At 45.7% G+C, this 143398-nt stretch overlaps 5 protein-coding genes across 13 annotated transcripts in view; 1 reads left to right on the forward strand and 4 right to left on the reverse strand.

The window, feature by feature from the left end:
* SMOC1 (SPARC related modular calcium binding 1) overlaps positions 1-2193 on the reverse strand; it is a 120516-nt gene extending 118323 nt beyond the window's left edge. For 2 of the 5 annotated variants that reach the window (XM_015864717.2, XM_015864715.2), the window contains exon 1: positions 1906-2128. In XM_015864717.2, the coding sequence (XP_015720203.1) occupies positions 1906-2010 (105 nt within the window). In that variant the 5' untranslated portion in view covers positions 2011-2128. Of the gene's footprint in view, positions 1-1905 lie in introns of all 5 variants that reach the window. The other 3 variants (XM_015864713.2, XM_015864718.2, XM_015864716.2) reach the window with 3 other exon arrangements.
* Positions 2194-35223: 33030 nt separating this feature from the next.
* On the reverse strand, positions 35224-39640 carry SRSF5 (serine and arginine rich splicing factor 5). Of its 3 annotated transcripts, none has more exons than XM_015864729.1 (8): positions 39485-39640; positions 39024-39169; positions 38857-38927; positions 38605-38700; positions 38225-38294; positions 36824-36897; positions 36299-36409; positions 35224-36166 (listed from the first exon to the last, which is right to left on the reverse strand). In XM_015864729.1, the coding sequence occupies exons 2-8, from the start codon at positions 39147-39149 to the stop codon at positions 35920-35922; spliced, it is 795 nt and encodes a 264-aa protein (XP_015720215.1). In that variant the 5' UTR covers positions 39150-39169; positions 39485-39640; the 3' UTR covers positions 35224-35919. The 3 variants fall into 3 exon arrangements, with proteins under 3 accessions (XP_015720215.1, XP_015720214.1, XP_015720213.1); XM_015864728.1 differs by having other exon boundaries at positions 35224-36169; positions 38225-38291; positions 39485-39616; XM_015864727.1 differs by having other exon boundaries at positions 35224-36169; positions 39485-39616.
* Positions 39641-41681: 2041 nt separating this feature from the next.
* SUSD6 (sushi domain containing 6) lies at positions 41682-108550 on the reverse strand. 2 transcript variants are annotated; one of them, XM_015864724.1, is made up of 8 exons: positions 108425-108550; positions 103264-103348; positions 81819-81996; positions 77927-77956; positions 51631-51828; positions 49105-49243; positions 47969-48390; positions 41682-46594 (listed from the first exon to the last, which is right to left on the reverse strand). In XM_015864724.1, the coding sequence occupies exons 3-8, from the start codon at positions 81937-81939 to the stop codon at positions 46569-46571; spliced, it is 936 nt and encodes a 311-aa protein (XP_015720210.1). In that variant the 5' UTR covers positions 81940-81996; positions 103264-103348; positions 108425-108550; the 3' UTR covers positions 41682-46568. The 2 variants fall into 2 exon arrangements, with proteins under 2 accessions (XP_015720210.1, XP_015720211.1); XM_015864725.2 differs by lacking the exon at positions 108425-108550 and adding an exon at positions 107585-107705.
* Positions 108551-112177: 3627 nt separating this feature from the next.
* Positions 112178-117281, forward strand: CCDC177 (coiled-coil domain containing 177). The gene is made up of 2 exons (XM_015864722.2): positions 112178-112295; positions 112779-117281. The coding sequence occupies exon 2, from the start codon at positions 112787-112789 to the stop codon at positions 114677-114679; it is 1893 nt and encodes a 630-aa protein (XP_015720208.1). The 5' UTR covers positions 112178-112295; positions 112779-112786; the 3' UTR covers positions 114680-117281.
* An 11267-nt stretch (positions 117282-128548) lies between these two features.
* PLEKHD1 (pleckstrin homology and coiled-coil domain containing D1) overlaps positions 128549-143398 on the reverse strand; it is a 17160-nt gene continuing 2310 nt past the window's right edge. Inside the window, exons 2-13 of one of the 2 annotated variants that reach the window (XM_015864730.2) lie at positions 140612-140705; positions 139856-139945; positions 139261-139337; positions 136869-136960; positions 134937-134989; positions 134741-134835; positions 133934-134027; positions 133468-133640; positions 132810-132942; positions 132265-132409; positions 131298-131447; positions 128549-130689 (exon numbers count right to left, since the gene is read on the reverse strand). In XM_015864730.2, the coding sequence (XP_015720216.1) occupies positions 130529-130689; positions 131298-131447; positions 132265-132409; positions 132810-132942; positions 133468-133640; positions 133934-134027; positions 134741-134835; positions 134937-134989; positions 136869-136960; positions 139261-139337; positions 139856-139945; positions 140612-140705 (1357 nt within the window). In that variant the 3' untranslated portion in view covers positions 128549-130528. Of the gene's footprint in view, positions 130690-131293; positions 131448-132264; positions 132410-132809; positions 132943-133467; positions 133641-133933; positions 134028-134740; positions 134836-134936; positions 134990-136868; positions 136961-139260; positions 139338-139855; positions 139946-140611; positions 140706-143398 lie in introns of both variants that reach the window. The other variant, XM_015864732.2, reaches the window with a different exon arrangement.

Consider the following 143398-nt stretch of genomic DNA (forward strand, 5'->3'; position numbering starts at 1 on the left):
CTTCCCTTGCTGTTTACCTTTAAGAGCATTTGAGTTCGCATGCACTGAAGTTCTAGTGCCTACCATACAAAAAAGAAACAGCAAGAACATGTAAATATCACTCCTAGCAGTTGAACACCTCCAGGATTAGATGCCAGGACTGCAACACTGACCCCAGCTGTCAGGGAGGGTTCCTGAGAGGAATATAGTCCTAACTGCAAGTCCCTTTGAGAAACAGTGGTGTAATTCTATGTAATCATCATAAACTAAAAATTAATAATAATAATTCAGAACTTTCTTATGTGCATGGGAATCTATAGTATAGCACCATCACACTGGGTAACAGTTTCACTGGCAGTGCCTAACCACAAAAAGAGATTAAGCCCAGGTTGCAACATGGTATCAACATGGCTACAAACGATTGTGCCAAACTGCATACTCGTAAACAGGACACTTGGCAGCATGAAAAGAGGTTTCACACACAGAGCATCCTGGAAGTCCACTACAGCGCTCTGAAGTTAGAACTTAAAGGCAGATCTTCCTGCAGAACCACAGACAGTGGTGCTCACTTCAGCCAATCTCTTTCCCCTGAGTCACAAAGGAGGGAAGAGCAAAGTCCGACCATCATTTCAAGCAACAAGTAAATTAGAAGTCCTTCGTATTTGGAGCTGTATTGAGAGCTGAAGTAGCAACTAAACTGCCCTGCAAAGCACCGTATGTAAAAGTAGCCTATATAGAAACCATTTGGTAGACAGGCTAACCACACAGTCATGCAATGCCAATCGGATACTTTGTTTTATTCTTTGTTTCAGATGCTTCTTATAGAAGCATTCAGATACCAGTGCTGATTTAGGGCCCTAGTCACTCTCTCCTATCACCCCAAAGCTCCTCAAACATGGTTCCACTCCAGTCTCAAGGTTTAGGTTTGCTATCAGTTAATAGAGATACATGCGTAAGCAGCCCACTGGTTCCCCACCCTTCAAAACAGGTCCCTGAGGAATTATGGCACACACTAAATCTAATCTGCCACTTCCTAACAGCTGCTGTTACACATCTGGCCATAAAAGAGACTATAGCTGAACACCAGGACGGCACAGCAAGCCAGCACACTTTCTGCAGTCCTGAGAAGCACATAAGTGCCCTCACGGTCAAACAGCAGCTCTAACAAACTAGAGCACTGTGATCAAATCCCTTATTGTTATATGCCGTCTGAGTAGGGATTCCAAAGCCTTCTGATCTTGCTTAACCATGGTAGAAGTTAATTAAGTACTGCATTTCATAACACTTCAGACTGATGGGTCAAGAATGCACATGGCCAGTGCATCCAACACGCCTGCAGAGAGATCGACTTTTTCCACTTACCCAGAACTATGTCCTTATTGCAGCCTTGGCTAAGGAACAGCTACTGGTGTGCAGCTCTAACAGAGAGCTCTCCCGCTATCCCGGCACGGTGCTGCGGCGGTAGCGCACTGGGAGGACCATATTTAGAAAAGATGCTGGGTTCTCCCCAGAGCAGTGTAATTGTACACTAAGTGAAATTAACAGCCCCAGCAAGAGGCAGACATCGTCAGATTAAAAACACACAGCTAGGCTCCTACAGGGAGCAGTGTGGGCCGAAGGCATCTAGCTTTATTGCTGGGATTCATTTAATCCCTTCTTGGGAACGTAATGAAAAAGTCCCGAAGCTCCGCTCGGGGAGCGCTAACCGCGGGATGGGCAGCATAAAGCTCAGCCCGCTCACGCCTCCCTCCCTCCCTCCCGCACCCGACGCTCAGCTCACACCGCCGGCCGCTCGCCCAGCGGTACCAACCGAACGCGGGGATCCCGGAGCTACGCGCCCGGCACGGGACCCGCCGCGAGGCTCCACCTGCGGCGCTGCCGGTGCGGGAGGGAGCGGGGCCGCCCGCCTCGGGGCGACTCACTTACCCGGGGCCCCGCGGCCCGGTGGCCGCCACCCTGGGGCAGATGCGCCAGCAGCAGCGCCAGCAGGAAAGGGCGAGCCCCCGCGCCGCGCCAGGCCCGGGGCGGCATCGTCCCTCGGGGCAGGAGGCGGAGGTGCGGAGGCGGCGCGGCGGAGCTCGGCAGCCACCGCAGGCTGCTCTCCCGGGCGGCCGCCCCTGGGCCCGGCGGCGGCGCGTCCGTGGGCGGCGGGCGGTACCCCGGGTCGGCTCTGCCCCTCCCGGCGCGGCAGGTTACCCGGCTCGGCCATGGGGATGCCCGTTATAAAGCCGCGGCGGGGCGGGGCCGGCCGGCACGGAGCGGGGCGAGCGCCCATCGCAGCGCAGCCGCCGCGGGCCGGAGCCAATGGCGGGGCGGCGGGGTCCTGCGCTCCGCCCTGCTGCCGGGTTCCAGGCGGGCGGCGCAGGTTGGCCCCGGGCGGCGTGGAGCTGGAGACGGGGGCGGCACCTGAGGCTCGGCCGTGCAGCCGGGGCAGCACCGCGCGGCAACTGACAGCGGACGAGCAGCGGGTCTCCCTTATGCTCACCGGCCGCTGCCCCCCTCTCGGCTCGGCCGGGGATCACAGAATAGTAGGGACCTCTGGAGGTCGCCCGGTCCAACCCCTGCCTGCAGGTCGCACAGGAAGGAGCCCAGGATGGTTTTGAATATTTTCAGAGAGGTACAACCTGTCCGAGCAGCCCGATCCCGTGCTCTGAACCCTCACAGTAAAGATGGTTTTTATACTCGTGTTCATACGAAATTCCCCGTGCTCCAGTTTGAGCCCATCACCCCCTTGTCTTGTCAGAAGGCACCACCAAAAAGAACCCGGTCCCATCCTCTTGACTACTGCCCGTTAGATATCTGTAAGCATTGAAAAGATCCCTTCCCTCTCAGCCTTGTCTTCTCCCGGCTGAACAGCCTCAGATCTCTCAGCATTTCCTTGTAAGGGAGATGCTCCAAGCCCCTCAACATCTTTATGACCCATTGCTGGATTACATAGAACTTCCCCATCTTTTTTGTACTGGGGAGCCCAGAAGTGGACACAGCACTCCAGCTGTGACCTCACCAGGACAGAGAAGAGAACTTTCATGCTGGAGTTCAGGGCATGACTCACTCACAGACACAGGCAACCTGTCCCTGAAGAGCCTCACTGCCTTCCCAAACATAGCAGCACCATGCCATGCTCACTGTCGCTCTGCATTGCTCAGGACCACCTATTGGCCCCACCCAGAAGGTGACATTACCCTTAGTCTTAGTTACAAACCTTGCACCTAGAAAATTAACCTGAGGTCAACTCTGGTGTCTCTCAAGACACTAAGCCCCTTCAGGCTGCCTATGGGACTCAGTGTGCCCCTGCACAACCAGGAACTCAATAAGAAGCATCGGTAGAAACATGCATTGTATCACATAACAGCACATAGGTGCAGCCCTAGGGCAGAACCAGGGAAAACAGAGCTGTATCTGTGGGCAAGACCTGGGCAAAAAATAAGAGTTGCCTGAAAAGGCTGGATCCTGCCCTCAGTGCAATTCTGATGGATCAGCTTATGAGAGAAGCAGTGCTGTGGCAGTGCAATAGAATCTGTCTGTACCTGGAGACCTGCAATAAAAACTGGCTGTATTTGGACACCCTGGGCAGTGCCAAGCCCACGTCCATCTGCCAGCTGAGGGACAGATGTCCCCCAGGAATCCCTACACTTCATTTTTAAATGACAAGTGTGGGTTTGGTTGCAGGCATTTCATACATTAATGTTCATGGGAGAACATTGCTGCTCACACAGCAGTGGTAACAGCTTTTGGTGGGACAAACACCTTGTGGTCTTTTGGAAATCCAAGACATATAGTCTCTTCATACAACATATATAGCTTTCCTTACTCAGTGGCCATACCAGAGCCTATACACTTACACTTGTAAAAATTCCCTAGAGTGTATCCGCTAGGTATGGGGAGGGGCTGCTACACCCACACCAAGAACCTTGTTACACAGTAGAAGTCATACCATTCTGGCATCTTATCAGAGCAAAGCAGAGTGTTTAGCCATAGCGGTTGCTTTAATCTTTCTTCTTCTTTTTTTTTTTTTTTTTTTTTTTTTTTTAATTTTAAATGTTTATGAATTACTCATTTTTTTTTTTTTTTTTTTTTTTTTTTTAATTTTAATATGTATTTTAAAACATCACTATGTAACATTTTGTCACTAGCCTAGGCAGGATAGGCTGTTTGTTACTCACACGGATCTCTGCCAGTATTCATTATTCTTGGCTTGCTGATCTCTCTGGAGCTGCAAACACAGCGCCCTGCACAAGCCTACTGGTGTACCTTAGTCCTAGCCCTTACCACTCTCTGCTCTCCTGGTCCAAAACTTTGCCAGCTCTGCGGTATCCTCTGATTTTCCATTTCAAAGTCTCTCTGATGTACACCTGAAATCCTGCCATTCCACATGACATGAACAGAGACTTTGAGGGGAAGAGATGGATGAGAGCTAGGAAATCTGAGTGTCCTCGTGGACAAGTTATACCAGGGCACACCTGGCACCTGTGGAAAGAGGCAGAATCTAGCATAGTTTTGTTGAGGTGGGGATCCAACCACAGCATCAAGTACTGCATCACCTCTAGAGTTGAGTCTTGGTTAAATTCCAGTCCAAATAATATCTCACTTGCCTGCAACCCCCTCTCCAACTTTATGGGGAGTTTTATTTGCATCTAATCTACTTGGGATGCCTTCACGTATTCTTTGCCACTTGCACTTTAAATGTGGCTGCATTTCTTTGGTGTATTTTCCCCAGATGAACCCATGGATACCAGGACTTCTCTGCTAAATAAATGCTTGCTATCTTAATGAAAAGAAGTGATAGTTCTCCTGTTCCCTAATAGACTACCAGCTACACTGGACACCTATGCTTCAGTGCCTGCATGGCCTTGACAGCAGCTGAGTCAAACACCAAATAGGAGTTGCAGAGAGTGACTGAAATCTCCAGTAGCTGAATGCTTTGATGATTTTGTGGCCAAAGCTGTATATAACCATAAAGCATGTATCACCCTTGAACAATACTCCCATGACCTGTTTCTCTATAAGAACATATATTTTCTCTGCCAATAGAAACTGCATTAGTGCAAAAACTAGGTCTAAAGGGTCTCCACAGCCTAGTTACACAACCATTAAACATCACTCAGATGTACTGAACCCAAGAGCCATCCAGGAAGATGTTCAGTCACATGTTAGAGGCAGCAGAGAGGGTAACTCACTTTGTTCAGTGGCGAATCACATTAACTCCTGGAAATAAAGCTCTTCAGCTAACCTGCCTGTCTTGGCCACCACTGTCATGGCAGAGATGCCATGCTGATGAGCCCATAGGAGGCTATTGTCCAAACACAAGAGGCACGGGGTGCCTTAACTTCTCCTTACCATCACCCTGAGGCTGCAGTGCCAAGCACTGTGCTGGCACAGTGCCATCTCAGTCATGGGTGTCTCACCAGCAAAGAACTTGCCTAGGGTGATTAACTGAAAACTACAAAGAGAGAGGGGCACAGAAAGAGAAGTTGTTCTTCATGTCCAGGCAACCAAGTACCAGACCCAACATTCAAATGCTGCCGAGCCAGATGTGAGCCCAGCCGTAATGAATTCAGCTACATGATGCTGCTGGAGGTAGCACTGAGACTGGTAACGTTGGGGCTTGTTGCATGCATCAGATACAGCCTACAGCTTGCACTGTTGAAGATTTACCCCCAACACGTGCCCATGTGTGTTGGTGATTAATATCTTGTTGCCATAGTGCACACATATCACATGCACCGCCACGAACCCATGGCACAAGATGTATATATTGGTGGTCTTGACAACTGTTCAGGGAGAAACAGTTGATTGCCATGATTATTTGCCTTTGCTTCTACACGTCCTCGGATGAGGTTCAGAAGACTGCTGTCCTGTTTTGAACAGTATTGGCACCACAACAGAACTGTCACGGGATCTGCTTGCCACAGCTTCCATCAAAGAATATAACCACTCCTGCAGATGCTTAGCAGAAATGATTACTCACATTTTCAATAAAGAATAATTTACTGCCTCCAAATATGAACTAATTGCACTGAGGGAATCAAATTAATGCAACTGGTTCTTCCCTAAGTCTATGGGCGTTACAATCACTCCTCCAGAAGGTCTCATTTTAGCTCCTTTTTGTCAAAAAAAGAAGAGGAATATAAGGGATTTGCTGCGAGTTTGATTTGTTGTTAGTTGCAACAATGCAAAACTTAGAACTATATTTTTGTACATTATTTTTATCGAATAGTCTGAGTTATAATACTCAGTCTCAGCTTCTGAAAGCTAATTACCTGCATGCCTGATTGTAACAGAAATCCTGTCAGTAAACTTCTGTTGGGCTTTTCATCCTTAAAACTCTTGGCAGAATATTAACTAATACTTGAACAAAGAGTTTCTCTAAAAATATGACAAGATAGCAAGTATTTTTCCATGAAAGTCATCTAAAGTCCACTACTTTATTCACTATAATTTGTGTAGCAATTCTGTGTGGATCTTACCTCTGGAAAGTATATCAAATTGCACAAGTCCTGGCTGGGATTCTTTGATTTGCCAGAAAATAGCTAATAGCTCTCCCGGTCATTCCCTACCACTGCCAAAGCCTCCCCTTATACCAGTACCCATCTGTCAGCTCATACTCCCCAGCCAAACCTTCATGGCCTTCTCTTATTCCATCACAGGGACAGAACACTGATCATACACCAGTCTTACTGTGCGATAAAGAAATAAATATAAAGGAATGCAACAAAGTACAAGATGAAGTGAGGCCCATTTGAACTACAGTAGTATTTTTCACAGTCCTGAAGCACATATCTATTTCAAGGTTGGAACTCCCACAGTGACCTGACTGGTACTGGTATGCAACCTACCAACTACTTGAAAACAAGGATATTCTTTTTAGCTATTTTACTCCTACTTGCATTTTGCAGATTCTAGGATATAGTGTTGAGAACCCATATGAGGCCAGTGCAGCAATGATAAAACATTGATATTTACGTGGCACTGGAAAATTAAATGAATCATCCAGTAATCTATCCCCAGATATCTAATGTTCACTGTGCACTTTTCTGAATTTTGTGAAGTAAATATCATATCACTTCAGGCTCTAAAAAGAATGCCAATCGACCATATCTTTAACCTTTATAATCTTTAGAAGTACTTACGAACTTGCCAACTTTTTTTTTTTATTATTATTATTTATTTTTTTTTTTATTTTGAGTCAGCTATGAGATTGAAGTTGGGTTGGACTCCATATGGACTCCAGAAGAGAGGAGCTCTGTTCCAACCTCATTTATCAATCTTATCAAGGCAAGGATTCTTTCTGCTCATCCTGTCTACCTGGGTGGGATAGACAGAAAGTGGGTGGGGAAAAAAATATCTCTGAACTGAAATTTTGAGGACTGGGGACTCTGGGCTGCAACTGCCAAGGAGAGCGGGTGATGAATCTCTTCTGTGTGAGATCCAGCTGCCTGCATGGAGTGGGCTCACCATTCAAAGTGTAAAAGAAACAGGAAGGGATCACGTCAGGGCACAAGGAAGGCAAGGTCTCTTGCATGACCTTCACTCTGTGTGATCCTACAGTGGCACAAACAGCAGGAAAAAGGAGGAAGAAACAGCTAAGGATCAGGCCCTATGACTTCAGTGAGTCATGACATTAGGATGAATTATTTATTTATTTATTTATTTATTTTGTCGCTTGGGCACAATTGTTTGACTTATTAGAGAGATGCTTAGACAAAAACATTCAGGTATTCTGTGTCACAGCTTTGTACCTCCTCATCTAACCTCCTCCATTAACAGTTCTTATTCTCAGTAAATTCAAAATCAGAACTGTCTTAAATGGTACGAAAGCATCTCAGAAACGTACTCCTGCAGAGAAGCCTTGGCTTCACATTAGGGATTCTTTTCCTTCTGAACTGGGGAGCCAAATGGGTGACAAAACAGCAGGATATTAGCCTAAGAAGCCTTGATCCTACAGCTTTTCCATCAGGGCCAAGAGTAACGTTCGTTATCAGACAGGCAAAGTTTGTTTTTTCTTTCCAACCAGTTTCTTAGCACTGATTTAGGCTTCACACTGACACCAGCAAAACTGCACTTAAATCACAGCCCTGAGAACCAGCAACACGTATCCAAAGCTGAGCAGAGTTCAAACCTCAGCCCTGAGCTGATACAGAGTCTTTTCTGTTTTAAATTGCCCACCCACTCACTATTCCCAGCTGCTGAGCCACATAACGTTCAAAGACCACACACAAGGTGCAAGAGCAACAGGGGCCTGTTGAAAATTAAAGCACAGCAGCTTAGTTGAGAGGATAGGCTCCAGCACTGCTGCCTAGAAAACGGGGACATGGAATGAGAACAGAAGGGCAGAGAGAGACCATGGGAGATCCATACAGAAAGTGATGGGAATCTGTACTAGAGCATGTTTTACTGAAATTTTCTACTCTCATCTCACAAACAAGGGAGGGACAGAGCTTCCCACATGAGTACAGGCAAGAAGCAGCTCAGAAATAGAAGTGATGCTTTCCAGAGTCTAGAGATGATGTTGAGGTCCCAGGGTTTGTTCTCAGCCTGACTGCTGGCCTATGGAAAGGATCTGAGGCTCTTCATGAAACCTCTCAATGCTTTATTTCCCCCTCCTGAGTGAGTGTCAAGATCTGTAAGAGCCTCATGTGTATGTTGTGCAATGAGTTGCCTGGTATTAGCAGGACAGCTATCTCCCACAGTCCCTGACAGACAGTAAAACTGCCAAAGAGCTCTTCTTACTTTGCTCTTCAGTGCTACTGCTGGATGGACCTTGCTGTGAAAAGCACTTGTGTGGATGCCATCTAGTAGTGCCACCCATTCCTTCTCATCACATTGTGAGAGCACATTACTTTTGAAAATTAGCTTTGTGATCCCACTTTGATGATGTGAAGATAGAAAAGGGCCAGCATCACTGCATGTCCTGTTGTAGCACCTCCACATCAGGAGAAGAGCTGACCCTTGGACTTGAACTCACAGAGACTGAGAGAAACTGGGGAAAGTCAACCCTACCTTCTGCATATCTCCTCAGATGGCCATCTTCACCATGATTTTGCACAGAAAGAGACCGTTCACCTCCAAGTGAACATTCTTAAGTTTTGTCCCTTTGCTTCTATACATAACGAACGTGTGTTTGTGTGTTTATACATCAAGATTTTGTGCTTAGTTGCTAACCAAAGCAAAATACTTCAAGGCTGAGTCAAGCTGTACTATAAATGTGGGCTATTCTGCCCATCACTAAATGAAACTGCTTCACCGCTGAGACAAGGCAATGTTGTAACGGCGCGCAGCCGCTCGGAACAAGAAACAACGAAGGTGGTTTCTAACAGAAAGTACTCAGGCTGTTTGAAGAGGCAGGCTGCCAGGGCTCTACGGGTATCATCCTACTCCCAGTCCTCAGCTGGGACAGCGGTTCAGGGGAGATGAAAGGAGGAAAGATGAAACATAGCACGCCATGAACTTTCTTACTGCAATTCTGATTGCTGCTAGCAAAAGCAAGTGAGCCAAGGAGGCACTGGAAGGAAAGACTCACTTGAGTAGCCCACACCAAACACTGGGATGCTGTGGGTTGAACCCAAAGCTACACAGAGCAGTGTGCCTGCCACAATCTCAACTACAGCTCAGATAGAGAAGCGCTCACGGCATTTTCAAGCTCTTGCATTCCCACATTTGGGCTTCAGAACACATTCCACAACAAACAGAGGAAAAGATGCTGATACTGAAGTTGTGGTAACTAATGCTTTTGCTCTTTTAATTTTGCTATGTTCTAATATATATTATATATATATTTAAACGTACAAAAAATACAGGCATACATGCGTACCACTTCTTTCTCTTGACCCCTGTCAGAAACTCAGTGCAGGAAAAAAAAGCCTTCCAGCAATCGCCTGCAACCAGCTTTTTGAAATACCCTACTGTGATACATATCAACCTTTTGCTTTTGATTGATAGACTTTGCTGAGGAAACACGGCAGAACAGATGTGTGTGCATGGGTGCCATCAAATGAATTTTAACGCTCTTTCTCCCCCCTCTCCCACCCACATTCTTATAAAGTTATTCTGGAAGACATGCGAATCCTAAATTATGGGGGAGGGGAGACTGGGGATTAAGGGACATCTGAAGAAAGTAGTATAAAATTGCACTGAAAGCAAAAAATCCACCCACCATAACCTACCCTTGTCCACCCCTGTGTCAACAAATATGCAACCAATTAATGTAATTGCAGAGTTATTTATGGCACACAGGAAAGTGTAGTCAGGGACCCTGAGAAACAAGGTTGTGGGGATAGGAACGCCTGGGCTTTTTCCCCCCCTCCTTTGCAGATGTTTAAGTTGACTTGTGGTGTCCATGTGTCTCATAACCAAGAGCCTGTCTACTTTGCAGGTGTTGCTTGCTCTGTGGGGGTGGGTAAAGTGGATGAAAGGAGACCTGGAAAAGAGTTGGGGTCTTCTGATTTCAAACTGTGACCCAAATATATGGGTTGTTTTCAGATATTCTCCCCCTTCACAGCCTACAAAAGCCACATACTTAATCCCTTCAGATGACCCTTTTGACAGCACCAACAACATTTGAACACAACAGGGAAAAAAAAATTCTTAACTCCATGATTTGATTGTTCAGGGTGACAGTTTTGTTACTGTTCAGTGCCCTGCACAAGAGAGGTTTTAATTAGAGCTATTGAGTGGTTTGAATTGGCACAATTAGGGTCAGCATTAATGATTGCTGCATGTGTTCTTTTGAACAGTAAGGACTTTTTTTTTTTGCCCACAGATGGGAGGGGGTAGCAGTTAATGAACTAGGAGAGTGCAAATTATCTCTGCAAAGCTGGGGCAAGTGTAATGCACACTGGGGATGGAGCAGAGCAGGAGGAAAGAGCTCAGATTGTGGGGCTGATGCAAAAGTCTCCCAGCACAACCAGTCCCTGTTGCTTGCTATTCAACTCCCGGGGTACAGAGGCTGCAGGGATCACTGACAGAGATGTGCTCCTTGCATTGCTAGGGGGGGCTTCAGAGAGTTGAAACCCATGCAGCACTTTCTTAGTGTGTAATATAAGTACAGTTATAAAAGAATGTGGGAGAAATGCTGCAGCCTGTTGAAACACAAGGCCCTGCTCACGCAAAACATTACTCCCTTGAGTAGGCTTTACCCACCATCCATTCACTTCAGTGGGATTTCTGGATCAGTCAAAAAGAACACAGCCACATAAGACATATGTTTACGTACAAGCACTCCTCCCATGCATGTGAAGAAACATCTCCCAGATTCTCAGACCTTCCCTAGCTGCACTGAAGGTGGGTGCAAGAGTCACGCACATATGACAACTCTGCCAAAGGCTGACCCCACCTCTGCTGGGGAAACAGAAGCCTCCACAGCACCTGCAACTAGACCTAATGAGAAGACTTCCTGGGGCAGATCTGTGGCCAGACAAGGGCTATCATCTGCCTGTTGAGGCATCCTGCACCACTTGGCTCATGAAGGCATGCAAAAAAGTTCCTGGGCTATAGATGAACACGCTGCCACACCACCCCAGCAAAGTCAGAGGCCTCCTTCTCCCTTATCAGCAGACTGGAGAAAGGGCAGGTAGGCATCAGTGACACCAGCCTCACGGGGTGAGGATTGGCCAGCTGCACAAAACCTCACTGCCTTCCACCATGAGAAGTGATATAGCTGTTCTCTGCTTACAAGGGCAATGCATCTCAGTTAACTAAGGGAGGGTGACCATCTAATGACTGGATGAGCCCAGATGTTCCTTCCATCTGGCCTCCAGAACAGAAGCCCCTATCAGTAGTGCCCTGTAGACTTGGGTCTGGCATTACCACTGCAGTCAGATGCTGGCACTGGTCTCTTTTTGTCTGACTCCTGAACACCTGTGCAAGTCAACAGTTCCTCTATAGAACATAATCTCTGCTTGCCTGCAGCAGTGATCTGTCCTGAACAAAGATGGAGATGCATTGTTCGGCACCATGAATCAGAAAAGAAGTTGCTTCTTTCTTTAATAAGCTGAGGTAGCTGGCAGAGCAGAACAGGAGCAGCACATATGTAAATACTGTCATAGAACTGACTCATCCATTTTTTACGAAACAATTTAAGCCAAATTTCCTGCAGCCATCCCAGGGCACGGCCACCAACAACCAACCACCCAAGTTTCTGAGGCCAAGCATTCATGCCAGGCAAGGCTGGTACCTGTGTTTGCAAAGCAGGCAAAGCTTTGTGCACCACTGGCATGGAGAAGCTTGGTAAAACCCTGGGTGTGCAATCTCAGTTGGGAACTAGCCAAATACTTCACTGCTCATCTATGCGAAAGGAGACAAAGGTGCTCAAAATATGGAAGGGATAGGGCTCTTTGGTGTGGTTAAGCAGAGCAGAAGTTACTATGTATTTCTGTTTGTAGGTGTTTTGAGGCATTTCAGTGCCTCCCTCACTAAAATAACACTTCTATTAAGCAAAAAATGATTTCTCAGCTTTTTTAAAATGCAAATTACATTATTTAATTCTGTGCTTATATTCTGTAGTCCTGATAGAGCTAAAGTTTAATCTGTAGCATAAAGATGAGCCAGTATTGCTTTGCAACCCATTTGTAGACAATGACTGAATACAGTTTCAGCTCTCACAGCTAGGAGATGGCCTCACTTTGTTCTCAATGGCAGAAAACTCTGGCTTTAAGTAGACACCCTCCCCTCAGGTGTGAGTTACCTACTCATTTGTCACATCTGTGGCTTTACACTTTCTTTATCACACCTTCTCCCTGTGGTGCTAGCACCCAAGATGGATGAAGGCTCAGCCAGTGGAGGCCCTCCCTTTCCCTTTGCTGGACACAGGTGCCCCAGCCTCCAGAACATTCAGTGCTCAGCTGCATCAGATAAAGGTCTGCTGTTGCTGGCAGGAAAAGGGGCTCTGAGGTAGATGCAGGAGGGTGAGAGCACAGCTGCGGGTGCTGCTGAACCAAAGCTTGCTGGGCCACAGCCCTCTCAGCATCCAGCAGCACAGCTGCAGGTGACCTCATCTCACCTGACAGCCTTGAGTAGAGAAGACACATCCTGGCCTGAGCTGACTGGAAGGAGTCAGTTCCACAAAGGCTCAGCAGAAAAGCAGATCTGGAGAGCCAGGGGAAGGGCAGAGACACAAGGAATGTCTCACCAGGGCTCAGCCCCCTTTGCCACTGACTGCTTTCACCTCCACTCCCTCAAGTCCATCTCATAAGTACTTTGACTGTTTCCACGTCCAGCACTTTGGTTTGGGCAGACATCCAGCATCGCTTAGCAGATCCTAAATGACACCTCACACATTTCTGGAGGTGTGAAAGAAACAGCCAAGCTGAACGATTCCTCCACCCTCAGGGTACTAGAGGTGATACCGTAGACTTGCCAAGGAACATGCAAGGACATCCACAAACATTTCATGACCACCTTCTTAGAGTCTGCTTTGTTATTAAATTGCTATGTGTTTTCACATTAGCTGAAAAGTTAAATATTCAGCTGCTCAGATATGACCTCCACCTTAACTTTCTTTCTGCATATCCTAGAAAAGTTAGGCCCTCAGAGACAATTCAGTGAAGGCCTGAATTTACATAGTCAAATAAGTGTACTACTAGTCTTCCTATGGCTTACCTACAAGCAAATAACACTGCATCCTGGAGGACTGGGGATGGGAAAGGCATCACAAGCAAAACATCAGGGCCCTGACCTGACACTAAGCAACCCAAGAAAGTTGTGGGAGCTCACAGGATATGACACATAGACAGTTGGATGTGAGACGTGATACTGTGAGAAGCTGGGAAAAGCTTCAGCCAGCCCTCATGGTGCTGTCTGAGTTTCTCAAGTGGTTAAGGGGGATGTATGTGAGAAATAACTGAACCACACAGGTAGCTGGAGGGGAATGCCAAGGACATACTGAGAAACAAAACCTCTCCAGGCCAGTTACCTATGCTGGCAATAGTCCATGAAGCAGCATTAGAAACCCAAAAGTCAAGTGAACACCTAGACTGATGGACAGACTAGGCATCCCAGCATCACTGAGTTGGTGTCTATTCCAGGCCTGGCATCATTAGGAACTACCTCATAACAGACAGCACTCTGTTTTTTTGGTTTTCAGTTCAGTTAATGCAGATAAACTCTCAAGACAGAAGACCACCTTCCAGCTCATGCTGTACACTCAATAAAAGTGTCATCCAAGAAGATAAATTACACTGAGAAATCAGAACTGCCCCAGTGCAGGCACAGGTCAGGAGAAGCAGGATACCCAATGAGCCTGTCTCTGAAAAGTGGTGCTTAGCAGTTCTGAAAGCACTCCCAGAAGAAGCTGGAAATGCAGACTTCAAAAACGCATCAGGAGAAGCAAGCAACTCAGCATTGACATCATTTGAGCTCTGGCTGAAGGTTTGATACGATTTTATTTTTACAGGAATTTGTCAACACATCTCTAACTTAAAGGTGCTTTGACTTGAAGCTCCACAGCATTTCATTCACTGTCACTCAGATCTCCCATAAACCAGCAAATTGAGCATTTTATAACCTCTCCCTATTGGATTTTGCCATACCACCACATTGCTGTGCTGCAGCCAGACCAGTGCAACTTGCAAGCAGACCAGCTAAACCAGAGAGACTAATGACCCCCTGGGGAAAAAGCTGCAAGACATCTTTCCTTTGCCTAAGTACTGAGCAGTGAATTTCCTCTCACAGCCTATACACCATACCCCAATTCTCCTTCCCCTCACAGGTCCAGAACTTGTCTGAGACCTGGACCTTGCCTAGGGAAGCCATTAGCTCTCAGCTCTTTTTTCTAGCAGAGACTGCTCTGTCATTCTAGAGCTCCCATCCCAACCCCCTGCTGAAACCTCTTGTGAATGCAGTTTGTCCTCCAGCCTCACCACAGGGAAAATAAGTCTGTATCTAAGAGCACTTTGGAAAACTCCAGTGTTGCAATGACACTGGCAGGGAGCTGAAAGAAGACAAGTATTTGCATCAAATTCATCAGATGGACCTGAAGTCATGGCTTGGGTGTGAGTCTGCCATGAGTTAAACTTGAAAAAGCCTAGCTTTTGTCTTGAAAAAGCAGCAAGAATAACAATGTGAACTACATGATAGTTTCAGAATATCAATCTGATGTACACAGCTTAGATTTTTCTAAGTAAATCCACCACTCAGTTCACACTCACAACAAGCTAATGTGCAAGAGTTCCTGCAGCTGGGAAGGGCTTTCCACCTGCACCACAAATCTGCAGAGGTCTCAGTACTCAGCAGCCCAGCTCCTTCACCTGCATCCCAGCCCAGTTCTGTTCACTGAGGCACATTCCAGAGTCCCACCATGCACTGATCTCTCAGCAAGCCTGAGAATACTTGCACTTATTGGAGGTCTTACAAGAAAGAGGGATTTATCACTGAAGCATTCATATGCAGCATCCGTTTAGAATGATGTTTGAAATGAGTATTCTGTAAAACAGCACAAGCAGCCACAGGCCAAGCACAGGCACCACTGCACAGAGCTCAGGTGCTGAGAAAGAGCAGCACTACAACAAACAAAACACCCTTTCCTTAAAACTGAAAGAATCTTAGAATTTGTCTGAGGCAACAAGGCTAATGCACTCTGCTGAAAAGATTTCACATTCACCTTATCAAGAAGAGCCACTAAAGAATTACCTTGAAAGAACTAACATGCACAATTCATAGAAAGAAATGCCTTTCAGCATCAGCTCTCGCAAGCATTGCTGACCTCTGAGAGCATAGATAATGTGGTGGGAGAGGCTGAGTAGCACTCAGTAGCACTGAGCACCGTGTCTGAGAATATGTATCGGTCAAGCCGGTTGTAATGCGAGGACTGCCTCTCCTCCCACATAAAGCACTGTCCTTCCTTATATATACAAGTGGGAAAAAAAAATGCTAACCTCAACTGCTCTCTGCACTTAGATTGTGCATATGGGTGCAGGGGGCTGGAGCAGGAAACATAATTTCAGAGTGCCTAGCCTCATGCTTAGTAAATTGGGCCCATTATGCAACCCCCTGTCCATACATATCACCTTACATATAGAGTACATATTGATGAAGAGGGATTTTTGCATGCTGAATAACATCCATATGTTACCCAGGAGATATTTCCTGTTCCTGGTGCTGCTGCGTCATTAATTTTCCTGCTTGTTTTGACTGTTCATCTCTCAAGCTAAAGCCTCTAGAACTACAAAAGCCCCAGCCAAGAAAGAGTCAGTAATATAAACATCATCAATATTTATGATGGACACCCGGAGGAAAATATTCCACGATGCAATGCCTTGCTTTCCACCCAGCTCCAGCTAGGATGCCTCGGAATGCTCTATTGCTGCAGCTCCCGGCCATTCTCCCCCAAGCACCTCGCAGCACCGAGGATTTTCTGTCCCTTTAACAGTCCCCCGGCCCGCCAGACTTCCTCCTTTCATAGCCCCCGGGCGCTCCCCCCTCTCTCCCCCAGGGCTAGTTAATATGTGCCAAATCCTGACACCCTGAATGGTTTCCCAACGCTGACACTAATCACGTTTTCAGGAGCAGGTCAACAGTGAAGGAGCTGAAATTCGTGTGAAAAAGTCCCCGGGATGGCCCCGGTGCCTCACACCTGCGTGCCCTATTCATCCGCACTGTTTACACATTGTCATCCACAATTAATTCTTTCCAGGGACGCTCCACCGCCTGCCCTCCAGTTGCACAGGGACCCCATTCGGAGCTGTTGTGTCTGTTAAATTGAGCATAGGGTGCTGTGATTAAATTAAGTTTTGTGGCGCTCTCTCTCTCCCTCCCTTTCTCTTTCCCCTCTGCTAATAACGATGCCTGATGGACGATTGCTGGCACTGGAATAAGAGGTAATTACAGGCTCTGTAAGTAGGGGAAGAAAAGTTTATATTTGGAAACGTGAATGGGGACATCTTTGCTGGCTAGCTAACATCACCCTCAGTGTGAGGTGGGAACCTCAGCCCCACGCAGTGTCTATAGCACAAGGAGGACACAGGGCTAAGGTTCTCCATAGGCAGAGCAAAACTCACATTAGAGCCTCCATCCCTTGGACCCAAAATTAGTTCTCTTCAGCAAGTGCCATTCACACCTCCTGCTGCAGTACAGCAGAGCTTGGCCCACACAGCTCTGATCGTGCATCTGTATGGCACGCATCAGCAAAATTGCTCTTCTCCCAAGTTACCATACCCAAACGCACCAGGAGAAATTCCTTGAGCTAAAGGACTGCCAAGTCATGTCCCCACAATGACACAACTCTGCATCCTGGAGCAAAACAGAAAGGCTCAGCAGAGGTAAGGAGGAGGGAAACAAGAGAAGATAGGAGTTCAGCCAGCTTTAGCAACGTACAAGTTTGTAAAACACCCACGAGGCAGCAGCATTTTTTTGCTAGATGTTTTGCTTGTGCGTGAAGTGGGCAACTGTTCTTTATTACTGTGATGTCTGCAAAAATCAAAGAGCCATTTTTGCTCAGAACAGAAACGTGCAGAAAATCTGAGCAAGCCGAGCTGGGTGGATTTGGCTTTACGCCTTAGCTCAGCCACTCACAGGACTTACTGCCACAGTTCGGCTGCAGCCCCCTGGCACAGCACACTAAGAGTCACTACAGCAAGAAGAACAGATCTTGAGCCCTTCCAGCTAGTTCTGGCCCAGCTGAAATGCAGCCTCTAATTGCTGTTCCAATGCTAGCTCACATCAGACAAAGAAATACCCAACAATCACCTTAGGTTCTGAGGCCTCCCTACAAAAGACACATGAAATTTCAAAACCTCATTGGCTGCAAACACAGTTCATACAGCTTGGAAAACATCAGCCTTTCCTCACTTTTATCCTATGCAAGAAAACTGTCCCTGAGAGAGAAAATCTTCATAGCCGTAATTAGAAGACCAGCCTCCTCATAAACACTGCTGTAAAATATTGTTGCATGCCCATGTGAAACATGCTGGAAAGCACGTGCTACATCCCCCTCTAGTGCTGAACCACTACAGAATAACAGCCCAGCAGTGCTGCTGCTCAGTGCTGCTGGAGCACAGGCTTTTCTGCAGCAATTCGTGATTAAGCCCCATAAATGAACCACAAAGGTGACTGCCACATGTGAAGGCATCCTTACTGGATGACTACTACACAGCAAATGGAGTCACAGGGACTGAGGGCCCTGAGATTCCTTGAAATCAGTGGGATTTTAATAGCCTTTGAACACTCACATGAAACCAGGACACATCTGTTTGGTTTTCCAAGTCTCCTTACTTATTCTACATTCCCACTGGAAAACCAAGCCTCACATATCACACCTGATCAACACACATCCCACAGCACCCAAGGCACCTTACACTTTGTGCAGTGATACTGGGATAGCAGTCCTTCCACAAACACCAGCTATACTTATCATCCTCACAACCACCACCCCTCACTCGCAGACATGGTGCTACAGACCTTTCAAAGGGAAGAAACCCACCACTCTCCCACGAAGCAGCCCCTCACATGGGGAAGACAAGCTTTCAGTAGCTGCCTATACCCTGTTGCCTCAGCACATCCCACCACATGCACTTACCAGGACAGTCAGGCTCCACGCTAAGGTCACATCAGCTGCATGAGTCTCCAAAGCTGCTGGCAGCTCACACCAAAAGCATTTAGGTCCCCAGCTCTGTTTCCCAAGCACACAAGCCTGTGTCTTAGCCACCCCTGACTGTGCAGAGCTTTATGAAGCAGAGCTGGTCAGGGGGTCTGCACTTGCCTCACTTTGGGCCAGCCTCAGCTCGTTAGCAGATGAGGGAGGAGGTGGGGTAGGGCCAGCCATCAGGACACAGGTGGGTGAAGTGTGCCAAAGTGCAAAGCAGCCGAGCACAGGTCTCTGTAATGAAGGCACCTGAGCAACCCTACCTACAAAAATGTGAAGACTCATAACTAAGCTATTTTCCAGAAGTAGAACTATAGGAACTCTTGATAACATAATTATGACAAGCCCTGCAAGCTGCCTACCTCCCTTTTCTCCCACTGAAACCAATGAGAGTGGAGGACATTCAGCAAATTATACCACTTGCCCGGATCATAAACAATTTACATAAGGATGCACAGTTCTGAAGTGCTCTATAAGCACATATTAATCAGTCATTAAATAATTTAGATAATTCCCTGTTTTTTCTCTGGCACTCCCAGACATCCCTATAGCAACGGAGCGGCCGTGGCAATGCACGCTTGGTGAGGCGATGCTAGTGAGGACCTTTGCTCTCCAGCCCTCTAAAAGTCACGCAGGGCAAGCGGAAGGGGGCTGTGAGAGGTGACATGCAGGAAGGAGGCTTTCAATTTTAATGGAGATTCTTACGATGACAGTCTATGCAAATAGGTACATGAAAGAGGAGAGGAAACAGATTGGGGGAAGGGGAAGAGAAATTAACCCTGGTTCGGATTTCAAAGCAAGCCAGGAATAATTTTTGGAGCTAAGAATAGTTGCAATGCACCTTGTTCCCCTTGGTCTCTGCCCTGCATAATCCTTACATTTAGGGGCTGAAATTACAGCTGGGGGGAGGGAGGCCAGCGTTCACAGTCCAGGAAGCACCACTGCCAAGACCTCGGCTCCATCACCTTTATCGCTCCTTTGTGTCACCAAAGCCAGCTCCAAACAAAGGGCCGGGCCCTCTGCTTTGCAGGGCTCTTGCAGTTGTTTTGCAAATGAGATTGCTTGATTGGTGAGTAAAATCAGAAATCTTTTGAAGATGTTGCCCAAGAAAGGGGGAGGAGGGCCAGAGCCATCCCCCACAGCAAGCAGTAGGATCTGCCTGATCGAGAATGAACTGAAGCAGCTTTTAGGTAAAATTCTTCAGAAATCCCAGTGAGACACTTCAGCTGTCTCCAGAAAAGAACGGGACCTGCCATCTGCCACGAGAGAAACCTCTCTGCTTAGTTCAGCCCTCTCACCCTTAGTCCCCTTTGGGGCCAGCAGAGACAGAGCCCCACGCATGGGGCTTTTCTGCCTATCCCAGACGCGTGCTTTGGGCTCTACTCAGCCACATGACAGGACTGAGTGCAAGGGACCAGCCCACGGCCCTGGGGAGCTGATTGATGTAGGTCTTGTCAACACCTAGGCAGGCGCTCGCTGGGAGACTTCCTTCTTTTTTTGATCAGAAAACAGTTTCTGCAAGACGAAAAAGTGCCTGTGGGAAGATGGGGATGCTGCAGAAAAGATGTGTGTTTTGTCGGAGGTGAACTGAAACAGAGAGCTTTGATTAAACTGCCCCCAAATTTTTCATTTTAGTCGAGTTCAACTTCAAAATGAACTTTCCCGAAAAGGCCTCTGTTCCTTCCTGTATATGGGGCCTTGCAGCTGAGCTGCATTTACTGAGAACAACGTGGATGTTGCCCAAGCCTTATGGGAGCTGGGCAGAGCTCCCAGGGAGTGCAGCCCAGAGGAGAGAATGGGACCCAAACCCAAGGAAACACACTGCCTACTTTAATGTTAAGCAGACTTAAAATGAAAACGTTTCATGTCAGTTCAACAAATTGAAACAAAACATTCCTACCTCAGAAACGTCAAAATGCTTCACTTTGATCCAAACAAATGTCAAAACAGAGCATGTAGACATTTCTGAACATGACTGTTTCAATTCCAGGAAGCAATTTTTTGTTCTGAGTTTTTTTCACTCCAGTTTGTTCTGTTCTGGAGAACAGAGGCAGAAATTCACAACTTCACATAGTTCTCCTTACAATCATTTATCACGGGAGGGACCAGCATTGCCTATATGCTTTCACACATGAGCACCCTCGCTTGCCTACCCACACTGGGTACACCTGCTGCCTCCCTGTCCCCTTTCCAGACTGCTTTCACCACTCACATAGATGTGCCATGGCCAGAGGATGCCCTTCAGCTGCTGGAGATCTCAAGCATCTGGTCACACGCAGTGCAAGCATGCCATGCTGTCACACCAAGCATCTGCTGTCCACATACTAACTTAAGAGTAGAGCGCTTAGTATGTCATCCCCACTGTTGCTGCAGAGCCCATACACAAACTAGCCCTCTTCTCCCAGCCAGGGCAGGTATGGGTTTTGGTCTAAGCCATTTCAGACGTGCAGCATAGAGTGTCAATTAAAGCTGTGTGAATAATCCCCTGCTTTGGGAAGCAACACTTACAAGGGTGCCCATGAAAAAAGAGGGAGCTGGGTGGGAATCTGACAGACCACTTCAGTGCATTTTGACCAGTGAACTTCATTTGTATTGCTGAGTATTACAGATCCCCAGTGTGGTGAACAGCACGCTAGTATGAAGAAAGGCAGCCAAATCCTAATAATGTACTGCATCCCCAAGAGGGATCCTCAGGTCCCTTTTTACCTTGGCATGTATAATCCTAGCACTGCATCTAGTATGACTACCCGTCTAGCCACAACTTATGGAGTCACAGAATCTTTAGAATTGGAAGGGTCCTTTGAATGCCATCTAGTCCAACTCTCCTGCAATGAACAGAGGATTTATTTCAGGTTGCTCAAAACCCCATTCAGCCAGGCCTTGAATGCCTGTAGGGACAGGGCATCCATGGGCCATGAGCAACTCATTCCTCACCTCCCTTGGCCTTCTGATCATGCTTCTTTTGATACAATCCAGGATACTGTTGACCTTCTGAGCTATAAGTGCACACTGCTGGCTCACATTGAGTCTTCCATCAGTTGATGCCCCCAGATCCTCCTCAAGTCTAATCTCATAGCATTGTTGCCTTCCAGCTGAAGGCTGCAAATGTGGCTCCATGTGTCATGGACCCCTTGGAGAAAGTGTTCCTCTTTTGCAGTGCAACAACCAAATCTTCCCCATTAAATTTAGCTGTTCTGTGCTCACCGACACACTTGAGATAAACCATTTTTTCCCAAAAGCCATCCTAAATCTCTGAGTGTTTATTTTTGTAGTCCTTCAGTGCTGACTCCTGTGTTACACATTCCCAAGTAGGACTCCTTGATGCCAAATCTCAACTTGTATCTACAGTGCAAGGTGTCTGCATATGGTTACACCACACCCTCTTGCCTCAATGGGACAGTTCACAAGGCCAGGCTTCAGCCACGAGTCTCAGCCCTTTGGCCCAACCTGTCCAGGACTTCCCTGGTGTGCTCCACACTCCTCTGCTGTCAGACTCCAGGTATTTGATCATTATGCTTCCCTGCTACAACCCAGCCTTTGCCATGTGCAAAGTTCACCTGGGTGAACTGTGCATCCTTGCATCTTCCTCACTGGGATAAAAAGCTTCTTTTACATACTTCCCAGTAAGTATTTCTGCAAAACAACAACTCTCATCAGTCCCAGACATAAACAGTTTCAGCACTAGGATACGTATAACTCTCATTTTTCATAAATAACACTTAATAATTCATTCTGCTAATCCCGATTCTATCCTAAATTAATTCACCCTCTAAATGTGTAAAAATAAACTGCAGGAACAATTCTTGTTACATCTACAGCTGAAGAAACTCTCTTGGGTTCCACTGTTACCCAAATAGTACCCTCCAGGCTCATTCCCTGTGGGTTGGCAGTGGATCAGCACTTGCAGGCTCTCTCAGAGGTTTGGATCTTAGGCAAAATCCATCTTCTCACTGAGCCCTTGCAGTGTCTTCACACGCTTCCTGGACAGTCTAAAAGAACATCCAGAAGGCCTTATCCATCACTGGGCTGTGAGATGAGAGTGGATGTGAGATGGGCCAGCTTCCAGGTGATGATTGTTCCCACCTCCTAGTAACAGCTTGCAGCAGCCTTGCCAGTTGCTCTTGTACGTCCCTAAATATAGGAAGGTTTTAGGCTTTGAAATGTGATGGAGATGATTAAGGGTTCTTCCTTTTAGGGATAAAAGTGCAATGACATTTCTTGGAAGCAGTATATCACCTTTGAGGATCACGATGTGCATTGTTTTAAAAATAAAGAATAACTACAGAAACAGAGGAAATGAGTGTGCAGGTTATGCTCCAAAAGTCTCCTGAGTGAAGCTTTGGTTGTGCTCGGCTGCAATCATCCCCCGTGAAGATTTTTTCAAGGCTGTACTAATACATGGATCATGAGTGCGACTGTTACCATGGGCACACATCTAATCAAACAGATCCTAATTACGTCTATTACCCAATTTGGCACTTGGAGAGTGCTTCAGTGATTATTCTGTTGCTTGTCTGACAAATAACATGATTATCCAGTAAGCTGCATATGTTTTAATGGTACATTTTTGTTCTTTGATAAGAAGCTGTCTAACTAACTGAAAGTGCTTTTCACTTGCAAAGGCACAGCTAATATTAGCAACCAGACTCTATTCATTACGCTTAATAACCTAATAAATATATTTAAGACTCTGTGCTACGCTCAGTTACCTTTAGAAAGCACTTTATCATTAGTCTCTAAAAGCAAAATGGTCTCTTCTTTTCAAGGATGAGAGCACTTCTAAAACTTCAGTTGAAGATCATAGATTGCAGATGCAACTCGTTTTAAAAATAGGTTTAAACACTGATTCTTGTCTTTAGCTTTAAGAGTGAAAACATATCATTTATGTAAGCCTTGAATTTATGAGAGAAGCAAGGAATTTTTCAAGAATATGTCAGAAAGAAGCCGGTGATGCTGATGTTTGCTGCCTTTTGCCAAACTAATGCCTTTCACAGCACGAGGAAAAAAAATGTAAAAAACCAGCATTTCTCCTGCATTACCAGAATCCAACCTGGAACAAACAGAAGAAGAGGATTTTCCTGTCAGAGGAAGGATGTTGCCAGCAGGATGGTGGGACAGGTGATGATGGAGGCTGCAGAGCTCAGCCATGATTTACATCATTTGAGACAATGCAGGAGCCTGTCAGACCTGTGTCAACAAGAGCTTAGCTTCTAGGGACATGAGATGCAGACAGCATCTCACTTTCCTTCTCTATCTTGCTGACAACTCTTTACATAATTTTCTCTTCAGTATATCTGGGAAGTGGACAATAGGTTGCCCCTGGAGTTTCTCCCCAGCACATTTTACTTTCCATTCCCACCACCCTGGAGCAGGCCATGCAGCACCCAGATTCTAGCAACCTCTCCATTCTATTCTTCTGTGCACAGAAAGGATGACACAAGGAGAAAGGGAGCTTGTAAATCAGCAGATGACCAGAAGGACACCACCTTCTGTGTCTTCCTTCCCACTACACCTGGAGTGTGCAAGAGACAAATGTGCAAAGAGCGCAGCTCAGATGGCAGGTGTGGGAATGAAGCAAATGATACAAGGGGACTGGCATAACTGAACAGAAAAACACAGACTGTGAGGGTTCTAGGTAAAACAAACAATAGGAAAGTACAGACTGCCAGAGATAATGACAAGCGAATAAGGCAAGGAGGAGGAATTCCCCATGTTTATGCCCAGGGATGAGATTATCAATACATTATCAATACAAACATGTTGTTGGCAGGTTGGCTTTAGGCACATTGTTTTGAAAACCCTCAAGAAAACCCATTGGTGAATGAACCCAGCAGCTGATCAGAGAGACAATGAGGACCTTCTGCCCTTGCCCCTTCAGTGTGGATGGGTGAAAGGGGCAAATAGCCCTCAGCCCATGCTACTTGTTCACAGGCATCTGCATGGTACCCATCCCCAAACACCAGAGAGGTGATCTGCAAGAGCAAGACTTATTTGGGGTGGGTGACAGATTGAGAGGTGATGATCCTGCTCCTGTGGGTCAATTAGTGCTTAAATGAGATTAGAGTTTGCGTGCCTGTCTCTGTAACCTTTATCTTAGATGTTATTTGCATATAACTGAATAATTAATAATAAAGTAGAAGCTGGAATATTGGTTTATATGGTAAAGAGTGACACTTTGTCATTTGATATGCTTCATGCTGTTTGCCACCCAATTCAGCCCATAATCTCTTTGCTAATAAATCCTTAGGTTCCCAGCTTTAGTTGCTGTGTGCCACCAGGCACTGTGAGACTAAACAAGGCCTCCCTCCATCTCCCAGCCCCACATCATTAAAATTAATTAAACTATTCTGCAGAACCCAGGTGTCAAAAGACACCTGGTCAATCTCACTTCTAACCACCTATGGGTGCAAGGATTGTAGCACCAGTGGGGCAGCCTGGCCTGCCCTGCTCCCCAGGCACAGCAGGGAGCACTGCTTAATAATGTGTTCCTCAGTCACAAGTCAGCATGTCCAGCTATCCCATTCTCCTGTGTTTGTCATTTTCCATCAGTCTCCATTTTCCTCCCAAGTCTCTTTGGTGTACCAATTAATCCAGAGGGTTTTCATTTACTCAAGCTGTCCAAACCAGCACTATGCTAATATCTCACACAATCACTGCCAACAGCTCATAATACATTTTAACTGCTCCTTGGCCTTTGATGTGTTAGCCTTCTGGGCAACATTATCATTACCCTTTATATATCTCTGTAGGTGAATGCAGCACTGTACGGCAGCTTGCACATGCTAACTGTGGGCCAGGGTTTGTCTGTGCCTGCAATAAAATGTGCTGTCCTAGGAATTATGTGAGAATTGCACTCTCTTTGCTGGTAAAACCCAAAACAAGCTGCTGACCCTAAATAAAGAACAACACCATCCTGGGAGATCTTATTTTCAAAGTGGATGAGCAAAGATAGTGAGGAGCAGGACAAGTCAGCAGAGGCCCTTACCTGGGGAGCAGTGCTGATAGGAAACCTCAGGGTGGTGAGGACTTCTGGTGGGGTCTGAGAGTGGGCACCACGTCAGGAAAAGCAGGTAGTGTTCCTGGCTCATGTTCATGTGCTTTGAATTAAAGTCACCACTTTAGCTGAAGCACCAGATACAACCAAATGCAGGAAAAACACAAAGGGCAATTTGTAGGGAGCCAGGGGCATGCATTCTTCACAACTTTGAAGCCATTTACGGTTTTGAGGGCTCTCTTAATGGAAATAGTTACAATTGCATTTCTCAGGGAACATAAATCAGCATGGGTGGCGTCAGGCTGACAATTTGGAAGGGCGCTCAGCCCAGCTTGGAAACTGTGAACACATCCAAAGGTCTGAAAGCTTAGTTTGAGATTGCACAGGTTAGCTTACAACATCCACACAACTCACAGGTCCTTACAGAGGGTGGGTGGAGAAACAAGCTCCCTGAAATAAGCTATTTCTGTGGAAAACAATGGGCAACTGATGTTAATATGAGCATGCACAGTGGAAGTAAAGTTACTTCTAAGGAAAGCTGTCAAAATCAGCATGAGAAAGTTGTCAGACCCTGGTAGAGCATCCCTGATCCCAGCTGGGCCACAGCACCCAAACTGTCCCGCTCCCCTAGGCCCTGTGGCCATGCTATAGCTACACAGGAAAACTCTCTTCGTTGTTGCCCTTCCCAGTCCTCCAGACAGTCCTTTGTGGCAGTGTCTGCCGTCCTCCTCCACCTTCTCACATGGGTATCATCTCACCAAAAAGATGTCCACCTCCATTCCCATCTCCCAGTGGGAGAAGTGACTGGCAGTGGGATCACCAGCAGACCTTACACAAGGGGAGCTTGGGTTTCAATGCTACAGGCATAGTTTTGGGTAGCACAGCAGGCCTGAACAACAGGCCACCGCTTTGAGACAGACAGAGCCCAGTGCATGCCCAGCACCACAGCAAAAAGCACTGGGGGGTGGGGGGGGACAGCTCTCAAGTACAAAGGGAACAGGCCCCTGAGAGTTCACTGTGAAGAGCCGCTGACATGCACAGCTAGCACTGAGAAATGCAAACTGTGCTTTCTAAAAATACAGAAGCACAGTGCCCAGGGGACAGTGGCTCAGAGCAGAAGGCTGGCTCTAACACTGCATCCCCATGGGGCTCTACAGGAGGCACCCAGCCTTCCTGTGACACCCAGAGCAGCCTCGTACAGTAGGGTAAGAGATGCTCACAGTAATAGATGCTGCAGAACACCACAGGCTGCCACCATGCTGCATGAATGAGCTTCAGGCTGACGGAGTCCCCTCCTTCATGAGCCCTCAGGGAAGGCCACAGCCCTCCAGCAGTTCTGCAGGAGGAGATGGTTCTTCCAGCCGAGATTTGAGTTTGCAGACCTGAAGCATGTAGTTAGACACACCTGCATCAGGCATGCAGCCTATCATCTGCCATGGGAACAAAGATGGCCATTGGCTATCCTTCCCAAGCCCCAGAGAGGGCAGGTGGAGTTCACCATCCAGCTACCCACACTGCACAAGGTGAATCCAACCACCTCTGAGCCCTCAGGAGACTCTTGGCATTGAGACCTTCCTGCCATTGCTCTCCTTGGGTCACCTGGAAAGGGCTGGCTGGCCCACACAGGTACCCAGGGCTCCACAGGACACAGCGTCATGCCCTGTAGAGGTGCAGTCCCATCCCACACAGGGAGGTGCAGAGCAGAAAGCACCCAATTTACAAACACAGAAACAGTTAAAATAATGGGTAAATAAAACTTGCAGTACAAAAGCATGTACATTTCTGGGCAAAGAAAATCATCCTTTCCAGCACTGCCAACCCCACATACTCTAAAATTACGTGTCAGGCTCCAGAGAATCACAGCTTAAAAAAATCACAAGGGTTTTTGTTCTGGTTTTTAAAGAAAATTATAAATGTTTGAGCTTTTCCTAATTGCACTCTGCTTTCTTCAACTTTATGATAACTTTTTTTTTTTTTTTTTTTTCTTTTTTGCAAAACTTTTCTCCAAATCCCTGAAGGCTACAAACTTCTACGTTTTTATTATAAAATAAAGTTGAGAACCTCACCTAATGCCCAGAGCTCTGGGGCAAATGGCAAAGATCAAAAGGCTTCCATTAAAATTAGAAGGATAGGAAATACTGGAGATCTCAAGAATGAAAAAGACCTGCAACGTACTCGTCTCTTGCCATTTTTCTCTGCTGTTGCGCAAAAGAGCTTTTAGAAAATATTTTGCTGTCTCAAAAAACATCCCAATGCACTTAGCATTTCTTGCCAACTTTAAGAGAAAGCTTTCAATAATGTTTTGCCTCTGAGAGCAACATTGTTTGTGTTCAGCAGGCACAGAAGTCACCAACGGAGGCTGCTGCCCCAGGCTGTCATGGACAGAGAAGCACGATGTCTCAAGAATATGTTGCCAGCTCTGCATTGCTGTTCAGGGAGTGGGGAAGGTTCAGAAACATCCAAGATCAAATCCAACCTGACCTTCAGAGTCTTCAGCGTGATCCACACTGGCTTTACAAAAGGGAAACTTATTGCCAAAAAAGGGGCTGGTGTGAACCATCCAGCTTTCTTACTTCGTTTCCTGCAGCACCAAAGACCTGCCATATACCTTTCTAGGGATGCATGTGCTATAGTTTAGGTAAATTGTGATAAATGTATCAGTCTGTATAGGGACCAGAAATCCTCCAAGATTAAAGGGCAATCTGAGTGTGGACTCGCTACCAAGCCTCTTGAAAGGGTTGTAGCAACCTGATTATCAATTGCGATCTGTAAAAGAAGGTGATACTCTCTCGTGCACTGGTCTCTTCAGCTTTATTTACCGTAACACTTCCTGAAACATCCTCTTGTGGAGATAATGGCTTCCTTTGTTTTCTGTCAGAATGAACAAATGGAAATAAAAACACGCCGCTAATAATTGTGTCCTACTATAATTAAAGCGAGACAAAAGCATTGCACTGCTGGGTTTGGCTCGCTGTTGCCTGGGTGCTTGGACAAGACCTAGCACAGGAGGTGTCCACAAGAGCAGCAGCAACCAAAAGACAACAGTGCCTAATTCAGCCAAGGAACTGAAATCCATGTGGCTTCAGCCAGGCCAAAAAACTCAGCAAAACATCCAGGAGGACAAGGAATGCATTTGGAGAATCAGAATATTCCACTCCTTGGGCTCCAGCATTTAACCCGGGTATTTACTAACGGGAGCAGGAAGAAACTTTCTCACTGAGCTGGTTACTCCATGACTGTCTGAGGGGGATTCACCTCCCTCAGTTTCCACACACAGTGGCCAGAGACAAGACATGACAGAGGATGCACGTGTCCAATTCCTTTAACACTGTAGGGCAAGGAACGAGGCTCTCCTTTCCTTCTAAGTTACTAAACAGGCACAAACCAGGCAGAGATCAGGCTGTTTTGGAGCTCACCAAGAGGAAAGCAGCAACAGGGCTGGCAGCCAAGGCACACAGCTCTGCTGGCATGCAGACCAGAAGCCGGCAACCCAGAGTACTGCTCCCATAGCACTTGCGGGCCTTAGGAGCTGCAAAAGGTGAAGACAGATGTGGAAGTACACAAATAAGGTTTTCAGCAGTCCACTTGAACTTTTCACGGTCCATTGGCATCAAGCAGAAAGGACATCTCAGTTCAGTCAGGACGCAATGGGACTTCAGCAGGATGGTGCCCATTGGATACAAGCATGCTTGTGCCCTGAGACTTCTTCTCTGTGCTAATGGTCAGCAGTACCTCATGTCCTCTCAGAAGCTTAATGCTGTGACTCTGCTGTAGATGTGATTAGGATTCTTTGGCATCATCAAGCATCCAAACCTGAAAAAAACCCTTCTGTAGCTAGGAAGCATTATGCTCATTTATTAAGCTCCAATTGCCTCAGATTCCACACAGGAAACAGTGTAGAAGAAGGGAGCAAAATCTGGGCTCACCCAGGTTATCTATGAGTCTACAATGACCTTACAAGAGGTAGCAGCAAGATGGGGGTTGTATATTAGGAGAAAGTTCTCAGAGTGATGAGGCTCTGGCACAGGCTGCCCAGAGATGTGGTGGAGTCACCGTCCCTGGAGTTGTTCAAGAAGAAGGTAGATGTGGCACTGAGGAATGTGGTTTAGTGGTCATGTTGGTTGGACTTGGTGATCTCAGGGGTCTGTTCCCAACCTTAATGATTCTATGACCTGCTCAACGACCTTCTCAGCCATGAGTAAGCGCAGCGTGAATGCCAATAGCTCTTTCTGACTCATGGGGAAATCTCTGCAGCAATGTGAGCTTACACATACCCTTCTTGAAGCACCTACTTTGCCTATGGGAGAAAGTCTGATTTTCTAATATGTGCAATCTACAGCTTTGCTGAAAAGACTGCAAGAGTAAGAAAGAACAGAGACATCTTCCAGCACCACAGTCAGTGAAGCAAGGATGCCAAAGCAGGAGACAAGCAGCAGAAAAAGGTGTAAGTTCCACAGCAACAGCACGACTTTCACCTTTATCATCCTAGTAACTCTGAACTATTAGCATGGTCCTACAAGGTCAGGTATGCACTTCAACACAATGCTGCTTTGGACCGTATTACTTACATGTCAAATCAGAAAAGTTAATTTAAAAATGAGATTATTTTTTTAATATACCTGTTTTGATTTAAGCCCATTCCAATTTCAGCCTGACCACCAGAAGCGGACACAGCAGAAATGTGGTAGATACTGAGGACATCAAAAATGGCTTGTCACCTGACATACAGAAATCACAGCATCTTCTGAAAACCCATAGCCCAGCATATGTCTGAAGAACATCAGACAATGCTTGCTTTGCCCACAAAACTAAGAGCAATAATGAAGTATATACAAATTGGATTCAGACATAAAGATGGTCGACCTGATGGTCGACCAACAGAATTTTACCAGACTGAAGGAAATTTAAGCTGTCAAATATTTATGAAGCTGTCTTTTACATCTGGCCCCTAAGGAAAAGAAACAGTCAAGATCAACTAGGCCCACTAATTACATAATTAACAAGTGACTACAATAGACAATAAATAATATCTCTTTTCCCACGGGGAAAACTAAACATCACGGAAACAAACAGGCTTCCTACAGTCTGTGCAATTCCCTCCCACCCTTAGACTTGCCTTTGAAACAAGCCTGCTCCAATGCTACCCTTTTGGCAGGCAGAAGCAGTGAGCCAAGACACCCATGCCCAGCCAGGCTTGCTGGTTTCAGAGGAGCAATTTCTCTGGAACTCCCTATGTCACTTGAGGCATAAGCAGTGCCCACCTGGCCACCAAGTCAGTATTTAAAATGACTCCCTTAAAATGGAGAAGGGGCTGTTTTTCCCACTGCCAACCAACTGAAGTACACACTCAGACTGACAATGCTGAGTGTGCCGTGGGACCCACAAGAGATGAGGCCATCAGGAACATTGTGGAAGAGTGTGCTTTCCCCTCTGCTGGCTGCTTAAAATAATTGTCACCAACCCAGACAGATGCTGGCGCTGCATCTCAGCAGGCACTAATTTAGCCCATACGCAGTGCTCTTACATCATTTGTTCTGGGCAGGGCTTAATTGCAAAATTAATTATTTTCCTATCAAACAATTGTGTAAAAATAAAAGTCCTATGACTTCTCTTTATTTTGTTTTTTAAGCCTGATGGATGCTAAATGGGATTTAAGTACATACAAACAACTTCGTCTCTTGTTGATGCTAAGAGAAGCACTGCAGTGGCAAAGAGCCAGCAAATGCCCTGCACTGGGACTCAAGGCATAGCCACCAGGAAGGCCATACTGCTGGCCACCCTACTATGGGGCATGGGGAACTGGGCTATCCATTGCAGGATATGAGCATAGGCAAGACTGGTCAGTGTTGCAGATGGCGGGCCCAAGCAGTGCAAGAGACATCCAGAAAGTGCTGCTGGCCATCAGCCCAGGTGTCTCACTAGATCTGTTCACTCACCAGTGTGCCATGGAGCTGGCATGAACACAGGACAGCACAGAAGAGAGGAGAAAACAGCTCTCATTCTGGTATCAAGATACACCTTCCTCTGATCACGGCAACTTGTGCCTGGCTCTCAGTGGCCCTGCTTAAGCATTGGTCTGGGTCAGATCACATCTAAAGGCCTCATCACTCTTAAGTCTTTCTGTGATCCTGCAGGTGGTTTCCAGCTCAATATGAGGCTGCTCAATTTGTCCTCATCTTTTGCCATCTATCAGAGCAGAATCAGACATAAACAGATTTAATCACCACCCCCAAACACGCAGTTTTCCTTGTGTTGAGCCAGAACAAACCACAGGCGGCAAATGTTGGTCACACAGCCCAGAACCTACCTCTTGCACATCCATGAACAAGCCTGGGGAAACCAATATTTGAGCAGCCTAGACGGCTGAGAAGGAAACTGAAAAACAGATCAAATCCTGCTTTAATTGTGATGGAGACCACTATAGAGAAAATTAAGACTCCTCTTGTTTTTAAAGAGGCAGATGTGTCTGGAATTTAAATGTTTAGCCAGGTGGGCTGCATCACCCAAATGATAACAGAAAGGAGCTGTGGCCCTGGGGAGCCACAGGTGGAATAAATCAAGGCAAGGATCAATTCCACCTGCAGAAACCCTCCCTGTCCAACTCTAACAGGCACACCTGTGGGGGTAACCCTCCCTTGGACAGGCTGCTCCAGCCCTTCTGCCTTGCTGTTGGTACTGACTCAACTCCAATAATCTCTGAGCAATAGGACAACACTGAGCAGGATGAAAAACAAAAACAAGAGTATATGAGCACTAGAACTGGCTTTGATGCTAGGGATTGAGTCAGTCACATTCAAATCTTACAGGAAAAGTAGCTAAGCCCAAAACTGTGCAGCAGGAAAATCTTACCAGGACAAAGCATGAGATGCCAACATCACACCTCAAGCTGTGGGCCAACACAGCATGAAATCTGGCACAAATCAAGTCACCACTATCCTTATCAGGTACTTCAGGTGAAGCGCAGCCTTTGGGCAACAGTGGGGCTGGGCCCAAGTTATGCAAAATTCTGCAAAAACACCAAAATAACGACAGTCCCAGCTGCAAATTAGAAAAGCACAGCTTGGCTCCTCACCCATCAAAGATGCACCCAAACCATTTCCTGTTTTTTAATCAAAATGATGAAGTTACATTACAAAAATCACAAAGCAGCGATGCCTTTGCTGTCTTCTCTGTCAAAACCTACAACAGAGTTCACTTTGAGCACCAGCAAGTGGTCTGTCAACTTCCATATGTTTTAGCTTTAAATACTGCCTTTGATGCCTCAGGCTCGTTAAGCACCCTGTGAAGCCCAACATATCTCTGGATTTGGGAGTATTTGACTCGATCTGAGAGATGGCTCAAATGAGGTTTGGCTGCTTTGAGGTCTTTCATCCTGAGAGCGATCTGGCTCCGGGCATGCAACCACTGCCCTCGTGTGGTGCGAGCTGGGCAGAACCCGTCAGGGTGAAGCCATTACACCCCGTGTTCCACCTCTCTCCGCATCTTTCCTTTGGTTCCTGGAGCGAACCACTAGGAAGCAGCACAGCCGCTTGAAGAGCAAACAAGGAGCAGGAGGTTTTTACCTATAGGAGTAGTCGAAGCATTCTTCTACAGTTCCACAAAGACAAAAGGCAAAAGCATTTCAACATTGTCATTCTAAAAGGCTGAGCAGGCAGGGAGAGGTCTGGGTGCCACCAGGCAATGGCACTTAATAACCACTGAGCTGCTTGACTTGACTGCACATCTTCTGACAGCATTCAGAACACAGTTAAACAGCAAAAACAGACTCTGGAAGAGGAAGCATACAGAGTAGAAACTGTACAGACCGCCGGGTGCATTGCTGAAATGAATAGGGCTAATGTCCTAAAACAGAGCATGAGTTATACTCCCCTACTCTAGTCATATCATGTACTCCTATGACCTGATGGTGTTATTGAAGAAGCCTCAGTGATGGTCTAGGAACGAGTGAGGTAAAGTTTTTCATTAAAACCACATGTCTAAGCTAGTAACAAAATGAGTATACATCCATTTTTAAAATGGATCACATTTGTCAAGGTTTAACTTCTCCTCCTTCAGATGCAGGCAGACAGCGTGCATGGAAAATGGCTGTCAGAGCATCCTGCTCTGCTCCACTATCCTCAGAGTGGCCTTTGCCATGTAAATCACTGGCCATCTGTACTTATTCCCATTGCTCTACTTGATAACCCAGCTTGGAGAGGGCCTTCTGCTGGTCCTGCTCTTCAGGATCTATGACAGAGCGAGGAATGTGAATAGCAAGTACTGCTTTGCTCCTGCATTTCCTGTGCTTTCCAGTTCAAACCACACATGCTTATCAACAAGTGCCAATTAATTGCCGCTTTCTAGGGACAGGACACAGCTGTCCTTTACCTCAGTCACCAAACCCAGGGTACCAAATAGAAACCAGTCAGTAAAACAGATCCTGGTTCCACTGCAAGCTAATGAGAGATTCAGCAATAAGCATCGCTTAGCATGGGGGAAAGAGAAAAACACAGACCCACACAGCACCATGACTAAAAGGAAGCATTTGAATCATTTCTAGAAAAGTACATACGCAGATTCAAGCTTAATTAAATATATACACACACACATACAGGGTACAAACATATATGTGAGCATACTAACTTCAACAGATGCATAACACCAAAGCCCAGGCAAATACCTGAAGCTCAGACCCTCCAGTGGTCACCATCGTGCTGCTTCCAGAACAGCTTCTTCCAGGCCCCTGAGAAAGGGCAGTAGCTGAGCAGCACCGTGGGCTGCTACAGGAGCATTTTACCACATGGTTGTGCCACAATCCTTTTATAACTCGGTACCAGAACTACTGTGTCTACAGCTGTAGACACAAACACTGCTCAAGACACAAAACCAGTATCCAGGCCATGCAGTTACAGTGGGAAGCCAAGCAGGCAGCACAGACTGATTCTGCAACAGCCGCTACCACAGCCCTCCCCTGCAGCTGGCCTACAGTTTTCAATCAGTTCTGTGCAAGCCTTCAGTCTCTCTGCTCATTTTACACCAGAAGATCTGTCCCAGAGCTCTCCCCACCCTCATATCTCCCACATATCTGGTCACCTCTGTGTTCCATGAACCTGAATAGCATGCTGTACTCCTGTGCTTTAAAGGAGCCAGCTAAGCAGAAGAGATCTACAAGACACCATCTTGTTATTGCAGCAAGCGAGGATCCGCTTAGACATAACAGCGGGCACAGAAACAAGAGAAAGAAGCTGCTTACCTTTAGAACATCCGTAACTCCTCAGGTAGGCAGACATCTCCAGATGAGATACACCCATCTGCACTGCCAGCCCATAAACGAGGCCTGGGGAGGGCCCTGGCTCCTCCCCTTCTGCTCATTCAGGCACACTGCTGGCAGCTGAGCCCCCCGGGGTTGGCCCTGCCCTCCCACCAGGTGCTCATTCATCGGTTGAGGCCATGACTCAGCATTTCCAATTCAAATGTTCATACCCAAGCACACAGAAGGACCAGCTGACACGAGATAAAGCAGGTAACCATATAGCTTGGGTTACCAGCAATGCCTTATTTCTTCCTACAGGATAAGGCCCAAAACACGCTACAAAGGCTTTGTTAAAGATCCATCTAAAACCACCCTCTCTGTCCAACCGCATCAGGCACAGTCATAAACACACAATTAACAGTAAGAATAAACAAGGAGCAGAGACGTGTTTCTTTATACTTTATTTAGGCTGTTTAATTCTTATGTATCAAGAGTTAGGGCGCCTCAGAGAATACTATTACCACAGGGCAGCGAAACGGGCATTTTCTTACTGCAGATCAAGGCGTATTCAATGAGAAGGTTTTTAAAATGAAGTTTTATTACCAATACTGTCGAGCACTTAAACCTGCTGACCTCTAACTGAAACAGCGGTTCTATAGCACGGAGAGAAAAAGGCTCTGAAATAAAGCTTTATGTACAGCACACGTAGAGCTCTTCGATGCCTAAAGCCGTTAGTTTAACACCTCAATTTACACTGATATTCTGAACTGCTATTCCCAGTTGAGCATAGTGGGAATTAATAGTCCAGGTTACTCTTTTGGGAGTAAAAAAAAAATAAGATAAAAATTGGAAGTTGGTCTCCTTTAGTTATAAAGAGCTCTGGGCAATATACACCAACTGTTCACTTCAGACATTCACAAAGAATGTGAGCCAAAAAAGGGTTATCAAAAAACATGTCATACAATTAGTCAATAACCCTCCCCACCATGGTCCACATCTACAAAGATCCCGCAAGCCCACCCGCCCCATTTCCTCCCTCCCTGCCCCATTCAAACCCTTCCCCTCAGAAAGTCACATACTTACCACGGGTTTTAGCAAGTATGGTTTAAAAAAGGGCCCCCAAGGCAAGTCACTTAGAGTTCAGTTGCCACTATCAACGGATCTGGACCTCGATCTAGACCTCTGTCGATCCACAGACGATGGGGATTTGGATCTACTGGAAGAGCCACGCTTCTGGCTCTTCTCTGGCATTGGAGATCTGCTAACTGATCGAGACTTGCTACGGCTCCTGCTCCTTGACCTGCTGTAAGACTTGCGGCTTCGCGACCGGGAACGGCTACGAGACCTGGACGAGCTTCTGCTACGAGACCGTGACCTGCTTCTGGACCTACTGAGGGAACAACGAGCAGCGGCATTAGCACTACAGCAAGCACACAACCCACCGCATCCAGTCGCACTCTCTGGTCATCAACTTCAAAGCTTTCTTAATTCATGATCATTGCTTAACAGATATCCGTACCTGTGTCTTTTGCTGCCTTCGATTAGTTTGATTTTTCTTCCGTTTATTTCTTTACCAGAAAGCTTTTCAATAGCATTCTTTAAATCACTGTAAGAGGCAAATTCAACCACCCTAGGGAAATTCAGAAACAAAAACAGTCAACACAGCTCACTATTACAAGTTGTACTTCTGATGGATACTAGAAATAAATTAAGAAGTACTCTGGAGAAGAAAAACTGAACTACTTAGAAACACTCCCTGCTGCTTGTAGTCAAACTCCAGCACAAATTGAAGCATTCCCCTCCCCAGCTACCACAGACTGCACATCCTGCACGGTTAAAGGGAAGCTACATGAAGCCATGAATTCATAGCTGCAGAGCAGTGAAGGAGCCACATTCCCTCCCTCCCCAAACAAGATTGGTGTAGGGAACCTGCTTTGGCAAGGGGGTTGGACTCGATGATCTCCCTTCCAACCCCTACAATTCTGTGATTCTATGTAGAATACGCAAAAATTACCCCAAGGCTTTCAAGTGAATTTCAGCTTACCCTTCATTTAACTTAGGTCTGTGTGCATCTGCAAAGGTTACTTCCCCAGCTTGTCTCATGAAGTCTTTGAGATCCTAACACAAGACCAGTAATGTTATGCAAGGAAGTGAAAGTAAATACTTACATATATATATTTATATATAGTTGCTTTTGGGTTCGTTTTCGGTTTTGTTTTTGTTTTAATACATTATTATTTTAAATAGAGCAAACAAAGAGGGCTATTGGAAGGGAAAACATGAGATGAATTACAAACGTGGCAATTTCCACACTTGTACTGTATCGAAATTGAATTATCTACATCAGGGCACGAAATAAATGAAAAGCAGCATATTGCCTTAAGCAAAACGCTAATAAATGTCTTAACACTAAGGAAAACAAATTAAGTCTATGAAGATTAGATAGATTAGAGAAAGAGAAATCTAAACAACACATTTGTACACATTTATGTTAATAGTGGACTGAGTGCAAAACACTACCCGTATACTTTTGTGCTATTTCAGTCTCCATTTACATTACGAGTCTTATAGGCATACAGAATTACAATTACACAACGCCATTATTTTGTGCCCCATATGTCATGAAAAATATAGTTTACTTTACCTTTATTAACATTTCCCTAGGCTAGCCAAGCAGCAAACTGCATTAAGCGACCGGAGATACCGTCATGATTTATGCCCGACTGGCTCTTCGCCACCCACTTGACGAACACTACCCAGTCGATGGAAGCCATTAATCGCACCGCCCTCCCTATTAGGAGTCTAGTGACGGATCCAGACATTCGCTACGCTTGATGTTACCAAGGACCACTTTACTGCGATCAGGATTCCAACGACCACCTAATTTCGTATCTTTCAACTCTTTTCGACCAGGATCTCTTATTCGGAAGCGTTACAGGAAGAACAGCTCTCAACTTAGGAATCAGATCTCGTTAACGCTCTGGGATCGCTGCAATGTGGCACTTTAAGGAGTGCATCGATTACGTCTAGACCGGCAAACACAGATCTAGAGGTGGCCAAGTGACATTGTAGGAGCTGACTGGAAAGTCAACCAGGCCCGACCAAGAGTGACCAAGACAGAACGATTAGGATAACCCACAGGCACTCCTCGTCATAAGGCCAACGACACAGATAGGCTGGCAAATAAAGGGTTTAATATGTGGTTAAAATGGATTTAAAAAAACAAGAAAATAAATAATATACTTCCTCAAATATATACATTTATCATTATAAATTAAAGTTAACTAGTTTTCATTCGAAACATTTAATTTACGTTATTAAAAATTACATTAGTTACATAAACACTTTAATAAATTAGATTTAATTTTAATTAATCATTTAACGAAGTAATTACGTTACATACCCATTAAATGAAGTCAAAATAGTTAATCGTGTTTTAACAAACCTGCCAGCTGACTCGGGACGACAGATTTTCTACTATGAGGCGGTTCTCCGTCCTTAATGGTGGGGCACTTCTGCGGGGAAATAAACAGTTGAGATTTCTGGTCGCACACAGCACAACCACGCTTCGCATTAGCAAGGCCAATAGCTTGCATGAGCTCATCAGGAATGCCAGTACACAATGCCTCAAGGAGACAAGGATAAGCACTGTGTACTTTGGAGGTACAAGTGTAAAGGAGCTGAGCACTCTGTGTAACACTCGCTACCCCACCATCCTGTTGGCTGGCTGTGAGGAAGGCACCGATTGGTGCTGTGCTCCACCTCAAGGCTGCAGACAGACAACCCCAGAGCTGTTATAGCAGACCATAGCCATGCAATACACACCTCCTGTCACTGCGTGGCCGGCGGCTGCTAAAGCGGTCAGAGTACCTCCCTCGGCCTCTACCCCTAGAGCGTGCTCTTGCATGCTCAATGGTAACCCTGCAGAGACAAAGAAAGGAGAAACCAGGCGTCTTTATGCTTTTTACACACCCCTTGTGAGAAAGCCCACAGCAGTTTAATGTACCGCTAACAAACCTCAACTCGTAAACGTGACACGAAGCGAGCTGAAGCGGCACACGAAATGGGGCAGCTCACCTCTCACTGCAAAGCTCCTTCCCATCCAGCTCATAGACGGCATCGTCCGCATCTCTCGGATCCTCGAACTCCTGCAGACCCAGCCAACACAGACAGGTCAGGGCTGAAGGCACACGGAGCGCCTTGGTGGAGACAGCGGGAACGGCCGCCCCCCGTTGCGCACTCACCACAAAGCCGAATCCCCTCTTGAGGTCGATGTCCCGGATGCGGCCGTAGCCCTTGAAGAACCTCTCCACGTCCTTCTCCCTGGCGGCGGGGTTCAGCCTCCCGATGAACACGCGGCAGCCGCTCATGGCTGTGGGCGCGTTGCTCGCTGCGGGAGACGCGGTGAGCCCGGCTGAGCTGAGGCCGCGCCCGGTGACTCAGCACGGCCCCGCGGCGGCCCAATAGGAGCGAGCCAGCTGGAGGACGCCCCGGCCCGCGCCAATAGGAGCCCGCGGCGCACACGTAGCCCCGCCCACATCACGCCCCGCCCTCCTCAGGCCCCGAAGCGGGGAAGAAAAGGAGCACACAGCGCTCGGACACAAAATGGCGGCCGGGCCGCGCCCAGCAGCGCACGGAGCGCCCCGAGCGGCGACCGAACCCCGTCCGCACACAGCACCCAACCCGCCCTGCGCCCCCCACCAACCTGCGCGGCGGGTCCCGGGCGGGGCGGCGCGGTGGATGCGGTCGGGCCGGGGCTGCGCTGTCGGGCGGCGCTGTGCTCCCTGCGCGGCGGCTCCACAGCGGCTGCGCTCCGCCCCGCGATGCGCCGCTACATGGAGGCGGCCCCAGGCACCGCCCCGCCCCGCACAGTACGGAACCAGGCGGCCATTGGCGGAGCAGCTGGACCACGCCTACACTGCGGATGGACGGCAGCGGGCGGAGCTGCGGGACAACGTCAGCAGTGCGGGTGCGCCAGGGGGAACAGATGAGGTGGGCGCTCCATGTCCTCCTCCTCACGAGGGAACTTACGTCAGCTTCGGCTGTTGCTGAATGGAGAGCCAGCATTCAGTTTATAGAGGGTACGAAGAACAGAGGGAATAACAGCAAACAGGATAGACTGGGTTTCCATGGGCAAGCTTGCCCTCAGAGAGGCAACAGAATGAAAGATTAAATAATCAGCGTATAAGCACTTTCATCCGTTAAGCTGCTAAGCTGCTCACACCAACAGGCAGGGCCTTGGCAAGCTGTGTCAGACAGTGCTCCTTACTGAGAAAGGGGGGAAATAGAGACGTGAAGGGAAATCAGAGAGTCCAACAAAGAAAAGCAATGATTTAACAAGATGAAAATCTGCAAGGACAGGGGCAGGCTGTGTTTAGGAAGGCTGATCCACCACGACAACCTCCAAAATCCCCATCTGGAAAGCAGTAACAACATACAAAGGCTCGAGTTAAAAAGTAACCTGATATACGAACTGGCATTGCAGAATCAGCTAAAACCTGCTTTGGGATTCATCTACACACATAGTATTTAAGGGAGAAGCACTGATCTGCCTTATGATAGTAAGGTAAGTTTTAACAACAAGCTGACAGCCTTCATGTGGCAGAGGAATACTCAGACACACATATGGCTCCCACACAGTTCATACAACAGACTTTAAACTAGCTGTTACCTTGAACAGGTAAAACACTCCTGCCATGCTCTGTGCCCCTGTGGGACTGCTGGGGAAAGGAACAAAGGCCCTCACCCAGCAGGTCCAATGGATTTTGGTTAGAAATGCTTCTAACCTCAATAGCTCAATGACAAACTAGCTCACAGCTGTTTTATTTAAAGTCTCATCGATCTTTCTCTGCTGGGAGCTTATAATGAATAGCAGACCCCACATCACAAATCTCCCATAGGAAACAATGGGATGCTGCTCCAGAGAGAGCAGCTTTGCCCCATGCTATGGGGACGAACTGTCTCCCCACACAGCTGGAGGCCTGTGTTCCAACTTGTGTTAAAGTTGGTGCTCAGCTGCATGTGACACTTGGGAAAGCATGGGAGCAAACATCCGTCCTTGAAAAGCCGTGCTGAGCCCACGGGTGCTACTCCCAGGAGAGGTTCCCCAGCACCACATGCCCCTTCACCCAGACCCCTCCTGTGCTCCCTTAGGTCTTAGCTAAGAAGGACAAAACAACATGAGGTCCTGCTTCTGGCTGCTAGCATCGCTGCAGCAGGAGGCCACAGGCAGCAGAGCACACAGACAGTGCAGATTAAATAATTTAAAAGCCGTTCCTGGAGGCCACTGGCTCCCACACGGCGCTGCCTGGCACTGGGCACAGAGCTCCAGTTTCAGTATGAAACCACAGTAAGATCAGTTTGCCATGTGGGAATTATTTAAAGAATAAATGGAAATGGAAAGAAGACAGATGTCAGCTCTTTCCTTGTTCAACCTGCCTGCTCCTCCCCAGAGGAAAATTCACCTGCAAGTAAACAAAACTGTCATAGCATTTTTCAGGACTCTGCTTTAAACAAGCTGACCGGGATGATCTCATCTCTCCTTGCCATCCCATCTCCTTCCTTTTCCTATCCCAATACTGACAGATCGACTTAAAAAGCAAGGAGCTCCCACCGGCACACTCGCCTCAAGGGGCAGTGTTACCTTGGAACTTTGAAGTAGTGCACTAACAAAGGACTGCACAGCTTTGAGCCCCAGCTCAAGTGGGAGCCCATTCATCCCTCCTACGATTCCTCTCCTTGCATCAAGTTCAGATCCAACAAACCTCAGCTCCCATTCAGGACCTCCCCAAGGCTCCCACCCAGCCCATGTCTCACACCATCCACCCCCCTCCCCCCCATGCTATGTTGCTGTTGCCTTCCACGAGGCCCGAGCAGCTTGAAACACAGACAAAGATCAAAGCTTCACTTCAAAAGAACTTTTTTCTTTTTTAATTTAGAAATGCAGTTATATACATAGAACAATTAAATTAAACTTTGTACAAATATTAAAATACTATCTTCACACCCACCGCAATGTACAGGATACCGGAAAATATCTATAAAATAAAGCAAAATAGAACTGATCGAGTGACATCCTGCACAGCATCAATTATGGTCTCGTTTTTAACCCCACATACACACGGAGTACCATTCTGCAAATAATCCCATAGTGGTGCAATTCAGAATTGAAACATAAAAATAACAAACACATACAGGAAAAGAAGATTAATGCACCAAAGGCAACCAAGCTCTCCTTGCATTCGCACCAGCAGCTACCAGCAGTCTGCCCACCGCACCACAGCACAGCTGCTTCATAGGCAACTTAGCTTCTGTTCTTTTTGAGTTGGGGGGGAAATAAAAGTGAAGTTGAGAATCAGAACTGAAACATTTTCCAGCACACTCCGTTGCCTCTGTCCGTGCCTACCCCAGGATGGAAGCAAAAGCAGAGCCTACGTAAAGAAACGCAAAAGCATCAGGAGCCTGCTCTGGTGGGCACGGATGAGTGGGTGACCTGCCTGAAGCAGTGCTGAACACAGGGCCTGTGTGGGAAACACCCTGCTCCGAACTGGCTGGGAAGGTGTGAAGGACCGGAGGAGGGCTCATCTCCTGTATAAAAATATGCCTTCAAATGAAGCCGGCTGGAGGAAACCTCTGTGCACTTTCAAAGCATTTTTTAGAGAATAAATTTTCCAAATAAAACTCTCCGGCAAAGAAAGCACTTCACAAAGAACAAGTTCAGTGTGCAGCTCCCTGGGAAGGGCTGAAGGCTGAGGCTGGGGTGAGGTCAATGTGAAAAACGGATGGGGGTTTATTGCATTCATATACAGAAACCAGAGTGAAATTGATTTAAGCTGATATCTGGAGAGAATAAGAAGGCAGATTTTGTAGAATGACTGCTATCAGAACATGAAAACCAGGCTTTGCAAGCCTGTTCCAAGGCCAGCAAGGAGATCTCAGTGTCCTACTAGTTGTACATTAATACTTTTATCCAGCAAGCCTACAGGCCTGCTAAACCCAGACAAAGCACAGCTCCCTTAGAACCTGCTCATGAAGGCATTGGCTATCATCAGCCTGCAGCATACTTCTCTTATTGGCCACAGCTCTTCCTCACCCACCCCAATCCCTTCCTGTATTCCCTACTCTGCACTGCACACCACCAATGTGTGGTTACTCCCAGTGGCTGAGCCTGCTGCTCCCTCCTTGCAATCGTCCCCATTTTTTATTGCAAGCAGTGCTTCACATTTCTGACATGCCCTTTTAAATACTGGACCCCAAAATAACTTACAAAAAAAAAAAGTTTAAAAGTGCTATTTTTATTCTTCCACTGTAATTAACTTTAATGTTCTTTGATTTTATGGGGCCAAGCACAAATGACTCAACGTAAGACCATTATATCAGGGGCATTAAATAAGAAACGTATTTCCCTCTGAATTCTTTTAGTCAAGGTGTAGGCGGGGAAAAAATGTGGAGAAGAACCCAAAGCAAGTCACCCACCCACCATGCTGCATCTTGTGAGGCTGAGCCCTTGCACTCCCTATTGGCACATGGAGACCCTTCTATGACAGCAACCTTTGGGACACTCTCAGATGCAACCAACACCCTGTGCAACAGCAGGGCTCAGGCTGAGGGATCCTTACATGTCAGCCCTTGCTCTGAGGTGAAGACAGGATTCTTCAGTTTAGTTCATCTTCCTAAACCTCTGTCCCAAGAACTTCCCAATCCTCCACAGAACAAGAACAAGCAAGTAACAATTGCTTGCTGACAAGTAAATTAAATGAGTCCTTAAACCCTCTCCCCTTCAGAAAAAGTTATCAAGCAGTCCCTGCTTAGGTTCCTCCCCCAGCTGTTCCACCCTCTTTTATATGAGAATATAAAGCACCCTGGGAGCTCCTGCTTCATCTCCAAGCAGTCCAACAGAGGCTGACTGTAGTGCCTGATCACAAGACCTAAGCCTGCATGCTTTCCTCCTACCTCTGCATATTTTTCCCAATTACCAAAGCCATTTTCCATAATTTCTGTATGTGGAACAAAATGAAAGCACTCCCCTCTTCTGCACAGCTTCCTTCTTTTCCCACCCAAACAGAATTTTTTTTTCTCCTAAGCTGGCAGCTGCTCACTTTACAACAGCAGAAAGCAGAGGCAGGACCACACAGTACGTGCTTTCTGCAAGCTGAGCAGGCACTCATCCAGGGCAAGGTCAGCCTTGGCAACAGCTTCCAGCCTCATTAAGGGGTTCTTTCACCAAGCCGGTACTGAGCCAAAAGGACTGCTCCTTGCAGGAAGGCAGCACACACCTCACTTCTATCCCCTGATCGCTCAGGTTTGAGTAGGAAGGTCCTTAAGAGTCTAAGAGCAACTCCTGCTCTGAGCTGATTAGGTCTTAGAAAACACATGACTTAGGAAAGTCACGTATTCAGCCTTGCAGTTGCTCACTGTCTTCACAAGCCCTGACAAAACCAGTAGAAGAGAATATTTTGATTTTAAGGTAGGAGCTGAAAACTAAATATGAACATTTCCACTCTCATTTTCTAAAACTCCAATATCAAATGTGTAAACATTATCACTCTACAGTCCTTGAATACAGAACAAAAGAGCCCTCTGTAAAACAACATGGCGTCCTCATCACCTCAACTGAACAAAAGAATACCCAAACCATCCAAATTGGGCTGATCAAGTCCTTGTGTTAAGATAAAATGAGCAACAGGGAAAGAAACTTACAAAGCTGCATTCTTAAATTAGTAATATCCCTCTGAAAGGGATGAGGAAAAAATGATTCTTCCATCCACAGGCATGCACTGACCCAGCTGCCCTAGGATTAAGCAGCTAATCAGAAACAGCAGGTGCAGGGCCAGACACTACAGCCAAGCCCCATTTCCAGGAACCAGAGCTAAGCCACAGCGATTATTACTTTATTTTTAAGGTGTTATGTCACTTTTACTAAGTGCTCTGACAGCATCATCCTGGAGCAACAGGGATGAGAATAGTAAGGATTGTAAAACAAAAGCGAAGCGGCAAAGGGTAGCCCTATTTACCTGTTCATTGCCACATGACACGTAAGGCTGTGGCATTTTGCTCTCTCTGGCTATTTCAGGATGGTTGTGGCAACACACCTGCATTCATGAAGCCAACTTTTCCTGATTAAACCAGTTTCATGGAGCCCAGTTTCCAGACCATCCCTTTAAAGAGTCTTACAACTACCACACTTCCGTGACTGGACCACCTGCCCCAAGTGAAGCTGGCTTGCTGCAGAAATGAAGTCCCATTAACAGCAACCAGGATATTCTGACCTGCTGTAGGTAACTGTAAGGAGCAGAGGTGTACATATTTTTGGATTCTATTCCCTGCTACCAGAACTTCAAGTGATCACAATTTACGTTCAGGCTTAAGCTGTGGTATCCTCCCAGTCAGTGTAGCCAACCTTCTCTCTCAGCAACAGGCAACCTGTGTTGTACTTAGAAGACACCTTGTAAGTGCTGTTGACCCTAAGCCAAAATGACGAAGCCCTTCTCTGCGAGCCCACTGAAGCCCATCAGGACACAACAGCAGACACTTGCTAGATAACAGCCTCTTAGGTAGTATGGAGGGCTCAAGTACCAAAACACCTAGTGCAGCTGGGAAGGTAACTCGGGATCGCACCAGTGGCACTAAGCATTCACCATCTATGCGTAAGTTTTTCTTGACAATCTCAAGCACATGAACTGCTTCCAGGTTACACCTGAAAGCATTACCTCTGCCTGAAGATCTGACCAAAGGAACCTAAGTGTTAGTGTAGAATCACCTTCACTGGGAAAGCTCTGTAAGACACACAATTCACCCAGAAGAGCAGGGCCACAAATTTGGTTCCAGTCCCGATGCCTAAAAACAAATGCTACTGATTCACAGAAAGGAAGAGCCTCCAAGCTCCCTGCACACTTTCCACTGGCCATTTCCCTAAGGCTTTCCCACAGTCTAACAACAGGAGCTGCTCTGTCACCAAACCAAAGCTGAGAGTGGTTTTATTATCAGTACAGTCCCAATCACAGCCTCTAGAAACACACCATAACCAAGTGGGCTGCACCAGTAGTGAAGGAAGGAGGAGACAAAAGTGATTTTTCAGGAGTGGACTCTTACAGAGGTGTGTTTTGAGAAGGGGGCAGAGGTTCCTATGTTTTGGACTTATCAGCCTTCAGCACTCTAGCAATTTTCAACTGTTATTGCACAGCTAAGCTGCCTCGCAGCCTATCTCACTTGAGGTGCTCCTAGATACTACAGGCTGCCCCTTACCTGGGATCCCTCTCAAGGCCAGTTTCAGTCCCAGTGAGGCAGTTTGTCCTGCTCTGTTATAAAGAGGATGCTGGAAAAAGAGCCTGTATAACATATATATATATGTATATATAAACTGTCTGCACCCAGAGAGCAAATGGTTTCAGCCCCTGCACTCTGGGCAACAGAAGGGCTAGAGAGGCTGCCAAGCTGCAACAAGCCGGTGTGAGGAGGAAAAAGGCACAAGAAAAGAGCAGCTCTTCAGAGACTGCTGTTAAACATCTGGCTGGGGAAAAGGAGAGGAGAGCTCAAATCCACTACGTTCCTTGAGTCTCTGATGCATATGGAATGGGGAAGCCAGCGCTGCACCAGCCCCACTGGTGCATCCAGGAGGCAACCTGGCGACATCCTTTGGATCTTCAGCTGAGGGCGTCTCTGCTTGGAGGTATCCAGGACACAGCTCGCGAGGATGGGGAAGGCTGCACAGAGTGCTTCTGTCCTGAAGGCAGGGAGGGAAGAAGGAAGAAATCCAAGAGCGAAAAGGCTGGACATGTACACAGCAGGCCTCATGCTTCCTTCAGTAAGGGAATATCTGACGGTGGGGAGAGAAAAAAATAATTAAAAAAGAAGTCACACTTTTGTCATTCAACATACACCAGAAAAACCACTCTTGCAAGACAGGGTCCCATTTCCATTATGTGACTCTCTTCTTGTCACCATGGCATAGCAGAAGGGACTTCTGGAGGGCCAACCTGCCTCTGCAAGCAGGACCATCACCACCCCTACTCTTAAAAATCTCATATGTCTGGCCCCAAACTGCCCTCCCAGCAGGAAATATTTTCCTAATGCCCAACCTGACTCTGTCAAGTTACACTTCATGTTTCACCAGATTAAGCCCAGCTCCCTCCCAGGCTCCCAACTACCTTGGCAGGCATCCAGCAGTGCCTGCCCAGTTTCCCCACATCCCTCTTAAACTGGGAGGCCCTTCCTTTTTTTTCTCCCCCCCATGACCTCACCAAACTCTTAGTTTCTCAAAACGTCCGAGATGAGTAGTTTCTTGCTACGTCTGGGGTGGCTGAGGATACACAGATAACAACTGCCCTTATCTGACTCCTCCAGTAGCTACAGCTTCCTTGTCTTTGAACCATAAGCTTTACGGTCTTATGCTGCATAGGGCAGCCTGCTACTGTACAGGTTACATCAGAAGTGATATGCGTTTCCAGGCTGTGACAGAACATGACACAGTGCAGAGGTAACACACTGTAATAAGTACACTGTGGACTCTTTTGGGTAAGCACCACTTTTAGGTTTCCACTGTTTATATACTAGAGGTTTAATGCCCATCTCTGGACATGTTGCCATTTCCACCCTTCAGTGGAAATCACCTTTAATTGTTTTCATTGCAAAGCTTCTGGATGGCATAACTAAGGCTGTAGGACTTGGCACCACAGAGTTCTACTCTGAGCTACCTACAAGCCAGTTACATCTCTTTTTTTTTGTCTAAAGACACAGAAATCTCTGCAAAAAGCAATCTTAGCAGCTTCACATTAGCTCTGCCACTGTAAAGTAACTGCTTCAGGGCAGAACAGCGAAGTTAAGAACACAAGAGTCACTAACCATTAAAGAGACTTGCTCTGGACAGTAAGTTCAAACACATCCCTTGTGTTTTCATGTGTTTTCTCACATGCCTGGGCTGCAGCACCACATGTACTGTGACAGTAAGCAGCTTACTAAAATCATCTAAAACTGAAGAAGCTTAAACATTACAAGGGCTTTGTATTTCAAGCGTACCCTCCCACTTCCACCAACTTGTTTTGCACAAATGCAGCTATTTTACTGCCTTTGCATAATGATGCTTGAGGTTGGTATTTCTGTGCAAATCCTTTGCTGAACCAAGATTGAGAAGCAGAACCCCAGCGTACTCTTAAAAGAGTCTCATACAGCACTGCTTGCCCAAGTCACATACCATCTGTGTATTCCTCAGAGGAAGTGAGTGATAAAAGGCTCTGTATGTCACTGCTTTCTGAATCCTGGACTTCTTTTTGTACAGGTCTACTGCTAGCCATGCCAGCTACCCAGGAAGAGGTAGCAGCCTGATGAACAAGAACAGTTTCAGAGCGCTGAGAGCCACTGGCTTCACACAGTCCAGAGTGTCCGGGGGCTTCATCTTCTCTATCAAGCCTACTGCGAACCCCTTGGTCCTGCTGCTGCATCTCTCTGGCTCCGTTTTGCCCAGATCCCTCTGACAGCACAATTTGCACCCGGGAGTCCGAGGGTGGAATGCAGTTCCCTGTGCTGCCATACACTGCTTCTTCATAGGATGGCAAGGCCACTTGGACACCATCCACCATGATAGAGACCTGATCCCCAGACACACCTTGGTCTCGCCTCAAAAAACAAAACAAAACAGCAAAAAAAAAAAAAACAAAGAGGGAAAAGTTGAGCACTTAAATGTTACAGATATTTTTGTTACCAAGAACCCCAGCAGCCTCCCACCTTCACTACAGCAAAATTATAATGCTCACTACAAACATGAATGGTGGAATACTGAAGATAAGCAAGTATGGCTTTGCAGCTCTACTGTGAACTGCCATACACATGACTGGGGCTGTAGTTCAAAGTGACGATGGTTATACCATCTCCCATCTCATCTGCCTCAGTAGCTATGTCTGACAAAGATGGTAACCCAGACATCATCAGGAGGAGGCAGTGAGGCCAGGCAGTCTGCAAAAACCAGACAGCCCTCTGCCTACACAGGTAGCTCACAGCAACAGGTAAAAAGAATTCAGCCACGTAGCTCTAGAGTCTATTAGAGCAATAGCTTAGATATGATACAGGAACACTGCCTCTTCTTTCCTGAAAACCAGACTGTACTGTTGCCAGTCCTTCTCACCAACCTGCCCTTTACAATCCAAACATAGGTTCTAGCCTACCTGAAGTTTCTGACTGAAAACAGCCTCTCGTGGGAATTGCCCCTGACTCACAGGGCAAAAGTAGAGAAGCAGGGTAGTAAAATGAAGGCCCAAACCAAGCACCTTGTCGAGATTCTACTGCAAAAAACCAGGATACCTTGAAGCCTGCCCAAACCCCAGCTACACTTACCTGCTGTGATGGAACGACTTCAGCTTTGGCTGCAACAAAACAAACAGCACAACTAAGAGAAGAATCAGGGCGACAGAGCTTGCGGTGGAGGCTACTATGGATAGCGTGGGTACTCCAATTGTTGGCGGGGAGTCCTTTTCTGCAAAATCAAGAGGAACACAAAATGATTCACTCTTTTAAATTACTGCTGTAGGGAACAAGTAACATTCACATTGTCTTCTCTCAAGAGTTGTACTTGGGTGCAAAGGTGAAGAGCACAAGTTTCTGGTACAGTCAAGGCAGAGCAGTTACCTCCTTCAGAGGAGGGTTCAAAGCATAAGCTGATCCTTCTCCATCAACTATAAAGGAAACGTGAAACAAAACATGCACATATATGTACTTTGGAAAAACATATGGCACACAGAAAAAGGATGCAATCTGGTCATATACAGACAAAGGGAAAGGGGTGGTAAGGGTCATATTATATTTACATCTGGTTGAACAAGAGCTAAAAAAAATGTCCTGATGTCACCACCAAGGTCAGTAATTGTCTAGCATAAAAAGCAGGATATTCTAAGGCCAAACAATAGAAAAAGTTCCAAATAATGGATTTTCTCAACTAATTGAGCAGTTTCCCAAAGGAAGGGAGTGGAAGTCACCTGGCCTGCTGTTATTTAAGATACAAAAGTATTCAGTTTTTTTCTCACACAAACACATGCCACAGGAAATGGAGAAGGAAGGGAGCTGTTGCTTTAAGATGCTGAGTTTTCAGTATTAGATACACATACTCTGTCCACATTATCCCCCCTTGCCCTTTCCTCATCTGTGCTGCGTGACTGTACAAGAAACATTTTGACTTTTAAAGGTCCATAGCAAGGCACAAATACATTAGGAGCTGGCAGAGAAGGGCCTGGAGCTGGCATAGCTGAGCCCTGCACGTCATGCCTAGAATGTCATGCTAGTTCTTTCACCTCCCTAGAGCACATAATTGCCCGTACAAGTTCTGTCTCTGTCCTTAATTTATGTCTTTGGTAGATCTTTACACACCTCAGCACCCCATCAGCAAACACTACTGTCCATTTCAGGAAGTTCCCATCTATGTAATTCTACCATTTCTTTTTGCTACACTTACCACGTTCTCTGGGGAACAGCTGACAAACTGCAAAATAATTACCATATAAAGAGGAAAAAGAACATAAGCAGAAGAAAAAACCTGGAGGACCATTGCTCTTAAGCTATATCCTGGGTATCTTTGGGTATAGCCTGAATGGCATGTCCAAAACAAGTAATAAGGAAAATCTGTTAGCATTTTATCTTCTTTTAGGATTAAACTTATTGGTTCAATTGTTCTGAAAATTCTCTGGAAACAAGTTCAAAAGTAGCCTGAGCTGCCCCCAAGTGAAAACCGCATCTAATGTACTTTTCTTTCTGGTAAAAAGGACTGAGTAAGTATTTTCAAGACTATCCAGGGCGCTACAAATACAGACAGGGAAGAAGGTAGGCAACGAAATTCCTTTAGCCCTGAAGTAAAGCAAGCACCATTGTGTAGGAACACCATACAGAGTTCCACTTGCAAAGCCTTCTTCTGCCGCCTGGGTGCAGCAAGGGGAAAAGGGATCAACGTAGAAAGGAAGCCTGTGCTGGATTTGAAAAGCCTCCTCAGGATCCAGTTGCTGCCAGGTGAACTCCCAGTCTCACTTATTTATACGTCACAGGAAGGAGCTGTTGGAGTGGCCATAACAGATACTGATAGTGTGTTTAGGACAGGACAGGATGTTCCAGAGTTTTCAGATATGCAGTTAGCTCCAGAAGGGCCCTGTAGATGCTTTTGTGTCTATTTCTGATTAAACTAACACATTCTGCTTTATGGATTACAAGATATAGCCTCAGACTGCATGCATCTTGCTGACTCTGGGTGACTGAGCAGTAAAATTCTAACAGCTGGCCAAACTTGAAGAGCAGAAGGATCTTCTCTTTATCCAGTACCCATGCTTTAAATCCAGCAAAGCAGTTGGCAGACAGGAGCTGTACAATTACAATTTTCCTGCAAACCTTTCTACTTTTATGCTTTCATGAAGGAAATCCCATTCAGCTGGGATAGACCCATAAAACAAAAACTGCCCAGCTCTGTGTACTGACATGCATACACATGCGGACAGAAATGTACACCACTGATGGAGGTGCACTGTCAAACCCACCAAGAGCAAAAAATGGAGAGCAGTGAAAATGCTTCAGTTTCAAGGCCTCACCTGTTTCTTGGATGAGAGCTGCCAAAGTAAGATTCCACCTAAGTTACCTGGCTTTACACTACTTCCCACAGGCTTCCCCTTTGCAGGAAGGACTCCACAGTTAGCATCTGATGGGCAGCTACATAAGAGGCATTTCTGATAAAGAGCTATGATTGTAAGCAGCATTTAGAAAACTGCTGGAGCAGTAACCACAGCAGTATGGGTTGCTGCAGCTTAACACTGCCTAAAGTGAATCTGAAAAGCCTGTGTAAAGACCAGTGTAATTCTGAATGTCCCACTGAACAAAATGTGTACTCACCTGGGCTGAGTCTGCAGCTAACTTCCATGGCAGGGTTCCACTCTCCATTCTTACAGGTCAGGTATTTATAGTCTCCTTTCAGCATGTAGCCTTCAACACACAGATACTCTATGACACTGCCTGAAGTCAGAGGGTCGTTGCAAGGACTAGGGTGGCATTTGTAGCCTCCATTCTCAGGTTGTGGTGGCTGGGGACAATCTGGAAAAGACAGAGAGCATCACAATAGTTATCACAGAGGAAGATGTCTGCTACATAACAGATATTGTGCACAGATTAACTTCCACCTAAGAACACACACAAGAAGAAAGATTGTCACACAACAGCGAAAGATACTGCTTAGTTCCACCTCTGATATGTCTTTTGTGACTGCTAAGTACAGCTTATTATCCCAGCTATACAATCTAGTTGGCAGGCAACTGAATGGATGATATTTTCACATGGTGACATTTAAGTTTATTACAACAGGAATTCTGCATAAAAGAGGCCCAGAAAATCCTTGATGTCACCCTTTCCCCACAGCAGTTTCGCGAGTAACTGGGGGGTGAAGCAAACAGCTGGGCTCTCCAATTAGCCTTCCAAGCCTCATATGGAAGAAGGACAAGACCTTCTTCTGAATCTGTAAAACTGGATCAGCTTCTCAAGCTTCACAGAAGAAAATATGTGAAACATTCCTCCAGGTATATTTTGGGGCATGGAGAACCAAGCAACCCACCAACTCTATTCTACCACAGTGTGGTTAGCCAGGCTTGCCCCTAATCCCTGGAGCTTGTGAGAAATCAACCCAGTTAACTGGGTTTTGTGCAAGGCCTAAGGCTGAGAAAACTTTGGAGATACGTTCCACTACAGAACAACAAATCTGCTGCACTGCTACAGTGCAGCTGACCCTTGAACCTAATCATGTGTGTGAACGCATCATAGGCAATGCCTTGTAAATGCCAGAAAACCCTGAGATGAAGTGTTGAGTGAAACCAAAAGCCCTCTGGTATGAGTTCTGCCAGCTTTATAAGCACAATTCAATTTACTTCTTGAGAGAAGAGGTTAACAGGGGTCTAAGAAGCAGCCTTTCACTAAGACTTTGTTCATGAGGAGATTTATTCTTAAATAAGCTTCAGAGAAGCCACCGTCCTGTCCTGGCCCTCCTGAGCACTGACTGTAGCAGCTTCTAAGTTTATTTTTTTTTACTGTGACCATTTTCAATGTTGTAATCAAGGCTTTAACCCTTCGCCTTACAAAGTTAAAAGACGCTTTCACTGAAAGCCTGTCCAACGCAGCCCAGTGACACTCACCACACATTTCACATCTAAGCACTTCTGCAGGACAGAGGTGCTTCCTGCTAAATTGCAAGGACCCGCCTGAGCACTAAAAATGTTCTCAATCATACAGCAAAGTACCTCTCCAAACAATGACAAAGAGCTGTGGGAAAAAACCTCTGTTGCCACAGCAGCAGGGACAGCTTCCCCACATCTTTGATGCCACAGAAGGCATCTGGAATCGCTTAGGAGCCATCTGAGCCCCTTGCCACACTGCCTCGCTTCAGCAGGAATTTTCCCACACATGCACACAAGTTTCCCATTTCCGGATGAGCCCAACAGGCTGGTCCCTCTGTTTTAAGGCCTTCATTAGTCAGCAGATGAGATATGAAGACAAGGCTAGCATGGCTTTCTGCAGGAAGCTTGTCCCTTTGGGTGCTGCAGAGGGTCACACAGAACAATATGTACTGTTGAAGCCCCTCAATCAAATCTTAAGTTGGTAGAGCCATAGAGCTGCTGTACAGAGGGCTGAGGAGCGACCAGCTCAACCCGACCCAATAAAGGAAGCTTGCTGTTTCTCAGCAGCATTCACATGGTCTCTGCTCTCCAGCTGCAGACAACAGAGCTCTGTCACCCACGCGTGCTGAGCTGGCACTCACATATACAGCAGCGGAGCTCTCAAAGGCCTACAAATACCATAGCATAAGCAATCCCATGAGGCCCTTATTTGGCCTCCTTGTGCAAATGCTTTAGGACCAGATCTGCAGTTACGCCACTGCAGACTGGTTTGCTCCCCACCACCTGCACAGGCTGCTCAGCAGCAAAGGAGAGGGGCAGCTGCTCATTATGTACTCAGTCCCTTGACCTAGAGCTGTCCTTGCTCGTGAAAGCCGCAGAGTCAGTCACCCCCTTTTCTTCCTACATCTCCCTGAGGTCATCTGACACCCAAGAACACCACAAACACTCTTTAAAATGCACCTTCACTCTGGCAGAACAGGCCTCTCCTGGCCACACACATGAATGTACGATATAGGCAGAAGGGAAGAGCCATCTATCAGCAGTCTGGAGCGTGGCCATGCTGTGAAGGGGCAATGCAAGGTTTGAGAGCGAAGAACCAGCATATGCAGATACATTTTGGCAAGTTTTCATAAGCAGGTGGCACATGGTGGATACATGAAGCTTCCCAAAAGGTTACAAAATTCCTCTTAAGTTGTGGGACACTTAAGAATAGATACTGTAACCAGACACTCCTTTCCCAACAACATTGGCCTAGATTCTCAGTGGTATTAGCATGTATTTGAAATACAAAGAAACCCAGAGGAGCATCATCATGTCTCTCCTTGAAACAGGTGGTTCTTGGAAGTACCCCAGAGCTCCTGAGACATCTTGAAGCAAACACATGTGCCAGGCACTGAGGAAAAATAGAGGCAAGTTAAGAAGTTATTAACTTCCTAAGGGGTTACTGACATCCCAGGTTTGCATTTGTTCCCAACACCATCATTTGTCATGACCCAAGGATGCAAGGGGCCAGTAGTTTTGAACATTGCAGTCTTTTGCACAAAGAAGGGAGAGCTCTACTCCCCCTAAGGCCCAGTCTCTAAGAGATATTGAAGTTTGACCTCTCCTGAGATCTGATTCTATGATGAAAAGACCAAAGAAAACAGCTTTGTGGGATGACAGAGTGAAGGGGTAACGTATTCAAAACAGAAGAAGCACAGCTGAGCCCCGAACTCTGCAAGCAGAATCCAGAGATGAGCAGATTTCCCAAGCCCATGCAGGATCAGACTGTTGTGTCAAGAAATAAGCACAATACAGCCCATTTGCACATATAACATAAAATCAAAATATACTTAAATGTGACCAGACCATTACCACAGATGCATGAAAGCTCCACAGCACTGACACTCTTAGTGCAGACACATTATACTGCACCAGCATTGACAAAGGCATCTCACCTCAGCTGTGGTTCTTCGCACTCTTTTTGTTTCTTGTTGTAAGCACCATCTCTCAGATCCCAGCAGGGGTCTTATATCTCTTTCTACACCAAACTCTCAAACTGTATTTCAGCCACTCACCTCCTTTGCTGAGTAGTCTGACCCCACAGAGATGATGAAAACCAAACCCTCCTCAATGTAATACATTCTTACAGGAAAGCAAATACTAATCATCATCTGCTGGAGCGCATAACTAGGTTTGTATCTAAGCGATAATAAACCACTGCATTGCTCACCTTACGTAGGTGGACAGATTGGGAAAACATTGCTCAACAAAGGGATGTTGTGCACTGAACATAGTAGAATTTATTATACTTCCCCACAGCAAGGCACAAAAAAAAAAATCACTAAAGGTAGGACAGGAACAGTTTTGACTAATCAAAGTTGAGGCTCATATTATAGCCAGTCCATATTCCAATAACTTTAGAAGGAAGCAGGACTGGGCCTCATGTCAGCTCCTCAAAGACTACATGTGTGTTCCAGCATGCTTGATGATCTTCATGGCAGCATCCTAGGAAGCTTATCAGTCCACGGAGAAGCATTCTGGAAACAGCAGGGGGGAAATTATGTGACTTCTGCTATCTCCAGCAGGAAGCTAGTCCTTTTTTTAAGAGAGGATTGCTAGGATTGCTGCCCAGCCTTCAGATTCATATGCTGCAGTTCCACAACTCCCCCTCCCCACCCTTGACACCAGGCAAAGTATAACCCCACTGCCAACATAGAAGACAACTCCTTGGCTGGCTACTTTAATAAGTGCCCAGTTCAGATCTGTTAGCATCTCCTGGCCTTCCATAGGTAGATCAGAAGCAGAAAATGCTAAGCTGATCTTCTTTGTTCTTCTTTTTCCTCACCTTTAAGATTTACTCCATTTAACTGATGTTATCAAGACTCAGAAGAAAAACATCCTACAAACAAAAACCACTCTCCTGGTCTAACAAGCTGTATACTCCCCTGGACAGTCTGGCTAAACCTGTCGTGATTGTTTCATACCATTGCCTAAGTGTCCAACCTGGTGAGCAAACAGCTTTGTGAAAGAGAACACGGAAGCACCCAGTTACAAACTGTTCCTGTACTAGAGGCTGTATGATTTGCTCCATGGTGCTGTTTGTTCTCTCAGAAGGCTGATGCTAACTTTACTGTGCTATATTGGCTTCCCTACAGCAGGATTTTCACTGAGCAGCTTAAGGAAGATTGCCTTCCCTTTTTGTCTCTGTTTATGAGTCCTGTCACACAGATGAGTTTCCCCTCCTGGCCTCAGTCTCTGCCTCTGCCTGTTTACCTTATTTGCTACAGAAAATACTGCAGAGGCAAGGATTGCTTCCCCACGAGCCTCTGATTCTCTGAAACACAGCCATCTTTATTCTCTCAGGCAGGACTTTCCACTAGCTATAGAAACAGCACTTCTAGAAAGGCATCCAAAATAAATACAAGATAGGGATATCATCCAATTACTTGCCCCTGCTGCAGAGGCCTCCAATTTTCAAGTCGGATAATTTGTGAGTCTGCATCATCTCAGTAAGACAGAAGGAACTGCAAAAGCTATTACTAACTTCTGGCAAGGATCTTCAAAAGCCCCAGTCTCCAGGGCACTCTTGAGAGTAATCCTCCTCCTCTACTCCTCTCAGCCTGGGTCCTGCCAGTTAAACGGGCGGTCAGAAGCACCAACTGAAGCATTATGCAGACACTGCCCTTTTTCAGCACCTCAGACCCAAGGTTCAAGTTCAATTCACACCACACTGAAAATAATAGTCAGGTTCACTGCTTCTCTCCAGTTAGCGCCCTGAATTGGCCTGCAGCAATAGCCTTCCTTTTTTTCCCCCCTCACATGTATTATTTAAGTTCATCTAGACTTCTTTTTTACAAAATATTTTGGTTTTTTTACAATACAAATGTGACAGCCTGATGCAGGCAGCCAAATGGAGGGCTGGGAACACAAGTCGGAGACCAGCAGTAGTACTGGTTTTGGCTTGTGGAGGGTCTGGTAATTCAAACAGAGTGCTGTCCATGGATCCTACTCAGGAGTGGCACCAAACATTAGTTTCGCCTTGGGAAGCCACTGAATGAATTTGCTAGCAAGAGCTCTGTCTGTATTTGCTATTTGCAGAAGAGACATTGTTTTCTCTCTTTTCAGAGTTTCGATTATCACCAGCAGGGCACTACCTGACCTCTGCACTAATCTCCTGGTTGTTTGGTAAGCCAATAAGGAAACAATTTAACCCACCCTTTGCCCGTTCCTGGATCTCTTTATTTATTGGACGTATTCCCAACCTCTGTCACTGGTATTCAGAGAAGCATGAATGCAGCCCAACCAGATAAAAGGCGTCACTGCTGTCCTTAGCCACAGCAGTGGGGTAACCAGCCAGAGTTGCCAAGCTCACTTAGCAGCTTCTTGAGCAACAACAAAGGCAACAGACCAGCCTCCCAGAGCCTGCAGACAGACTGGAGTGCCTCAGCTGATACCTAACACAACAAACTGCAAGTTCTCATGCAAATCAAAACCTGTTTGGTTTTTAAAATTTAAGCATTTTCTGCCCCCCTCCTGGATAAGTGATTGTTTCATACCTTGCCAGATCACTACGGTAGGGCAGACCCCTACCTACCAGTGCGATGAACTTAAAAAGAACTACATACCTGAGAGGAAAAAACAAACACAACAGAAAAACACAAATCTAAAGGAACGCATACAACCAGCACATTATTTTCAGCATTCCCTAGTAGCAGATAGAAATCTATTGTCCATGTTAGCTTGTTTTCTCAGGATGACTTCATCCATGACCCACAGAGTCTGGGCTTGCTGCCTTGCGCAGGAAAAATACCATATACCTATTTGATTCAGAGAGCACACTGGCCAACTACAAGACTTCTCTAACAAGAGCTCCTGCTGTGTCACTCTCTTGGGCAGAGAGGCACAACCAGCACTACTGCAGCACGACAACAACTGCAGAATAAAACTTTTATTGAGCTCCTCTCTTTGGGTCAAGACTTTTCCTTATAAGCCAGGCCCTTCAGGCACGTGTACATCTGGGTTTGTGTTTGGTTCCAGGACTCTTCTGCAGAAAAGATGATGGCATGAAGGACCGGCCAACTTTGCTTTCTGTGTGAAACCCAGACAGACAACATCCTTGTTTCTCTCTCTTCTGTCATGCACACAGAGTAGCCTACACACAGCAGAAAAAAACTTGCAGAAACCTCTTCTTAAAGCAGCAGTTTAATTTTAGCAAGAAGCAAGCCTGCATCAATTTTTATCCAGCTTGCTACATCAATAAACACCATCTTATGCCAAAGCTGAACTGTATCCCAGGCAGCTGGTTTGCAGAGAAGCACCACCTAGATAGGCTTTGATCACACTGCTGCATCTTCCTTCTTGCTGAGAAAGCAATGACAAGGAAACGCATGAGGCAATAAATGCAAAAACCAGTCACCTCCACCCACACACTCCAGCTGGTCAGAGCACAGCTCCATTCCTGAGTGCTAAATACCTTCAGGTTTCCAACCAGTCACATTTGCCTGGATGCACTGAAAAGCTTTCAGCAGCACAGCAGTTTCCCCTTACACACAAGCTGCTCCTGCACTGTTCTCCTTAGTTCAGGCATTCAGATTAATACCAATGTTAGGCTAGGAAATGGCTTATCGAGAATTTCATGGATAAACGTCACTGCAGGTAACAGCAGGTCTGTGCTGAACACAAAGAACCTCATGCTTTGGACTAGAATTTCTCCTGGCAGGCTGGCTCTGAGAAGCACAGCAATGATCTGCGAGGTGGTTGCACTCAGGGACTTGTATTTGAGATGCAACCCTCTTCCAACATCCAGCATTTAAGCCCAAGTGAGATTAACTTTAACTGCAGTAGACGTTTGTGTGTTATTAGAAAGCCTCTGCCATAAGGAATGGATAGGTCTTCCAGGAATTAAACATGCTCTGCTGACCTTCCATGAAGCTCAGGAGATTTTTTCCTCATTACTCAAGTGTGCTAGCCTGCATGTTTTAACTATACACATATACACACAGAAGCTACAGATACAACACCTGAAAAGAGATCCACACCGAAACAGTGGCGTTTCTAACCAGAGGCTAAACATCCGCACCATAAAAACAGACAATCAGATGACCAAGATTTCCACTGATCTCTATTTTTTTCCTGACGGCGATGGGGCCTGGAACCAGGGCAACAGATTTTGACCCTTCTCCTTTCTAGCACACTGGCTGTCTCTAGCACACGAGCAGATGGGTCATTTCCCAGAGGGGCAAACCTGAGACGGCAGCTGCTGTCAGAGCCCAGCCACAACAGCTGAGGCTAAAGAACCTCTTTATATGCTACTTACAGGAAGCAGAAGTCAATAAAAAGCCTCTATTGTGAGCACACACATTTCTAGTCGACCCTGTCCCTAAAATATTTTAAGCCTTCCTAAAAACATACTGCAAAACATAACTCTCCTTTGGGCTCAGTGTATTGAGCAGAGGCCAAAGTCCACTGAAAAATCAGCTCTCTGTATTTACCGGCCCCACATGCTGCTTACTCTGAAGTCAGTGACAGCATATCAAACTGAGCAGGGCAGGAGCCTTTACTGAGACGGTACAGTCTCCCCAGCAAGGCCATACTCTGAAGAGGAGGCTTATTTTTCCTAATATCATAATATGGGTAAATGAGAAAGAAACAAAGCAAAGAGGTTTGTATATCACATGTAATCATATAGCTGTGCATTTATACAATTAGACACAAGCACTTACACAGCCATCCCATGTGTGCCAAAGTTGCCTTTTAGTTTTCTTTCCCCCTCTTCCTCCTTTCCTGTTGTCCCCCTCCCTTTTCTTCAGGGCAGGGGGAGAAAAGAGGAAGAAAGAAAAGACTAATTGCAGCCTTCCACCAATGCAGTCACCATCTGGTAACTCAAGGGACACATGGAGCCAAATTATCTTAATTAACACGTTACAACAGTATTTAAAAAAACTCTATGCTTATTAACACTCAGCTGTGATTAGTCAACCATGGAGGAAGCCTGCTAATGCCACATTAATTATGGGTCTTGTCTTCCTTTCCATTATAAATATGATTATATTTTTCCAGTGGCTTCTCTCTCTCCTAAAAAGAGCACCATTGGCATCAAATCTTGTTCTTAAATGCAAATTCTATTTACATTCTACTAGAGTCAAAATGTTTAGGCTACATGAAGCTTCCACTGGTGCTTCGAGGCTGCTACAGACTTTCTTGATATAAAATGCAGTTTTCTGTTTGCCCCTTAGACAGCACTACTTCATTTAGACAAATCCTTCAGTAAAAAAATCAAGCAGATAAAGAACTATTTTGTGTCTTTCAAATTCCTTTCTCCCTCCAAAACACGGACACAAACTTCACTGCACGCTAGGCCAGATAAAACAGGATGAAATCCAGAGCTAAAAGAAGAACCAGCTGGTAACAACAGAGCACAGTGGATCTGAACAGTCAGTCTAACAAAGAAATCCACTCTCCCAGTGGCACAATGGAGATTTCCAAGTGACATGCATTTCTTTTCTTCAAGCCTTCCAAGGCTGCTTCTGGCCTCCCCATGCCCTCTTCCAGCCACCCTATAATTACTGCCACATGTTAGGAGAAGGAAATTAAGGAAGTGTTCTAACAACCTTCAACAATCTGCAGAATCCAGGATTTTACTCTTGAAACCCCAACCCTCACAATTGCATGAAGAACACCCAGGCAGGTTTTATTTTCTTTCCTCTCTTTCAATAATTTAATTGAGGGGAAGTCCCTAAGAAAGCTACACAGGCTTTAGACCGAAGCTCTCACTAAGAAATGCAAGGAGCACAAAAGTGTTCACCACACTGGGCAGGGGCAGTTAACTCACCAGGGGTCTCCTTTCCTCTCACTGGAAGCTCAATCAATTCTAAACCTTGTTTTACATTGCAATAAAGAAAACATTACTTTAAAAAGATAACAGAATTGACAAAATAATTTGATTTCCTTTCAAAATGGGAACAGGCAGTAACAGCACCTTATTTAGTAGATTTAGTAGAAAAGGCATTAGCATGGTACTTGAAGTCATGTAACATCCAACTGTCCTCAATTACTGGGCCTAATTTTAAACTCCAACTTAGAGCTTCCCACAGCGTTTCTTTCTCACTTTGTCCCTGCTCATTTTCTTCCAGGAATGTACAGATCTAAAAATTGCTCATAATTCAGAGGCAATCTGCACATTTACCCCACTGTTTCCTTGGCAGTTCATAGGTGAGTTTTCCATTTGGGTATAGTAATAACCCAATGGTGTCTTCTTAGGATAAACGCCTGACAAACACTATGGGCTCTGGTGTCAGGAAAACCACCTACCTCTTCAGCAGAACCAATGAGAGACAATAACCTAGAAAAGAACATAACCATCACATGCTTGTGCTGATTTTGAGCACTAGATTCTGAGACTACAGAGACAACTGATTTGTGCTGACTAGTCTGACTGATAAATAAATCCCACTATTGATGCTTAGAGGGCAGCTCTTTGAGGAGAGCATACCTTAACAACGCAGCAGAGCAAAACACCTCTACTACCAAGAGACCTGCAATTTAGCCTCAGGAGGCAGTCCAGATGATATGCATCACAGCTGGTAACACTAGCAGCTGTAGGACTCCACTGCTCTCCTTTTACCACAGGGTAGAATTCAGAAGTTGCTGCTAACCTACAATACACAGCACTGGGCTTCTCCTTACCCAGGCCTTCCTTCTAACCCCAGTTTCGCCATAGCTCACTTTGTGGCTTGGCACTGACTAAGGTAGTCCTTACCAGAGAGATTGTGGACACCCAGAATTTTAGAGTTTAGAAAGAAGCCCTGTCTTCCTGAGCTTGCATGAGAAGATCCCTATGCTAGCCAAGTTGCTTTAAAGCTCTGCCCTGGTAGGCCTCCTTCGTTCACTAATCAGCCTTTTGCAGCAGATTCATTTTTCATCCTTTCAGCAGCAGCAGCTGTTGCCTCTGACTCAGCCTATCCAAAAAGTACTAATATGGAAGTTTGGCCAAGGCAGATCTAGTAATGGCATGCACACAGGAGACTGCTTTGTGCTATGTGCTGTTCTACTTTAATCTGTGTAGAAACCTAACAGGAAAGCCCAAAGCCTTAGGTGGCTGAAGTTACAACTCAAGTTGCTCTCTGCATTAGATCTAGTTTTGCTATGGTGTGGTGAGAAAGGAGTGCAATTGTGACAGTTAAAGGGCTTTTTGTTGTTTTTTTATTTTTTAAAAAACATCAGAGAACACCGGAGAATACTTTTTCATTCTGCCAAGCCATTTTTCTTCTGACTTTTGGCTCTGTTCAGGACCATTGAACAAATCAGAATCTAATATCTGGGCAGATCTGTTTATCCTTTAAGAATGACTCATCTCTGCCAGGGGCCTTGTCAGAACAGGCACTCAAATCATTTACCACTGGCTGGGTAGAACTGTGAAGAGTTATTAGTCCTGTCTCGCTGGAAAGCCTCTCAAGCACACTTCATATTTTCACTCTAGATGTGGTTAGGTTAGCTGTAAATATTAGGTCATATTTTCTACAAGCTTTACAGGAGCTCAATATTGCAAGCAAGTTCTCTGCACAGTCTGGCAGGAAAGCAAGAATAGCCCCACTGGGACACTCCCCAGGTCATTCCATTCAAAGCTAGAGGCACCTCAGACTACAGAGTGACTGAAGTACTATACATGGCAAACGTGGCTTTCTTAAAGATGAGTGTCCTATAGCCTCCCAGCTACACTGACTGCAAGTTGAACCACTCACATCTTGATTTCCGTACACCGCTTAGCTGAAACTCAAAATGGACTACATTATAATTCAGAAAGCTCTTAGAACGAAGTTGAAGAACCAAGCTCCAAAATAAAGGAAGAATTTTCTTCTCTTGACAAGAGCTATCTATGACATGTCTTTCTAAATTGCCCAATATTTTAACAGCATTGAGCAACATAAGCACTCACAAGGTGGTACCAGGAGAGGTGGTGTCAGGCCCTGTATAACCTGCTCTGAAACTCAGCAGCTACTTGGTACCTGGGCTGCTCTATACACTAGCAATGCAAGTAATTGGAGAATATTCAGAAAGAGGAAGATAATTCAGTGAAGCTATTGTTAAGTTACATGACCTAAGTTTGAACAGCTAAAGGCACCAAGTTCTGAAGGGATGCTGCTGGTGCTTTGATCTACAAGTCACAGAAGCCACCATCAGTTTTCACAGAGCATGCTAAGTCCCACACATTCCACCCACTCAGATTCAGCTTGGGATCAATTGGCATATCAAAAAGTAAACAGCAACTTAGTATTACACTTACAGACATAGCATATGAAAGAATTCAGATTTCCAGTTCTCCCTCTTGAGAAGATTGTTTCATTATACAGCCATAACAGCTTTGAAGTGTTTGTTTTACAGTTCCATTTTCCAGGTACCTACCAACAGCTCCAAGCAACCGCAAGGATATGAAATTGCAAATTGCCTAACAAAATGTATTAGGAAATTGTCAAAAATATACCTCGTAGCAAACACAAAATCTTCCTTTCTGTCTTTCTGGCTCCTCATTCTAAACTCCCACACGGTAAACAAACCTAAACCAAAACAAACCAGGCTTGGAAAAATGGTTCAAAAACCAAGGTCCTTTCATAGCTGGTAACAAGTGTTCAGAAAAAGTGCGTAAGAATTCTCTCTTTGAGATGCTACTTGCTCTTTGACACTTTCACTGTAGCCATTGGAACTGAAGTACAGGACAGTCAAAATAACCAGCTGAAAAAGCAGATAATAAGGCTAGAGTAGGGACTACTGAGATATGACCTATTTGTAGCTCCAGATATGACAAAAATTCAAGAAGAGATGAAATACCATTCCTTTCATTTGACTAAAAAAGATTATAAAACACATAAGCAAAACCCCATACTATAACTATTTTTAAAATAAAATACTCATAAAAAGGGCCTAGGTCCCCACTCCCCTCCAAGCCCTGCTATAACTCAGACCCGTCTCTGTGCACCTTGCTGAGCTTGAATGAGAAATACAAGGCTATAGATATTCTTTGCTCCTTATCTATATTCCTCGGTCATACAGAAAGACCCCCTTCTTTGTTTTGTAGCAATAAAAATATCAAGTTAAAACAAAGAAAAATAAGGGAGGTGTAGGGGAGAAGCAACCCCTCTCATTACACTTTTGATCTTTACCTGGTGATGTTGGAAGGCAGAAGGTGTGACAGATACAGATACTCAAAGATGCTTGGAGACCAGAACTCCGGTTCCTACCTGGTGCCACAAAGTCAGCCACAACACATGCCATGGCTGTAGCAACAGTGCCTCCTCTCAGTACAAGCTGAGACATTGAAGAGTGATGCAATGCAGCATGGTGGCTGGAACTAAAGCAAAGGCACAGGGGCACAGGCCTAGACACAAATTCCACTGCTAAGTAACCTGAAGTTTTTGCCTCCTTGCCTTGGCTTTTCTTTTCACAAAGCTTTCCTGTCTGCCTTTGAGAACATAGAAGTTCCAGAAGTCTACAGAGCCCTGTGTAATGACTTAGGGTTCTTGTCAAGGAAATTAATTACACTGGTGACAAAGATTTACAGATTAATTTGACTGCTGTAATATTTGGGTCTTTTTCCTTATGAAGAATGCCAAGCCAGATGCAGAATTTCACAGTTCAGTAGTTCTTTCACAGAGGTCTCTCCAGACAGGAATTTTCTTCAGCCTTTACTGCAATAAAGGAAACCAAGACATGGCTAGGGACACATACGCTGCATTACTGTCTTGCAGCATTACCACCTGGTTTTAACTCAACAAAACTCCCTTTCCTACTAGCTGGAAGGGGTTTTTTTGTTGTTGTTTGGTTTTGCTGTTTCTTGGAGGGGGTTGGAGTTTTGGTCTTATGTGCATTTTGATGTTGTTTGCAATATTTCATTAAGTTTAATTTATTATTTTGAGGCACTTGCTCAGCTCTCTCCAGTGGATTCCTTCATCTGCATATTATCTATACAGCACCATCCATCACATCAGAGCAGTTACAAGGACAGCGAGAACATTTCTCAGTACAGCATAAAGTTAACAAGATAACAGTGTTGATAGTAATAATGTTTGACTTGAGTTTTTGCTGCATTAAGTAGCCAGATTCATACCCTGAGGTCAGCATTTCACTTGGATCAATCTTGACTTGGACAGGCTAAGTCTAAATGATACTGTCACCACTTCAAGGGACTAGACCTTGGGGTCTAAGACATTGCCTTATTGACATGGGAGTTCAGGTTCTTCCAGACAATTCAGCAGATTTGCAAATGCTGTTATAAAACCTTGTTTCTTTGAACACCGTAAGAGCCCAAACAACACAGAGCCATTTTCATTCCTTGTTGTCCTACACACTTTCCAGTCAGCACCAATAGCATCAAGCTGGAGACATTTCAAGTCTCTCTTGAGCTCACAGACTCACCATGCTGTCATTTTTCTTCATAGCCCTCTTCCACACATCAGAAAACTCCTGCTAAGCTCCCTCACTCCAGACAGTGGTTTCTCCAGCTTCAACTGCCTACCTCCATAAAAAGAGATGGCACAGTTACTGCATGCTTTTGTTGCTGTTGCAGCTTCTTTTTTCCTTTCTTTCTGTTTTAAGTATCTACCTGCAAAGACAGTTTCTGCATCTTCCAGTTTCAATGATGTTTAGGTGAAAATATTAGTGGATGCTAACAGCATGCACTACATCACTACTTGCTATGTTTTGTTCAAGTTGTCAGTCCAAACAGGACAACGTTTCAAATTTGTTTTCAAGAGGTGTAGAACCACCTCACATCTACCAGGAGAGACAGAAGACTTCTGAACAAAAGCCTAACTTAACCTTATATGACTTTACTTTTACCAATACAACTCTTCAATATTTTGAGAATCAAGATGAAGTGGGAGGGACAGATTATTTTAAAATATAATTATCAGAGTATGAAGGAAAACTTTGGTGGGTTTTTGTTTGGTTTTTGTGGTTCATAGTTCCCTAGAACATAAAAATCTTTTCTACACACATATATATATATATACACTACATAGATATCTACACAAAATATTTTCTACACAGAGAAAATCTCATATCTATAGATACTGATTTAGCAGACAAAAGATTTCACAATCACCTTCTGTCTCACTTTGAATGGGAAACATTAAGTAAGAACAATAAAGACAGTAGGACAAATTTAATAATTTAACTACAATTCCACCCCCCCAAACCACACAAGAACAAAGCAGACTCAAGAAATTCCTCACATACAAAAAGAACTTTTAAAATGCTCCCCAGAGAAGGATACAAGAGAGGGAACTGTTCCAGCATGCCTTAATGCCACCAGAAGTTCTGCACTGAGCACAGATTGGGAAAAAACAGTGAACATTTCCAGCTTCTGCAGAGCTGGGGCTGGACCTTGGAATAGTGCCGAAAACACCCCAGGGAGACTTCAGACAAACACAGCGGGACCCAGATCTGCCTCCCACAACATGTGATTCATATGGTAGGAAGCAGAATCCAAATCCCAGTTCTTCACCAGCATCAGAGCTCCTATCTTACACTCCCTCAATCTTGAAAACAAATGAACAACAAAAAACAAAACACCCCTCTGTTCCCCCATGGCCCCCTCTTAGAGTGTTCATATTAACAAATCACTTCCTGTGCTAACTAATGCAACCTGCCCCCTGCCATTCAGTTGTACCTCCTTGTCCCTTAAAGAACTATTCTCCATGAATTCTCTGCACCAACAAAGTTTAAACAGGTGATTTAAAAGTTAATGCATTTTTTCTTTCTCCCTGAAGCAGATGTTCAATTTTCTCCCTCTGGATTATAGCCTGGAATGGACCAGGAAGAGTTTATCACTAGACCAGTAAAGAAAATCCTAAGGAACAGTATATATAAGTGCTACACAGTCAGTGCCCCTACACCACCTGTAGGGGTGTAGCACTTTATGACAGGCTGCACTATGCAGCCTCTTCAGCTGTTCTAGAGATCTCAGTCTACCAGAAGGTACACACACAGTGCTTACAGGTTTCTCAGTAGCGGAACAAGAGCTTCTCATGCAGCTTTGAGATCTACTCAATTGTATGGTTCAACCTCTTGCCACTTTGTGAAGTTTCTCACAGAAAGGAAATAGAAGACTCAAGTAAAATACACTAAAAATAGCAGAAACGCTGGTTCCCTGGAGACACACTCTTGGGAACACTGCTAGCTGCAATGTGCAGATTCCTTGAGAACATTTACATAGGCAATACAGATGTCTGACTTCTGAGATCTAGTGGGAAAAGCTACAGGAAAGGAAGTTATTTTGATGCTGATAGACTAGAGTCTAGACAGTAAAACAGAACTCCACAGGGTGGGAAAAAAAAGAAACAAAAACAATTGGAGTCAACTTATTGAATGTTATCAATCACCTTTCTGTAACTCCTCTCTTTCACATCACGGAATTTCAGAGAACAGCACATGCACTTAATCAGAAAGAGTAAGTGGTACAGAGGTCACAACATAAACAGGAACTAGAGACCTCCAAAATCAGACTTCATTGCTTCATCAAATTTGGCATGAACACATCATCATTAACACCCATACATAGGAAGCCTACAGTAGACCAGCAGTGAATGTTACAAAACTGTTCTATTATTAAAGGCAGACACACTATTATACAGTCTTCCTGGTTTTGTTCATCTGTTTCCTGTCTTCTCTATAATGGGATTTGAAGTCTTTTGGGGAGAGGATTGGGAAATTGCAACAGATAACCCACTAGTAAGGCAAAGGGCACTGCAGAGCCAAGACTAGCAGGTAGAGCACATAGAGCTGCAAAGACAAGAGAAGTACAGCAATCCCACAGCTCTTTCATTCAGACCTTGGGTCATTTTCCTTTCTTCCAGTCTCCTCCACTCCAATATAGTTTGACAGCTATATTCTGGTTGTTAAAACTAAGAGCACAGGACAATACTCTAAGGAGACAGCTTACAATCAATGGAAAGCAGCTCAAGTTTGGGAAAGTAGAGACAAGTGTTAAAGGCATCTACTTTTCAACTGGATTTCGTCTTGTAATAATTTTTGTCTTTCACCAGGATATCAATAAACTACTGAACAGCCAAATCTAAACTCAGTTCCCTCTGTGCCCACTCCTCCCCAGCCACCATTTACTCGTTACAGTATTCAGCTGGAGTTAGACAACACATCCTCAGGCTAACATCACATTCCAGCTGTGCAAACATGAAAGAGCCTTTCAAAACCTCACAAGAGCATATTACGTTAGAGAATAAGTACAAGAGGTCTTTCTCCAAAATGATTTCAAAGGCACTGTTGCTAAAATACAAGTTCAAGACCTAGTGTTGCCAAGAAATGGACCCATTGACAAACCTTAAAACAGTTCTCAGCTCTTAAAATGACGCTGCAATCATGTAAAAAAACATTTTGCAGTTGAACACGTCATTATAATATGCCAATTTCAACCAGAAGTAAAGGTGATTTTTCAAGTAGCAGCAGAATTCAATGTCTGGAAAAGAAGGGGAATTAACACACAAACAAGATCCCCCAGAAGCAACTCAGTCCCAGATAATGCCGTAGAAGATAGGAAACACCTGTCTCATCTCAGATAAACACAGATTTTAAATCCTAATTCCATCTCTTATCTACGGAGCTCTACTGCATCTTACCATGGTCCCGTTACCCAAGCCACAAGAGGTTAAGGTAAAAAGGGGAACGGTTCCTGTTCTTCCACATAACTGATCTAGAAAGCAGAATGTGGTTTAATCAAATAAACTCTCTCTCCTTTTCCTACCCCTTTCCCCAATACATCTCCTAGATTAAAGCACTTCTTACTCTCCTCAGAAAGACAGTCCATATTTAAGCTATTACCAGAACTGGCAGAAAAACAAACCCATCTGTTCCTCAAAAAACAAACCCATTGTTCTTCCCCACCCTCTTTTTCTTGATATCATGCCTAAGGATGTAGCATACAAAGGCCTCCCAAGTCCTAAGAAAGGTCACCTAGGATTATGACAGCAGACTTTTACTTTCTCTCCATGCAGAAAGGGGGAAATTCTTACCATTAAGGAAGTGGGTGGAAGCGCTTGTCTCATGTTAAACAACACGATCCACTTTTGTGTCTTTTCCCTCCCAGCATCAGAAAATACAGCCATAAATGCAAATCACTGCAACCTAGTTACAGCACATCAAAGCTGTCACTGTCACTCTTATTCTTGGGGTGGAAGAGACAAACAGACAGTTGACATTTACTCCTTAGCTCACTGTGTAAACAGAAACCAAGTCACAGTATCTATTCCTCTGCTGCATAAAAACACTGACCACATGCTGCCCTGCAAAAACTGCCCCGTCAGGCCTAATCTCACTGTAGCGCAGTTACTAGCAATGGATTTCTAGACCAGACTCTGCAAAAAGCTCCCAGAAAAGCAATTTTCCATATGCACTGTTCTGAGGGGAGGCCATGTGACCACAGCTGCAAAATTAGTACATATTAAGGGAACTGGCACTCCAGAGCAAAAAGGATTAAATACATTTCATTAACAAGGTTCGTGGCAATGGGAACATAACCTGGAAATACTCTTGAGCAATCACAAGCTAACATACTGAAGTTCACGCCTAGAAGTAATATTAAGTAGCAAATACCTGAACAGACAATTACATTACAGACAAGGAGAATTCCAGAGCTGTCACAGCCTACTGAGAGGGTGTTTGTACAAGAGCTGCATCTAGGATAACAAACATCTGCAATGGTTTCAGCCATGGGACATCCTTGTTCAGTTAGCACCCAACAAGACCAACTAAAATATGCCATGCTGCTTTCAAATCCATTTCTGACACTAGGCAAAGAGGTGATCAGTAAGGGGAAATAAATAAATAAAGGACATTGTCTTGCCATTACTGCATAAACTGCATTATACAGCATATTATATTTCAATAAACCATGCCCATTTTGCTGGAAACACATGGTGAGAACTGAAGCTGACTTTCTTCAAAGCTTACTTGACTAAGTACACTGAGGCGGCACTTGGAAGAAGGCACAAACCCAATTCCTAAGCAACTCATTGTGGCAGCAGCCCGTTATTTGAGTTGTTTCAAAAAGGCAGGATAAAACCATCCTTCCCTTTCCCCTCTCTCCCCCCATTTTCTACAAAATACAGTGGAAACTAAACTAAACCATCAAGAAGGAATTTCTGACAAAGTTTTACTGTGCAAAGATTTTTGCTCCGGTGTTCTGCCCCATCCCCTTTCCTCCCAGCTCATGAACTGTTACTGCTGGTGACAATGAATCATATTAGCCTATTTAGCCATTTTCTCTCCATATTTCTGTTTTATGCTGACAGGAACAGATAAGTACAACTTTGTCATAAGGTTTTATTTGAAAGTCAGTATCTTGGCTGCTTCCCTGCATTTTGAATTGCATCTTCTCATCTTGGTTTCTCTCTCCTCCTGGTATATGGAAAGCACAGTAATTCAGTTCTCTCAACATCTACAGACACAAAGCACTAGTAATGTGGGATACAGCAGTTAAGTTCTTACATCTTTAATTATTCTGACTGAATTGCCTCTTCCTTTAAAATTCACAGTCTTGTTAAAAGTACATTTGAGAAAACCACAAGTTCACTACTAGCTACTTCCAAGTAATTAAGTTCATTAATCCAAACAAGGAGCAAGGGAAATAGAACCAATCTCTCCTTCATGCTTATTTTTCACCCCCCTTTTCTTACTCTCAATTACATAAAAATGCTCTTATCTTACTGAATATTATAAGGCAGCAAAAAGTAGAATTAACAAATGCTGGTTATCTTTCTCTTGCAAGCCTTAAAACAACAACTGTTCTGAAATCGATAAGACCGAGGGTTTTCTCATCTGCTCTATAAACCTGCAATTTGATCAGGCCCTCAAAAAACAGACCGTTAGTTGTTTTGTGCTTTCTTCCTGTGTTTTTAGTTCACATCATTTAGATTTGCAGTTTTACTTTTTCTCCAAGCTGCTCCTACCACTACACTGAACATTTGTTCATTTTTTTACTATCACTACCACAAAAGGTGTTTAGAAAAGAGGATAAATAAGCTCATATGTGCCCCAACCAGCCACGTAAAGATGCAGGGCAGCCAAGGCTAACTGAAGATTCAAAAGTGTGTTCCAGAGTTGGTTGCACAGTATTTCAGTGAGTAACTCTGCAATGAGAAAACAGCCAAATTTGCACAGCAGTCTGCTGGCACACTCACAGAAACAGCAAAAGAAGAGGACAGCATGGTATGACAGTAGCAATTTGCACCTCTGCCACTCTGTGCTTTTTGTGCAGCTCTCACCAGCCACAGGACACTCAAAATCTCCATCTTCACTCAGTGCAATTCAGCTGAGCATCTAGAGTCAAGGCACTCCAGCCTTGTGTAAGTTTACAGATAGATTTGTGTTCCACAGAAATAAGTAGAGTTTAAAAGACCTGGAGATTGGTAGAGTTAAAAATACGCTAAGCGCACACATGCACACCTCGTCAGCAGCTACAACACTCCTGGAACGCCTTCCACAGTTCCTGTTTTCATACAGAGAAATTAAATGCCTCCCTTCCTCAGCACAATAAGTACCCTGTGCTGTTTACAAAGGAAACTGTAATTTTGCTCCTCCTTGATGCCCTGAGGGACAGCCCAGGCCTTCTGTCTCATTCAGGAAGAGCCTCCACTCTGTCACAAGCTGTTTGTCCACGAGTATCAGCCAGGAGGTCCAGTCTGTGGCTGGTCCTAACAGTACAGCTCCCTTCAGAGCAACGGGCAGCCCTGATTCAAGCCAGCATTGTTTTGGAGAATCACTTACTGAATTAGGCCCTTTGCAAACACACTTAGCAAGAAAAGTCCTTATGGAAACATGCAAAGATTATGCCTGTGGACATTTTGAACTATATAATGTCTATCCACTTAAAACATACCTTTGTCCGGCTGTTCAACAGTTAAACACAATGCTGAGGACAAGGCTCCAGGCAACCATCTGCATTTACTGCCAATTGCCCGCCAACCACACTGTCATACCATCAAGCTAAGGGGCTCCAATCTTGGACACTGGGAGTCAGCTACTAATTTTAGGGTCCAGACATGGTCTAGAGGTTGTACAAAGTACTCTGGCTTCTCCTTAGTGTGCCATGAAGACAATTTTCTTTGTTCTCTTGTCACAGGAATCAGATGACCAGCTTGCCTTGTCTCTTCATTTCTACATCTAATGGAACTGGTGAGTGACCATGATGATATTCCAATAGAGCCCAGTGTACAGAAGGCCTTAATGTGAGTTGCAAAGAGCAAACATCATCAGAAAGGAGAAAGTAAACTTTGCAAAAAGCTAAGATCAGTTGAATATTCAATCAATGGGCCAGGAAGTAATTTTCACTGCAAGAATTTTTTGTTTTCATTTATGAAATACAAATTTTTTCCTTCCCCACCCCCCCAAATAAATTGCTCTGAAACCTGAAGTCTGTGCACATTTTTAGTACCCAAGAGGCCTAGAAGGCATACAATGAATAGGATGCAGGTGCTGCCTGTTTCCACTGGTCAAAATATATGAGACAGGATAATGTAACTACCTTAAATTATTCCTGCAAGCATAATTTAAAGATGCTTCTCTAGTGTACCACTGCAATCCCAATAGGCTTTTTGTTTCAACTGTTCCACTAGGAAATTCTCAGTCACTCTGGATCAGCAAGAAAGAAGGCTGTCAGCAACAAGAGCCTTGTATCTAACAGTTCACACTAAGGCCAATAAGTAACCAGCTTCCTCACAACAGCAGCAATCCACTTTTAACACGGGGCAGCCACCCTCAGCAATCCTTCGGAATCCAGATACAGGGGGGAAAAAACAGAGATGGCCACAAAGCAGCTTTTCAGTTATCAGCTAGAATACCCTCCCCTTAGAAGCTGGGGGCTGTAGTAATCTCCTTTTTGAAATGCTAATGTCATTACAACCATAGCACCAGAAGACAAGTGGTGAGGCCTGGGTGACAGAGACTCCGCTGTGCCCTTACACAGATGATTTAAACTGGGCCTTTTGTAGCTCTCCTCCCCAAAGCCCCCTGCCCGGAATCACGCTTGACAGGAGATGCAGCTGCAGTCCGACCCTGCCGACAAGCAGGGGTGGAAAGATCAACGCAATGAATTCATGTGAGTGGGGTGAGGGTCTGGGGCACAGTAGCAGTGCGCCAGGGCATTGTGCTCTCAAAGCCTGAAGGAGCCTAAAGACAGCCTTGGGGAAGGTTTCCAACCTCTTCCTTTCTACTGCTAAACAACTGCATGAACGTAGGAATCATTACAGCTGCTCCTTAGGCTAAACAACAGATACAAGCATAGAAGAGCACGGCTAACAGAAACTGATCAAGAAATTGATCCGTTCTCCAACCTCTGAGAAGAATCCCACCTACAGAGAAAGCTACTCCAAAGGGACAGAGAGATATCAATTTTCCTGAACAATCAATGGGAACTGCTTGCTGTGAGGAGATCAAACACCAGACTGGGCACTACAAGTTTGATTCTACCACCACGTAATACGTTACAAAGGACAAATGTCACCGGAGGGTTTTTTAAACATTGTTTTCAATGTATTGCTCTCATTGAATCTGGTACAGCCCAGGGAACAACTAGAGAACACAAGCTTCCATAATAGTTCCATTCTAAACACTACAGTATTTGCTAAAGAGAAATAAAATTCCTACAACTTACTCTCTATTGCCACAGGAAGAAAGGTGATGGACCCCTCTGTGAGGATGCATTTGTTTTAATCTGTGCAGGCTATGAACTGTAAAGCAGCTTTGAAATGCTGCCACCAAACCCAAATCGTCTTTAAATGAAAAACATCTCCTGGTACCCTCCCTTGGTGCTGACTAACCAAACAGTGACAGAAGACCAATGACAGGAAGATCATTTCCTCCATTTAAAGCTGCTAATTAAGTTAAGAGTTCGGGGGATGGAAAGAGACTTAGTGATAGATGCTTGCCTGCTGTCAGAGGATGCAGAAGAGACATCCATTTTCATCCTTTCGAATTACTCTGCAGTCCTTGATGCAGCCAACCATGAAATACTCCTAACCCGACTCAGACAAGTGGCAGGTGGCCAGAGGTATGCGGTAAAATAGTTAAGCTTTTGCTTATCTTGACTGTAGGCAGAGATTGAACCTCCCCACAACACCCTTAATCAGCAGCAGATAATAAAACCTTTACATTTTGTATCTTATAACTTAAATCAATTATGTCCAAGAAGCATTTACAATGAAATGTGCAGGCTGTTCTAGAGGAGTATTCCAAGGTTACCTTTGCTATAGAAATCAAAGCCATCAACAGAGTGGAGATGTCACCATCTTTAAAATAAACACAAAACATGAAGGATGTGATCTTTTGCTTGTGCTTAACCATGAGTTGTGCTGCGGCACAACTCCAGCAGTACTGTTTTTTTTTTTCAAGAAGCAAGTAAATGGAGTGAGAACTTGAACTACTGGAAACAAGTTGCACAGCAGTCACATCTCCAGTTACTTTGAGTTTCAAGTATAGTCACTCTGATGATAGGAGTGGAACAGGCCAGAGGAAGCATTAAAAGCACGCTTTCCTCCTGGCCAAGGATAAATCAACAGCTTTGGCATGACACAATTACTTTCCAAAAGGTCTCTGCAGCATCAAATAAGACTCCTGGCCAGGCTCTCTGATGGTGCAGGTGGTCCAGAATGAACCGGCAGCACCAGAGATCACATAACCTACTCTGATACTACTGATACTCTGTACTCTGGTACTTCATAGCATATAGAATACCATCTAGGCCCTGCATGGAGAACATCACCCTCAGCAGGAGCAATACTTTGTATTGACAAAGATCCAGCATCTAGCAGCTTTAATAGATTTCATTTGTTTACTCTTAAGGATTGCTCTCCAGTGGGTACAGCACACAACTGTAGGATGTGAGGGAGAAGAGCAAAGTTGCTTTTATCTATAAAACTGATAACAAACCAAGAAAAGCAGAACCTTCTCAGAAAGTTAAAGACATTTCTCCAAACATGGCAGCAACTCCTACTTGGAATACCTCTTTGTCTTTTATTTCACACGTCGCTGCTCTACTGTCTTTCAGTTTCTCTCTCCTCTAGATCACCCAGCTGTAATGTCAGAGCATCCATGGGCAACCAGCCAGCACTCCAACATCCTCTTTATCCTGCTCTGCTCCTGCCTTGAGGAAATTCCTTCCCTGAAGCTCCAGCCCCTGGAGGCTACATATGTTTTGTAATCTCGAGTTCTTAAACTTTGCCAGTCTCATTAGTCAGTGCTGCTGCATATAGAAAAGACTCAGAAGCTCGATGTTGTAAAGGCATATGCATGCATTAAGACATTTACCTAACAATTAAAAAAAATAAACACATGCATACATTTCTACCAGAGTCCTCCCTCTCAAGACCATACTATTCTCAACCGGTCTAATCAGCTTGCATAGCTAAAATTAAAACACTACCTTCTTCCAAGACTTATGCTACTTAATCACCAAGCCACTAATTGGCTTTTTAAACCAGCAGGAACTTTTCACAACTCCACTTGAGGAAACCTTCACCTCCTGCTTTCCTGAACTCCCCTGACCCTCTCCCCCATCTGAGGATCTTCCTCCCCGCTCACCTTCAGCCCACTCTGTCACCTTCCTACAAATCTCAATCTCTTTGTAGTCCTATTCCTATACCCAGAGCCTTTCTCCAAAGAGAAAGCTGTATGAGCAGCAGCAGCAGGTTTTGGCTTTCTAGTTACAACTCTGTGTGCATGTCAGACCTATCATGTTCCTTGTCTGATCTTGGGCTGAGAATTCAAGAAATCCTCCAACAGATGTATACTTCTCTCTAGAGAAAGACAGTATTTTTTGAATTAGACATGATTCTCCTTTTACTGGCTAAGGACAAAAACACATTTCAGAAAGCAGCAGCATGTATTTCTGCTTTTCAAGAGGAGAAAGATCTTCCCCTTTGAATTACACTGACTGGCTAGACAGCAAACACTGAACACACAGGATTTAAAAATGCTACTGTCAGGCCAAGGCAGACAAGCAGTATGTGAGCATTCTCACAGCCTCCTCAGCACAGGAACTCCCAAAGCTCTGCTCCTCCTTCCATCATCATAAGATATATTCTAAACTGGGCCAGAATGCTCATTTTATTCTTCAGCAGTTTAAGCAACAAGCCCCTCTAGTTCTATCTACCTGGCACGTCACATAACTCATCTAAACAGCCCTATACCTAAGGAGGTTGTGGTGAGGTGAGTGTTGGCTTCCTCTCCCAGCAACAGGACAAGAGGGAACGGGTTCAAGTTGTGCCACAGGAGATTCAGGTTGGACATCAGGAAAAGTTTCTTCTCCGAATGGTCAGGTGCTGACACAGGCTGCCCAGGGAGGTGGTTGAGTCACCATCCCTGGAGATGTTCAATAAACATTTAGAAATTGTACTAAGGGATGTGGTTTAGTGGGAGATACTGACGGCAGGTGCATGGCTGGACTGGATAATCTACTTGTTTTTCCCCATGTTTGCCCATGTTAAGTATGCCATAGACATCATAGATTTACATACTGCACACCAGCTATTCCAGCAGTACCTGCAGTAACAGCCCAGGATGAAGATTACTTATTGTTCTGTCATTCCTGCATCAGGGTCAGTAATAGGTGGCAACAAAAACAAGAGGTGGTGACTGCTTGTGCTGCTACAGTTATAAACATAGGGGCCTGGAGAAGCAGTGGCAAGAACAAATTGTACAGATGTAAGGCAGTAAGTCCAACAAGTAGCGAAAAGAATTCAATGTATCTGGAAAAAAAAACAAACTATGCTTTCTCTACCACTGTAAATAGCTTAGAACTCAAAAGGAGCAGAAACAGAGCAAGCAATGTCAAATGGCACAAAGTAATCACAAGCAAACTTCTCTGCCCTGCTGTCAGGCCCTTTCCATGAGACTAGGAACAAACTCAAACTATTCCCAAAAGATAGGCTCAAGTAGAGAAAGAAGGAAGACTGACAGGAGCCAGCTGTATGAGAAGACAGACCACCTGTATCTCTAGTGTAGCAGGCACCAGACATCAGGGGATTCCAACATCTGAACTACAGTTGCAAGTACTTTCTCTTGACGAATGAAGCTTTTATCAGTTTCCACCTTTTTCACTGTAGCCCATGAAGCTGAATTAGATGAACCAGGCAGTTCTTGAGCTATTTCCTAAATCAGCTTGTTTTCCTGCTAGAAACCATGGCCAAGAACTGACGGCACCCTTGCACTAGGCATGTGTTATATCAGACTTGCCAAGAGTAAAATTCAGACAGATCAAAAATTCAGGATTCAGAGGATTCCATCTGCTCTCCTCTTCTGCCTCCATCTGAAGATCAAAATTTGGTAGGTGGTACGATTACTCCCCCACCACCTTCAAATACTTCATTATGAATCCATTCTCACCAGACTTCATTTCTGTCTTCCCTTTTCTTGAAGGAAATGGGAAGACTCAAACTAAGATGATCACATTTTAGACTTCAACAAAGATTTACATAATTTTTCATATATTTAGAACTAATAGAGACAGCCAAGTATGCTTCCCACTTCCTCCTAAAATTACATACCTCTGTAACACATACAGGAAAGGCTTCAGACTTTTTTCTGAGCACAGGAAATGAAAAGCTGAGTATTCAGCACAACATATCCAGAGTTACATTCTGTGATGAAAAATTCACTTTTCTTGAAACAAAAGGGTCTTTCCGCCTCAATTTGCTCCCCCCAGCCTCCCAGTCCTCTCTGGTACCCTTTCCAAACTCTCACAACCAGCTTAACTTTGTGTGTTAACGAATATTCACTCTACATGGTTTTGAGTCATTTAAAATGAAATACTGTAAAGACACACTGAGGTGCCTTCAAGCACAGTGGAACATATGAAGTTATCTCCCTCCTTCAAACCGAGGGCAACCATCTCTCCCAAATATAAGGGATAAAAAAAAAAGCAGAAATGGGGCAAAGATGTATCACAGCACAAAAATGTGAATCTTGGGTTGTATAACCACTTATGTTAACCAGTAAAACACCTCACTCATTTCTCATAGGGCAGCAGGGGATAAGAGTTTACTTACATGCAGGTCCTTTGGATTTGCTGGACCAACCTGAAAGGTAAAAAAGAAAAATTAGGATTATTATTAGGATTGCTTTAATTCATTCTTCAACCATTCAAACTGTTTAAAATTCAACAAGCTGTGTGACTACCTGAGATTCCTGTTAACGCCTTCAAGTCAGCTGCTTGAAAAGCACTGCTTAGAGATCTGCGTAAGAACAGAGTGTTCCTTAACTAGACTGGTTCTGGGCCCACCTGCATCTACCTCCTGGCAGCCTCACCATTGCTCTACAGCTCCTCACCATGCTCTTCTGTACCACTCTGCTTTTATGAAGCTCTCCAAAGGGAACAGAAAAAGGAATCACACTGAAAACTTCCTCCTTCCCTCTCCATGGGCTGACACAACCATTTATTCAAACCTGTACTATAGGACGCATGCAGATTAGAAATAAGGTCCTCTGTTCATGCACAACACCACCCCACATTTCTCTCTAGCTATCCAGTACTACTGCTCTTGTTTACATGACCACTGAATTCATCCCTAGCAGTATTAAACTCCTTCCTCTCGACCACATAATTAGAGACAAAGGAAACCTCTGCTTCATACAGATTTCCAAGGAATAGGAACAAGTCTGAATCTGCTCAGTGGCTGGAGTGTGCTTTAACAAGCTGTTCTATGCAATGCAAACAAACACCAGTGGTATCCAAGAGCTTCTGTGCAGAATAACCTTGGCACTGAAAAGCCCTTAGAGCAGCATGCAGCAGATTGGCTGCATTTGCGTCAGAGACAATACACAGAAATGAAGTCGTTTCAGTTTATTCAAGCTCAGTTTATCATTTTAATAGCAATCTTAAAAATTAAAGGGATAGCTTTATACTATTTCACACGTGACCAGTCAACAAAAATCAGGCTGTTTAAAACTAAGTGGACTTAACATTTGCCAAGTCTGCATTATTAATTTTTAAAGGTTAATATTTAAACTCTCTCCTTTATGCATATTGATATTTGTTTAATTATGCTTATGCTAACACCTTCACTTGCATTTCTCAAGACAGGCGATCCTCTTATCGGTAATGAAAAGCCCACCCTTCTTTTAGACAGAGCTGGCTAAGAATCTCAGAGAAATTACACCACTGAGAACACAGATGATAGGAATATTTTAGAGACTACAAGTTATAAAATTTTATAAGTAATTTACTCTGATCTACTGTGATCCTTTCAGAAACAGTCTGGTCAAACAGGAGGGCTGCTATGAACCTGGTATACACACAAGGCCTTTGAGAGCTTGGGAATAACCTTTAAGAGCCAGAGAGAGGAAGAAGGAAGAAAGAACCGGGACAACAAAGAAAGAACAGAGAAGTGCTACAATTTAACAAAGCAGACCAAGCAGTTGTTATTCCTCCTCTCCAATACTTCCAACATTTCCCAGTCTCTACCTACTAAGCACCCAGGCACTTAGCTAAACCCCAGAAGAACCCTCAAAGAAAACAAAAGAGATGGAACAAGAATTCAGCTGAAGCATTTCAGATCCTTGCTTTCCTCTTCTTGGAAAAGAGCTTTTTCATTCTGCTCTTTTCCCCCCTCCTCCCCCATTATTTCCCTCAATTAATCTTGGAGAACTTGATAAAGGGGTAAAAAGCCACAACAGTGATTGAGCTGAAAAAGTATTTCTGAAGAGCACTGAAGCCTTGCCTAAATGCTCCAGTTCTGGCATAGCTTCATTGTTTGCCCACCACCAAATGCTGCATTTGGTTTGTGTTAAAATACATGCAGTGGTTATTTTTACATTAGTGACTACCTTGCTGTGAGATGGAATCAGCTCCCCCAAACTCTGCAGCAGGCTCAGTGACTAAGCAACTTATCACATTCATCTCACAGCACTCAGGGATATTTGGATAGATTGCTTGAGACAAAGTGCTGATGACTTTTGTTAAAAATCCATGCATAAATAAAACCAATTTATTAGCAGAGGAGAGACCAGAAGCTCATTGACTGGAAAGCAGTCTGTCCTCTGCATTTATCACATGTGAGAGTGAACACATTCCTGCCCAGAACATGAATATGTATCTAAGCCTCCTGAAAGTCAAGCAATAGCATTTCCAAACAGTAAAACGATCACAATACAATATGCATTATATGGTTTTAAATGTATGAATAACAAGCTCCACTTTGTCACTCGGAGCCGAGCCAGCCCATTGTCTCCATGCTTGTCTGTCTTTTTATGAGAACATTCTTCATCTTTTGTAGCAATTGTGAATGTGTCGCATTGGCCCTGTATTCAAGATAAGCATTACCACCAGGAGATTTAATGCAATCTCTTGCTTCGTGTTAACATCGCTTTGTTCTGCCTGCTTTGAATGTTTTTGCTATGTAAACTAATAAAGTGAGGACAGGGGGGTTGGTTGGGGACAAAGAGGAGGAAAAGATGATTTTCCAAGCATCTTGTCAGTGCTCTTTGTCTCTCCATCTGGGTCTCTGCTTCTCGGCTGGCTGACTGATTAACATTACTTGTGGCCAGTGCACTGCTGCAGGTGCAGCTCCCTGGGCCCATGACAGGCTGCCATGCACTTCCATCCCTCCCAGCCCCAGTCTATGGATGGAAGTCCATTCTATCCTCTCCCCCAAGGGTTTCCCCCCTTTGTGCCTTGCCCTCTGCTATGATCCTGGGGTTTCCCTCCACACGCACAAAGGAAATGCTTCATGCCTAGCCACTCTAATCCCATTTAGCTGATGATCTGCCTTGAACAGTTTACCTCAACTGGTTTCAGGTTCCAAATTAAAATGAACAGAAAAAGGGAAATAAGGTAGAATCATTCTAGAATCTTATGACATGCTTAACCAGTGCTTTTTCCATGACACCATGTGACGTGAGATATCTCTAAAATGATACTGAAGATGCTTGCCAACATAGTGGCTGCCTTCCTCATTTGGCAGCTCAATGCAGCACAAGGTATTTGCATACTGATTACAGAGTGACTGAAAAGCACTGCAGTATGTAACTGGAGTGTCAGGAAAGGATTGTGTTCCAGCCTCAGGATGCAGGGAATATCTCGCAGGCCTACATCTGAAACAAGGCCGGGATATTATCAACGACAGATGGAAAAAACGAAGGACAGGCTTTGGAGAAAACAAGGATGAGAGACCTTTGTCCCTTTCACACTCTATTTGTTCTTTCCAGTCAGTCACATTTGTGATTCTTCCACATATCCCTTTTTACCAACAAAGCCAAAGCCAGTCTAGCCATAAAGACACAAAAGTCTGGGATCCCTCATTCCTCTTACACTCATTTCTGACAGAAAGGTCCTCTCATCTCTACTGTTACTTGACTTCTTATGCATCATTCTATTCCACTATTTACATTATTTACCACAGTTGGGCACCAGACATCAAGAATCAAGCATGGGAAATGAGGAAAAATTCAAGATGCAGAAGAGATCCAACAAAGAAGTACACTTTGTGAGTGCTCAGGTGCCAGAAGGTGCCACACAAACAGTGAACAGACTCATCAGCTGTGCAAAGAGCAGAAGTCAGCCTGTGCTTCCAAATTAATTCACACGAGCAGTTGCGACAGGGCATACAAATGCCTACATGAGAATATCACAAACAAAAAATGGTCCATGCTTGCTCTTAAGACAGTCCTGGCATCCCCAGCTGCAATGAAGAGATTAAAATGAAAGCAGAAAAAGAAAGCTGAGGAAATCAAGATGGTAGTGTAAAGGACAAGCACTCTAGCGTGCAAGACTGGTTCAGTCCAGATACTGCCCTTTGCTTAACAAGCTGTGGTGAAATCTTTCCTGCAAGTACTGAAATATGTATGCAAATACATCAACCACCTCCAGTTTCCCCACAAATATATAAGGCCATTTCCAAACTTAGACATCTCTCCCCCTTTGCAAGCAAAGGTTTCACTTACCTTCGGCCTGTGCTTCCAAAATAAAGTTACCAAGGATAACTAGCAGAAGAAACAACCCATGGCTAGTCAAGACAAGAGATGATCCTGTGTTGCTCTTTGGTGCTACCATTCCATGGCACATCTTTTACCCACCAAGGTTTCTTCCAAAAAAGATCTGCTTGATTAGGAGCACCTCAATCTAGGAATAAAAAAAAAAAGAGACAGAAGAAGAGTAAGAATTGAACAAAACATTAACGAGATCCAAAGGGATGTTATTATATTAAAGACCAGAACTTCTCACTTGACCTCTAATAGTTTAAGAGTGAAGACTGCCCAGCTTACAATTAGTTTTAGATCTTCCTTTCAAGACAATCCCAGAGGATACAGTATCTGGAGAATTTGTTCCAGAACAGTTTCAAGGAAACCAGCCTTCCTACACCCACCTCACCTTTCAGAAGACACAGCAGACTGTACCAGACAGCTAGGATAAATCAAATGCTTCCTCAGACACCTGGAGAGGCGCAGCAAGTCTGACAGCCAGCCAGCAGGCAGGCAAACACACGAGCAGGAATGTAAAACAGCCTGAAAACCTCAGGTATAATGTGACAGTACACAGCACAGCAATTAGAATTGCAGGATGTGACACTGCTCATACCTAAGGACTGACAAATTCAGCCATAGCCCATCTGACACTGTCACACTGAAAACACATATCACAGCTGGGACATCGAGAAGCCACAGCTTCTTCAGTTAAACAGATATTTCTTCTGAAGGAAGAATTGGTTTTTTTTGGGGGGGGGAGGGAGCAAAGTATCAAAACTGCTGGAAATAAATCTTAGAGGTGTAGAGGCAGGTGCTGTACCATTTCATAGCCAGCATGATCAGATATGAGACCTGAAGAAGGCAGCATGACCTTGAGATCCTTAAGTACTTCTTAAAAGGATTCTACATGCCAGCACTGACCAGAGAAACATAACTCAAACAACCACAACGTACATTTCAAATTACTTAGGGGAGGTAAAAAAAAAAATAACATTACTGGAAGGAATACATGAATTTGATCATATAAGTTCAGTGATCCTAGAGGGAGAGAGTTTCCCTAGCTGCATGTCACTGCTTTGCTCACATCTAACTCACAAGAAGGTCATCTTTAGCATTTGGATCTTTCATATGAATTAGTCTCTACTAAAGAGGACTTATTTTTCTGTATACATCCCCAGTTTGAAATAGCATTTCAAGATGATATTTAAAACTCAATGTGGTAAGTCTGGAGCTGATGCTACAATAAACTCTGCCTGCCCATCGGTTTCCTGCTTAATTTGGAGAGGGAGGAAGAGAAATGAAGTGACCCCATTCTACACTTGTAGCAAAGTCAATACATTTCTAATACATTCTACTGATGAAGACCTAATGTTTTTTTCACCATGCTCAGCCCTCCTACCAAGCAGAAAGGATTAAGGATGCTGCCACTTACCTGCTAGAATTCCTCCAGCAGCAATTAGACCACAGCATGAAAAACACTGCTCTGAAGAAAGCCAAGCCAGCTAGTTGGTACATCTGCCCCCTCCATGCAAGTCAAATCTCTCACATGGATTCTAAATTCCTACTCAGGTGGAGCATGCCAGCATCTGGCCTGTACTGCAGGCCAACAGTTGGGTGCTTCCTTCTGAATCACATGGAATTACAGCGCACTATTTTCAGTGAAGGGATGTCTTATTACAGCAAGAAAGGTCTGCTCTTTCCATTCCAACTTAATGAAGCCTTATTAGCACGTGAAACTTTGCAAGCCTTGTCAGTTCAAGGGTAACCTTCTCTGCCCTGGGTCAGGGCTTAATGCATGACATCAGCGGGCAGGGGAAGTAGGGAATACAACACAGTTATGACAGAATTCTTTCACAGAGATGCCTGAGGTGTGCTGCTCCGTCTCAGAGGCATTTTAGCACCCAAAGATAATACATGGAAGCTAGCAGTCTAATTCTGGTCTCTCAACAATAAACAATAGATATCTAAATCAAGAACTTATTCTGGGGAAATCAATTACCGCTTATTCTTGATTCACTAACAGACTGCTTTAAAGCACACTGCTTTTACCACTCTACTAAAAAGTCAGGCATGGCTACCCCATCTCCTTTTAGCTCCAAGTTGCTCAAGTCCCATATTGTCGGGAATAGTGCCTGTCAGATGCAGGGCTGCCCCACAAGGAATGCCTGAATTGATGCTGTCATGCCTACAGTAACATCCCACTATGGTGATTTTGCTCAATGCAAGAACTCAGAGACAAAGGTGGCAAAACAATTTTGTTCTAGATAGAATTGATAACCCCCTCTGAATTGTTAAAAGACAATGGGCACAGGTACTGCCTGCAGGAGTCCTCCCTCAGGCTTCAACCAAGTTACAAAACTTGTTCCCAGCTTGACTTTCCCTTGGCAAAATTAGAAGACAAAAGAGATTCCGGCTGGATAAGAAGGTATCCTTTCTGCCCAGAGGGGAGCTGCTGGATTAGGAAGCTATTTAGACATTCAATTCCCTGAAAGCCGATTGTTGTTTTTAGCACGTTTTTATACCTACAGCTCACGGGGAAACAGCTTTCATAACAACTTTCCTGTCCTCCACCCCCAGAAGTTAATTGGCAACACCCAAACAGCTCACTGAGGGTCTGTAGTGCTGCAGGGGTAACCTTTTCAACAGAAGCATCACACATTTATACAGACAAGACTATCTTCAATTACCTGCTTCACACTAGTAAAATATTCCTTGTCTCTTTCCCACTTCCCCATCCCAGTGCAACTGAATCACAGCCCATAGAAACTCTAGTCTGACTGCTGCCAATATAAAAATGAATAAATAAACACACCACAAAGAACTGAAGTTTTCTAGACTGACAACCCTTATCTCAGGGCACAGCTTGGTGTGCTGCAGAGAGAAAACAGAAGCTAACAGAAGGAAAAAAATGAAGTGCCTTCCTGTTCCAGCAGCACCAACACACTGTAGAGCGCACACATTTATCAGCAGAAACATACTCTCAGGGAGAGAACTTAACAATTCATGGGTTTGTGTAAATCAAAGTGGCTCCCTTGGTTATACACAGCAGCAAGGAGCACACTGGCTTCATTACTGGATCCTAGCAGCAAGGCAGAAGCCTATGCTAGCACGAGGATATGGAAGTGGAATGCTTCAAACTCGTTTCACATGCCACAGCCTACTGCTAAAGGGTTATGGGAGGATTAAAGTCCAAGCAGATGTTTTCAAAGATAATATTTAGTAAAGTCAGCAGTTCCCTTAAATATAGCAAGAAGGGGAGAGGAGATTCTTCTTGGTTAACTGCTTCAAGCCACAGAGGTCATTTTGTTTTCATTTTAAATCTGGAGAATATAAACTGTCCTGCATGGCCACAAAGTCAACAGCCCACACCCTCTCTGGGAATGCTCCGAACAAGGAAAGAGCTCCTTGCTTCCTGGTTGCAGCCACCCCTGGCTCCTACAGGTACCGCAGGCTGAGGCATGCACCAGCAGCCCTCCCAGGGACCCTCCACAGCCCTGCTCCCAGCACCAGGATCTGCTGGCCTCACAATAATAGCTTGCTCCTGCATGAACGCCCTGAAGTAGGCACTGCTTTCCCCGATAGCACACACACCGGACTTCCCGCTCCTAAACCACAATGGGCCCTTTCCAAGATGACGCACTTGCTCTTGGCAGCAGCTTCCCTAAGCTAAGCTGTTTGGGGACCTCTGCCATTTCTCCTCTAGAGACCTTTAAAGGCTGCCAATTCAGACCCTTCAATACAAGATCACATCACAAGCACACATACATTTTCTAGGATTATGACTAATTTTGTTTTGTTTCCCCCCCACACCCCATTTCATCACCACAGTGCTCCTAGATTGCCATGGAAAAGTGACCTCTGGGGGAGGTCAAGATGTGAAAAAGCAGCAGTTCAGGTGCACAAAGGACAAGGGATCAGGGGTCAGAGGACAGTCCAAGGCACTGTGGTTGCACGATGTGCCTGGGGCAAGGCTGCATATGTCCTGTGTCACTGCTGCTGGAGAACAGTCTTTAACCTGGATTCTATGCAGTGTGTGTCTTGGGAAGTGTTAAGTATGTCTGGAATGCTACTGGCTTACTTTTAAATACCATGCTGCTAACTTGCCAAAGGAAAATGAGTTATCCTCATGCACATCAGAAATCTTTCCTTTAACCACTTAGTTTCTGCCTCCTGTCTTACAGAACAACATTCAGAAATTGCTTGCCACGCACAGCAAAGATTGTGCCACAAGAGGAGGACTGTTTTGTCTCACGGCCATACTGCAAGCAAAACTTAACATATTCACTGCTTCAGAGGGTTTAACATTCACCTTCAACTGCTGTTCATGTTTCTACTACCTTTTATCCTTAATTTGCACACCTTCAGTGAACAGTCAAACTTCAAAAACAAACCATAAAACCCCAAAATCCTCATCCTCTTAACTGGCTGATGAGGAAAAATTACAGGAAAAAAAGTAATCAAAAATTAAGTCCAAAGGACCAGCACATAACCTCCTGCAAAAGGTCTGGGTTGGAAGGGGCTTTAAAGCCCACCTCTAGTTCCAAAGCTACGCTGTGCATGTGGAAGAAAGTTGCTGTAGAAGAGGGCTTAAATCAGCAAAGTGAGGGGCCCTGATCCTCCAAAGAAAACAAAGCAAAGTGTATTTTCACTGCACACTCTAGAAGCCCCTCGCTACTTCATTCTCAGCTGTAGTTCACAGATTTGCAACTCCTACAGCCTAACCTGCTATTTCATTGCTTATGCATGCTATATGAAAGATTTAAGAACCAGCCAGCCACATTATCCAGATCTTCTAAGTAAATCTGTGCACTGCAGCAGTAAATTTCATCTTGGCAAGCAGGCATCAGAGCAGGCCTCTGAAAAATGTACTTTATGTCAGGAGCTAATGCATCTCTCATCTGACTGCAGGGGACAGAGCAGCAGCAAGGTGCTCTGATCTGTCAACATGCAGTAACTGAAACACCAGAGCTGCTGAGCCACGAGATGTTTTCTACTTAATTGACTTGCTTTCCCATCCTGTGACAGTAAAGCAAGGCTTATTCTGGGATCTGGTCACAGTTAAAAACCTGATCATCCTTCCAAAAGAAGGAAGGATACTTACAGGCAGCCCGATTGCTATTAACTTCCAGCCACCAGTAGGAGGAAAAGAAGAGTCATGAAGGGACATGAGAGATAGACAAGTTAATATACACAGCACCTCCAATGCACTGCAGATTTCTGTGCTATTACAAACAGGCTTATAGTGATGAAGTCATGGCACCAATGAATCACGAGAAACTGGTTAAGGAAACACTGTATCCACTTTACTGATCATTTTTTTTGCAAGCACACCAACATTAATATTACCTATAGGATCAAGTAGACACAAGGGAAAGCAGAAAATATATCCCATGCAATCTTCCCCATCCATTTTTGTTTTTCCTTTATAGATATGCCTTTATTTGGACCAGCATTCCCTTTGGAAACTATTGTTTCAGCATTTTTCCCCTGCCGCACTGCATCACAGAGGCAAGGTCTCATACTTTCAGCTTTAATCAGTACAACAGCACATTTACAGAGAACCATATGCACAAAATGTTCCAGAAAGCTTTCCAAAAATAATAAGTCCTAAAAAAGAAACCTCACAGTAAACTGAAATGGCTTCAGGGAAGGAGAATAAAGAAAAGCCATGCAATGGCAGAACCTCTTGAAAGCACACACAAGCCTGAAACAATACGTCTAATAAGAACAGGATTCTCAAAGAGGCACAGAATTGGTTGGGTCGCTTTTATGTCCAAGAGGATTTTCCCATTTATGCAGCTGCATTAATCTGTTTCAGGGAATACATCACACAGCACATGTACAGTAAAGGCTTATTTCATAAACCCTCACCACTAGAGTATGCTTTTCCCCCATCCTTAACTCTTGTTGTGCTTCTATTTCCACCGATGTGGCTAAAAGCATCAGTCTGCTACACACACAGCTGCAATACTGCCAGGCACAGTCATTTCAAGAGGACATTCAGTTGGGAATTCCTTTTTCCTAAGCCTTCTATATAACTTCAGTGAATCAATCTGACATTTACATAATTATACTACAAGATGAATTTTTAACGTTTGCCTTTTCCATTTCTTCCTAAAAGCAGAGCTGTGAGACACCACCCTCAAGAAATTCAGAAATTACCACCCAGACGTGAGAACACGCACTCATCACTCCCAAAGGATGGCAATACTTGTTGTGTGATGCTTATTAGTTGTGTCAAAGCTTATACAGAAAGTTCTCCACAACAGACATGTTCCAATACCAGACCCTTCCAGGTGTCAACATCTAGACATCTGTCAGTGCAAAGATAGAGATTAAGATAAACACACACACACACGGTACTCTCTGTCCCTTTATTACTTGGAAAATTGAATCTTCTAACAATCTACTATTATTGATCACCTTCAGAAAGAAGTACACTTCCTAATTTTGTTAAGAGTCATGAGTTAGGGTAGTATGGTTAGGCTGTAGTTGAACTTGATGATCTTTAAGGTCATTTCCAACCTGAGCAATTCTCCCATTCTGGTTCTACAGTTAAACATGTTTTTGAGATCATAACACAGATGTGCTTCAGTAAGTCTCTTAGCAGGTGGGAAGAAAAAGCAGGCCTTCAGTCGTTCTCAGCACCACAGCTCAGGGTAGAAAATATTAGCTCATTATGCCCCTTTACTTTTCTTCTTCGCAAAGCATTAAATATTTTCTATTTAAGATGCACCACACTATGCCACAGACCCTCCCTGTGACAGAGGTCCATAACAGTGGTATTAGAAACATTTCATTCTGCAGAACCCAGTCGTGTTTTTTTTGACAACATGTAATTTGAGAAGCAAAACTTGATTTTGCATAGTCACCCAAAGCCCCCATAGCTCAAACCATAGGAGGAATGGGGCAGCGCTCGCAGGTCATGCAGCCCCACAGGCTCCCAGCTGAGCACCCTTCACCAACCAGAGCCAATCTGAGTGCCCCACTTGCAGCCGTCAGGCTCCAGGCAAGGCACCATCAATTAGTATCTCGGAAATTAATACTCAGGGGCCACAAGAACAGGCATGGGAAATAGGAGTCCTAACAGCTTCCTTTGTTTTAAGTCATGTACTCACAAAGAGCACATGCATCACTAAGCAGAAAGAACCCCACAGCTGTTTCTCTCTAACTGGTCTCCCCCAACAGGCAACACTTAATTTGATTTTCTAACAAGGGATCCATTTTCATTATGTTCCGATTTGAGTAGCACGAGCTAGGCACATCAAACCAGAGCAGCACTAAGAACTGCCGCTAACTGCTTTTTACAGGCAGCAGACACGCACAGAGCAGAGGCCAAGCTTTTGGAATTAAATATCCAGCACAGGTCACTTTGTAGCAGCATAGCAAACTGGTGTCCTATGACCTGCAGGCACAATTCTAAGGTTGAGCAGTTACCATTTGCACCATTAAGCTGGAGAGAAGGAATAAGCCAGAAAGGAGTAAGAACCCCCAGGACAAAACCTGCCATACACAAATCCTGTAAACTGCATTTCAATGGAAGGCCAGTCTGATGCTCAGACTTCTCCCTTCTGCATAGCAGCAGCAGTTCCCTGTCCTTTACTCCCCAGTCCTCTCACCTGCCCCTTGTATAACAGCACTACCTCTGCCTCCAGCACCTAAGCACAGAAATCATTTATGGCTACTTCAACTACAGGGTGACCCTTCCACCAGGTCAGCTTCAGAGCTGCACCCCATGCTGCCAATCCCCCCCTCCTCATATAACCAGCCACTCCCCCCACAACACCAATCCAAATCTTCCTGGACCTGCTGAGGAAACCAGGTCCTTGTACCTGCACAGCACTGTGACTGGTAGCAGAAGCTGGGGAAAAGCACAGAGATCCCACCTCAGCTTTGCATGGAGCTGCTCTGACTCAAGTGAGCAGCTTGTACTGGCTGCTGGGCCAAGCAATTGCTCAAGCTTCCTGTTCCTAAATCCAGCTCTGTCTTCAATGCACATTAGGATGTAGCAGAGATGATTTACCCATGTGTTAAGATGCTCTCAGTCAAAATCCTGCTCCTAAAGCAGGGCTCTAAGCAACCTTTCCATGCAGATTGAAAAACAGAGACATGTGTGAGGGTGCTTTGCTATAGCCAAAGGCAACAGGGGCTTGTCCAGCTACAGGAAGTCAAATGAAATCAAAGTTGGGAGAAGGGGGAAAAGCAGAATGGCAGAAGTCAGTACTGGCTTTGGCAGTCCATCCTACTCTTTTGTGTAACAATGTGAAAAGCCAGGAAGTGCCACACACACACAGAGGAACCCCACTTGTGCCAGCCCTGGACCAGAAGGCAAGACATCCAAAACCTGGAGAACAAGGTTATTGAGCTCTCTGCCTTGCATCTCTGCCTTTTTGTTGTTGCTGTGTTTTGTTTTTGTTTTTTAGGCATTTTGCAAGTAACTCTGAAGCTCCAGCCACAGCCAAAAATCCTCAAGCAATTTCCTGTCTCTGGAAGAAAGGCTCCATGCACTATGTACAACCAGGCTGCCAAACTTAGCAGAGGTCTCAGAAAGCTGACAAGGACACTGGAATAGGGGATATGCTTGTTACTACTTTAATGTCATCAACTGCCCACCAAGGGGAAATGACATTTCAGCCACCTTTGGCTGAAATGACATCTGCTGTCCTATTCTTTTTAGCCCATGCTTTGTAATCTTCTTCTTGACACATTACAGCTAATTGTTTTATCTCACTGTACAAGTATGCGTAATGAGAGAAATGCAAATGCAAAGACTGAAGCACACATTTGCTTCAGACAGGTGAGCAGTCAGGAGAACAATACCTTCAGGAACTCATCCTGCCTGGTTAGTATTTGCAAGGCAATGGAAGGCACAAAACTGAGACTAGGAATCAGAGCACACCATGCTAGTTGCTGGAAAAACACTGAAAAAAATACCCAAACCAACCACCCAACTCCGGTACAAAGACATCAGAAGCTCCCTTTGCAGAAAGAAGCCACCTCCTGAATTCCAGTCATGACTGGCTCCCTGTGGTCTTACTCTCACAACAGCTTCTTATGATTTAACCCCTAAAGTAAGCCAGAGCTATTTGGTCTGCTGCTAACACCCAGTAAGATCTGCACCACGCCTGTTCTTAATGCTCTCTTTGTTCATTACAGTGGATTCAGAGGATTGAAAAGGAAATTAAAAGGTCACTCAGATACTTGAGCTATTTCTGTCTCAGAACATGCCAATAATTTGGCTCAGAAGCAAGAACCAGAAAGCAAGTCTGCTTGGAAACAGACTTCTTTCCCTCATATTTGCACCAGTAAATATTTAACTCCCTTTTTATTTCCATAGCTATGGACACTGACATTAGCTCGATCTTTGTTGATTTACAAAGCCAGATTTATTCATAAGGTAAAGAGTAGGACTGCATATTCATTACTTCATTGCCATTGGCCCTTCCTCTTCAGTTCACAGCTCTTTCCCTACATCTTCAAGCCTTAACACAGCCTTACCTCTGCTTTACCCTTATTTTTTGTTCCTTCAGATTACTACCACATCCCTTTACCCTCCCTGCACACACTCCAATTCATATCAGACACACCTGAGTGAACCTTCCATCTCCCTCCAGTTCCCTGTGCTACTTCCTCAGTAGAACTCATTAACAAGGTCTCCAGGACTGCTCATGGCTGAAAAACTCACCCCTGGGCATACAGGAATGAGTTTGCAAGGTTTTGAGGGCAGTTAATTTGTGGATTTTCAAAGGCGCAGCATTAGCAATGTGGAGATGGCAAGGGCTGATTCGTGCTCTCCCTTCTCAGTGCTGGGCACAGAGGTGTTGCACCTCACTGATGTAGGTTGCTGTCCTCCATGCAAGGGGTCATTGCCACCCTACAGCTTCCTGCCTGACATTTTCCTAAATAACTGCAGCTGGGAACATAGGGATCTCCTGCTCCAGGGATAAAGAAGCAGACTGGCTCCTCTCCAATGCCAGATGTACTTTCAGACTGCCTGCTGCTTCTCCTGTTGCCTTTTTCTTTATTTCTTTTTTAAATTGTTCCCCAGTTTAGCCACGTCTCTTTCAGAGGGAGACCCTATGAACAATCCTACACTTCTTGCCTGGGATCAGGAGATGCTGCTGAACATGTCTTTCAGGGCTTGACAATAAGTCAAAGCATGGCTGCAGTATGGACAACAGGCTGCTGCAATGGCTGTGGTGAGCCAGATACACAGAATAGCTGGACAGAGGACCAAAGTTCACTACTGAACTGCTCTGCTCTTAGCCCAGCATCCCCAGATGCACCTCTTCTCCCTCCAACAAATAGTTCTTTAGGTTTCAGACTCTTACACAAACGGATATTCAATATAGTCTGGCCCATGGGCTGGCTCTGCACGACCTATTTGGAGCTGTCTGCAAGCCAGGGTGTTTTCCAACAGAAGCTGCTTGCAGGAATACCTTGTCTCAAGAACACAGCACCCAAGGGCTTGCAGTTGCTAAGAAGCACAGCACAAACACACCGGTAGGAGCCCCCATCACAAGTGACTTACAGCCCCAGCAGCAGACAGCTGGTCCCAAAGCAGTCAGTCTTCCAGAGATGCTACCTCTGGGGTGGAGAAAGGTGCCTCTTTCCAGAGAGGCCTCCCCAGGAATACAAAGAATGTCATTTCTGAGGAGCTGAGTCACTCTCACCAGCAAGGACCAAAGTTTCTATTGGTGCTGTGTCAAGCACTTTAAACAAACAAAAGCCCCATGCAAACAAAGAGAAGAGCACAACTCTTCCTAGTGCAATCTTCCAATCCCTATGTGCCAGACTGAGTGATGCTGCAGTCCACTGGTGCTCATAGCTACTTGTTATGTTGCAGTCCACCCCCACACACACTCCTCTCTCCCTTACTGAACTGCAACAGTACTCAGGTAAACAAGAGGAAAAACAATTACACTGGTAGGGAAAATATAAAAAAAGGTAGCCAATTGCATCCAGAAATAGCCCATTCTCTTGCTAAAGCAACGCTGGTATTAAGTTATGCAGATTTGCAAAGAAGCTGCACTGACAAGTAAAGCCAAACTAAAACAAGCCACCTTGAGGAAGGCGGGGTGAACCATTGATTCATATTGAAGAACAAAGTTCAGAGGCCATAAGTAACAGCACAGCAGGAGAAACTATTCAGCTGAGTACACTGACCCAGAACGCAGGGTTCAGTTACCATCTATGCTCATGTACACTTCAGTAACACCGCCCAAGCCACGTTTTATGTAGGTCCATCTGTGCCCTTCATTTTTAAACACACATTTAAAAATTCAGAGTAATTACCTGATACACTGGATCTGTGCTCTTACAGCAGAAAGAGTAGAAAGAAAACAAAGAGAATTTGTGTAACAAAAGAAAACAGAGCAAGAGAGGAACATCTGCTGCTTTTACCAGGAGCACCATATGGTCTGTATCTGAGGTACAGAGAATGAGTTCATTCATATTTAAAAGCAAAAGTAATAGGTCACTCCTCCCAGGACACAAGGGGAAGTAGCCATCCCCCTTCCACCGTCCCAGCCCTATCATCCCCAGAACAGATTTGGCATTCTGAACAACTGGTGCTACTGGTATTCCTGCCCAGCCAATCAAGCTCAGAGCACTTCATTACAAGATGCCAGAATGAGGAGATGAGAATGTCCCTTTGGAAGTTTTGTTTAGCCATAACACAGGCCTGCTTTATCCAGCCAGAGCTGCAGTGGAACGTCTAGTTTTAAAAGAGCGGTGCTGTCATCTACTAATGGAGCTATAATGTTTGGCAGTAGTACAGTGCTGACTACCCTTACATCTCAGCTGCTATCTTGGAGCCAGTGTCAGTTCCTAAAGGCTCTGCCTGAAACAGAAACCAATAAAGGTCGTTTAGGTCTGAACATCCAAGAAACATTTTCTGCAACACATTATCAGGATGTTAGAAAACAATGCTGCTACAACACAGACACATCAGCTGAGAAGGTCCCTGAAGAAGCAGTGCCCTCCCTCAGCAAAGTTACAATACAGGATATGCAGGTCAAGCAGGACAATCTTAATACAGTTTCGTTGTCTCTTTAAAAAACAGATTGGTAAATTTTGTGTTTGTTATGCTTTGTTTTTCTTTCGAGTACTTGGTGGTGGCTATCATGTGGCTGTGAATAACTTCTGCAGGCAGATAAGAATGGCTGTACTGGTAAAGTCCCTTAACAGCACACAAGCTAATTCAGCTACTGGAAGAATTCCTTGTCCCAATAAGGCCTTGCAATATTTGTTGCTTCTTTATTCTTTCTAAACCTGAATCCTCACTTACTCTCTGAAATTCAAGTCGTCGCTTTGTCAATTGAGTTTTCACTGCTAGAGACGGACAGCAAAAAAGGATTAGAAGGATTTTGCAGCAGTGCTGAGCAGCCTAAGCCACAGAGAACAGCACATAAAAGCCGGCTCTGAAAACTGAATGCCAGAAGTAAATAAAATGGAAAATGACAGGCCAGATTAACAAGTGCCAGCATTAGCTCCCAGACTCATCCAGGTCACAACACATCCCAGTGCCCCTTCTCCATCCCTTTAAAACACTCCAGTGTGAATCCTGTGCCGCCCTGAGCAGCACATACCACTGTGTGTTAGGCTCATGGAAGAGAACTTGGGCAAGAAACCCAGCCACAAGCACTCCAACAAAAAGCAACTCACAAGTGCCTATATCAGAGCCAAGTATTTGCTTAGATGGCCCCATGTTCTTTGTGCAGAGCTCTCTTGGTGCAGACTCAAGTCTCCTGCCAAGGCAGCAATGCTGTTTCAGCTCCCCTACAAGCAATAAGGGGGAAGCAATGCAGCAGAGTGGAGACACAGAAACTGTCTGAATAACAGCCTCACTGCCAGAAAATGCATGAGGGAAAAGGAATCTAACACCTGAATTTTAGCTTCTGCCAAGTCAAATATTTACTTAGGGGTTGGTACCAGCCTCATCTTAGGACCAGAAACTACAATCTTATGCTTAAAAGAACCCAGCTTTTGTATCATAGTTGTTTCCTCCAATTATTTGCCTCCCCACACATTATTTCATTTGCTGGTGATCCTGTTAGAAAAGGGTACACACTGCATCAGAGAGCAATGGAAGCAGTGTGCTCCCGTGATGCAGCAGCCTCCTAGGGAACCTGAAAACAGAATGTAGGCTTCTGACTTTAAGGCCTTCTGCAACGCAAGAGGTCTGTGTTAAATTATCCCCATGTAAGATTTTCCATGCCATCAGAAGCCACCCACAATTGATTTTGAGCAAGATCCATAATCTAGGTTTCCTCCACGTCAAAAGGAACACCTACTGCCAGCAAAGCCATCACAGAATTAAATGCATTTCCAGACTTGGGGGTGGGGTGGGTAGGAGGGGTGCAGAAATCAATAGCCTTAGAAATTACAATGGCTGTTGCACAGCTTTAAGCAAGTCAAAAGCCACTGGGAGAGATTAAATATAGACTTCTATAACAAACACTTCTACAGTCTCTTTCTTGCCTAGTATCATTAACTCTGCTTGTGGCTAACTGTGATCAAAACCACAGCAACCCTTGCTACTCTTTTCAGAAAAGGAGGATTTTATGGAGAAGAACAAAATTCAGGGCTTTGGGATTTATTCATTTTTTGTTTGTTTGTTCATTTTTTACTATGCGGAACTTGGGGTGTCCTACGCATTTTAGTATTACCTAAATCTGTAGCTGCACACAATGTTCCCATCGCACTCTGGAGCACAAAGAAGCAAAAACCTGAGAACAAAGAAAGGTCAGAGCACACAAGCAGCTGTGTGAGTGACACCAATGCACACACATAGGAGTGCAGGAGAGGCAGTGGCCAAAATGACTGCATATGGCACCTGCCCTCTGCAAAGGATAAAGGAGGCTGAGAGGAAGAGGCTAGTACTTTATAGGGCAGAAGTCAGCTTCCACACGTTCCCTTCTGAAGTCTGCTCTCAGCCCTACAGTTTCATTATTAAATTTCATTAACAAGCGAGGAGAGGCACTATCACTTCTTGCTTAAAAGCAGTTAAGTTTTGCTTCAGAAAATCTCACTTCTGCCCTTGTATTTGTCATATATACAATAATAACTTGGAAATTAAAAGGAGCTTTAGGCTTTAGAGATGCCCCCAAGCTGCTCTACCACTGTCTGAACTCATCTGATTCCTGATTGCTTTGTTTCTTATCACCTCATGTAGTCTAGAGATGAAGAAGGATAGCCATAGCCTACAGCCCTGTGAGAAGCAGATCTATTCTGCAAGGTATCTGAAGGACTGTGTCTACGAAAGCAGGCATGCCACGATCTACTTAAAGGAGAAAGAAGCATTTGTGCTCCAAACTTTTGTAATCTTACATGAATAAATGCAAAGTAATTTTTCAGATGTTGGTAGGATTTCTCAGGTAGGATTTCCTACCTTTCAGTAGTCACTGCCCTCTAGGCATTCAGAAATCCCAGAATAACAGCAGTTTGGTTTGTTTTCTGAACACCAGTGGTTTGAGTTCTCCAGCCCAATGAAGTCTGGAGAGGAAGCCATTCCACCCATAGTAAAAGCAGGTGAGATCTAGCTCAGGGCTGCTATGGGAAGAGATGTTCAAATTCACCATTTCCAAGAGATTCATGCAAATCTTGCTCTGTTGCATAGCTGTCACTGCATGTTTTTCATCCTAGATAAATACAGTAGCTTATTTAAGGCCTACTACCACAAAGTAGCTTAGTTTTCCTTTCCAGGCCAGATAGCAGCCCTGTATTCTTGAGTGGCTCCGTCCCATCCTCCCACAGCCACCCACAAGTACAGGGGCTACAGCCTCCCCACGCATCACCTGGTGTGTCAGAGGTAGCTGGCACAGCCTACACAGACAGCTGGAAACTTGGCAACCTTGCAGCCAAACAGTGGAAAAAACACAATATAATGTAATCACACACCACAGTACAAGGCATGCAGCTGCCACACATTACACCCTATTACACTGGAAATAGCCATTAATTTTAGAAGTAAATCCACGTGCAATTTTTATGCAATTAACTTTCAGCTTCTGTAATTTAGCTCTAATTCCAGAAGACTTCAGAAGCTCATCCTGCATTACAGAGGGTTACCTATGAAAAAAGAAATAAAAACAGCCAAGTAATCCAAGTGTAAGGCTCACCGCAGCAATGCCTTCTCCACAGAAATAGCAGGAAAAATATGCACATAACCTTTTAAAACCTCAAAAGCCCAGACAGTAGCAGCCAGCTGAATATCACCTAAAACACGAAATCGAACAATGAAACCTTTGCAGTCTTCTTCTGAGCCTCCTGTTCCTCTCTGGCCAATAGCAGTGAGGTTAAGATATTTCTCCTGGGGGAAGGCCTCGTGAGGGACACTCATCTAAAACACACAACCATCATAGAAGACATCCAGATTCTCACCTCACAATCAGATCTCCAGAATCTGAGTGCTTGCTCTGCACAGGAAGTCAGGCCTGCAGTACCTCCAGAAGCCCAACCTTTACTCCTGGTTTCCACGGCTGAAGCAATTCCTTCTCTCCAGGCAGCTAAGCAACATCATCTCAGCTGACAGTTACCCCCTGGGCATCAGGAGAATGTTAGAGTTTTGTCATCCCAAAGGCACTCAAGACCATCATCTTCCCAAAAGCAGTTTCACATAGAAGAAACAGGCTAGTTTTTAATGAATTCCATTTTTCTGCGTCATTCTTTTCCTCCCACCTTCCTTCAGCACAGGTTATTGACCTTCAACTGTGATTTGTGGTCCCACCTGAGAGTGGTACCTATCACACTGCAGATTACATTTCAGTGACAGACAGACACATAGCTCTGGAAGCTGATCTACTGTGCAAAAATTCACAAGATCAATACGAGCTCATCCAGCATGCTGCTCCATTTCCTGAGGATGCCACAGTCTTTGCTAGGCAGGAAGCATACAGTGAAGCTCAGGCAACAACTACACAACATTTGTGGCACGGTATAAAGCTTCCATTAGTGCTTCCTATACTAAGCACCTTTCCTAGCCTCCCTTCATTTTGTTTTTCACTTGGATGCAAATAAAGACAGCTCTGAAGGCAGCGACAGCATCTGTTTTCATAGGCACTGTATCTAAAGTACTCTGCATCCAATCCCTGGGCTGCAGGCACAGCATCACGTGCTGCTGAGCACACTTACCATGTACTCTATTTGCAATATTCTTACTTCCCTTCCCTGCAAAGAGGAGAGCATTTCCACAGTAGTCTTTCAAACATCGCATACAGATAGCATAAGAACAATCACCCTCACAGTGTAAACCTGAAACAGAGTACTGAGTTTGTGTGTTCAAGCTAACTCAGTATAACTGAGTTAAGCCAGGTTCAAAAAGCCTGCTTGAAATATCTTACCAGTTGTTCTTCAGCCTCACCCTTCTCCAAAACACAAATACAAAACAAAAAGAAAAAAACCATTGCCTCAACTTGAAAAACAGGCTGCCTTCTACACTTACAGCAAATTCTACCATCATCACATGGAACAATTGTGGCTTTGTACCCAAAGAGGACATAGAGAAGAACTCAAAGATGAGAAAGACTAAGGTAACTATGAGTCCTAGAGGGAAAAAAAAAAAATCCATATAATTTTAAATTTAATATTGTTCTTTAGAGAACAACAACAAAAAAAGCTGCACTAAGCTACAAAATCCACCACCTTTGGGCACTTAACAAAATGAGCACATGGCATGAAGTTTTAAAAGTGAAGAAAGTAACATTTCAGACTCCTTTGAGGAGCTAGAGAGCTATAGCTGTGTAGAATTCAGGATATGCACGTATCCTTTTAAGGCACCATGCTGTATTGCCTAAACTGAGTAATGCAGCTGCTCAAAGTATTACTCCACTGAGGAATTCTGTATCCATTTTCTGTAAGTACTGGAGTCTGCTTATTATGCCAGACATTATCAAACAAAAACATACACACAAAAGAGCAGGAATTGGTTATGCTGCAATCAAATACACAATGTAGGAGGACTACACAATACCAGCTTATCAAGTACCTCACAGAAAGTGAATCTTCACTTCGGTAAGGCTTGACTGGAATCACATTTGGAGAGGCTGTGGTACATGCAGAATTTCATAAAAGAAACATTTCTGATTCAAGCCCTCCTATTCAGTCAGCACCTAGAAATGCACTAGCACACTGCTGGAAATGGTACAGAGGACAGGGCACAGGTGCACATAACAAACAAGGCAATGGAGACTTACAAGAGGCAGCCTAGAACATCTTTGCACCCAGGCTGACAGAGTTCAGAAGAATGCAAGTGCTAACTGTTCAACATTAGCAAAAACTTCCATTTCTTACAACTTCATTGTTCAGATTCTTTCAGAAGTCTTATGTGTATACACATTTCCTTTCTCATCTTCCTGCTCTACTGAAGATTTTATGCAGGGTAGCCTGGCTTTATCTCAAAAAATAAAGTTTTTCTGAAGAATCCGGGGATTCCTTGTGAATCATTTAAACAAGACAGGAGGCATTAACAGATTTCAGGTGACATACCTTTGAAACAGGAGATTTACTACAAGTTTCCACAGCCAGCTGCTTCTGAGATGAGTATTTCACACTGATGAGCTCCTCACATATTTTCACTGCCATAAAACTGCCACTCTGCCAACAAAGAGGTGAGTTCTTGTCCCAGAAAGCTCTCTATGTAAGTTACATATCAATAGGTATGATGCTTTAACAAACCATTGTCTTTTCTTGAGACTCTTAAGACAGATTTGCTGAACTAGAAACATGACCTTTCCATTGAAAAGGCAGAAAAGGGAAGACTTGGACAAGTGAAGTGAATGGCAGACTGCCTATATTGGTAATTACTTTGAACATACACAGCAAGGACATTGCTAACGCCCATTCCACCAGGCTCACCTCCACTCACCTCTCCTTTGACCCAAGCCCTCCCCAAATCCTAAATTCTAACATGGAACTGGCTGTTAGAACAGCTGAGCTGAGGGGCAGCAGCCACAGGAAACAGGCTAGGGAAGGCCACAGCTTTACGTGCAGCAAGCTGTTTATCACACACAACGTCAGAGCGCCTTCTGCAATGTGTTAGTTAATGATTAAGCTGCGCTAATTAAACTCTAGCTTCCCAGCAAGGGATAAATACAGAAGGAAAACTAAAACCAAAACTCTGCTGCATAGAACATTGAGAAGCATGGGAGATGGTAGGAAAATACAATTGTCATGTGGTGTAAGTGAAACAATGTTACTGTGCCCAGGATACAGTGGCTAGCCTGACTTCCTACCTCTCTACAGGAGAGCAACCTGGAGAGTCAGGAGGGTTAGACAGCCTTCAAATCACCATAAATTAAAAAGTATGCTGATGGGGAAAAAATAAATAAATTCATTTTATTCTGCCCTTCTCCTTTTATTTTATTTCTTAATACCAACAATGACATATGTTCCTGGATTCTCATGCTAGAGAATACTGATCGAAAGGGAAAAGCTAACTAAGAAGAGAGAAACAAAGAACAACACTTGGAAACAAACAAAGGAGAAACCCAGGTAGATATGGAAGGATGAATGTGAGCACCAGCCCACACCAGAGTATACACTGCTATTACATGCGCTTTGGCATTAGGCTGCCTGTGGTCCAAACTGCTACAGCAGACACGGGGAACAGACATAAAAAAGCAGTCTAGAGAGCATTCAAGGCCTTATGGGAAACTGAGCAGGATGCGTTCAGAAACACTTCTGCAATCCTCCTTCTGTTCTCACTTCTCAGGATAAAAATAACGGAAGAGGAATTCTGTTTTCTGTACTGCAGCTTCTTCAGTCAAGATCTCTCTCCCTGTCCCACTCACACGCCCCTACACCCACACCATTTTAGGATAATTGTTTCATACCACAGGAGATAAACAGAATGCTGAAAAGTGATGAAACATGAAAAACCCTAAGTACAGGACACTCATTTGCAGGCAATGCCATGCATAAGCTAACTGAGAATATTAAAAAAATAAATAAGTAAAAGCCAATCACACGTATGCCTTTCTATTTTCAGGTCATAAAATCACTCACCACACTGAAAATAGGCATTTCCTGGGACTGAACAACTGATATGTAAATAGCACCAAGCAAAGGCAGTAATGCCTTGCCATTATTTTGCCCATATAAAACACCTTGCACTTCTGTTATCAGTGACATATCTTCTGAAGATGGCCAAACAAATAAACCTTGGAAGAATTCCTGTTTGGTGCTTCCTGCAGCAAATGCTTCTATGCAGGCTCACTTCACAGAGCCACACAGGTTCTTCACCTTCATACAGGCTCTAGCAAAAGTTAAGTCTGGGCTTTGGACTCCTGCACCAAACAAATTACATTAGTCTCCTCTAAGATGCACCTGATGAAGCCTCTCTTTCTCCTCCTCAGTACCTTTTCATATACTTTTTTTCCTTTAGTTCAACTTATTTAGACATTATACCTATACAGCCAAAATTTATGCAGTTTGAAAAGACAGCAGATCTTTATACTGTCACTTCAGGCCTTTCCAAGCCTGCATTGGAAATAAAACCCCTCCAATGAAATGAATGCTATGAGAACACTGAGCTGACATGCTGCCATGAGCTGTGCAGACGCACTCAGTTTCTGTCTTCTGGGGAAGCTCTTTAGCCTGTTTAAATCCTTCCTGTCCCACTGTTATATACTGACACTAAAGAGGGTCTCAAACCACCCTGCAGAGTGAACAGCATCTAGTGAAAGGCTGCAAACCCCCTTACAAATTCACCAGGAGGGCAGCTCAGCCAGACTCAGACCAGATTATCCACTGAGGATTGTCACCAACTATCCCCAGGAAACCTGCTATCACAAACCAAGAGTCTCAGCTAGGATATCTGCTTTTATAAGTACCAGGATGAGCTTCTCCTCAGCTCTGTATTGCCACAGAAAGGCTAAAGAGGCCTTATCAGTACAATTCAACCCTTCCTTCTTGAGCTGCAAGACATTTTGTAACAACTCTGTCCAACCTCTCACATCAGACCAGTCCAGGATCCTTACCACCATTTCCCACCCACCACTGCAAACAGAAGGTAGCAAAAATGTATGGTCATAGTGGACTATTTTCTGTGTTATATTACACATAAAAATGTATTTTGCTATATGCTTAGGCTTCAAGATCTCCTCTACTGCTAAGCACTTTATCTTTAGATGAGGAGGAAATCATTAGCACAAAACAAAGCAATATACATAGTTTGCACATACATTCCTCCTAGGAAAACTGTAAAGCTCCTTGTACCCACAATCAAAGGTTTGTCAGTTTAAGGATGTTTAATATCCTTTGAGAAACAATTTTTGTTTGCTCAGCCAATAAAGGCAGAAAGACACATGAAGAAAGATACTTTAAGTTGCATCTCTGTGCCTACTTGCACTTTTTCAGTCACACATCCCAACATGTAGCACAAGATGCCACTATGATCAAATCCAGTATAGCTTCCTCCAACGAAGTTACTTTTCCACTTAATGATATGAAAAACAAAGGTGCACAAATCCATCAAGAAACCCATTTAAAGCATACAAGCAACACGCATGTGCACCCGAAACCATCTCAAAACGATTTAGACGACACTCCCAGTGAGAACCCTTAGAACTCACCCCTTTGCACTCAAGCTGGCAGTTGCCTGAAGCAAGGCCAGCAGGCCAGCACAGCACTTAATGCCTCATCACTGCTAGGGGAGCTGGGGGAAGAAAGAGGTGGCAGCTGGAGGAATTATCCACTTCTGATTAGCATCAGAACAAAGGCTCACATTAGTCCTGTCAGCAGCAGGGCACCCCGAAAGCACTGAGTAATAACCCTGTTGAAAGCATTAGAGGGATATTCCTCCGTCCCTGCTCAATCTACATCTCATCTCTAAGATAGAATGGAGGGTGATGGGGGCGGGGGCGGTTTGGAGCAAGGTCCAAAAAGCAGCTTGATGTTTAATTCTTTGAAAAGCAGACTCTGGCACTGTCTTAGCACTAATTCTGTTCTAGCTTCTCAAAAGTAGCATCTGGGAGCAGATATGGGAAAAACAAGAGAGAAAAAAAAAACAACCACAAGCAGAACGCATTTTCTGTTCTTTGAATAAGACTGAATAGTGCAGGTGGCTTATCGTGCAAGGTTAACTCTGGAAGGCAGAAAGAGTTCAACAGTTTCTGTAACAAAGGCAAGAGGTGGTAATGGAGTGAAGAATACAAAAGAAAAACACCCTGTGGTACATGAGCACCGTTACAAAGTCAGAGTTTCAGGAAAAAGGATGAAGCACAGTTATAAAATTGTAATAAAATATTTTAACATAGAATTCAAAAGAGGAACCAACACTAGCAGCATGTGGATGTCTCATTACAGCAGAATATGGAAGGCAGCACATTCTGACAAGTCTGGAGAACAGTCTCTGGTATTTGGACAAAACACACGTTTAAAAAGCAAAGAGAAATAAAAGTAAGCACGTTAGCTTTCATCTTACCTGGTGTTGGCAGAAGTTAGCATACAACAGTCGTTGTTAGTACAACACAAGTGACGATTCAGTGGTGGTAGGTTGATTTGCACACCTAGAATGCACAAAAAAAAAGATAAGGGTGTTATCACATAAATGAGATAAAAAAGAAAAAGTTCCATTATTTCTTTTAGAACACACGCATATAGAAATGCTTCTGCTAAATTCATGCCTGGGTTTGAGACAAAGATCTCCCGTTTATTTCAGTATTAATACTAGAAGCTCAAAAGGTGGCTATTAATAAGGTGACTACGTAACCTCCAGCTCAGTTGGAAAGCACAGCAACTAACTGAGAGCTGAGCAAACCGAGTATCAAAAAAAGTAGAAGCTGTGCAGAAGGGGGAATTTCTGGCTTGCCCGCTTAAAGGTTTTGCTGTTAAACATTTAAATAACACCACATTTCAGTATGTAATGACATGCCAACTTTCTGACTCTCAGAACACGCAAGTCCTTCAAGACAGTCATAAAGCAAACCAGAAGCAGCCTTGAGATGAAGTTCCCACAGCTAACAAAATGAGAAGCAAACCCAGCGGGCTTCTCTTGTCCCTTACTCAAATAGCCATATGCTTATCAAAACACACATCCCCAACTGTGCAGTCCTGCAACCCGTACCTACAAAGAAGCCTTTGGTGGGTCTCTATTAGCAGAGTTGTATGCATGGTTTTATAGACTCCGCTCACAATTCCTATGATGAGTCTCTAGCATATTTTTGTTGCACATCACAGAAACAGTTGACAGCATTTCGGGATCATGCAGCTCTTAAAGGAGTTGTAATTAACATCAGAGCACCTAGCTAGATCTAACAAAATGCCTTACGAGAGCAATCGGCACAAGTGGTCTCCAACACTCAAAGGAGATTCCGGCAGATCCTACAATGTAACTGTGTTAGTGCAGGCTGCCTCAGTATCTATTGCTTAAGGATTTCAGAAGTTATTTACCAAGTGAAAACAAACCCACAGCAATGTTAAACAGGTCCAGGACATTCCAGAGTTCCACTGATCTATGTATTTAAAACTATAAATACAAGTTACATCTCCTTTCAAAACAAGCTACTTTTGCAACTACCACTGAAAACCAGAGACCAGGTACACATTTATCTACTGAAAGCTCTGTATTTTCATATAGCACAAGAACATCACTCTCACAGCCTCTCATACAAAAATAAAAACATATAAAATGAACCAATCAACGGGATTTGATTAATTAAACCTCTTAAAACTTATGTTCCCTTACAGTCCTGCAGGAAGAGATCTAATGCAATATTATTTGATATCTTCTTTGCTCGTCTTCATTCCCAAACTAGATTCAAACTTGGGTTTGCTCAGAGACAGCTTAACTTCTAATTCACTTTATTACAAAACCCCATTAAACCAAGGCAAGAGACAACCAGGAGCAGTAGCAAACCACAGAAACATTTATCTACAAACAGACAGCAAAATGATTCCAGAGTAAGCATAAACACTGGTAAAGTTCTCAAAATGGTTCTGCATTTTTTTAAGCATAAGCTAAGGATGGAGACACAGAATTTGAATACCGGTTCCCTTCCAAGGAGGAGGTTAAATGGGGCACATCTCAGCCTGGCAGGTTCAAGGGTAAGTCATTCTCATAACAAGTAAGTTTACATTGCTGGCCTGAAAGCCTTTCTGCTTTGCAGCACAAACACGATGCAGCGTTCCCCTCTGCCCTTTACTGTGCCCTATCAGCTCCAAAAGCTGCATTTACCTTGCCTAAAGGTTACAGCTGCAGAGGGGACAAACTCCCTTTCCAGTTAATGCTTGCTTGCAACAGGAAAGCGAATTTACGGCTGAGTGGGCTGGTTGCCAGGATAGCAGTTTCCCCCGGGGAATCACCAGAATGACATGAGACACATTGATCCTGTGGAGAAGGTTCCCAGTGCATGCTCCACTTTCAGAGCCTGCCCATTGTTCAATACCCCAGCAGAGCTGGGGGAAGGGGCAGCTGGAGCACACGGGAAGAGTTCTACACATCTAACTTCAGGTCCTACAGCTCTTCAGGAGCCAGCAATTACCACACACAGATATCACATATTAGAAAGCAAACACTAGACCATGCTGCACTGGTCTTTGGAAACCTCCAAAAGAAAAACAAGTGCACGGGTCAACCTGGAAGCTGCAAGTTCCCAAAGAGCTCTCAGTGCATTACCATCAGAAACATCCTCTTACCATCACTAGGTTCAGTTTGCAAACATCCTGCTTGCACGCTGCCCAGAGCTGGATGGGTAAGAACACTGAGCTTCCTGTGAGACAACACTGGTTTCCATTGCTTTGTATCAAAACAAACAGCAAACCAATGTTGGGCGCAAATATTTCTTGCCACATACAAAAGCTCACTTCCTAGAATTTATAAAAAGCATTTCCACTGGTTAAGCCTAAGATCAATTTTTGCAACTGCTGAGCAAACAAGCCTGCTAGCAGAATGAAAGAAGATCCGGTCTGCAGAACTACAGAAAGGCAAAGCCTGATCAACAACAGAGGTTCTGAAATAGAGTGCCTCATCTGTTCCTAAACTCCCGTGTTGGGGGTCAGATCGTTACATCTGGAGCAATTCCATTTGTACCAAACACAGCTTCAAAACTGAGATCAAACACGTACTGACGGCATTTTGAAAGATGTGGTGCTTGTCACGATGGTTGGATAAACGTAATTACAAACTACCGTACTTCTGGCAAGAGAGGTTTGCTGTAACCAGTACCACATTATGAGCAAACATCTTTGCTACAGATGGGATAGGGCTTCCCTTTTCCTGCTCTCAGATATGCCTGCGTGCTTCTATTTACCTGCTCCCAAAGCAGAAAGGAAAGGGAACCCCTGCTGCCCCCAAGCCCCTCTGTAAAGCAGAGCAGGCCCAGCCCGGGCACAGAAGGTCCCCTCACCCCCAGCTCAGCCCCGTGGCTGAGGTCAGCCAGCTCCAGTGCTCTGCAGGGGCTGAGGGTGCAGGGAAACCCAGTGCCAAATGGAATGCAGGGGAAAGCAGGGGGAATGCCACGGAATGCTTGCACGCAACTGACCTGTCATGCAGACACTTGCAGGCTTCTCCAAGAGGAACGCAGATCAGCAAGAACAAACACAAAGGAAGCAAAGAGGAAAAAAGCCCCGGGTTCTGGGTGCGTATGTCAGACTCTACTGACCTGACAAAGGCCAGCAGCTCACATCTGTTTTCTCGCAAAAGCGGAACAAGTGAGAGATGTGTTCGGGTGGCAAGGATGTGGGTAGGCACGGCATGAACAAGCACATTGATAAGAAGAAGTGATGTAACAGGAACAGCCCCAGACACAGAAACCCAAGTCTGCAGCTAAGGCTGCACAGCTGAGGTTAAGACTGCTGCAGACTGCTCTCACTGTGAGCTAAGGCCGTTCTGGAGGCAGGAACAGAATAGCTGAAAACAAGCATGATCAGAAGACAGAACTAATCCTGTCAGAGCCGCTGTGCTGCGGGCAGGACAAACCCCAGCGGTAAGCACTGCTGGCTGGCTCCCCAGCAGCTCCTGCCAGCTCCAGCAGCCATGTCAGCCCACCTTCACTGCTGCACTAAACATAAACTCTGCCGGTAACTGCCCGCAAACTGCAGAGACTCAGTGAACTGGGCGATCCGAGGATGCCCCGCACTGCTCATAGAGCACAGGTGGCCAATTTGCATGACGAGCAGAGAGGTGACAGAACCAGAGCTTCTGCTGCCGGGAAAGAGCAAAACCGTAAAAGAGCGGCTGGGAAATGTCAGCCTCCGGATCATTGCTTTCCCAGACCTCACCGAAACATCTGCATAGGAAAAAAAACCTTTGAAAGCACCGACACGAGGGCAACTGGATTTTCACAGCAGCTTTTAAGATGAGGTTATAACTTCCTTATCATGTGCTACTTTGCTCTACAAGGACGTTCAACGCTCCAATAGAGCACAGCAATGAGAATCCCCTTCGATTTTACCAAGCTCGCTAGATGACACGACAGCTCCTTCAGGCACATAAAGGCTCCCCTCTACAGAAACAAGCCTTCCTACCATCAGCAGCATTGCTGTCAGCAGCACTTCTATCCTCTGGCTGTCTGTGAAATGCCAGTTTATGCAACAGGACAAACAGATTGAGGAAGACAGATAAGTCTCCAAACAAGAGAGAAGTTGATGTACTTCTCAAAGTTCTGCTCGTTATCAGAAGTCACAAAAAGACAGAAGTGTGTCCAGCGCCACAGCAGCACTCGACCACAGAGCCCTGCACTGAAATAAAGGGACAGACACACATGGCATGTAACCAAGTGGCAGCAGACAGGCAGATAAGGCACCTGAGGGGGAGGTGAGGAATAAAATCGGCGATAAACCAAAGCCACAGAAGCAGCGATTCCCCACGGCACCGGCGTTTAACATGCAAACCGCCCTCTGCTGAGACATCTCGCCTCTCTTTGATGTACGCAGACAAGTTCTAACAGGAGGTGCGGGACGGGAGAGTCCCCTCTGCCCATTATCTCTGCTGTCTATCGCCGCTCCTGCGCAGAGGGGGGGAAAAAAGAGATAGAATAACAACGAATAAAGTGTAAAAATCGCTCTTAGTGCAGGAGAGAGGCACTGTGCTGCCGGCTATGAGGCAGGGTGCTGGTGCCCGGTGTCTGCAGCCCCTGAGAGCAGAGAGACGAGCTGAACGCAGGGCACAGTGAAGGCGTTCCGGAGACGCTCAGCTCTCCAGCAGAAGGAATCGCGGAGCTCACAACCCCCCTCCGAGGAACTTTTGCTCCCATTGTTCTCAACGAGCCGCTCCAGAAAGCTCCGAGCTCGCACTGACAACGCGTGAGGCTGCCAGGAGCAGCACCATTACATAACAGCAATGACGGGAACACGCACAAAGGCACAGCGAGAGGCGGGCGGACGGCTGCCCTCCTACCCCAGCCCTACGAGCTCCAGGACACCCCCTGCTCAACACCGACACCCTCCCACCCCCCTCAGCCTCACGCCATCACCCCATACACAACACAAACCGTATTAACGCCAACCCACCGCCGAGCGGACCCAACGCACCACAGCACTTTATCACCTCTCCCTCCCGTCTCCTCGCCCGCCCAGGTGCACGACGCGGGCCCCACACCCCACACCCCACACCCCACCCTCCGCTTCTCCCTTCGGCTGCTCACCGGCCCGGCTGTGGCGGAGGGGCGGTGGGGTGCGAGCTCGGGGCTGAAGGTCGGCGGCCTCGCGCCCCGGCCGGCGCCGCCGTCTTGCCCGCCCCCAACCGCCCGCGCGTCGCGTTCCAGGCCCCGCCTGGTCGGCCGCGCACGGGGCGGGGCCTGGAACGCGACGCGCGGGTCTTAAAGAGGCCGAGCTCCCTTATCCAGCCCTGTCTGCTCGCTCAGCCTCGGGTCGGCCCCACCCGGGTCGCCACCGCCCTCTGGTGGCACTGCCCGACAATTCCAGGTGTGGAGCCCTCAGTACAAAAAGGACATTGAGATTTTGGAAAGGGTCCAGAGGGTCATGAAGATGATCAGGGGGCTGGAGCACCTCAACTATGAGGACAGGCTGAGGGAGTTGGGTTTGTTCAGCCTGGAGAAGAGAAGGTTGCGGGGTGACCTCATTGCAGCCTTTCAATACCTGAAGGGAACTTAATCCTAGGAGGGGAGTAAACTCTTCGAAAGGGCTGATAAAGCAGGACACGGGGAAATGGTTTTAACTTAAAAGAGGGAAGATTTAGGTTGGATGTTAGGGGGAAGTTCTTCACTAGGAGAGTGGTTCGGCCCTGGAACAGGCTGCCCAGGGAGGTTGTGGATGCCCCGTCCTTGGAGGTGTTCAAGGCCAGGTTGGACGGGGCCCTGGGCAACCTGATCTAGTAAAGGTGTATGTTTGGTGGCCCTGCCAGGCAGGGGGGTTGGAACTACATGATCCTTGAGGTCCCTTCCAACCCGGCTCATTCTGTGATTCTGTGATTCTGTGACAAGATGAATGCTAATAACAGCTTGCCATTAGCACGGCTTAAATCTTAGCCTTAGACTCCAGCAAGACTGAAGTATTCCAGAGGAGGATTTTGGCTTTTGTCAGGTTATTGCACCAGCACTGTGGTGTGTTGGGTTTCAGGCCTGGCTACCAACCAGGTCTCATAGGACTCATGTTCATAATTAGGTATTAGACTCAGTGCCTCATGAAAGTCTTAAAATGGTTCATCAAACTTCCCACTGACAGGGGAAGGCTGTGCTGTGAGGCTCTGGTGTGCGGGGGCTGCCCCTGGCAGGGAAGAGACCTGTGGCTCGCAACAGTTTGGTCAGGGTCCTCCCAGCAACAGTGTAAACAGCATGAGAAAGAGAAAGCAGAAATTGCAAAACAGATGGAGACGGGAGTCAACCAACCTGGAAAACTTTTGCTTGTTGCTACTTAGCAAAGAGGAAATAATTCACCAGCTAACATTCCCATGGTGGAGGGGGAAACAGTCCTAGAAAGACAAACTGTTAAAGTCAAAGCCAAAGCCTCCTTAGAAGAGCTAGCCAGCTACAGAAGGGGAGATGCAAGAGAGAAGGAAGGCAGTGAACAGGCATCAGGGCTGTGTGCACAGCCTGCCTATGCCAGGACACATGGAGGCAAATGCTTGGTAGAAGCCCTGGCTCAGCCCATCAGCAGCAGCAGCCATGGGAGGACTGACGCTCTGGAACGAGTTCAGAAGGAGGGTGATAGCTGCTTGTGCAACTACAGGCAGTTGGTTTACAATGAGGATATGTTTTCCTTGGCTCTGAGGGAATTTGGAAATGGTTTACAAACATTTGTAAGGCTTAAGCTCAAGCAGGAGAGAACTTCTAGCCAAAAAAGGCAAACTACTTTCCAGAGAAGATAAAACAGTAAGGAAAAACCAAAGCAGAGAGTTAACTAATTACATTTTACTCAAGGGCTTTCATAGGTTGTGAAACTGCTCTCCCAAGCAAACTGGGGGAAAACCCAGGTACAGGCAGTTCTAGAGCCAGACTGGGAAGGATTAATTATTACACATGAGTGGAGAGCATACAGAAGAACTCATTGACTTGAAACAAATATTTCCATCTCCATAACCTGTAGGCATGATTTCCCACTGCCCTGCATCTCTTGCTTTCATTAGCAGTGATGCAAAGAAGGAAACTTTGATAAATCAAAGGAGGAAGGTAACCCTATAGTACTGCTCAGCCTGCATGCATAGATTTCTCTCACTTCCAGCTAAAAGGGTTTTAAATGGTGTGGGGGGGAACTGACACGTAAGCAGTGAGCCTCTTTGGCTCCTCCAGAGGGCACCTCCTACCCCATCCCAAGTTTCCCTTAGTCTTGATAAGATGGGGATATGACTTCAGTGTTTAGATAGCATATGCTAACGTCTCCAAAAGTCATATCCAGCTACTTCTCAAGCTGTCTGACAAGCCCCCTTCCCACTGCATTTGGGTGGCTGCTTATGGGAGCCCTAAAGATCCACACAGAAACCTGAAAAGTCAAGGTCCAGCTACAGCTCCATTCCAAGCTGAAATAGCAACCTGCCAAAAGCCCCAGGAAACCCATGCCTCACTGGGCATGCACACTTACCAGCTAATGAATTTCCATGAAAAGAGTGAAATCATGGCTTGACAGCTGCTGTGCTGCAGCTCCTGTTCATGGTCAGCACCGTCAGCAGTGAGCCAGGCTCTTCTGACAGTAGAAAGCTGCTCCCTGACCCGAGGATGTTCACATAACTAATTACCAAGCTTTATAACCACCCCCTACAGACTATGATGATGATGAATGAATTAGATCAGATAAATCAATATGGTTCATTGGTGCAGTTTGCCCACTCAGTGCATCCTCACTGTGCGCATCCATCAGCATAGAGGATGAGATAGATTCAAAGTCTTTTCTCATACTAAATACATCTCCACACATACACCACCAATCTGCAGCTCTCTAGCTTCTCCCAGGGACTCCCTAGGCCTTTCCTAGGTCTTTCTCTCACTCTCTGTTATTGTCCTGGATTATCCTGGAAGCTCTCTGATGACTGCCTTGTCCTTCCTTATTGAAACAAAGCAGATTAAGTTGCATCTATACTGGCTACGTGATAAATTGCTGAAGTCTACTGAAGTCACAACACAGTGTCTAACAAGCATTTGCTACTCTTCTCCTGCAGCTGACAAAAACAGAGTTGCTCCACTGTGTGGCACAGACGCTCTGCACTCCACAACCAGCAATGATGCCCTCCCTGCTGCATGGGATTTCTAAAGCAAGGCGTCTTCAATCCCACTGTGGCTTGTTGAGCTCTGGATGCCTACAGAAATTCTGAATCTACCACAGTAATTGCAGCCAGCCTGTTCCAAGCGGGTACCTGGAAAGCGGTACTGTACTGCCTGCAACATTGTTCCAGTTCCCTCCTTCTCAGTCCTGACTTATCTCTGCAGCAAGCGGTAGCTTGCATTAGCACTAAAGGGAATAGGGGTATGTAGCTGGAAAGTGCTTTGTGCTGAAATTTGAGCGCTGTGCCGTTCTGTTCCATTCTGACACAGATTCCCAGCGGCCCCAGGCAGGCCACCTTCATCTCCCTGCGGCTGTTTGCCATCTGCAAAACTGGGCTAGCATCCTTCCTCCTTGCGACTCTCTCTTATCGACCGTAAACGCGGATGGGCTCCTCCGCTCGCGGGCACTGCGCAAAATAGGGGACACGACTCAGAAAGCGCTTTTCACTGCGGGAAGGACGCGTGCACGGAAGGACACGGGGACGGCGGGTGCACGGCGGGACACCCGCCTGGCGCGGCAGCGGCACCGCCCGGCCCGGCCCCGGCGCGGGGGCTTCGGGGCGGGTCCCCCGCGCCCGCCTCCGCCCGCCCCCGCTCGGGAGCGCGGCTCGGCGGGGCTGCGGCGGGGCTGCGGCGGGCGGCGCGGGGCCACGCAGCCTGCGGGCGGCCGCCGTGCCCGCCGCCGCCCCGCGGGTGCCATGGAGGAACCGCCGCTGCCGCCGCCTCCGCCGCCGCCGGCCACCTGATCCCCGCGGCCGCCGCCTCCGAGACAAAGCGCGGGGCTGCCCGCCGCGCCCGCCCGGTGAGTGCCTCCCGCAGCTCGGACGCGCCCCCGCGCCCCCCGTTCGCGGCCGGAGCACCCCCGCCCCAAATACCCCTCACCCCAAACTGCCGCGGTTCAGTCCCCCCGTGAGCATCCTCCCTCGCAGCCCGAGTCCACCCCCCCGCACAAACGAACTCCCCCGCCCGCAGCCCGGGCGGCAGCCCCAACGCCCCGACCCGCGGCCACGCACCCCCCGTGCACGGGAGCACCGGAGGGGCGGGTATGGGGCTGCCCTCTCACCTCGTGTGCCCCGGAGACCCCCCGCGTCCCCAGCCCGTACTCTGCAGACACCCCCACGGATGGTCGCAAAACACCGTCGCTACCAACCGCCCCGTGCGCCCCAATCCCACCCCACCGGGCACCGAACTCCCGCCCCTGCTCGGCCGCTCCATCCATCCGTAGCACCGTGACGGGGGGACAAAGGGGACCGCAGGCTCACCCGCCACCGCTCTCTCCTCGCAGGCCCAACCATGGTGGAGCCCCCAGCAGAGCCCCCCGCGCAGCCCTGCCCCGCACCCGGCGGGGCGACGGCGGCGGCGACACCCGGGGAGACGTCCCGACCCGGGGAGCAGTCCCCGCTGCTGCACCTGGACCTGTACAACTTCGACTGCGCGGCGGCGGAGGGCAGCCGCTACGTGCTGACCAGCCCCCGCTCCCTGGAGGCCTGCGCCCGCTGCGCCGTGCGGCCGGTGGAGCTGCTGCCGCGGGCGCTGGGCGACCTGCTGCGCGAGGCTCCCGGTCGGTCCATGCGGGTGGCCACCGGGCTCTACGAGGCCTACGAGCGGGAGCGCCGCCGCAAGCTGCAGCAATGCCGCGAGGAGCGGGAGAGGATTATCCGCGAGGAGAAGCGGCGCATCCTCGCTCCGCTCGGCAGCCTGCCTCCATCGCCCGCCGCACGCCTCGCCCCGCGGGCTGCCACCACCGCCGCCGGGCCCCGTCCCGTGGGGAAGGCTGGAGCGTCAGGGGGTGCCAAGGCCAAGAGCCATTCCCTGGACTCGCTGCAAAAGCGACGGGAGGGCAGCTGGGGCAAGACCTCCTCGGAGTCGGGAGCGTCGTCCTCGTACAGCGGGGAGAGCCTGCGAGGGCTGGGGGGCAAGGGGCGCGGCCGGGGCCGGGTGGCCGACGGCTCCCTGCTGGGGCGCAGCTTCAGCCTGGGTGATCTCAGCCACTCGCCGCAGACCGCGCAGAGGGTGGAGAGGATCGTCAGGGAGGTGAAGAGGAAGAAGGGCCTCTTGGAGGTGCCCGAGAGGGACAAGAAGATCGCGGCGCTGATGATCGCCAAGCACCAGGAGGCCAACCTCCTGCGAGAGCAGCGGCAGGCAGCACACCTGCAGTGGGACAGCCAGCGGCGCCTGGCGGAGCAGCGGAAGGAGCAGGAGGAGAAGGAGAAGCAGAAAGCCCTCCTGCAGGGCCAGCGGATGTGGGAGAGCCAGGTGGAGAAGCGGCGGGGAAAGCTGAGCCAGGAGCAGCAGGAGGTCGCCCTGCTGAAGCAGAAGCAGCGGCAGGTATGTGAGGAGAGGTGGCGGGAGCAGGCGGAAAAGCAGGAGCGGCTGCGGAGGGAGAAGCTGGAAAGAGCCGTCCAGGAGGACAAGCAGAAGAAGCTCCATCAAGAGCACAATCTGAAGGCGAAGGAGGACAGCAAGAAGGAGCAGCGGGAGCGAGAGGAACAGCTCCTGCAGGAGAAGCTGTCCACGGCCGCGCAGAAGAGGCAGAGGAAGGAGGTGCGGCTGCAGAAGGAGAGGAAGCTGCTCAACCAAGCAGAGAAGCTGAAGCACGAGACTTTGCTCAAGGAACTGGCCAAGCAAGAGGCAGAGGAGAAGGAAATGCTGAAGGCCTCCTTGGAGATGAGCTTGTCCAAGGCTCAGGAGAACTATGAGCAGCTAGTGGAGAAGAGGAACCAGGAGCTGAGGGAGAAGGCCAGGCGGGAGGACATGCAGATCCAGAGAGCCAAATTGGCAGCAGAGAAGAAGGAAAGAGAGCAGAAAGAGCACTTGGAGGCCCTGGCTAAAGAGACAGAGAGGAAGCTCCAGCATGCTGCACAGGTGGCTGAAGAGGTGGTCCAGGAAAAAGCCCGCAGGTTGGTCATGAGCCGTCTGGAGAAGGAGAAAGTGCAGAAGATGAACAAGCAAAAAGTGGAACAGTATGAGGACTTACGGCGCAGGGAGATTCTCCTTTCTATAGAGAGGAAACTGGAGAGGAGCGAGCAGATCTTCAAGGAGAAGAAGACCGTCTTAGAAAATGCCAGGTCTGTAGCTCGGGCATCCTTCCATGTCCGGGAAAGGGTGCGGGAGGAGACCAACACGCGCACCTTTGACAAGATGGCCTTGGAAGCAGAGCTGCACGCCAGCCTGGATAAGAAATGAAAGATCTTGGTGGGGATACGTTATCAGTTGTCCCTCATAACGCATCAGAAAGCTCCTCTGCATTAACATTTAACATTAAAAAGAATAGCAACAAAGCTAAGCACCCTAATTTATTACTTTGGGGGAGCAGGGTACCGCACAAAAACGTGGCAGCTATTTCACAAACTTTTTAAAACTCGTTTTTGTTCTGGATGTGTTTTAAGGACTGACCTCAGTATTCTTCACAGAGGGGAAGCGAGTTTTTGCATCCTCCTCCCCACGAGCACAGAGGGCTGCAGAAGAACTTTGCGTGATACCTGTGAGTTACAAACTGATTATCTAAACTGGAGCTGACTACAGCTGCACTATTTTTGTTGTTGGAAAAACAGGCAATAGAGACTATGGGCTACTCTTAGAGCCTATTGACAAAGAACCCAAACCAACCCAGCTCATTTGGGTTTGAGTGACATTCAGTGTGGTTTAAGTTATAGGATTGCATTTTCAAAGCTGCTGTAAATCCAGGAAGATGGAGAAGTCCATGTGCCCCTGGGCATGTCTCAGTCACTGCTGATATCAAACATCAAGGAAAGAAAGCTCGGGACGAGAGTCAGGCTTCATAACACCGTATAAGCAGGCATTACAATCCAAGCTGGGCAGAAGCTGGTAAAAGTACTCACAAACACCACAGTTTCACTTCTGCTGTTTGCAGCTGTGGCCTCTCCCCAGTATCCTTACCCTCCTTTCCGAGTGTCTCTTGGAAAGGTCTGTAAAGTTTCTTCTTTCAGAGGAGTGGAAGAAGGAAAGAAGTCTGTGGGCAATCCACAAGCTGACAGTCATCCAAACAACCCATTTGTACATTAAGATATAAAAATTAACAAACCTGTGGAAGCTGGCCTTTGTTGCAAACATGCGAATGGAAATCTGCAAACAAATTGCATAAAGGGGCTGAGGAATATCCATGCTGGGAATATTCATATTTGACGAGACCCTGAGCAACCTTCTCCAGCTCAGCCTGCTTTGAGCAGGAGGCTGGATGAGGCATATGCCAGAGATCTCTTCCAAACTACTGACTGCATGAGCTGCTTGCAATGAGGCTGGCACCCAGCTCTTATTGTTGTCTGCTGAGTAGGGCAGCTTTCGTCTGTCCCTTGGTGCTATCAGTTGCATTATTATTTTAGGGCACAAGAAAGAGTAGGTGCACAAAATAAGGTACGTTACAGATTCTCTTAGGTGAGGATCATGGCATTTTTTTACAACTAACTCAATACTATTTTGAAGGAAACAAGATCTTTTGACATGAATGCACTGGAAATGTGAAAAGCCTTCCTACGCCCCATGGACAGCATTCAAGTCAGTGTTCTCCATGTTAACTCTCTGCCAGATTGCAGTTACAAACCCGCATCCAAACCAGGCACTTTCTGTTGGCTTTTTTTTCTGGCTCCAGGCAATGCCAGTACTGTGCTCCACCATCCGTGACACTATGCTGGGCTGCTGTGGTGATAGCTGTCAAACCTGGAGCAAGGGAGAGAAGCAGCAAGAAGAGCCAGGTTCTCATTTCCTTGCAGATGTCTCTGACGTACAACACAGGGGAAGAGGAAACCATAAGAAGGTTGATATTGATTCAGACATGCAGTGTCACATGCATAGATTGCTTACCTCTCAGAAGGCTCTAACTGCAGTAGACCAAGCTCACTCTGGTATCCTGCAAGGCTGGAGACACTGTAAAAGGAGTGTTGGAAATGAAGTAATCTGATGAAACTCGCCCTCTTTGAATCAGAGCGATTGGTGCTGTATGGGCAGATGGCACAAAAAGCAAGAAGTGGGACACCTGAGTTATGCTAGCTCAGTTGTTGGCTTACTGTGTAACATCAGGCGCATCCTTGCGGGCTGGCCCTGCTCCTAATGATATAAAAGGAAGCAGAATCAGACTCTTGGGATTGATGTGGCTCGCAAGAAATAGTAACACATGGCTTGGCAAAGCGCTTCCAGGGCTTTGGATGAAAGATGCCAACAAAGCACAAAGTACTGATTTATTTATTTGTTTGTTTGTGGTGTTACTGAAAAAAAAAAAAAAAAAAAAAAAAAAAGCACATCCATTGGTGAAAATGGTCAGGTAACACCAAAACCTAAACAATGCACAGCTGTGGGAAGGACAGTGGTGCTCCTGTTTCCAGCTAGGAGCCTGTCACTTCACTCTCTTCCTTGAAACTACAAGTGATTTCAAAAGAGAAAGCAATCCTGCTGCCCTGCTGTACTACCAGTCATGTTTATGTGTTGTTTGTACTGCAGTGTGCAACGTGATGGGCAGATGAGTGGACACAGCCACCGTCATTTATTCCCTTAACGCTGCATTTTACCTTCTGATGTTGCATTTCCAGTGCAGATCAAGAAAATTTTTACAGCCCAGGAGAGACTCCTTGGCTACTGACTGTAATTACACCTCAAGTCCGTGTCTTGCTGCTGACTGAGTTTGACATCTTGGGGCTACAGCCAAACTAATCAAAGCACACCTCAGTGGTGGTAATTGGATTGGCTAACCTCTGTTCCTATTTTGCGCAGTGTGCAGCTTGAGTTTTGAATGTGCAGTCTTTGAAAAAAAAACTATTTTTTTTTCCAAAAGATACAGATTTGTGTGTGGACTTTTTTCATGTCAGTAGATATTCCAAAACAGAGTTTGTAAGAGTCAATGGAGGTTATAGGTGTTTAAAGTTGTGACGGGGAAAACAAAGTCAACTAGTTGAGTGGAGTCATGAGGGGTATTTCCTGGGTCTCCTTATGCGTCTGTTTAAATGAGGAGTTTTACTGCTGGATTTCTATGGAAATTGAAATGAAGCCCTGAGATGCGTGCAAAACATATGGTGTTTTTAGATTAGGCTTATTTTATATTTGTGATACTGAGCTGCAGGCCAGAAAGAACTAAGAATCAAAGCAAGTAGCACATTATCTGGTTGCTCAGAAGTAGATCACAGCTTATTCAAGGTGCAGGAGGAACTGATAACATTTGGTCAGGTTCTACAGAAAGATAAGTTGGTTATCTCCTCAGATTAGAAAATGCGTTTTAGGCTATCAGTCTGTTATAATCACAAGATTGTAGCAAAGAATTTGCTTCTAGATCATGTGCATGCCTGCTACAGAACGACCTCTAGATCTTGGACTTGTCTGCACTTTAAAAGCAACAAATGCCCTGTACTGGGAAATTTCCGTGACTAATAGCACATCAGAGGTCTGGCTAGCATTGAATTCCCAGGTTTCTCCTTCTAACTAGATTTCATATTGGATCCTGTAGATCTAGTAGATCAACCCAAAATCTAGATCTAAATGCCACTACACTGTCAAGTCTGAAACCAAACACATGTGCACAAACCTGTAACCCTGCCTATAAAGTGCTGTATAGGTTAGATCTGCCAATGGACTGGAACTCCTACTAGCATTTAACCTGCTTGAAACCACTCTGTTTGAAGAGTTTCTGAAGTTGAGATATTGCAACACTCAGGAGAGAGACTCCATTATCATCTAAATGTTAAAAAAATAACCATGAGACCATGAGGTCCTGAGGTTCATATTCACTTAAAGCTGGAGGCCTTCAGTGCTGGTGGAAGTTTCAGCACTTTGTCTCTTCTGAATGCTACCTCTTAGTAAAAAATTCATCTCTAAACTGTGATTTCTCTGTCAAGGTTGTATTTGTCAGACACATTCAAAAGCTATTAGGAGGCACAGCTGCACTCCCCGACACTTAATGTTTTACTAAGTATTTTTAACCCAGTTTATCATAAACACTTTCACAGCATGGATAAGAAAGGTGCAAAGATGAGATTTCTCACCTTAATTTGTGAACATGCAATATGCACAGGTCTGAGAGGTGTGAATATCTTTACTAAGCCGACCTTGGACAGGGAGGTGTGGGGAATACAGTATTTGCAATGCAAAGTCAGAAGTTTTCCAGAGGTTTTTCTAAAGGCCACATCCATTAGCTATCCTCAGGGAGGTGACATTTTCTGCTCCCTTTTTGACCTCTGAGGAAGCCAGGCTGATGACATCCTACCTGAAAATGGCTTTGGCTTTTCATTGCCACCAGGCATTATACCTAAAGAAAGTATTTGCTTTGGTGTGTGGCTCTCCTTCCTCTGCTGGTTAAGACATTGTAGCTAGAATGCAGTTTTTCAGGTTGTGTGGGGTTTTTTTGTTTGTTTGTTTTTAATTCAAGTGCAGGGTGTATGGGAACAAGACACAAGAGCAGTTAGTGCAGGTGGTGGCTGTGGCTCTCTGCTCACACTTGCTGTGCAGACCTGGGTCTGGGTGGTTGCCCAGCAGAGCAGCCTCCATATCTAGAATAGTGGAGGTGCTCTGGGAGGGATCCACCTGCTCTCACATCATGCAGGATCCTTTCAGAGGACACCTGTGTAAGCTCACTTAATGCTTTGCTGAGTTAAGGACCTAAGTAATTTAGTTTGTTAGGTTCAGACCTACTGTCATAGTTGAAAAAGAAGGCTGTCCTCAGCAAAGAGGGGCACTGGCTTGCTCTGAAGTGAGCTGATGGAGCCCTAACACAACTTGCTGTGGGAGTGCAGCACCACATCCCCTTGTTGGAAGCTTCCAGACAGTACCTCGAAATGCGTTCTTCATTTATGCACAGCAACCAACACTCTGGGGAAGGTGAGTGGTCAGAGCCTTTGTAATAGGATATGCCCCGTGTCCCATATGCCTGTTAACGCTAGGGCATAAAATATTCAGTTCTGGGTGTGATTCTTTTGTTCTGTGCCTATTCATTTTAGCACGGCTCTTCGCTGTGAAACACAACCTTGTTACTGTAGGATTCTAGTCTAAAAGGACCCAAATACTTCTCTTGCAACTTTGCACTAATTTCCTCTCTCCATCATTCAGCAAGAAATCTCCCACGTTACAAAATCCCACCAGCAGCAAGAAACATCCTGGATTATGAAATCAAACTGCCAGTGCTGTTTTACTTTTATGTGCTTTACACAGCTCTCTGCATCCAATCCAAGGACCGAACTGCAAGGTAAATGAGTTATTGCTCCCGGCCTAAGCACAGAAAGACTGAAGCAGAAAGAACGGATGTGACTTGCCTCAGGCCATGCTGGCGCTCAGCCGGAGCTCTCACTCGCACCCTCCCTGTTCCCCCAGCAGCCCTAATTAACCTCCTGGTTGCAAAGGGAGGGTATGCCTGAGCCTCTGCTGTTGTAGCTCCTCTTGCTGCTCTCCAGCTGGGGCTTCAGTAGCCTCCACTCTCAGCCCTTGTCTTCAGACATTTAAGCATGCAAAGGAAATGTAAGAATATTTATGCTTTCAAACAGGAAATCTAATGGTGAATGGTGCAGGTTATGGGGCATCCAGGAGCAAGTCTGGGAAGGAATAATCACAGAATCGTAGGGGTTGGAAGGGATCTCCAGAGATCACCGAGTCCAACCCCCCCAACAAAGCAGGTTCCCTACACCAGGAAGGTGCATTAGAGGGAATGGGCTGGGACACAGATAGGAGTGTTAAACAAAGAAAGCAGGCATGAGCTGAGTGAGAATACCTACACCATCCTGGCTGGCCTGAAATAACTATATTTATAACAGCAGGAAATTACACTACTCTTTCTTTCAGTACACTAAAGTCACACATTCATCTCATTACTTACTTCACTGCAGCTAACAGCTTCTCCAGGAATTAATGCAGCCCAGATACTTTAGCCTTTCTATTATTTATGCCAACCACAATGTGTTAGGATAGGTTATGTCTCTCAGAGCCTGATGGAAATTTCCTCTTGCTTGACCCATACCTGGACAGCAGGATGCAGGGTCACATGGATGTGGGTGGTTTAGGTGCAGCAATAAGCCTGCTGATGCTCCGTGCTGCATCCCTGGGTATTTGCAGAGAGCTGCTCAGCACAGCTGGCACAGAGGCACCTTTATCAGACTGCAAGCTAAACAGTGGGGAATGAGAGGTTTGGCTCTGTGATGGATGCTACTGGCAATGTCTGGGGTTTGGGGAGAGTGATAGGATAATTTCTTCTCATTTTTAATCACCTCCTAAGTAAACTGTGCTATTTTTGTCAGTTATTTAATGATTTATGAGAGATGGGAAAATAAATGGGGGAGGGAGTTCAAAACATAAATGTGCAGGTAAAGCAGAAAGACATTTCCTTTCCATAAAGCCCTGAGCATTATGCCAACAGTTAAGAGCTTTGTTAAAGTGCCCATCTGCATGCATTTTGTTCAGGCCCAGGAGAGGGCCAGTCTGTTCATAGCTTTGTTACCTGTGCCCCCGTCTCCTCACCAGCTTGGTCCTGAGGCCATCATCTGTAGCCCTCACTGGGAGCCAGCCTCAGGCTGCAGCCAAGTCCACACTGATCTGGAGAGGCTTCCAGCCAGATTATTTACCCTGCTGATCCTCAAAGTGAGGCAAACCTGTTACATGAGCAATTAATTACAGGTGCTGTCTGAGCCTAGGCTTTGGGTCTTCTACTGACATAGGTCGAAAACCTAAAGAACAAATAGGATGTTTTGGAGCAGTAAAGGGATGCTGCTGTTTGATTTTCATACAGCACAGCACTGCAGATTTGATTCCCTTGCACCGTTTTCCCAGATGGTGTAACGTGGGTGGGGAGAGCAATTACGGCACCAGAAACCCACACCAAGTCACATAGCCAAGAACCTGTATTTTGGCACTAAAACCAGTACAAATGTGAGCCCTGCTACTGGAACAATCACTCTAAGCACACTGGGCTGGGACAGTTTGGGGATGTTTAAGTGTATCTTACCAGCTCTGAGCCACGGTTCACTTCTGCTCATGCTCCATGTTGTTTCCCCTCCTGCTGCACAGGATCAAGCAAATTCAGAGAAGATTGTTTTAGAAAACCAGACACAGGTGGGCAGCCTGAAGGATCCTTCAGTGCTCGATGCAGAGCTACTTGGTGCACCTGACATCTGAGATTTGCTCTGCAGACACTCCACATCACTTTGCGTGGTAGATGCCACACCAGCTTATGTCTCTTGGATGCAGCAAGTCCTAATATTTTCCAGGCAGAAGGGACTCTGTCTTACAACAGAAGGTGTCTGTGATTCACACTACACTGCAAATGATCTGCTCACCTCTTCTAGTTCAGTCAGGTATTTCAATGCATTCTCTTTATGGCCCAATAAATAAGAAAAAGTGGTAATTCTGGTTCCTGGAGGCACTGAAGTTCCCACTGAGAGCTACTGCCTCTCCAAAAGCTTCTGCTCAGCATACACTGTTCTACTCATCTGATTTCCCACGGAAAGCAATCTGCAGAGCCTGTTCTGCAGAGGGGCTGTATCATAATGCAGATGGCATGTGATTCAGTCACTGTCTGAGTCCCCAAACGCACGGAAAATTTACCATAATGCAGCTACCAGGGGAATTTCTGCAGAGCTTCCTGGAGTCCTCAGAGGCCCTTTGCATCCATGCTGATGCATGTGCTCTAGAAATTTACAGGCTGTGCAGTACCTACTGACCTCGCGGTGCTGACTGCATCCTCTCCATGACAACACACTGTGATGCTCAGAGAGAGGAAGGCATCCTGCAAGGAGCAAGGGTGGCCAGGGAGTATAACTCTATAGAAGATGATATTACCATCAGTCTTTTCTGTTGGGGAGGTTGGAGGCCCAAATGCAAATGTCTTCTAAGAGGAAAGGAAATAATTGATGAATAGAAGAGATAAGAAAGAAACAGCAAAGTTTGATTTGAACAACCTCTGCGCTCCAGGGAAGCAGCTAAGGGGCATCTGGAGCTCCTGATCAAATCAGTTCCTCAAATGCAAGTATGGGGTGACAACTACCACATTGTTGTGCCTGGGATGAGGTGACACTGTGGCCAAAGGAAACTTGAGGCTGGGGCTAGATCTAGGAGGGTAGAGTCCTTCTGAAAGAGAAGGGATAGAATAAAGGGAATTCGTAATTCTCAAATATACAGTAGTGACATGAGAAAAGATGGACTTTGAGCAGAAAGGGAGGACAGGCAGCTGTCTGGAAGAACGAAACCTCCTACATGGGTTGATAGCAATAGGATGAGGGGGATGGTTTTAAACCAAAGGAGAGGAAATTTGTATTAGACATCAGGGGGATGTTTTTCACCAAGAAGGTGGTGAGGCACAGGCTGCCCAGAGAGGTTGTGAATACCCTATTCCTGGTGTTCAAGGCCAGGCTGAATGGGATAGCCTGATCTGGTGCCTGGTTCAGTGGTTGGCAACTATGTCGGCTGCAGGGGGCTGGAATTAGATGATATTTGAGGTCCCCTTCCAACCCAAGTCACTCACTCTATGTTATGATGGCACATGAGACCTGATGAAAGCTCTCCCTCTGCTCTCACTTGCAGGCACCAGGGGTACAGTGGGTAGGGAGGATATGGGTGTAGGAGTTTTCTTCCTCTCACTCTAGGCCAAGCCTGCAAGGTTAGCAAGTTATTCAGGACAGACTGAAAGAAAAGCATTTACAAGCCTTTTTCTATACAGCAATAGAAGACAGGATCAATACACAGAGGGACTTCTGATTTCTGACACGTCTAAGCCCTCAGACAGCTCTGGTTTTTGCACCAGATGGCTCCATCGCTCAATAAAGTAGTGCCCTAGATAAGCTGGTTGTTTTCCAGCCCGCCAGCAAATGAAGTCAGGAGGATGGACACGCACAGCCATATCCGATGCTGTTACCACAGCTTCTGAGGTCTCTAGACCTATTGCAAACTGCTGCATTTTTGCAGTCCCCTCCCCAGCAGCAGCTACCAAAGGGATTAAACAGGGAGTGTTATCTAGTGCAGTGGCTTAATCACTAAGCAAAGGGCTCATCCCCAGACCACAAGGTCAAGGAATTATCTCCCTGACAGATAATGCAGCCAGGGCTTGGAACAACATGAGAGGTTAGATTGCCATTGTCAGCCTGTGGGTTTATTGCCATTTCTGTGAGAGTAGTGCCACTAAGATGCTGTGAAGGTGTAGCGTGGCTTCCTTCATCTGCCCTCAGATGCCTTTTGATAACACAGGGAAGGAGGAAAGCAGATAAAAATGGCATCCAACCTTGTCCCTGAACCTTAAAAAAAAAAAACAAAAAAACCCAACAACAACAAAAAGCAAATCTCAGAGGGCAAAAGGCTTTGGAAGCTGGGTGCATTTGGTACAGATTACTACATAGAGAACAGAACGTAGCAGGATCTTCCAAAAGGGTGAACTAACCAAATACTAAGCCTGAAGAGAAGCAACACAGCTGACCTGTAGGGAAGCACACACCTAGAAATATGGTTTCAGAGTTCTCTGCACAGGCTTCATCAGAAGGTGGGCCATCCCACTCCCCTTAGGGTAGCCTGTTGCGGCAGAGCTCAGCATGCACAAGGGCAGCCCACTGGGTTCCAAGGGGTAACTGCGGGCACCAGTGAAAAAGTCTCCTATAGGCACTGAAACAAAGGAGCCCAGGCCTGCTGCCACCAGAAACCTCCTCCCACAGTGAGCTACAGAACCGTGCTTTGCTAAGAATACAGGACATGTTCTCAGGATCTACTTGTAGCTGCCTCCCTGTGCATGTCCAGGTGGATGTCCAGTGAAGAACAGCAAGGGGAAACCTGACCCCTTCAAGGGAACCTTTCTCTCAAGTTTCTCCTGCAGGAGGCAAAGGAAACAAAACCCCATGTTCCAAATAGAGCACTAATAATACTTCAGATTATCTACTTGGTTGCTATTCTTTGGCTCCATCTCTTTCCCAACTGCATTTCTCTATACCTATGGGGAAACTTTACATTACATATATATTGTCCTTATTTATGACAAAAGATCCCTCTCTCCATGAAGTGATTCTCAAGAACAGAGATGAACTTGCATTCAAGAGCCATCTGATTTGCAGCCTAGCCATTTTGCTAATGTAGGTGGGCAAATGCCCCCAAAGTGGCAGAGATCCCATTCTTCAGCCCTTCTACCCACAGATTAGAGTAACACTAAGTAGGTGAAATATATTTGTCTGTGACAGGCAGGAGGAAAGATTAGATGCCACAGCACTCTGCCCTAACTGTAAGCTTTCTGATAAATCTCTGAAGATTAAGGAGAGATGAGATTCCACAATATAAAATCTGATTTGACTTTAGCTCAGCTAAAGACGTGCACCCTGTCCTCCACAGCCCTTCTGTGCACCTCACCTTCCTGCACACGCAGGCACTGGAAGGGGAGCTGAGGTCATGGCTCTGAACAAGAGACCATTCCCCCATGCTGCCTCCTGCACAAGGCACACACTGGAACCAGCTCTGCCCCATAGACTCCAGCTGGCCCTGCACTGCCAAGCAGCATGCTCAAAGCTGTGCATGAGGAGGGCTGCGGAGCAGTTCCTGGAGGTTAGCATCCCGGGGTGCTCCCTGAACACATTTTCTGCATGAAACTCTCAGGTCTGAAAGACTTTGTGAGTTGAATGAGTAACATTTTCTAGACAGAAATTCAGTACTATTTAAAAAATGCTTGAGCAGCTGCAGCTCCCTGCAGGCCACGACTTACCTCCCGTGCACCTCTCAGTGGGGTGGACCTCCCCTCTGCCAGCAGCAGTGCCGTGGCCCAACCACTCAGCACAGTGAGACAGTGAGGGGCATGTCAATCCCAACCTCATGCGGATGTCTTCCATTAGTCGCACTAGAATAGCAGTGAAGCTGAAGGAAAGGGCAAGCACAACAAAGGGCAGATCCAGCACCAGTACTATCATCCCCCTTACACACTCTTGAGTCCCTTATTGATTCTTAATCTTTAAAACTGGGTGAATGTTTTTGCTCTGTTCTTATGCTCATGAAGAGGCTCTGAAGCAGCTGTGGAGCAAGGAAAGCCACCTGACTCCCCTGAATCTCCTAACCCTCCCACGCACTCCTGGGTGACACCCCAGGCTGGCTCCAGCCATGAGACACCAAATGGGACTCACCGAGGTGGCTCACATTCCCTCCACATCCTCAGAGTGGGAGAAGCTTCTCAAGAACAAGAGCTCAAGTGAGCTTGGCAATAGCAAATGGATACTGAGCACCAGCCCCTTATTTGTGGATATTTACTCACTTTTTCCTCATGATATTTTTGCTAACTTGGTGTCCTTCAAGAAGAGACCAAAACTCTCCGTACAGCAAGGGCTAAAATATCTTCTCCAAACCAAACGTTTTTCATTTGCTGCAGGCTGGCTTCAAACTTCTAATGCAGCATATCCTGCAACTCCTCCTCACCCAAGCCTGGCATATCATAGAAACACCCTTATTTTGCCCATCTACGGTAGCTTTGAGTGGCTGGGAATTTTCTGTCCTCATTTTGAAGCCCACGTTCCCCCTACATAGGGAACAAAGCCAGCTCTGCTTGCAGTGAGCCTACATTGTTTCTCTTAATCTAAAATAAGTTCTACATTAAAGCCCACCTGCTCTGAATTTGTGTGCAGTGAGCAACGGCAAGAGAAACTCAGCAGAGTGAAGAGGAAGCTGTGGACCAGATTCATTGCTTTTTGTCTGCAAGCATGACAGCTGCAGACACAGGAGGACCTGGCCATTGCACCCGTGTCAGGGAGGGGACAGTCAGTGCTGGGCTTGCATCACCCAGCTGGGCCACGCTAGCACCAGGTTGGTACTGCCTTGCCACCTGATCTGCAGCACAAGTAGGGGAGAGGGGAAGGGGACTGTAGCTTCACAAACAACACACTATCAGGAGTGGTGCAGTTCTTAGTCTCTTCTGCTGTACTCCCAGCTCTCTATCCTGTTTCTGGAGAAGCCTCCTCACCTGTATTAAGCAGCATCGCTGTGCCTCTGACTGAATAGAGAAAGGAAAAGGGGAATGAAAGCAGTTCTTAAGTGAGCTGTGATCTCTCACATTACAGTAAGCCTACTCAGCTAGCTTGCTACCAGAGTTGCAGCATTTCTACCTGCTTGCTGTGTGGTTTTAACTCTTGTCAGCCTGATTTCACTAGCCTACCTGTGCACCTTCATCAGCACAGTCTTTGAACACTTGCGAGCCCCATCAAAGTTTGAGCTCTACCACCTGCACTATGGCCCTGCTCCTGGCAATGCTTCAGAGCTCAGAATAAAACCTAGCACAAAGCAGAACCCTTTCCTCTCATGCCAGGGGAGCAGGGGCTGGTGGCTCCTGCAGGCAGGCACTGACATAGGGGTGAAGTGAGAGCTCTCCTGATCCCCAACACAATCAGCAAAAATAAAAATAATTTGTAAAAAAATCCAATAGGAGCAGCAGCCCTATTGAAAAAAGACCCATCACCCCTGTGCCCCTGGATGGTTTGCGGTAGGGTGCAGCCAAGAGGAACTCGAGAGTAAGCAGAATTTACTTATCATTTTAAGCAATGCAAAGCTTGCATTTCTCGTCATACAGCAAAAGAACCCATGACCCCACTTGTTCTATTTATTGCAACACCTCTGAAATAGAAAAAGGTGCCTTTGCTACCTCCGCAAAATGACTTTTGTCATTTTTCTTCATCTGAAGTAACAAATCTGCCAAGGCTGAAAAAGAGATGTCAGCCCCAGCACTACAGCACCTCAGTGCTGGTGGAAAGAGGAGCAGAAAGGACTCACAGCCTTGTCTGAATCCTCAGCTGGATCTTTCCTCATTCCAGCTTTAGAGTTAAGCCTACAGTAAGAAGAAAAGGAGTTACTTAATATAGGAAATGTTATCTTGGTGGGCAGAAAGGCACCAAGGCTCTGAGTGAGCAGGCAGGCAGAAGAGCCTGCAGACAGCAGAACAGCACAGCCCCATCATGAGGGAAAGGCCACCTCTGACCAGCATGGCTATGTTCCAGTGCCTGACCACAGCCATTCCCCTGGCACCACCATCTCTCCCACCTGTACAGATGCTTCTCCTTACGAGGCACAGTGCGAGCCAGCTTCTGTCCATTCACTTGACATGGGAAGCACATGCATGAAAGAACAATCAAAACTGACATTTTAGTGAAAAACTGTTATCCTCTCTCCAAAGAACCAATACCAGCTGAAAGCCTGCCCACCATCTCAAGATAAATAAAGCCATGCTCCAGAGCTGAGGATCACTACCACCCGCATCCTTTGTACTCTATGCACAGCAGCACTAACACCAGCAACAGTTCACCCTCTGTTATTGGCTTCTGACCCTGGAGGCAGTTTCCATTTCTTGTCTGCTTTCACTGCTTTAGCAGTAGCAAACACTGAAGGCAGTGGTACTGCCTTCCTTTCTCTGTCATTTACTTTTGGGCAATAACAAAGCCCTAAGGCAGTGAGTACCAGAGGGGCTCCCAAACTCCAGTCCACAAAGCAAAAAACCCTTCTACAGCAGGCAGTGAAACAGCCTGGAGGCTTTCATTAACTAAATTAACCCTTAACACAGCCAGAGCAGGAGTGATGGTCTTGCTTTGTATAAGTAGGTAAGAAGACACAGACACTACAGCTGGTAGTGTCTGCACGTTAACACTGTTTTCACGGAGCTCCCCCTTAAGGGGTCAACTGGGAAAGTCTTCAGAGGGAAGAGAGGTTCCTAGGTGAGAAGACTCTCCCAGGGAGTTTATGGAGTCAGGGCTAACAGGGCCCTTGTCTGCAGCAAGAAACAGCTGCTAGCAAGCACATTGCCACAGGTGGCTGACGGCACAGCTTGGTTCCACCCACTTACCTGAAGCCAGCAAGCAGCATTAGATTTCTTCTTTAGATTTGCTACATCCTGGATTTAGCATTATATCCATTTTAAAGTGCAGAAGCTCAACCTAGTGAAAAAAGTGGAAGTGGGTGGCAAGGGTGAAAGCATTTTATACACTGCCCTTCAAGAGATGATGCTCAGCTCATACAGCAACCCAGTGAAGCACAGCAAGTACCCTGGCAGTAAACGAGCATGTCACAACAATTTGTCTCTACTCCTGCAGAGGCAATTTAACTTCATTTCAGTAACAGTGTGACAAGAACACATAGGAATTCACTCTGGTATCAGTGTAACTTTTATTTACTTATTGCTGTCAATATGCAGTAAAGGAAGATCAGATGTGACTACCTCCTGAGTACAGTACTTCTGTAAATTATGATATTGTGGCATTTGGTTGTAATAGATCAAAGTGTTGCATTCACAAGCCACTGAGTGATTTTTCTAACTGCCTTGATTATAGATACACGTTCCGGTTGTACTTTTCATTGCATCTTCCAGTATTACATGATAAAAAAAGATTGCAACTGGAAAATAGCCTGAGATGTTGATAGGACAGTGCAAAGGGGAAAACCAGCTCTGCTTGTGTTTCTCAACTTTTCAACCTGCTGGGAGCCAGAATTAATTCTGGCCTTCTAGCATACAGGCTAGAGTAGGAAAAGCACAGAAGGGTCAGGTATGCTGAGGAGGGATATAAATGTTATTTTTCTGTCCCATCACCTGTCATTGTAAAAGTGACAGCCCTCTGTGATGAGTCCTCTGGCTTCTTAAAATATCTCATTGTCTGGCAGAAGGATGGTGGTCAGTGAGTGGCTGAAATGGAGAGACCATGCCTTCAGTGCTCATCTTTTGGTCACACACTCCCCCACCTCCAGAAGCTCTCAGCACATCACACTCTGCACCCTCCACCAGAATCAATGCCACTCTGATGGATGACAGGACAAGGTCCCTTCTCTATCTCATCTCCAAATTCATCCTAGAAGCAGCACAGGATTGGAAGGGAATGACTTCGGTGGCCAGAAACAGAGCCTGAACATGCCCAGTGCCACAGCCTGCATATAGGTAAGCAGCCAACCCAATCACTTGACAAAAAGGGCTCATGTAATACCCAGGGGTACAGACATAAGAGCCCCAGTACTCTAGCAGTTAATCTCCTTCTAGTGTCATCACCTGTATATGTTTTACATCTTTGTTTTCTGACTTATATCACAGGGATAAAGCATCACTAAGTGTGCCTGTCACGTGCTCTGTAAGCACTAAGCAGTGCTGTTGCTATAGTGTGGATAATTATTAGCCAGCTTGTATGAAGGAGAGGTTTGTACAACAAAGCCATTCCTCTCATGTAAAACATAAGATAACCAACTACAAGGTAAATACTCCACTGCAACAACCTCATGGTGAACAATGAGGAGTGACCAGAGGCCAGCTAGGAGCCCACTTCCGATTAAGCTGTACACAGGACCTCCCCCATTCCAGTCTTGGCTTGCTGGAGGTACAGGCTAGAATGTGAAAGCTTGGGCTGCAATTAAGAGGACTGGCAGAGAGCAGTACAAAGTGCTGAATAAGGGCTATTTGCTGCAGTACACACTGAAGCAGATCTCCCCACCTCCTCAGCTGCACTGCCCTGACATCTTGCTGCTGACAACATTTAATCTGCAAAATGGTAGGTGTCATTACTGAACAGTCCTCATCCCACTTGCCTGTCCTTAAGCTTGTTTTCCCGAGGTGATGAGGAAACCATCAGAGTCAAGGCTACTCCACACTGAACCTGCCTACCATTTTCTGCACAGACCTACACTGAGGAGGCAGTTTCCTAGAAGACATTAAATAGAACAGGTTAAATTGTGCCAGCTGGGGGGTGGCTACACCAGCTGCACCATGGGCTGATGAAGTATTTCTCAGAAGCACCTGTTTTTAGCAGGAGGACTGGGCAGCAAAGAAAAGAATAGGCACTTCTTAAGCTGAGGCCAGTGGGTCACTTTAACACCAGCCACAGTACCTTGGCAAAACATGGCTTAACGTAAGCAGCTGAAACAAAGAGACATGATCCAGAGTCATCATCAGGGAAGGTCTGCCAGACCACAGGGAGCATCCAAATTAAAGCTGAGACACTACCTGAGGGAACTGCCTACACACGGCTTTCCGCCACCTTCCTCACCAAAGGCTGCAACTCCCTTCTGACCCTAATGCCTGACTACTTGGTGTTTGCAGAGCTGAATGGCAAGTTGAGATCAGAAGTCCCCTCTCAACAAGAGTCACTTTCCATCCCCTGATGATGAATCTTTGTGGGATCTCATGATTTGGTAGATCGTCTCACGGAAGCGCTGGTGCCGGCTTAGTCTTTTGGCTGCCTCCTTTAGCTCCTCAATGTTTTCAGCTTCTGCATGTGAGATGATGAAGGAATGGGACTGCTTCACTGAAACAAGAGCAGCACAAAAAGGTTAGAACATTCAGTCAAGGGGACAAACCAAGGAAAGCCAAGAGAGCACATGAGCAATGCAATCATCACAACCAAGAGCCTAGTCAGGGATGAATTAACCATTGCACCAACAACCTTGCCTTACTGTTTTCAGGGAAGGAAAATGCTAGCAGCACGGAAACACATTTTTCTTCTTTACAGGTCCTTTGCTTTACCTCTTTCCAGTTTTACAGTGCTGTGAAGGAACTGATCTGACCTCAAAGACAGACATTTTGAGCACTGGACTAGGCAAGACATGATGCATATGTCCCTTCCAACCTAGCTCCATATGAGTGTTTAATCACAAAGGAAGTTGGCTCTGAACACAGTTTTTTTGTAGAGACCTGGAGGCATCCCAGCAGTTACCTTTACATGGAGAGATAGGTAACTATGCAGATTTGCTGCCTGCTCTTCAGACAATGAAACCCTGGGTTAGCCTATAGTCCCATGGCACTGCTAAGCACTATGAATTATGAACCACACTTGCAGATCTTACTGCTTATTCAGCCTCATCTGCATGCATCTGCTCCTGCAGGGCACAGAGGAAGAAGCCGCCCACTACCTACAGTCATTCCATGAAGCGCTGGCTCTCCGGCAGTGAAGGCGGCAGCTCTTTATGCGACGAGTGGCAGCTTTATGGATGTACACAGAGTTCTTCATGATCACGGGCATCTTGGCCTCCAGCTCAGCATTGCGGATGCACTCTTCGAAGAACTCTGAAGAGAACACACCACTATGAGCAGTGACGGGACAGACTCTGCAAGTAGTGAATCAGCCAAAAGGGACTACGCTCAGTGAGTCAGGGGACGATGTTCAACATTTCTCTAGATCTTTACAAACAACATTTCATAAAGCACCATCAAGTTCAGAATGACAGAAACCTCCGATGCTGTACTCAAACTACAGAAAGAGTAGCAATCATCTGTTCTCCTTTTGTCTTTCCCATATCTGCTAACGGTGTAACTGTAGAAAGGCAGCTTAATCTGCTTGATATTATCATACAGCTTCTCAACTCTGTCATCACAGATGGTTCTGAAGCTTTGTTGGGCATGCTTTCCTTGAAGAAATCCTAGAACCAATCAAGTACTCAACTGCAGAAATGGAGGAGCTAGAAACACTGTTGTGGGCATGCACATCCAGATGTGCCATGAACAGACAGGGATTTCTAATGGCACAGCAAATACTGGTGGTGGAGAGCTGCAGCAATCACCTAGGAGGACTGCACAACAGGTGCTATGCCACAGCTTCCTTGTGGAAAGCCTTTACAAACCTCTCTGCCCATAGGTTTGACTTTCACTACATTGAGAAGTATGGAATAATATTGTTTTCCTTTGAGGGTGAAGCATGAAGTGTATGCACAACATATTCTGACTCCTCCAAAGGATGGTGAGGTTAAGGTATGAAGAGAGTTGGAAGAGCACTCCAGGTGCAGACTTACTAATTTGGGAACCACTATTGGAGTCTGGGAAGATGGGAAGAAATATTTCCTCTTGGGGTTTGCTAATCAGTAGATAAGATGGATAACAGACTTACTTCTCAGATTACTGACATCTGCTTTCATCTTTTCCTCCTTCTCCTTGTTCCGATCCAAAGAATTTAAGCCTTGCTCCAAGCTCTGCAATGCTTTCTCAGCTTCCCTCAGTCTCTTTTCCAGTTCCATGCGCACCTTCACCTCAGCCTGAGGAAGATGAGAACAAATGCTCCTGAAATCAGCTCGTGCATCAGTAAGCCTCCTGCAACTCACACGGCTTGGAGGGGACCCAATGAAAGATTAACAATAAGGAAAACCAATAAAAATGAGACAAAATTTGTTTGTTGAATCTTCAGACAGAATTAGAAGTCCAGATATTTTAGCAATTCTCATCTACTCTGATGCTTCACCCTCAAAGGAGAATTCTATCTGTATTGCTACAGATACAGCATTGCATCATGTGTAACTGTGATATGAAGCATAGCAAACAAAGAGTTGTGACCACAGAATAAGAACAAGTCTCTCTTCTGGTGGGAGATGATACAAAAGGAAAGTGAAGGAAGTCAGGGCCCAGGGATGGCAATTGCATGATGCATATAGCCAGTACCTTGAGGTCTCTCTCTGTCTGCTGCTTCTCTGCAGTCAGCTCTGAGAGTGAGTTCTGCAGTGCTTGTGACTGGGAAGAGTAAAACTCCCGCTCCGCCTCCAGGGCTCGGGACCGCTCCTCATTCTCCTTCATCCTGGAGCATGGAACAGAAAAAGTATCCCACCATCCCCACCCAGTTTGACTCACACAGAGGAAGGGTCTCAGTACTGAGTATGTACTGAGGGGCATGTGTAACTACCAGGCTGCCATGAGCACAGAGGTGCTAAAGGCAGCATTATCTGCATTTTCACTTCAGTAGTGCAGGCATGGGTGGAAAAAGCCATGTGGGCAGTTCCTCAACCTTGTTTTCTGTTGGCAACCTAAAAGAAAGACAGCAGAGCCACATAATGGGGCACCACAAATCCTTATTACGGTAGAGCCGTCCTCTCCTCTCTATCACAGCCAGAAGTTGAAAGCAGGGATCTCACCTGCTTTCAGTCCTTAGGATAAACACGGGAAGAATTTTGAGGTGATTCTAGCTTTAAGCCTGGAAATATTTAGCCATACCCTTTCATATTGCCTCCCATCTGTGAGGAGAAAAAACTACCTCTTTTCCCACTGGAAGGCATCTCAATCCACATCCCTGGCACCACTGTGAGAGCCTTTGTCCCCACTTCACCTCTTCTCTGCCAGAAGTTTCTCCTCCAGGAGTTGCTGCATCTTCTCTTCAATCTGCTGCAGGCTGCAGTGCAACCCCCAGCTGGGACTTTGCTCCTTGCTAGGGCTGGTTGAAGGTGGGCTTTCATTTGTTTCCATCATCTCCAACATTTGCTGCTTTTCCATGGAGAGCTCCTTGAAGAAGGACAGAAACTGTGAGCAGCAACGAAGTCCTATATTTCTGCTCCTTTTCCCGGCTGGCTCCTCCTTACTGAGTTCTTCCATCTTTACACCCACATTCCTCATTCAGGTTAAAAATGGGTAATACAAGGTAATAGAATGTACTGTGCTGCACAAAGATCAGTTCATCTGCACAGGGTTGATTCTGACACTAACAGGTTAGATTCAAGCTACAGGACAGCAGTGTGTTCAGTCCTGGTAACTCATCACAGACTGCTGCCATTCAGAAGGGACAAGTGATCACTCACCTCCAGGTTTTTCTGTAAGGACTGAGTCAGACTTCGCAATTCTTTCTTTTCTTCCTCCACTCCGTTAAGGGAGCGGGCTGTGAGCTCTAGCTCCCTAAAGAAGGAAATATGGTGATAGATATGGCAGGGAACCCACAAACAACATTCAGGTTGCACAGGCTGTGGACTTCAGAGCAGGATCTGCTACTGGTGGTTGGTGCAGGCAGCCCTCAAGAAGCAGGAATTGCAGGCAGGAGCGTGCCAGAAAGCATCCTGAGCAAACCACAGGCATCCAGGAGCTCAGACAACACAACACTCAGAATAAAATCCTTATCTCTTTCCCTCTCTATACACATTTTCATTGCTAGTTTCTGCATAGTGTAACTCTCAGAAAGAAAAATTATTCTTAGTGAGGCAACTTCAACCTCCACCCATCCAGCTGTGCGTGCAAAATCAGGCTGAGATGTCTGAAGCCCATGGGGCTGGTGCAAATAAAACTGGTTTTGTCACTGAAATGCTCTGACATGTGCCTGTTGCCATACAGCCCCAATTAATCAGGGGTTTGCTTATGTCCCAGCTTCTTGGAAATGAGGTTGCTGGAGTCTTGAAAAGCAAATGACACTATGATGTGCTCTATTGGTCAATCAACGGTAGCAAATGCACGTAACCTCAGCCATTCCTGTTCTGGTAAATACTGCATTCATTTCCTCAGTAAATAGGCAAAATCAGTGAGTTCTACCCACGGCTTTGATCCCCAACCTCACCAGCACTCCCAAGCAAGTGAGGAGCTGGTGTCCTTCTCCTGTCCTGCCCAGCTCATGCGCTCACCGCCTGATCTGCTCCTGCTCCAGCCGCAGCTCCCGTACCACCTCTTCAAACCGCTGCTTCTCTGCTTCCAGCACCTGGTTCAGACGCTCCAGTTCCTGCACCAAGAGAGGAGACAGGACTGTACTCCATACTACTGCCAGCCTCCCAGCCCTGCCCCAGGGGAGCTGAATGGAGTTGGCTTGTGAGGAACACCCACCTCTTTCTGCTCCCTCTGCAGACACAGCTCTTCCGTTTCTTCAATCAGCTTATCTGCAAACACATGCACACAAAAGCCAAATGCAGATAAATGGAATTTCTATCCTGGGGATGTTTATGTGTGAGAAGTGCTGACTGTTTGGAGCTTGTAAATGTGTTACCTATCGCTCTGAGTGCGATATGTGTGTGCATCTCTAGCTGAGAGACTCCAAAGGCTGAGATTACGCTAATGGGATGTTCTATAATTTTCCTCCTGCCAAATAACTTAATAAACTAAACAACCTTATTGCTGCATGCTCCTAACAAAGGTTCCTCCCAAGGTTCTTAAAACACGTTAATGAATTAACCTTTGCCACTCTCTAGCTGAGTTAAGAAAACAATCTCCTTTCTGCATCATACATAAGGAAGCTAAGTCATGGAATGGCTAAGCGGGTGCACAGAATCACATACAGTGTAGTAGCAGGCTGTCCTCATACATTCCAGTGCCCCATCCTTACCCTCCCAGCACCCTCTGCATCAACCCCTCCAGGTTCAAGTGGGAGAAGAGGTCTCCTAGCTCTCCTCGAGTCAAGAGAGGGCTCTAAAACATACTAAAAGCTCTAAATGTATGGGGAAATCATTGTCCACACAATCAAAGATTTCAGTTTACTAAGCCTCCCTAGATGCTCTAGATCTTTAGTAAAATCAATAGAATAATTTTACATAGAAAGGCAAAGGTCTATAGGGTCCTTCATAAAGCATATTAAGTTGACATCTATGGATGGTTTACCCTGCTACAAGGTTCCTTGGTATTAGAGAGCATCATTCCTGGCAGGATTACAACTGCCAGGAGATACACACAGACATCTACCTCCTTCCCACAGCAGTGCTTCTCATGCCAGCACTAACTCTTATGCTGCTAAAGCCCTGCTGGCAACCACTGCTGCCTTTCTGCCCACTTTCATCCTGTTTCTGCTTGCCAGGAGTCCACACAGCTGAATCACAACTATGCAAAGGCTCTCACACCTCCTCTTTTAACTCTGTTTGATGAGGCCAATCCCAAAGCTTGAGGAGTAACATTCCTGCCTGAAAGGGAAACCCAGATCCCAAGTGGATAAGGGAATATGGAAGGGAACCCCAAGGGGACTTGGAATTCCCCAGAGAAGGGATGGAGGACAATATCTGTGTTCTCCAAAAAGCATTGACCTGCTGCCAGCAGCAGCACCTGACCTCAAAATTTAACTACAGGATGGACATAGATCACTGAAGATGAGGCTAATGAGGCAGAAAACTCAGCACTTAAATAGGAATAAGTGTGCAGCTGCTGTCAAAGGAAAGTAACCAACTGTGAAAAATCACCAGCTAAGGATAATCTTGTCATCACAGACCAAATAAACCATTGAAGTATGTATTTTTACACTTCAAATATCTTGCTTTGCACAGGATGTGTTTTCCATTCCTACTGTATCATCTTGTCTTTTACCACACTTTGGCCTTAAGCTCTTTATTGAGCTCTGGTATTTGCAAAACAGCGCTTTGATAAAACTTTAAAAGAAAACCCAAAACAACCATGTATAAAAAGCTCTGACCAAGCTCAGAAACTGCAGTCCTACTTGGTTCAGGACACAGAGGTATTTGGCTGGCTGCCTGGTAAGCAGGTGAGACCAGCACATCCCAGCATTTGCACAGGACAGTCAGCAGGAGCTGCAGGACTGCAGAGTTCTGGCCATGGCACACTCTTCCTTTCATGTGATGACCCTGATGTCTGGATCTTACCTTAACTTTTTTAACTTCCTTCTGAACCAGAACTTTAGCTGCTGACTTTTCAAGAGCTTAATCTTGTAGAAGCCATCAGTAAAATCCTTTAGCTGCTTGGCTTGTCTGAGATGGCAATTCCAGAAAGGCCAAATGACTATTTTGGGTTTTACAGCTTTTAGAAGTAAGAGTTTCCTACCTACATACTCCTGTTTCTCTTTGGCCAGCTGCAGCCCTTGGGCTTCCAGGCTCTCAATCATGGCTTCTCCTAGCTGGGCATTCTTCCATGTCCTAGGGAGAGCAGACACAAAGCAGACAATAAAAGAGATCTAAGGGTCCCACAGAGAGAGGTAGAGGGACTCAGCCTGGCCATTTACCAAGGAATTCAAACACACTCTCAGTGATTCTCTAAGTCCTTCTCCACAAATGACTTAGAAATTTTCCTGACATTCAATAACAGAAAGTTTACAGGAGCAGTGTTTCAGCGCAGCACTGCTATTCAAACATTCCTCTAGTGTTTCAGAGATTTCTGTACTCAGCTTAGTCCTAAGTGCTCTGGCTGCAATATGCTGTACTTGTAACACATTAAATGGATCCTGACAGACTTCAGAACCAAATTTTAGCTGTTAGCTCAGCTAACATCCAGTTTGCTGCTGAGATTGTCTTCCAACGTCCAATTACTATTTTAGCCACTTTTCCACTTCAAACATTAACTATTTATTGACCCCTTCTCACAGGCTTTTTTTTTTTTTTTTTAATCTTCAGCCTTTCTGGTATCCATCATCCACCCATCTTGCAGCCAATCAATTTCTCCACTAAATTGGAAAGCCCCTAGAATGAGGTGTCTGGCCCTACTCTGAGATAAGTGCCTCTCCCTGTAAAAGCATTGAAGGATCAGAGATAAAAGCCAGATGAGAAGCTGGCAGGTATGGAAAGTTAAAGGAAGCAGGCATATTCAAAGAATACCTTGCATTATTGTAGCACCATTGGCCAGAGGATCTCAAAGTCTCTTGAAAACATTATGAAACTAAGCTGCAAAAAAGGCCTGTGGAGCAGACGTCCATTAGTGAGTGAGTTGATGGACAGAATAGGCTTCAACACAGAGACTAAATAACCAAGGATGCAGACATATAAATCAAAAACAGAACTAGAAATTGAGTCCACTGCTCACTTCTATGGACGTTCCATTAGATAGAAGTAGCTACACAGATAAAATACATTAAATACGCATGTAAAATTAATCCCAATCTATTTTTATCAGTGAATGCACAGAAAAAGCAATCACTGCTCAGAAGTTTTGTCATCTCTGTTAAATCACAAGGGAGCTTATGAATTAGATACCTTCCTTTTTAGCCTTCCTGCACCAGGCCCCTTTGTGAGCCACCTGAATCTCTTATGAGACATTTTCAGTGCAATCTGTGCTTTGTCTCTGACAGAAGTGAGACAAATAAATTAAACACACATCACCCCAGGCACCTCACACCTCCAGCAACCCAAACTCTGTGCTCCTTGCAAACAGCTGGGTTTCTTTCCAACTAACGAGCATTTAGGATATTTCCAATGCACAGAGGAAATTAGAATGCTAATTTAAAAGGTGATGTTGTGCCCACAGGTAGACCTCTTCATCCTGGGTGAGAGCATGTGGGTGTGAACGTGTGTTTTTCCACTAACATGCTCTGATGTAGGATGAATCTGAGCCCAGAGAAGCCGCCAGCAAACAACTGAAACAAGGGAGGGAGAGTTTATAATTACATGGAGAGATTCAAAATGGCTGCAGCCTGTAATGGGTCTCCTTATTAGATTCATGTTTTCAGTGCTCTCTCCCCAGCCTCTTGAGGCATATTCCTGTCGGTAACTCAAAGTTGCCTGCATGCAGCGCACGTGCTAATTACAGCTGAGAGGGGTGCAAATACTTTGTTATTTTGTACTTCCATGTGAGTTTTCCTTAGCAAAAGACACGTTACTTGAAGTACTGTAAAGCACAGAGCCAGGAAGGGTCTTAGGACAAGTAGAAAGTACTTTTATAATAAGCATACCATAACAAACCCCTTAATATTGTATTGAGGTATAGCAACTCTACTTACTATCCAGCCCAATCATCTTCTATTCCAGTCTTTCTGCAGCACTAGAAACATCTCTCCAGCTTTGCCTACATTGTACCTCTCCTGTGCAGATCCATAACCATTTTCTAGAGACACTTTGTACTTCATGGTCCATAGGGCATGTGTACTGCCCTAGTTCCCTCTACCTAACAGCCCAATATGAATCATGTAGGCAACTGGGGATGCGCAGACGGGACACAAGGTACAAACAGTTCTTCAGGGATACAGGCTATTTGCAGGCAGAACCATCTAAATAGGTGGTGTGAGTGTCAAGGGCGTACTTTGGCTAGTGACCTAGAGGAACGGTGACAGGGAAGGGATCTGTGCTTAGGAGATTATTGGAAGCAAGGAAGAAATGGCATGGTGGAGGATTTCACACATACTGAGCCACTGGTAGAAGCGTCTGAGCCTGAGTTGGTCCTTAGGCCATGGCAGCCACAAGTATCTATAGAGCAGGTCCAAGAAAAGAAGGAATAGAAAGCAGCTTACACTTTTCCAGACTCCTGCAGCATCTCCAGCCACTGTGCCTGCTCAAACTCTGATTCAGCCGCTAGAACAATGTTGCCCTAGAACAAGGGAGGGGGAAAATAAAACGAACAGCAACAAAAAAAAAACCAAAACAGATTAATAGGCTGGTGCCTTCCATGTGTCTTGTGTGCCCAGGGCACGGACTGGGCACTGCTATGACAGTGGAGACATTTACCTCCATGGGAAACATCATATGGGACCAAATATGTCATTCTTGCTTGGAAGGAGGTACACACAGCAAGCAGTCACAGCAAGAATAAAGTGATAGGGAGGGAGACTAGGGGGAAATGAGCTCTCAGGCTCCTGAATCTCCATCTACTGATTTGCTACTATATCAAGAGCTGCTGCCAAAAGAGAAAGTTTCCTTGTTGGTTTTCAAAGCAGGAGCAGTAGTAAAGCTTTGAGGGGATTTGAAATGCCAAGCCACTCTGTCTCACATGATGGTTTGCCCAGAGAGGGTAAACATACATTGACAGAGTAGAAAAATCAAGCTCCGCTCATCCACAGTAACTGCTTTTGCTTTTACTTAGAGAACATAAAAACAATGTCTACTTACATGGAAGTCTTCATGAGAGATCTTTATGGCGTAAGGCATGCTGGGCTCTTCTTTGGGTTCCACAATGCAGCCCCCCAGGGGTATGACACCCTGTGGACGAACAAGGGCACTCCAATCAGTCATCAAATTAAAGCATGATGCTTACAACTAATCAGGAACTGAGCTGCCACCCTTGGCCACTAGTGGGACCCTGACCTGCCTGGTATTTTCCAGAGAGGCTATAGACACAGCTCCGGAAAAGCAGATGGACTCCCATCACCGCCACCAGGAGACCTGCAAGTGGTGCCTGAAAGGGGGGTAAAGACTGCTCACCTGTATCCAGCTTGGAGAAAAGTCTGAGGGCTAAAACTCAGCTGTGGAATCTGTTTTATCAATGAATAAGTGATCTCTTGAGAGGAGCTTAACAGCATTCACACAAGCTAATACAGATTAAGAACAACCAGCAAAGCTGGTTACCTTTGCCAACAGTATTCTTATGGCCACAAAATTAGTTGATAAGGAAATCATGCAAACCAGGGGCTACACTTAATAGTAAGAGAAGAATTAAGGCCATACATCTGATGAACTAGTAAGAAGCCTGAAAGAGATGCTGACAATTTTCCCTTTCTTGTGCGTTTTGTGTGTTTGTTTTTTGTTTTGTTTCGGTTTTTTTTTTTGAGGCCCCTCTGGCCTTGCCCCTTCTTCACTTGCAGTCTCATAAAAAACCCAAACACCAAGGAACAGAATAAGTCCCTCTGCCACACAAACACTGCTCACCTTGGGGTGGATATTGAAGTATTTATTGCTCTCAAAGCTCTTCTTCTCACTCTCAGCATAGTAGAGCAGGAAACTCTCCTTAATGATGAAGAACCTTTAGGACAGTAAAGAAAGAAATTCTGCTACAATAGAGTTCTTGATTCACGGCACAAGAAAACATCCACTAGAAGGTGAAAAGTTGATCATTCCCATCTAAACTTCAGGTGGGATGCCTCGCTTCTGTCCAAAGGTGCTGGTGCTTCACAGTGGCCTCAAATGCAGAGTGAAGACAAACCATAGCAAAATTTACTGGAAGATAAATGGGACAGAGGTCTGTGCCCAAGAAAGGATCCCAGCCAGTGTTTTGACATCTTGACCTGTGCCTGTTCTGTCTAGTTCATGTAGTGGACTCAACCTATTGGAAGGCAGATGCCACTTTTTCTTAGTGGCTCTCTCACATGGGCTAAAAGCAATTACTAGCTTATTTTTGCCATCAGCTTCTTGCCCCCCTCTGTCCTCTCATTGCCATTTGCCAGCTTAAGCCACAAAGGAAATATTTTATCTGTAACACTGAGTCATACAGCAGAGAGAGCCACAAGGTAGCACCCTTGAGCAACTCTCAAGGCAAAACATTTGTCATGAGAGCACTCAGGAGCAGAAATAAATTGTACTGATATTTTTAAGCACAGCTGTTGGCAAAGACTTCTGCCACCGGCCTTTGTAAATAGGAAGGAAATTTAATTCCTTATTCTTTTGTCACGTTACTTGTCACATTAAAATGTGCCACATTCTGCACAGATAGCCTTAGGTACGCTCTGATGAATACTGCGTGGTAGCCACAAGCATTGCAGCTCCTGTAAAGCAAGCCTGTAATTTACCAGAGCATGCCCTGAACATTGCAATTAAAGGAGAACCACTTCTAGCTTATTAGGATGCTCAAAATTCCCCTGGGAGAGCCCCTCTGCTCCAAGAAAATTGATGTTGCATTTACCCTGCAGGCAGTGGTACGGGAGAGAGATATTGGACTTCTCTTAAACTCAGTCCGAACACCTGCAGCAGTCTACAGCGCCGATGGGCAGCTGAAAAGACAGGGACTGGTTTAGCAGGGAGCTTTCAAAGAACTGAACAACAAAGAAGATGTTTTGCACTGTTCTATAGAAAGATCTGCAGCAAGCTCAGGCTCTGGACCTACCATAAGCCTGCTTCAAAACGTGACAGCCCATGAACCTCTGCACATTTACACTCAGAAATGTTCAGAGCGTGCAAAGAGCAGCAGCAGTTCGTATGCCCCAGTTTCTCTTTTCCTTGCCCATTCATCTGTACCTGCTCTGTTGCCACCAGCAGCATGAAGGAGCCCACCCGCTGTCTCAGCAGAATGCTGCTTTCTCACCCACTGACCAGCTCCCCCTCGTGTCCTGATCGTAGCCTTGCGAAATCTCACTGGATGGAACAGCTTCACCCAAGGTTAAAGTCACTCTTCTGCACTGAGCATATTCAGACATCTGGACTCAGTCTCAGCCTGGAATGCGTATTACTGTAAGAGGTGGCAGGGAAATAGACTGCCCACCATCCTAAATGCCTCCCACCAGTGTCACAGGTAGGGGAGCAAGGCTGTTTCCTCATGATGGCAGGTGAGGATGTGGAGGAGGATCCCAGAGCAGGTGAGGGGCTGAGCTGTGCATACAACTCTGAGACACTGACAAAAGGCATTTAGCAGACTTGGCACTGGGCACATCTGTTGGACACATCCGACAGATTTGAAGAACCTCAGGAAACATTTGATAGGCAGCTGAAGATGCTGATACTGAACTGCACACCATTTCTAATCTAGCTTGATTTAACCTTTGTTATAACCCTCACTTGTTACATACTTTTGGGACACTCAGTGTTCCTGATAATCCCGCATAATGGATTATGCTCTAGTGGAAGATCAAAACAAGACCATGAGCACTGATCTCTTCAGATTGATGTGGCCCTGGCAGATGAGTGAACTTTTACACCCCTGACCTCATCAGTGGGTATTTGGAATGAAAATAGTAAGTAACAGAAAGCCCCGCAGGCAAATAAGTAGGAAAGAACACAGGACATCAGGTTTGCTGGTGGAAGAATAAAGAAGTTAAGAAATTGAGCAGTATACTAAAGGCCTGGAGAGCAGCAGCAGAGGGGGAAGAGGAGGCAGCACTCACTCCCCTGCAGCACGAGTGCAAGAGCCACAAGGCAGCCCTTTGGGGCCTGTATCACAGAGGGCTAATGAGATTAAGTAGCAAATCATTGCACAGGTTTTTGAAATGAGGTAAGCATGTGCCTTACAACTGCTGTGCTCTGGCTGCCCTTGCCCTACAACAGGTTTCAGGGCACCACCCCACAAGCACACATGGCAAGTCCCGGTCATCACAACTCTGATCCAAGTCTGAGATTTCAATTGCTAAATCACCAACCACCAAAGCTCTGTATGGTCTTTTTACCTGATTTGTTATCTGTTCAGTCTCTATCTTTCCTTTAACCATGTGGTTTTCTTCCCAGCATCACCTCCAGCAATGCTACTACCATTGAATGAATGGAATCAGGCCAGTAAAGATTGCATATCTCCTAAAAGCCACACAGAGTCAGCTGCATGACTGATGGCATGGTGGGATCGATCCTCCTCTTTCATTTCCCCTGGCCTGGGAAGGGAATATCTCAAGCACAGGGCACATTTGCCTGTGCCCTATTGGTGTTATGGGGCAGAATCTAGCTGCAGGGGCACTTGATGTGCTGGCACAGCCCCGGGCTTCCTCTGACCCACAAGAACATGACACAGGGGGTCAC

This window comes from Coturnix japonica, chromosome 5 (genome assembly GCF_001577835.2).
Source record: "Coturnix japonica isolate 7356 chromosome 5, Coturnix japonica 2.1, whole genome shotgun sequence".
NCBI classification, from domain to species: Eukaryota; Metazoa; Chordata; class Aves; order Galliformes; family Phasianidae; genus Coturnix; species Coturnix japonica.

What these genes read in the sequence shown, in the direction of transcription:
- CCDC177 (XM_015864722.2), top strand. Translation starts at nt 112,787, where the DNA reads ATGGTGGAGCCCCCAGCAGAGCCCCCCGCGCAGCCCTGCCCCGCACCC.
- SUSD6 (XM_015864724.1), bottom strand. Translation starts at nt 81,939, where the DNA reads ATGTGCCATGGAATGGTAGCACCAAAGAGCAACACAGGATCATCTCTT. An exon ending in TTTGGAAGCACAGGCCGAAG is followed by an intron (nt 77,957 to 81,818) that starts GTAAGTGAAACC and finishes TTTACCTTTCAG; the next exon opens with GTTGGTCCAGCAAATCCAAA. An exon ending in TAGCTGCAGACTCAGCCCAG is followed by an intron (nt 49,244 to 51,630) that starts GTGAGTACACAT and finishes TTGATTTTGCAG; the next exon opens with AAAAGGACTCCCCGCCAACA.
- SRSF5 (XM_015864727.1), bottom strand. Translation starts at nt 39,149, where the DNA reads ATGAGCGGCTGCCGCGTGTTCATCGGGAGGCTGAACCCCGCCGCCAGG. An exon ending in CGGCCACGCAGTGACAGGAG is followed by an intron (nt 38,295 to 38,604) that starts GTGTGTATTGCA and finishes ATTTCCCCGCAG; the next exon opens with AAGTGCCCCACCATTAAGGA. An exon ending in CGTCCCGAGTCAGCTGGCAG is followed by an intron (nt 36,898 to 38,224) that starts GTTTGTTAAAAC and finishes GTCTTGTGTTAG; the next exon opens with GATCTCAAAGACTTCATGAG.